At 41.3% G+C, this 127,519-nt stretch overlaps 2 protein-coding genes and 1 long non-coding RNA gene across 6 annotated transcripts; 2 read left to right on the top strand and 1 right to left on the bottom strand.

The window, feature by feature from the left end:
• Positions 1-44,630: 44,630 nt before the first annotated feature.
• On the top strand, positions 44,631-74,406 carry LOC140734208 (uncharacterized). Of its 4 annotated transcripts, none has more exons than XM_073057883.1 (7): positions 44,631-44,833; positions 49,518-52,383; positions 53,917-54,052; positions 64,297-64,443; positions 66,503-66,609; positions 67,992-68,040; positions 73,634-74,406. In XM_073057883.1, the coding sequence occupies exons 2-7, from the start codon at positions 49,528-49,530 to the stop codon at positions 73,753-73,755; spliced, it is 3,417 nt and encodes a 1,138-aa protein (XP_072913984.1). In that variant the 5' UTR covers positions 44,631-44,833; positions 49,518-49,527; the 3' UTR covers positions 73,756-74,406. The 4 variants fall into 4 exon arrangements, with proteins under 4 accessions (XP_072913984.1, XP_072913982.1, XP_072913983.1 ...); XM_073057881.1 differs by having other exon boundaries at positions 66,503-66,618; XM_073057882.1 differs by having other exon boundaries at positions 66,500-66,609.
• A 10,005-nt stretch (positions 74,407-84,411) lies between these two features.
• Positions 84,412-87,407, top strand: LOC140734052 (uncharacterized). The gene is made up of 2 exons (XR_012100453.1): positions 84,412-84,543; positions 86,996-87,407. It is a non-coding gene; the product is annotated as an uncharacterized lncRNA (long non-coding RNA).
• A 4,793-nt stretch (positions 87,408-92,200) lies between these two features.
• Positions 92,201-125,995, bottom strand: steep1 (STING1 ER exit protein 1). The gene is made up of 7 exons (XM_073057879.1): positions 125,795-125,995; positions 123,714-123,831; positions 123,181-123,222; positions 120,952-121,090; positions 103,040-103,129; positions 100,575-100,667; positions 92,201-99,406 (listed from the first exon to the last, which is right to left on the bottom strand). The coding sequence occupies exons 1-7, from the start codon at positions 125,916-125,918 to the stop codon at positions 99,344-99,346; spliced, it is 669 nt and encodes a 222-aa protein (XP_072913980.1). The 5' UTR covers positions 125,919-125,995; the 3' UTR covers positions 92,201-99,343.
• Positions 125,996-127,519: the final 1,524 nt, after the last annotated feature.

The raw sequence follows: 127,519 nt of genomic DNA, 5'->3' as shown, positions 1-127,519 counted from the left end.
CATGCGCCATAGGTTGGCCATCCCTGTGCTAAATGAACAAAGTCAGCACAAATACCTAGTACAATGCTTTCAACAATTGCATCCTCCAAATCTTCATTGTCATTGTAGCATTCAAGATGATTGTTGATACCTTCAAATTTTTTGTAGATCTTACCTTAGAGCATATATGTCAAACTCAAGGCCCGCGGGCCAAATCCGGCCCGCGGTGGAATTATCTTTGGCCCGCGAGATAATATCTAATTACTATTAAAGCTGGCCCCAGTAACCGAAGCGCCTATGGCGTATGATATGGCTAATGCTGAGTTTATTCAGGTACCAGGTTTTCAGGGTTTTTAGTGTTTATTCGGCAGTCTTGCTCGGCAGTCTTCTTCATAAGAAACGGAATTTGTAAAGTGAAACACTTTGTAGTTATAGCAGAGACTGAGACACATGAGAGCAGGCTGAAAAAACGGAGGCAACGAAAGCTGCGTTCGCACGTGTCCGACTGATCTGGCCCGCATGAAGCTGCATTTTGCTCAATCCGGCCCGTGACCTAAAATGAGTTTGACACCCCTGTCATAGAGTCATAGAGAAATACAACACAGAATCAGGCCTTTTGGTCCAGCTGGACAATGCCAAAACCATTTAAACTGCACCAGGACCATAGCCTTCCATAGCCCTACTATCCATGTACCTATCCAAACTTCTCTTAAAATTAATCTCACATGCACCACTTGTGCCAGCAGCTCATTCCACACTCTCACAATCCTCCGAATTAACATGTTTCCCTATATGTTCCCCTTAAACTTAAGCCATGACCCCTGGTTGCAGACACGCTCAACCTCAGTAGAAAAATCCTGCTTGCATTTACCCTATCTATATCCCTCATAATTTTGAAGACCTCTATCAAATCTCCTCTCAATCTTCTGTGTTCTAAAGAATACAGTCCTAACCTATTTAATCTTTCCTTATAATCAGGACAAAATCCTTGTGATTTTTTTTCTGTTCTCTTTCAACCTTGTTTCCATCTTTCCTGTAGGTAGCTAACTAAAACTGCACACAATATTTCAATGTAGGCTTCACCAATGTCTTATACAATTTCAATAAAATATCCCATCTCCTGTACTCAATGCATTGTTTTATTAAGGCCAATGGCCCAAAAGCTTTCTTTACAACCCTATCTACCAGTGACACCACTTTCAACAAATTATAGGCTTATATTCCCAGATCCCTTTGTTCTACCACACTCCTCGGCGCCCTACCGTTCACTGTGCAAGACCTACCCCGGCTGGCCCCACCAAAGTGTAAAACCTCACACTTGCCTGCATTAAAATCCATCTGCCATTTTTCAGCCCATTTTTCCAGCTGATGGAAATCTCTCTGCAAGCCATGATGGCCGTCCTGACTGCCCACTATACCCGCAATCCGGGTGTCATCCACAGATTTGCTGATCTAGTTGACCACATTGTCATCCACGTCATTGAAATAGATGAGAAACAACAAAGTTCCCTGCAACACACCACTAGTCGCAGGCCTCCAGTAAGAGAGGCAGCCCTCTATTACTGCTGTCTGGCTTCTCCCTTAAAGCCAAAGTCTAATCCAGTTTACTTCCTTATCCTGAATGCTGAGCGACTGAATCTTCTTGACCAGCCTCCCATGCAGGACCTTGTCGAATGCCGTACCAAGGTCCATGTGGACAACATCCACTGCCTTGCCTTCATCCACTTTCCTGGTAACTTGCTCAAAAACTCGATAAGACTGCTTAAGCATGACTTACCATGCACAAAGCCATGCTGTATATCCTTAATCAGTTCCCCACACTTGTTATCTTTATCTTTTATTCTGACAGGCACATACAAGACTTCTGCGTACTCATGAAGGAAACTTTCCTGAACACATTTGACAAGCTCTATCCCATCTAGTCCTTTTACAGTCAATATATGGACATTAAAATCATCTACTATAACAACTTCACGTTTCTTGCAACAGTCTGTGATCTCATTACAAATTTGTTCATCTAAATCCCTAGAACTGTTGGATGGTCTGTAATATAGCCCCATTAATGTGGTCATACCTTTCTTATTCTGCAGTTCCACCCATAACACCTCACAAGTCGAGGTCTCCAGTCTGTTCTGACGGAGCACTGGCATGATCTTTTTCTGACTAGTAGTGCCACTCCCTCCTCATTTAATCCCTCTTGCTCTATCATGTCTAAAACAATAGAACCCCAGAATATTGAACTTGTTGAAAGTGAAATCGTTTCATTTTCAATCCTGGCTGATTCTAGCACCTCCAAGCCTGAATGCTTGAAACTGCAGTGAACAAAACGGTTCCAAATTGTCTTACTGTTTATTTCTCAACAACTACCAGTAACAAAAATCATTGCTTTTTGAACATAAACACACACAACTGACCATTTAAAAACTAAAGTGTTTAACGGCCACATGAGTGCACATAACTGATAATAGTTAGAAACTTCAGCAACATGTCTTCTGTCTCAATTAAGCGCCATAGTATCCCAACTAAATGAAAAGATTCCTGTCTACTTTCTCAACTAATTTTTGTTCTTTAAGAGTTGACCCAAATAAACAACTGCCCCAATTAACCAATGGCCCAATTAACCAGAATCCACTGTACTGTATTTCCTAATATAATTTATAGTATTTTTAGATATGGCACTGTACTATTGCCACAAATCAATACATTTCACATGTGTCAGTGATATTAAATCTGATGCTGATTTTGATTCTGACATTCTGCCAACATTCTGTAAGTATTCACAATACCTTGTGCATGGATCACACACAAACTTTATGATGGAAATGTAGTACTTCCAATTCATTGTTCAGAGCAGCTTCCTGGATGAACAGGGAAAACATGACTTAATTGTGGAAGATGGAAAAAACAGGAAATTCTTTTAACATCCTAGACCCTTTCAATAGCCCATACCATTTGTGAATTTACTTTTGACTAGTTACTTTACTTTATTGTTACCAAACAATTAATACTAGAGTGTACAATCATCACAGTGATATTTGATTCTGCGCTTCGCACTCCCTGGAGTACAAATCAAAGTAAATATAATTAAAATTTAAATGATAAATCATAATTAGAAAATAGAAAAGGGAAAGTAAGGTAGTGCAAGTCAGGTCCGGTTATTTGGAAGGTACGGCCCAGATCCAGGTCAGGATCCGTTCAGCAGTCTTATCACAGTTGGAAAGAAGCTGTAAGGATAGAAGACCATAAGACATAGGAGCAGATTTAGGCCATTTGTCCCATCAAATGGTTTGCCATTCTATTATAACTGACCTATTATCCCTCTCAAAACCATTCTCCTGCCTTCTCCCCATAACCTTTGATGCCCTCATTAATCAAGAACCTATCAAGCTTTGCTTCAAATATACCCGATGACTCAACTGCCACAGTCGTTTGTGGCAATGAATTCCACAGATTCAACTGCTCTGCCTAAAGAAGTTCCTTCTCATCTCTGTTCTAAAGGGATGTCCCTCTGTTCTGAGGCTGTGCCCTCTAGTCCTACACTCCCACACAATAGGAAGCAGCCTCTCCATGTCCATTTGATTGAGTCCTTTCAATATTCGATAAATTTCAAAGAGGTCCCCATTCATTCGTCTAATCTCCAGTGAGTACATGCTTACAACCATCAAATGCTCCTCATGTGTTAACCCTTTCATTCCCAGGATCATTCTTGATAGTGCCTTTGTTTCTGAATTTATTGATTTCAGAAAATTTATGTCCGGAAGCTCAGTAACATAAATGAAAAACTGTTCCATTTAATTTGCACTTAAAATCTCTTCAATGACAAGCCCTTGACCATTGAAATACACTGGGGTATTTTCCATGGTAAAGCAGCTATATAAATCTGCAGTCTTATTGCTTGTTGGATCATTGTCCATAACTTCATTTCCCCCACCTCATGTTACGTTGAGTGTGAGATGTTCCCCCACCTCAGATATGTTAAGAGCAAAAGGATTGCAAGGGACAAAATTGGTCCTCTGGAAGATCAGAATGGTAATCCATGTGTGGAGCCAAAACAGATGGGGGAGATCTTCAATGCATTCTTTGCATCTGTATTTACTCAGAAGACAGAGTCTATAGAAGTGAAGCAAAGTGGCATCATCAACTTCATGGACCCTGTACAGATTATGGAGGAGGAAACATTTGCTACCCTGAGGCACATCAGGGTGGATTAATCCCCAAGGCCTGACAAGGTGCTCCCTCAGACCCTACGGGAGGCAAGTTCAGAAATGGCCGGGGCCCTAGCAGGGAGTTCCAGTGCAAGTCAATGGGAGTAGGACGTTTAAATGGTTTTGACATGACTAGATGGGCCAAATGGCTTGTTTCTGTGCTGTACTTTTCTATGACTCTTTATGACATCTCACTTCCAGTCCAGATCCTACAACTGCACTGCCACCCAGTCAATCTTCATGCCGTGTCTGAGCACAAGCTGAGGCTTTAGTTCCATATCTTCAGCATCACAGATTTATCACATAAAGGAGTTTTCCACCATCATCTTGGAAGTGGTGTACATTCCACATCAGGCAAGCACTGGAGGAGCTGAGTCACGAAACAGCCCACCCTAATGTCTTCCCTATCACTGTGTGGGGATTTCAACCTGGCCAGCTTGAAGAAGTCTCTGAACATAGCGCCTGTGGAACCAGAGGAGCCAACACATTTGACCACTTTATACCGTTCCATTCCATTTGGAAAGTCCAATCATCAAGTTGTACTTCTACTCCCGGCATATAGGCAGAGAGCAAATACCGCAGCACCAGAGGTGAGGACCAAGAAGGTATGGTCAATGGAAGCAGAGGTGTGCTTGAAGAACCACTTTGAGTCGGTAGACTGGAGGATATTCAGGGATTCATCTTGGATCTGAATGAATACATCACTGTTGTCACTGACTTCATGAAGAGCTGTGTAGGTGAGTATGTTGCCTTCAAGAACACCCCAGACATACAGTACCCAAACCAAAAGCCATGGATGAACAAGGAGATTCAACATTCAAAGTAAATTTATTGTCAAAATACATATATGCCACCACATGCAGTAAATCCTATAAACTTAATGGAATCAATGAAAAATTGCATCCGACAGGGTGGACAACCTGTGTGCAAAAGGCTGTGCAAAAGAGAAAATAGAAATAATAATAATAATAATAATAATAAATAAATAAGCAATAAATATTGAGAACATGGACTGAAGAGTCCTTGAAAGTGAGTCCATTGGTTGTGGGAACATTTCAATGATGGGGCAAGTGAAGTTATGTTAAGTTATCCCCTCTGGTTCAAGATCCTGATGGTTGGGGGGTAATAACTGTTGCTGAACACGGTGGTGTGAGTCCTGAGGCTCCTGTACTTCCTACTTGATGGCAGCAGCGAGAAGAGAGCATGTCCTGGGTGGTGGGGGTCCCAGGTGATGGATGCTGCTTTCTTGTGACAACGCTTCTGGTAGATGTGGTGGGGAGGGCCGTATCCACTACTTGTTGTAGGAATTTCCTTTCAAGGGCATTGGTGCCTCCAACTAGACTCTGATGCAGCCAGTCGATATATTCTCCACTACACATCTATAGATGCTCCACTCCCAAAGGACCCAATGCCTTTAAGGCACACTTTCAAAGGGAGAATAAAATTAAACTGATGTCAGAACATCTTTTACAAGGGTGAACCCTCACAAGGTGTCAGGCCCTGATTTCAGGGGTGGCCAAACTTCCTTAATGTAAGAACCACATACGATTAACTTCAGATGTTTGAGAGCCAAAGACATAAACAAAATTTACACACGTTTTTATTGTTACATACACATTTTGTTATAAAAATTTTATATAAATGTTAAGAAATACATGTACGCAATAATATTTATTCATGCATGTAGTTTTTTAAACTGTTAATTTGTATTAGTTTCAGTAATCATAACCTACATATATACCAAATGTTTTCAAAATCTTGACTGATGATTGTTTTAACTATATTGAGCGTATTTAACACGGTAATGAACTACGGGAACATCTAAGAAAAATATGTGAATCTGCACTTCAGTAACATAAGATTAGACTGCCAAAAATCAAAATAAAAGGGAAAAAAACTGAGATATTTTTAATGATATTTATTTGTCTAAGTAAATATCTGGTCAAAACATGGAGGAAAATATGCAAAAAAAAGCAAACCAATAAAATTAGAGATATTTTAATCAGATACCACCTTACAAAATTACGGTCTTATCATAATATTTTTATGACATAAACAGACAATGCTACAATTATCAGGCTATTAACGCCACTACTTACTGCCAGTAGAGGTCTTGTGGGTCTCCATCTTGGCTATGAGTCGTTGAAAATCCGGCTGATATGTTGTCAAGGCTGTTCGAATTAACTCCACCAGGTGTTGATTTGTAAGGATTACTCAATGCTTCGACTTGACAAACTTCAATACAAGATGACAGTGATTCATAGCAGTATGTTGTGCTGAAAATTGAGATGAGTCGCACACTAGTTTTATTCAGTTCAGGATATTTTATTTCTGAAACTTGTTTCCAGAACTCAATTGTAGACTGGGATTTATGGATCGTCTTTAGACCTAGGTCCTCCTGTAATTCCATTAGTTTCATTTCCACAGCAGATAATTCTGTAACCAGAGGTTCGAGAATTGGACAACCATCATTGACCACATCAACCATGAATGGATTTACACGAAAGGCGAAGCAGAGCTTCAACTTCTGCAAGTCATCAAGCCTGGCTAGGAAATTATCAAGCAGTCCTTGTAATTTATCTTTGTATTCTTCCAGTTTGTGGTCTTTCATTTCAATATCAGGGAATGCATTTACTCTCCTACTGAGATTGGGAAAGTGAATGAAGTTTCTTGACAATATGTCTCTTTGAAAAATTCTTATTTTATTCTGAAAGCTGAAAATGGTCAGAGTAAGATCAGAAACAATCTTATCCTTCCCCTGGAGTGCCAAGTTGAGAGTTATTAGATGATTCATTATATCAGTAAGGAACATCAGATCTTGCATCCATTCATCATTTTCCATTTGAGGATAGGATCTTTTCTTTAAGTAATAATAGGCTCCAACAGATCCACAAACCTACTCAAGACATTGCTGGTTGACAGCCACCTCACAATGCAGTAGAAGGAGACATCACTGGGTTTATCTTCAAGCTCCAGTTCTTCAATAAAATTTTTGAACTGGCGGTGGGTCGTCCCATTTAAACGTATGAAATTGACAATTTCAAGGACAGATTTCAAAACATGTTCATACTTGAAGTATCTGGCTGCCAGGTGTTCACGATGAATAATGCAATGAACAGGGGGAAACTCTGGAAAGCTGGGATCACTTATCATAAGTGCAATTAATCCTGCATTTTTCCCCACCATTGCAGGTGCTCCATCTGTTGCAACACTGACGAGTTTATTCAGTGGAACATCAGCATTTGTTAAGGCTCTGTCAAGCGCATTTTTAATGTTAACACCACGGGTTGTTTCTTTTAATGCCACCAAGTCCAACATCTCTTCTTTCACAGTTACATCAGAGGAAACATAACAAATAAATACCGCCAGTTGTGGGTTGTCTTGTATGTCTGTAGATTCATTAAAAGCTAAGCTGAATGCAAGGGAATTCTTTACATCATTTTGCATTTTGCCTGCAACATCAGCACTGATCTGGGAGATAGGCCTCTCTGTAGTGTGGCGTGAAACTGGTGTTTGTGCTATTAGTCACTGAAGTTTTGTGTTTTTGGATCTAACACTGCAACAACTTCAGCTTTCTTCTTCTTAAGAAATTCTCCCTCAGAATATGGGTGTTTAGCATGAGCAATATTCCATGACATAACAAAACTAGTTTCAGTCGTTTTATTGGCTTCCTTACTGAACGTTGTCAACAGTGTCTGCTGGCTATTCAGAGATGATTTTAACACAGTTAATTTGTTTTCCGTAATTCAGATTTACGTGGATAATCAGCCAAAAAGTTTTTGTGATTTGTTTCATAGTGGCGTTTCAAATTACTGGCTTTGTAATGACTGAGTGACATATTGCAGATAAGACACAAAGGTTTACCTCCTTTAACAGTGAATGCAAAATCTTCCTCCCACTGTGACTTAAAACGTCTGTTTTCATCTTCATACTTTCGTTTCTTACAATTTGATGACGCCATCTTCCTTCACAAAATTTTCTCAGACACTTGTAAACAAAACTTGTATCCACAGTGTACCAACTAGGTCTGCACAATTCAGCGTCCTGTGTTACACTGCATTAATGTACATGACGTGAGTGAGGTCGGGCCTAGACTCACTAACACTTTGAGCGCCAAACGACGTAGACCTACGTCTGCGCTACTTTTGCCTTCAGCGCCCAACAACGTAGATCTATGCCGTGTATTTTGAAATTCGCGCCTCTGTCTTCAAGCTGCCTTCAGCGCCACGTAGTGGTTCTTGAGCGATGGAATTAAGTCTCAAGGGATTTCCCGTGGTTCTATTTATCGCCAAAATGCTTTCCCATTCGTTTCTACGCAATGGCAGCACGTGGTAAAAAGGAGGTCAACCAACATATTTCCGTGAGCCGCACATTGAATGCCCAAGAGCCGCATGTGGCTTGCGAGCTGCGGTTTGGCCACCCCTGGTGTATTTGGTAGGGCACAGAAAATCTCCTCGCTGACACTGCTGGGAGTGTTCAAGGACATCTCCATCAATCATCGTTACAGTTGGAGGTTGCTGCTAGAGCAATTTTTGGGTTTAGCACAAGTAGCAAATGACTTCTGCCACCAACCTTCAAATCTGAATATAGATTTTAGATTAAATTTAACACGTAACTCTGAAGGTTCCTAAAAGCCTTGAATCACAGACCAGGCAAAACTCATTTAGATGCTTGTGGTGTGGGTGCACATCGGGAGATGTGAAGTTTGTGTGCAGATTCAAAGAAAGCATTGTGGATGCAATGTAAATATAGAACTGTCCTTTGATGTTTAGCACATACAATGTTGGGTAGCATTGGGCCAGCCAGACCTTTTTCCAGCTGAAAGGGTTCCATATAATGCCTGGCGTATCTTGTTTTGTCGAATAAGAGGCTGCTTCATATCTACCAGTACTTTTCTCCAGTGACTTCATCCGTACAACAATTCCCAGCTGCTTCAAAAGGGCGAAAATGCTCAAGGAAAGCAGGGTGAGAAGGTGAGCTGCCTTAACAACTATCATGCCGTTGCACTCATATCTACTGTCATGAAGTACTTTGAGAGCTTGGTCATGGCTAGTTTCAATTCTACCTAACAAGAACCTGGAATCACTGCAATTTGCCCATTCCACAACTGGTCTACAGTGGCCCTCCGCTCGCTCCGCAACACATTGGGCTACTGTTTATTGACTACACCTCAGCATTCAACACAATCATAACCTCAGTACTAATCAGTAAGCTCCAAAACTTGGGCTTCTGTACCTTCCTCTGCAACTGGATCCTTGTCTTCCTCATTGGGAGACCACTGTCAGTGCGTATCAGGAAAAAAAATCTCCTCTTCACTGACGATCAACACCGGCACACCTCAAGAATGCGTGCTTAGCCCACTGCTCTGCTCTCTCTACACCCATGACCACGTGGCTATGCACAGCTCCTGGGAGTCAGCAACTCTGAAGATCCATCCTGGGCTCAACATATTGATGCAAATACAAAGGCACAACAGCAGATCAATTTCGTTAGGAATTTGAGGTGACTTGGCAGGTCACCAAAAACTCTCACAAATTACTCCAGATGCACTGCGGAGAACATTCTAAAGGTTGCATCTCTGTCTGGTATGAAGGGGCCACGGAGCAGAATCAGAAACGGCTGCAGAAAGTTCATTGGTCACATGGGTGTAGTTGGACAGTGCAGCTGGGATATAGGTATATTTCTAAATGAAATTAAATACGGAGAGGAGAGAGGTGGTTGTCTAGAGAGAGATGGTAGAGGGATAAAGAGAAGTGCTGAAGGGGAAAAGATGAATTTGGGGAAGAGGTGATGAGGATGACAGAGAGACAGAGCTGGTTATCTTTAGACCCTGATGCCATTCTTTGGAAAAGGACACAGAGGTGCAGCAATCTAATACTCAGGTTCTCCCAAGGAGGCTCCAATGCACAGTTCCAGCAGGAGGCCTTATGTCAGATTTGAGATATTAGCCAGCTGTCCTAGGTTTGGTCTAAAAGCAAAAGGAAAATGAGCCTCGTAGGTCTGAAAAATGAAAAAGAAAGGCTATACAGCATTTTGTGTGATTGGAGGCACTTCCAGGAATTATTCGGGTGACCTGATATTTCCTGGAGTTCCTTTATGCAGCTCTCAGTTACCCAATTATTTTACTCGGAAATGTATCTATATCTCATGGGTTTAGTTTTTTACATTCTTTCTCCTGTATGTTAATTAATTATTTTCACACATTAGTTATTAATTTAATGTGACTCCAGTCTCTTTCACCATTTAGTTAATTTAAAATTTTGTCTCCTACTAGGTAACCTGAGAAAGGGTTGATGTACGAGCAGTGTTTGATGGCTCTGGGCCTATATTTGCTGAAGTTTAGAAAAATAAGGGGAGATCTCATTGCAACCCCTCGAAAGAAATAGATAGAGTGGACATGGAGAGGATGTTTCCAGTGGTGAGAGAATCTGGTATCAGAGGGCACAGCCTCAGAATAGAAGAACATCCCTTCATATCAGAGATTATGAAACATTTCTTTAGCCAAATGGAGGTGAAACTGTGGAATTCATTGCCATAGACAGCAGTGGAGAGCAAGTCATTTAAAGTGAAGGTGAATAAATTCTTAATTAGTAAGGGTGTCAAAGGTTATGGGGAAAGTCAGGAGTATGGGGTTGAGAGGGAAAATAAATCAGCCATTGAATGGTGGAACAGACTCAATGGGCCGAATGGCCTAATTCTGCTCCTATGTCTTAAAGTCTTCAACTACCGTACTCTGATTACTTATCTGAATACTGCTGCTCTATAGTTTATTTAACACCTCTTCCCCCTTGCGCCGCATACCTAAACTTACTAAATTGTTCTTAACACCTTGTTTAGGTAGCTTCCATAAAACTCCCTTTGTGTCTTCAACAACTTCTGCCTTCATAACTCTTTAATCAAACAGCCTTGAGATTTTAGAGAAGTAACTTCTGTCAGATAACTAGGAATGCAGAAATAGTTCCATTTCAGAGCTGACTAGCATAAACTGAATGAAATGATTGTCTTTCAAAATAGGCCCACATTTGATATTTCCGAAGTTAATATATTCAACTAGCTTTGTTTTACAACGTCACCATGATGGAAGAAAAAAAGGACACGCATTCCTATAGAACCTTGACGGTTTCAAGCAGTCTCAAAAGATTTTTCAGACAATAAAGTACTTTTGCTGGTGTAGTTACTGTTGCTATATTTGAACCATGGCAAACACTGTGTGCACAGTAAGTTCCAACAGAGATAACGATGTGTGATGTGTTACGGTGATATTGAGGACTAAGTATTGACCAAGAGGCTACGAAGAACATTTCTGAAACTGTACCATGGACCTTTGCATCCATCTGATATCAAAGAGAGTGTTTCAGTTTAACTTCTTATCTAAAACACAGTTCCATGATAGTGCGGCATTTCCTCATGCTGCCTACTGACTGGAGGAGGTTTTATTTATTTTATTCAGAGATACAGCACAAAACAGGCCCTTCCAGCCAAAAGAGCCACACAGCAACCCACCTATTTAACACTTGCCTAATCACAAGACAATTTACAAAGACCAATTAGCCCACTAACTGGTACAGTTTTGGACCGTTGGAAGAAACTGGAGCAGTTGGAGAGAACCCACGCGGTCACAGGGAGAACATACAAACTCCTTAGATGGTTCCAAACTCTGGCGCCCTGAGCCATAATAGTATTGTGCTAACTGCTATGGTACCATGGTGCCCTAAACTCACGTGGTCATGGGGAGAATGTACAAACTTCATACAGGCAATCGTAAGTCAAGGAGAAGTGTTGAAGCTTCAACATATAATCCAGGATGATACTCAGGTTTATTATTGATGGTGTGTTGCATTGATGGGGTGTATGGGGTGTCCAGGGAGGGGCAGCACCTCTGGTGAGGGGGCTTGCTGTGTCCATTCTGGGGCAGCTCACTCAATTTTGGTCCCCACTGGACACTCAGCTCTCGCCTGTGACACCAAGTAGCTGTTAGCACGTGAGAGCGGCCACGTCCCTGTAGACCACTTCAACATATGGGCTAAGCCGGTTGAGGGCAGCCAACGGGTCTCACCCAGTGAGATAGGGGCAAGTGAAATCCGCTCTGGCAGATCAAGAGTGAGATCCAATGGTCAGGAAGTCCGTTCTGCAATGCTTTGTGGTGGGCAAAGAACATGACGAGACACAGAAGTCATGGCCAGTCACTGCAACCAAGGAAGACCCCAGTTTGTACCACTGGATCCAGATTTCCGAGATTAGGGAGTGGAACTGCCCCAATGTAACGGGTTTACTACTTTAAAAACTCTCCCACACAGGTTTACCATCATCATCAGATATGACAGACAACCACCATACTATTGTATTGTCCAGGGCATCATTAAAAATATGAAGTTCAACCTTATCTGGTGTCTCAGGACAGTGTAAAATACCCAGGGTACAATTGTAAGTATACATAGAAATAATGTGTTCCTAAAGAAATCATCAACTTTGTCGCACAGAAGTGAAGAAAGGGCAGATTGCAGCATGGAACCATCGACAACGTCCAGCGTGGAACCATCGGCAATGTCCAGCATGGAACCATCGGCAATGTCCAGCGTGGAACCATCGACAACGTCCAGCGTGGAACCATCGGCAATGTCCAGCGTGGAACCATCGGCAACGTCCAGCGTGGAACCATCGGCAATGTCCAGCGTGGAACCATCGGCAATGTCCAGCGTGGAACCAACAGCAACGTCCAGCGTGGAACCATCGACAACGTCCAGCGTGGAACCATCGGCAATGTCCAGCGTGGAACCATCGGCAACGTCCAGCAATGTCCAGCGTGGAACCATCGGCAACGTCCAGCGTGGAACCATCGGCAATGTCCAGCGTGGAACCATCGGCAACGTCCAGCAATGTCCATCGTGGAACCAACAGCAACGTCCAGCGTGGAACCATCGGCAACGTCCAGCAATGTCCAGCGTGGAACCATTGGCAATGTCCAGCGTGGAACCATCGGCAACGTCCAGCGTGGAACCATCGGCAATGTCCAGCGTGGAACCATCGGCAACGTCCAGCAATGTCCAGCGTGGAACCATCGGCAATGTCCAGCGTGGAACCATCGGCAACGTCCAGCGTGGAACCATCGGCAATGTCCAGCGTGGAACCATCAGCAACGTCCAGCGTGGAACCATCGGCAATGTCCAGCGTGGAACCATCGGCAACGTCCAGCAATGTCCAGCGTGGAACCATCGGCAATGTCCAGCGTGGAACCATCAGCAACGTCCAGCATGGAACCATCGGCAATGTCCAGCGTGGAACCATCGGCAATGTCCAGCGTGGAACCATCGGCAACGTCCAGCAATGTCCAGCGTGGAACCATCGGCAATGTCCAGCGTGGAACCATCGACAATGTCCAGCGTGGAACCATCGGCAATGTCCAGCGTGGAACCATCGGCAACGTCCAGCAATGTCCAGCGTGGAACCATCGGCAATGTCCAGCGTGGAACCATCGGCAACGTCCAGCAATGTCCAGCGTGGAACCATCGGCAATGTCCAGCGTGGAACCATCGGCAACGTCCAGCGTGGAACCATCGGCAATGTCCAGCGTGGAACCATCGGCAACGTCCAGCGTGGAACCATCGGCAATGTCCAGCGTGGAACCATTGACAATGTCCCAGTGTGGAACCATCGGCAATGTCCAGCGTGGAACCATCGGCAATGTCCAGCGTGGAACCATCGGCAACGTCCAGCAATGTCCAGCGTGGAACCATCGGCAATGTCCAGCGTGGAACCATCGGCAACGTCCAGCGTGGAACCATCGGCAACGTCCAGCAATGTCCAGCGTGGAACCATCGGCAATGTCCAGCGTGGAACCATCGGCAATGTCCAGCAATGTCCAGCGTGGAACCATCGGCAATGTCCAGCGTGGAACCATCGGCAACGTCCAGCAATGTCCAGCGTGGAACCATCAGCAATGTCCAGCGTGGAACCATCGGCGATGTCCAGCGTGGAACCATCGGCAATGTCCAGCGTGGAACCATCGGCAACGTCCAGCATGGAACCATCAGCAACGTCCAGCCAGATATTGCTTGTGGGAGTTTACTGTGTACTCGTTAGTTATCAAATTTCCACCAATAAGACTTTGAACTCAGGGCACAAGAAAATATTCTCTTGACTGTTAAACCTCTTGGAGTTGTACAAGGTGTAATAGAAAGCAAAAGACACAATCTCCCAGTGACTGCCGATTTTTATTCAACTTCACATTCCCTTTCTAACATGTCTGTTCATCGCCTCTACTGCCATGTGAGGTCAAACTCTGACTGCAGGAGCAACATCTCATATTCCATAGCCTCCAGCCTGATGGCATGAATATAAATTTCTATAACTTGTGGGAACTCCTCCCCCAACCCACTGCCTTCTCTTTTTTTCTGCAGTCTGCATTTTTTCTACCTCTTCTCTTTTCACTTGCCCATCACCCCCCCCCCCACCAGTAGCCGTATCCTTCCCTTTCTTCCATGTCCACTACCTTCTCATATTGGATTTCTTCTTTTCTGGCCCTTTGCCTCTTCCGACTATCCCTTCCCAGCTTCTTACTTCAAGCCCCCCATTTCCCACCTACCCATCTTGCCCCTTACCTAGTGCCACTTATCACCTACCAATTTGTACTCCTTCCCCTCCCCCTTCTTATTTTGCCTTCTGTACTCTTTCTTTCCAGCCCTGATGAAGACTCCTGGTTCAAAACATCGACTGTTTATTCCCTACCATAGATGCTGCCTGACTTGTTGAATTTCACCAGAATTTTGTGTGTGTTGTGTAATATAAAGTTCCTTCTTTTACCTGTGTACAAGTTCCCAAAAGCCTAGATACTTTCACTTCTTCACTGTAAATACTGTATGCTTCAACTTTCTACTATTGTGATGAATGAAAGTCGTTTTGAAAGCATTCATAGACAATTACATAATTACTCTTATTGCTTGAAATTTTTGAAAGCTACTTATGAAGCTCACAATGGCATATATTGCATATCATTTTGCGCATCAACTCCCTTGCTAGCTCTGAAGCTGTGTTGAAAGAAATAATTACTCTCCTAGACTGCACCTTGAAATGAATTCATGTGTAATCAGATTATAACATCATGTATAATCATAACCCCAAGTGGTTTCTCTCTTTTGCATTTTATTAATAGGAGTTTTGTGCAGCTTAGCAACAAATGCTTAGAGCAATATACAATTGGGAGGTATCTAATAAAATGGCCACTGAGTGTATGTTCATGGTCTTCTGCTGCTGTAACCCATCCACTTCAAGGATGACATGTTGTGCGTTCAGAGATGCTCTTCTGCACATCACTGTTGTACCAAGTGGTTAATTGAGTTACTATCACATTCCAGCCAGCTTGAACAAATCTAGCCATTCTCCTCTGACCGCTCTCAGTCACAAGGTGGGGGAGTGGGGTGGGAGAGTCGGTAGAGGCAAAGGGCCTGAAAAAAAGAAATTCAATATGACAGGGCAGTGGACCATGGAAGAAAGGCAAGGCGAGGACTAGCAGAGGGAGGTGATGGGCAGGTACGAAGAGAAGGGGGTAACAAAAATGGGGAAAGGAAAAAGAGAGAAGGCAGAAGGGGAAGAGAAGTTACTAGAAGTTATAGAAATTAATGTTCATGCCATCAGAGTGGGGGCTACCCAAATAGAATATGAGGTGTTGCTCCTCCAGCCTGAGTTTGTCCTCACCGAGTCATTAACAAATTGTTTTCACCCAGAGAACCACCGCTCACTGGATTTTTTTTTCTTGTTTTGCACCATTCTCTGTAAAATCTAGAGACTGTTGTGCATGGAAATATCCAGAGTTAAGCAGCTTTTGTGATACTCAAGCCACCCCATCTGGCACCAACAATCAATCCACAATCAAAGTCACTTAGATCACATTCCTTCCCCATTCTGATGTTTGATCTGAACAACAACTGAACTTCGTGAAACTTGTAACCATGTCTGCATGCTTTTCTGCATTGAGTTGTTGCCAGGTGATTGGCTGGTTAGATATTTGCATTAATGAGCAGGTGTACCTAATAAAGTGTCCACTCGGTGTATATCCTTCAATGAAACAAGTGATTGTGGCTGGTACTATCTTTTTGTTTAAGCTATTGCTATTTGTTTCTTAGTGGCAAAAATTATATATTTATTAACTAGGGTATCCAATGAGAGAAATTTGTATTAATTTACAATGCCTCATGGTGGATCAAGTTCAGATGTGTTTGTTTGATAAATGGAGGTGGAATGCTTGTTGTGCTTGTCCCCCCATTTTACATGCCCTTATAATCTATTCCTGGAAAACCAGTCCATTTTAAATCACGGACTTATTCAATTATTTGAGTGAAGCAATGCAAAATTTGAGGTGGGAAGTGGGTGATAGCACTTCATTGGAACATCAAGGATTTAACTGGTTTTATTTGCCACATGTACATCAAAACATCAAAACACACAGTGAAACGCATCGTTTGTGTCAACGACCAGCACAGTCTGAGGATGTGCTGGTGGCAGCCCGCAAGCATCGCCATGCTTCCAAAGCCAACATAGAACGGCCATAATTCACTAACCCTTTGGAATGTGGGAGGAAACTGGAGCTCCCAGAGGAAACATGTACACAGGGAGCATTTACAAATTGTGTAATAGGCTTCAGGAGTTCAGTAACACTGCAGTTAATGCAATGTTGTTACAGCACCATTATCTAAAAGGAGTTTATACTGGATGTTCTCTCTGTGACTGTGTGGGTTTCATCCCACATTCTAAAGTCATACAGGTTAATAAGTTAATTGGTCACATGGGTGTAATCATGGTCTCATTGGCCTAGAAGGACCTGTGAACATGCTGTATCTTGAAATAAGATAACTAAAACTCAATTCTCTTTACTACTTATCATCGTTGTGAACCTGCCTCTTCCCTGTAAGATGACTTTACTGCATGTAATTGCTTCTCACATTTCTAGTTGTCCCCCCACAATGTATCCGGAAATAATTCAGCGAGAGCTGTTCAATAGGGATTTTTTTTTATTGTTTAATTTGCAATTGGGAAACCAGCACTCTCAATTTGATTCAACTTAAATTGAAAATTGGCTCCAACATTGACCTGGAATTCCCCACACTTCCCTACAGATTTTCACCAGCCTCCAACATAGGGACAGAGGCAGAAGAAAGAAAATTATAGGCCTGTGGGAAGATGTTACAGTCGATATTTAAGAATGAAGTCTCAGGATACTTGGAGGCAAATGATAAAATAGGCCGGAGTTGGTGGGGTTTCCTTCAGAGAAAATCTTGCCTGACGAATCTATTGGAATTCTTTGAAGAAATAACAAGCAGGATAGACAAAGGAGAATCGGCAGATGTTGTGTACTTAGATTTTCAGAGGACATTGGCAAGGTGCCTCACATGAGGCTGCTTAACAAGGTAAGAGCCATGGTATCACAGGAGAGATACTAGCATGGATGTAGCATTAGCTGATTAGCAGGAGGCAAAGGATGGGAATAAAGGCAGCGTTTTCAGGTTGGCTGCCGGTGACCAGTGGTGTCGGGACTGCTTCTTTTCACGTTATATGGCAGTGATTTGGATGACGGAATTGATGGCTTTATGAAGATTAGTGGAGGGGCAGGTAGTCCTGAGGAAGCATTGAGTCTACAAAAGAACTTGGACAGATTAGGAGAATGGGCAAAGAAGTGGCAGATAGTATGCAGAGTCAGGAAGTGTATGGTCATGCATTTTGGCAGAAGAAATAATAATGTAGACTATTCAAAATTCAAAAATCTGAGGTGCAAAGGGACTTGGGAGTCCTTGCGCGGGATTCCCTAAAAGTTAATTTGCAGGTTGAGTCAACGATGAGGAAGGCAAATGCGATGTTAGCACTCATTTTGAGAGGACTAGAATAGAAACCCGAGGATGTAATGTTGCGGCTTTATAAGGCACTGCTGAGGCCTCGCTTGGAGTACTGTGAGCAGTTTTAGGCCCTTTAGAAAGGATGAGCTGACACTGGAGAGGGTTCAAAGGAGGTTCATGAAAATGATTCCAGGATTGAAAGGCTTGTCATATGAAGAGTGTTTGATGGCTCTGGGCCTGTACTCACTGGAATTCAGAAGAATGAGGAGTGTCATTGAAACCTAACAAATGCTGAAAGGCCTTGATAGAGTGGATGTGGAGAGGATGGTTCCTATGGTGAGAGAGTCTAAGACCAGAGGACACAGCCTCAAACTAGAGGGACATCCATTTTGAACGGAGTTGAGAAGGAATTTCTTTAGCCGCAGAGTGGTGAATCTGTGGAATTTGTTGCCACAGGCGGCTGGGATACTGTGGTGAACTACATATACCTGTCTGGACACGCCCCCTGCTGACTGCTCCTGTGGCCCCTCCCACTGACTGTGGCTCCTCCCACAGACCCTGGTATAAAGGCGATTGAGGCCTGAGCCAGGCCATCAGTCTCCAGGATGTAGTATGGTGGTCAACTACTGCTTGTTCTTTCTTCCAGTTAATAAAAGCCGATATCTCGCCTTCACGTCTCAGAGAGAGTTATTGATTGTGCATCAGATACCAAACACAAAATACTCTGCAGATGCTGGGGTCAAAGTGACACGCGCAACACACTGGAGGAACTCAGCAGGTCGGGCAGCATCCATGGAAACGAAGTCAATATTTCGGGCCGAGACCTTTCGTCAGGACTATCGAAGGTTGAATGTATCAGTATTATAGTTGAGTAAAGGGAATTACAGAGGCATGAGAGAGGAGCTGGCCAGAATTGATTAAAAAAGAACACTGGCAGGGATGACAGCAGAGATGCTATAGCTGAAATATCTGGAAGCAATTCAGAAGGCACTGGATATATACATCCCAAAGAGGAAGAAGGAAAGATGACACAACCGTGGCTAATAAGAGAAATCAAAACCACCATAAAAGCCAAAGAGAGGGTATATAATAGAGCAAAAATCAGTGGGAAGTTGGAGGTTTGGGAAGCTTTTAAACACCAACTGAAAGCAAAGAACCAAGGCATTAAGAAGGTAAAGATGGAATACGAAAGTAAGCTAACCAATAATATTAAAGAGGATATCAAAATTTTCTTCAGACACATAAAGTGTAAAAGAGAGGTGAAAGTAGATATTGGACCACTGGAAAATGATGCTGGAGAGGTAGTAATGGGAACAATGAAATGGTGGACAAACTGAGTAAGTGTTTTGCATCAGTCATCACTGTGGAAGACACAAGGAGAATGGTGGAAGTTCCAGGTATCGGGGGCATGAAGTGATTGAAGTTACCATAACTAGAGAGAAAGTTCTTGGGAAACTGAAAGGTCTGAAGGTGGACCAGGTGGTGTACACCCCAGGGTTCTGAAGGTGGTAGCTGTAGAAATTGTGGAGGCACTGGTAATGATCTTTCCAGAATCACTAACTTCTGGATTGGTTCCAGAAGACTGGAAAATTGCAAATGTCACTCCACTTTTCAAGAAGGGAGAGAAGCAGAAGAAAGGAAACTATAGTCTTTCTTCAGTGGTTGGGAAGATGTTAGAGTCAATTATTAACATAAGAACATAAGAAATAGGAACAGGCATGGGCCATCTGGCCCATCGAGCCTACCCCGCCATTCAATAAGATCATGCCTGATCTATCCGTAAACTCAGCTCTATCTACCTGCCTCTTCCCCATAATCCTTATTTCCCCTACTATGTAAAAATCTATCTAACTGTATCTTAAATATATTTAGTGAAGAAATCTCAAATGCTCCCCTGGGCAGAGAATTCCACCACTCTCTGGGAAAAACAGTTTCTCCTCCTCTCTATCCTAAATCTTCTCCCCTGAATCTTGAGTCAATGTCCCCTAGTTCTCGTCTCACCTACCAATGGAAACAACTTTCCTACTTCTATCTTATCTATCCCTTTCAAAATTTTGTATGTTTCTATAAGATCCCCTCTCACTCTTCTGAATTCCAGACAGTATAGTCCCAGGCGACTCAATCTCGCCTAATAAGTTAACCCCTTCATCTCTGGAATCAACCTGGTGAACTTCCTCTGCACTGCCTCCAAAGCCAGTATATCCTTCCTCAAGTATGAAGACCAGAAATGCATACAGTACTCCAGGTGTGGTCTCACCAGTACCTTGTATATTTGCAGCATAACCTCCCTGCTCTTAAGGATGAGGTCTCGGGGTACTTGGAGGCACATGAGAAAATAGGCCATATTCAGCATGGTTTCCTCAAGGGAAATTCTTGCCTGACAAATCTGTTGGAATTCTTTGAAGAAATAATAAGCAGGATAGACAAAGGAGAATCAATTGATGTTGTGTACTTGGATTTTCAGGAGGCTTTTGACAAGATGCCACACATCAAGCTGCTTAACATCAAGCTATGAGCCAATGGAATTCCAGGAAAGACTCTAGCATGGATAAAGCAGTGGCTGATTGGCAAGAGGTAAAGAATGGGAATAAAGAGAGCCTTTTTCTGGCTGGCTACCGGTGACTAGTGTTGTTCCACAGGGGTCTGTATTGGGACCAATTCTTTTTACATTATATGTCAATGATTTGGATGATGGAATTGATGGCTTTCTTGCAAAATTTGCAGGCGATATGAAGATAGGTGGAGGGGCAGATAGTTTAGAGGAAGTAGAGAGGCTAAAGAAGGATCTAGACAGATTAGAAGAATGGGAAAAGAAATGGCAGATGGAATACAGTGTCAGGAATTGTATGGTCGTACTTCGGTAGAAGAAATTAAATGGTTGACTATTTTCTAAATGGATAGAAAGTATAATAATCTGAGATGCAAAGGGACGGGGGGCCTTGTGCAGGATTCGTTAAAGGTTAATTTGCAGGTTGAGTCTGTGGTGAGGAAGACAAATGTAACATTAGCATTCATTTCAAGAGAACTAGAACAGAATATAAGAGCAAGGATGTAATGTTGAAACTTTATAAAGCACTGGGGAGGCCTCACTTGGAGTACTGAGAGCAGTTTTGGGCTCCATATCTTAGAAAGGATGTGCTGAAACTGGAGAGGGTTCAAAGGAGGTTTATGAAAATGATTCCAGGATTGAAAGGCTTGTCATATGAAGAGCATTGCATGGCTCTAGGCCTGTATTCACTGGAATTCAGAAGAATGAGAGGTGACCTCATTGAAATCTGCTGATTGGTGAAAGGCCTTGATAAAGTGAATGTGGAGAGGACGTTTCCTATGGTGGGAGAGTCTAAGACCAGAGGACACAGCCTTGGAATAGAGTGGTGTTGTTTTAGAACTGAGATGAGGAGGCATTTCTTTAGCCAGAGAGTAGTGAATCTATGGAATTCTTTGCCACAGGTGGCTGCGGAGGACAAGTCAGTACATATATTTAAGGTAGAGGTTGATAGGTTCTTGACTGGTCAGGGCATGAAGTGATATGGGGCAAAGGAATGAGATTGGGGCTGAGAGGAAAATTGGATCAACCATGATGAAATGGTGAAGCAGACTTGATAGGCCAAATGGCCTAATTCTGCTCCTATACTTACGGTCTTATGGTCTTAAAAGAAAACAATAAGAAAAAGAACACCATTATAACAAAGGAACACATTAAATATAAATACATAAGATAATTCATACACATAGATTGATTGTATGTCCATAAAGTAACACTAGGATAAATTAGTGGTGATGGGGTGTGGTGGGTTAGTGGATGGTGGTGTCGATCAGCCTTATTGCTTAGGGAAAGTAACGGTTTTTGAGCTTGGTGGTCCTGTGTGGTTGCTACGGACCCTCCTGTCTGATGGGAGCTGGACAAACAGCCCAAGAGTAGGGTGGCTGGGATCCTTCATGATATTGCCTGTAGTTGTATATTATTTAGCTTATCCATCTCCCATGGTCGTCAACATGCCACTGAAACTTTGATCAATGAGCTTCCCTTTCAGGCGCCCAACACTGCCTTTTCCAAGTTCTGTTAGTATTGGCAATGAAACGTCTAAATAACAACCTGATGTTTGACAACTTGGAATGTGGAATTTCCTCCTATTCAGAATTAACCTTTGTTATACCTGTACTAAACAAAATACTCACTTTCAAATCGGCACAGAACATAGAACATACACACAGCAGCCACTTTATTAGGTACAGGATGTTCGTGGTCTTCTGCTGCTGTAGCCCATCCACTTCAAGGTTCAACATGTTGTGCATCCAGAGATGCTCTTTTGCATACTGCTACTGGGTTATCTGAGTTTCTGTCACCTTCTGGTCAGCTTGAACCAGTCTGGCCATTCTCCTCTGATCACTCTCATTAACAAGACGTTTTTGCACTCAGCACTGCCACTCACTAGGTGTCTTCTTGCTTCTCCAACCATTCTCTGTAAACACCAGAGACAGTTGTGCGTGAAAATCCCAGGAGATCAGCAGCTTCGGAGAAACTCAAACCACCCTGCCTGGCACCAACAATCATTTCACAGTCAAAGTGACATTTATTCCCCACTCTGATGTTTGGCCTGAACTTCTTGATGCTCTGCATTGAGTTGCCGTCACATGATTAGCCGATTAGATATTTGCGTTAACAAGCAAGTCTGCGGGTATACCTATTAAAGTGATCACTGAGTGTAGAACATAGAGTATTACAGCGCAGTACAGGCCCTGCAGCCCACAATGCCATGGTGACCCTTAACCTACTCCAAGCTCATTCTCATGCTTCCCTCTAACACAGCCCTCCACTTTCTGATTATCCTTGTACCTATTTAAGAGTTCACTCGGTGTCCCCAATGTGTCTGCCTCTCCCACCACCCTGGCAGAATGTTGCATGTACCCACCACTCTCTGTGTAAAATAATTACCTTTGACATTCCCTCTGTACTTTCATCCAATCACCTTAAAATTATGCCCCTCGTATTGGCAATTTCACCCTGAGAAAATGTCCATAGGACGATGACATACTGTAGGAGCACATATAGGCCATTTGGCCCATTGAGTCTGCTCCAATATTCCATCATGGCTGAGTTATTATCCCTCTCAATCCCATTCTCTGGCCTTCAGAGAAACTTTGACACCCTGACTAATCAAGACCCTATCAACCTCAGTGGCTTGGCCTCTACAGCCATTGGTGGTAATGAATTCTCCACAAATTCACCACCTTCTGGCTGAAGAAATTCCTCCTTAACTCCACTCCAAATGGACATCCCACTATTCAGATTCTGTGCCTTCTAGTCCTAGACTCACCCATTATAGGAAACATGCTTTCCACACCTACTCTATCTCGGCCTTTCAATGTTCAATAGGTTTCAAAGAGAATCTCCCCCTCATTCTTCTAACCACCAGCGAGTACAGGCCTTGAGCTCGAAAGAGTGCCTCATATGTTAACCCTTTCATTACCAGGATCATTCTCATGAGCCTCCTCTGGACCGTCTCCAATGCCAACATATATTTTCTTAGATAAGGGTCCAAAATGGCTCAAAATACTCCAAGTGCACTGCCAACGCCTTATAAAGCCTCAGCATTACATCCTTGCTCTTATATTCTGATTCTCTTGAAATGAATGTTCGCATTGCTTTTGACTTATTCACCATCAACTTAACCTTTAGGGAATCTGGCACAAGGACTCCCAAGTCTCCTTGCACCGCAGATTTTAAAAATGTTTTCTCTGTTTAAAAAATATTCTACACATTTATCCTTTCCACCGAAGTGCAGGACCACACACTTCCCTACACTGTATCCATCTGCCACTTCTTTGCCCATTCTCCCAATCTGTCCCAGTCCTTCTGCAGACTTCTTATATCCTCAACACTGCCTACCCCTCCACCTATCTTCGTTTTGTCTGCAAACTTCGCCAAAAAGGCATCAATTCCATTAGCCAAATCATTGACATATAACATAAAAAGAATCAGTCCCAATACTGGCCCCTGTAGAACACCACTAATCACCAGCAGCCAAACAGAAAGGGCTGCCTTTATTCCCACGCTTTGCCTCCTAGGGCCGCCACTACAGTGTAATGATTAGTGCAACACTTTTCAGTACAGGTGATCTGGGGGTCAATTCCTGCTGTTGTTTGTAAGCAGTTTGTATGTTCTCCCCATGTCTCTGCGGGTTTCCTCCATGTGCTCTGGTTTACTCCCACATTCCAAAGACCTGCTGATTGGTAGATTAACTGGTCATTATAAATTATCCCACCATTAAACTCTGGAGTGTCAAAGCCAAAGTTAAGTTCATTATCACGTGCACAAACACATGCATGCACGGGTGCGGTGACTTATTTGCAACAGGTACATAAAATCATATAAGCACCATTCACAAGAAAGACATAAATTAAACATAAATTATACACTTCTTTTACAAGAAAGAATTAAAACAAAATAACTCTGTTTTAGACATCTGTAAGAATATGAGAGCCTCTTAGTCCATTATTATTTGATATTGCTTTAGAACCCTTGGCAATTGCTATCAGAGAATCACAGAACATTTTTGGTATTACTCGTGGGACGGATATACATAAGCTATCATTATATGCAGATGATTTATTATTATTTATTTCTGATCCAGAGAAATCCATTCCTGCAGTTATATCATTGTTGGCTCAATTTAGTAATTTTTCTGGGTATAAATTAAATCTTAATAAGAGTGAATTGTTTCCTTTAAATAGACAGGTTTCAATTTATGGAAATTTACCTTTTAAATTAGTTAATGACTCTTATTTATTTAGGGATTAAAATCACAAAAAATTATAAGGACTTATTTAAGGTTAATTTTTTACCCCTAATCGATCAGATTAAATGTTTGTTTATTAAATGGTCACCAGTATCTTTATCTCTGATAGGTCGGATTAATGCTATTAAGATGGTTATTTTACCCAAGTTTTTATATATATTTCAAGCGGTACCAATTTTTATTCCGAAATCTTTTTTTGCTAATGTTGATTCAAAAATTTCCTCATATATTTGGCAGAATAAAAATCCTAGGTTAGGTAAAATATATTTACAGAAGGCAAGGAAGGAAGGTGGATTGGCATTGCCTAATTTTAGATTTTATTATTGGGCAGTCAATATCTGATATTTGATATGTTGGTTAAAGGATTGGGATTTATCTTTTAGCCCCCATTGGGTGAACCTGGAAATTAAATCTGTACATGGATTTTCATTGGGTTCTATTTTAGGGTCTTCTCTTCCCTTTGCTCTTTCTAAATTGCAGAAACAAATTGACAATCCGATAGTTAAACATACTTTACGTATATGGTTTCAATTTCGGAAATTTTTTGGGTTGACTCAGTTTGTTTTAAATATTCCTATTGTATCCAATTGCTTTTTTTATCCTTCTATTATAGACCAAGCTTATTCAGCTTGGAAGACTAAAGGATTACTACGATTTTCCGATTTATTTTTGGATAACTGTTTTATGTCTTTCGAACAATTATCTGATAAATATAATTGGCCTAGATTTCATTTTTTTTAGATATTTACAGATTAGGAATTTCTTAAATACTGTACTTCCTACCTTTCCAAATCTTGTGTCTTCAGGTATTTTGGAGAATTTGTTTGAACTAAATCCTTCTCAGAAAGGGCTAATATCAAAACTCTACAATATACCGGTAATCATGAAGATACATTCAGAGCCCTTCTATAAGATTAAAAATGATTGGGAAAGAGAACTTAACCTTACTATCCCTATTGAGAATTGGGATAAAATTCTTCAATTAGTTAATTCATCATCTATATGTGCTAAACATTCATTAATACAGTTTAAAGTTGTGCACAGGGCTCATATGTCCAAGGATAAATTGGCTCATTTTTATTCCTGTATAAATCCTATTTGTGACAGATGTCATTCTGAGATAGCATCTTTAACTCATATGTATTGGTCTTGTCCGCTTTTGAAAAAATATTGGAAAGACATTTTTGATATTATTTCCATGGTATTGAACATTGATTTACAACCTCATCCTATTACTGCAATTTTTGGTTTACCAATGATGGACTCAGTCCATTTATCCTCTTCTGCTTGTCGAATGATTGCATTTCTTACATTAATGGCTAGGAGATCTATTTTGTTGAATTGGAAAGAAATTAATCCTCCTACCGTATTTCATTGGTTTTCTCAAACTATGTTATGTCTAAATTTAGAAAAAATTAGAAGTGTTGTATTTGATACTTCTATTAAATTTGAAAAGATATGGAGACCATTTATTCAATATTTTCATGTGATATTATGTGACCCTGTTCCAAGCCTATTTGTTTTTCCAGTTTTGATTTTACATATGTTGAGAGGATCGGAGTTGACAACACTGATGATTTTGTATTTTTGTTAGATATTATAAACAGCCCTTTTTTCATTTTTTTCCCCTTTTTTCTTTTTTGGTTTTTTCCTTATTAGTTATTAGATTGTTAGATTAGTTTTTCTTGCATAAATTTTTTTCTTTTTCTCTTTTCTGTTTTTTTTAATATATATTATGATATACCCAGGTTTGCTTTGTTTATATGTTACTTGTATTGTCCATGATTTGGGAAGACTCATTTATATTGTAACTATTGCTTATGTATTCTTTCATATTCAGTTGAAATGTGTATGTTTGTAATCCCATTATCTATGTATTAATCTTATTATGTTGATATTAATAATAATAATAATAATAAAAAGATTGAAAAAGAAAGAATATGAGAGCATAGGAATGGTTGACAGCCAGAATTTTCGTTCCTCAGAAGAAATATCAAATACTGGAAGGCGTAGCTTTAAGGTGAGAGAGGAAAAACTTAAGAGAGTGTGCAGATTATTTTTTTATGCAGAGTGGTAGGAGCCTGGAACGAGTTGCCGGGGTGGGAGCAGAAGCAGATAGATTATTCTGCCTGAAACTTGCTGGTGTGCAGACAAATGAGATTGAGATATCTGTAGAGGAACGCTGCTGATGGCCTAGTCCAGGTGGGTTTTGTCTTAAGGTATGCACTGAAGCTTGGTACAGGCACCGTAAGGGCTCAGTGGGGAAGGACTACAGTGCAGGGTTGCTCTGCTACTGGAGAGTATGGAGCCAGATTGGGTGAGGAAGTCCCTCAATTATTGTACCACCTCCAGGGCCACATGAGTGGCAACAGTACTATTGGTTTTAAGGAATGCAATAGAACATAGCTTAACGCATTTACTATTAATGTAAGAATGGAAGAGCGTTGCACTGTTTATTTTTGTAAATATTTTTTATTATGTATAAAGTTTAATTTGACATAAAAGAGCAGATTTGATGGTCGTGTTTAATAGGCTTTTAGAAAGGAAAATGAACATGCTGTTATGGTACACACCTGACCCATCAGCCTTCAGGGTTTAGATGTTTCTACTCTCTAGAGTATGAATAACTGGTGCGGTCCCTTTAACAATTCAGGCCTGCTCCGCAAATTGGTAGTGATGTTTTGGTGCCAAAATTTGGATATTTAAAGAGCACCTGAACCTAAGTTTGGTGCTCAAGACATTCCACTTAGCAAATCAGAAGCTAAAGGGTTGGTGGGGCTAAAAATTAGGGGGTTATGGCAAGTCTTGTGGGTTAATGGGCATAAGGGGAAACACCTTTACAGATTACACAAATCTGTTGGTTTGATGGGAGAAGGGGGTAAGACAAGAAGGGAAGGAATTACTGTATATTGACTTGACTTAGAATTGCGCATACAATGCTTAATTATTCCTTATATCTTGTTGGAAAACATCTGCCTGGGGTGTGTAGGTTTTGTCATCATTATGAAACAGTTGAACACATTATTTTACAATGTGAAGAAATAAGAGCGACCAGACTATGTAACAGTTTCTTCCCCCCAAGCCATCAGATTCCTCAATACCCAGAGTCTGGACTGACACCAATTTACTGCCCTCTACTGTGCCTATTGTCTTGTTTATTATTTAACGCCTGCACTGTTTTGTGCACTTTATGCAGTCCTGGGTAGGTCTGTAGTCTAGTGTAGTTTTTGTGTTGCTTTATGTAGTTTTTGTATTGTTTCGTGTAGAACCATGGTCCTGAAAAACGTCTCGTTTTTACTGTGTACAGTACCAGCAGTTATGGTCAAAATGGCAATAAAAAGTGACTTGACTTGAAGATTGAAGAAAGCAAATGCAAGTGGCACTACTAGTTTTGGGGGTTGATAGTTCTAATATAAAAACTTTACTAAATTATGGAAGTGATTTTAATTTAATTCACAATATTGTCATTCATTATTTACAATCTATAGGGCGCCTTGGGGTAATTTGATTTTCATTTGATGAAGAACTAGTAGGGTTTTATTTCCCAACTCTCTACACCACACTCCAGTCCAGTTGGTGGCAGTAATGCACCCTTAATATTGACTGCCAACCGCCATTTAAAGTCAGAAGAAGAAGAAGAAGGTTTGGTCACCAGCTCAACTTTGGCTCAGTCTGTGATTGTGTTTAAGATTTCTGTCTCGTTTGGATTCTCGTCTAGTCTTGTCAGGTTCTTGTCTAGTCACTCATCTCAGTCTCGAAATCGTGTCTCATTTCTAGTTTAGGATACTCCAGCACGTGGGTCCTTACCATCCTTGCCTAGGCCTCACATCTCACACAGAGGGATAGGGATCATGTGCGGGTGATGCACCATCAATAACTCTAGGAGACTGGAAGTGAACGATAGGCTTTTATTAACAGCGAAAAGGGGGCACGACATCTCGGAGACTGAGGAAGGAGCAGTGCCCCAATTGCCTTTATACAGGGGTCTGTGGGAGGAGCCACAGGAGCAGTCAGCAGAGGGGCGTGTCCAGACAGGTATACATAGTTTACCACAGCAGGCCAAAGGGATTAGTTAAATTTGGCATCATGCTCGGCACAGATGTTGCGGACCAAATGAAGGGACGTGTACCAAATCAATAAACATGAAAAGTTCTGCAGATGCTGGAAATCCAGAGCAACACACACAAAATGCTGGAGGAACTCAGCAAGCCAGGCAGTGTCCATGGAAGGGAACAGTCTACCTTTCGGGCCAAGACCCTTCTTCAAGCAAGCCAAGTACCTTCTTTACCACTTTGTGTTTCATTGCCACTCTCAAGGAGGAATGGCCTCTGTACATCAATGCCATTATGAATCCTGACATTAACTGTATACTTCCCCATTACATTTGACCTGCCAAAAGTACAATGGCTCACACTTTCTCAGGCTGAACTTCATCATTTCTCTGCCCATAACGTTAAACGTGATCCATTGTCCTGCTGCATTCTCTGATGACCTTCACCACTTTCTGCAACCCCACCAATTTCCTCCACGGCATTGCCCCACACTAACCCTATAACTGAAACAACAACAGGACGAAGGGTCTCGGCCCGAAACGTCGACAGTGCTTCTCCTATAGATGCTGCCTGGCCTGCTGTGTTCCACCAGCATTATGTGTGTGTTGTTTGAATTTCCAGCATCTGCAGATTTCCTCTCGTGTTAACCATATAACTGAATCCAGTTCCTTATCACTATTCTGAGATTGCTGTACCATTATTCTGAGATTAACACGCACAAAACGCTGCAGGGACTAAGCAGGTCAGGCTGCGTTTATGGAGGGAATGACCAGCAGAGGTTTTGGCAGAGACCCTTCATCTGGACTTCATCACCTTCTTTAGGAGGGGTCTCAGCCCAAAACATCGACTGTTTATTTCCTTCCATAAATACCGCCCGACCTGCTGAGTTTCTCCAGATTTCATGTGCGTTGATCCAGATTCCAGCAGTCTCTCTGGTGTCTACATTATTCTGTGAGCCACAACCGCCCTCTGTCCCGTTTGTGTGGTGCAAGGGCTTTCACTCAATACACAGAGTGCTTGATGGCTGAGGCGCCGATTTTCTTATAAACGTCAATGAAACAAAACCTTAAGGGATTGTGTTGCCATCTTGTGGCTCAAATTAAAAACATTTCTTTACGCTTAATTAAATTAACATGCACCGACCGAGTGGAGGGATGCAGATTTCTTCTTTCACATGACTAATATGCAACCTGCGTCTCCGTGGTAACGGTGTTCTTGTTTATAAGAAACAGTGCAGTTACAGCTTCCAGTGACTGGCTGGGTGTAACATTCACTCACTCGGGACGGAATTTATCACTTGCGCTGTGTTGCCAGAGGGGGAGAAAACATAAAACTACGTGGAAATACGAGTGAGATTTGTTGCTGGAAGTCATACTGACGTCTCATGCACACTCATTGGCTTTTAAAAATATTCATGTAAAACTTTTGCCAGCTCAGCAGCAGATCTGTGTAAACAAAGATTACAGTTAGGATTATAAAGTTATACAGCACAGAAACAGGTCCTTCAACCCAACTCATCCGTGCTGAGAAAGATGCCTAACTGAGCTAACTGTGACAATACCAGTTGCTTGTGTTTGAGCTGGGACCCTCCAAAGTTCTTCTAAGTTCATGGAATCTGGGGCAGGTTCTTGACTGTGCTGAAAATAGTAATTACTTTCTCCTTGTATGATAAATACTGGTTATAGTCACAGAGTCATAGAACAATAATACATCTCAAAAACCTGCCCTTCAGCCCATCTAGTCCATGCCAAAAACTAGTCCCATCTCGACCCTCCATACCCGTCCCATCCATCTACTTCTCCAAACTTCTCTTACGTGTTGAAATTGATCTTGCATCTACCATTTGTTCTGCCAGCTCATTTCACCCTCAAGCTCCCCTTAAATATTTCACCTTTCACCCTTAACCTGTCTTATGGTCTTAACTTATGACCTCTAGGTTCTAGTTTCACCCAACCTCAGTTGAAAGAGGCTGCATTAACCCTCTTTCTACCCTTCATAAGTTTGTTGACAGCTATCAAATCTCCCCTCGTTCTTCTACACTCCAGGAGAATAAAGTCCCAACCTATTCAACCTTTTCCTATACTAAAGTCCTGGCAATATCCTTGTAAATTTCCTCTGTACTCTTTCAGCCCTATCGATATCTTGCCTGTAGGTAGGTGACCAGAATTGCACACAATGTGCCATGTTAGACCTCACCAACATGTTATACAATTTCAACATAACATTTCAACTCCTGTACTCAGTACAATGATTTATGAAAACCAATGTGCCAAAAGCTATCTTTATGACCCCATCTATCTGTGCACCATGTTCAAAGAATTATGGACCTCTATTCCCAGATCCCTCTGTTCTACTTGACTATTAGCTGTGTAAGTCCTACCCTAGTTTGTCCTCCCAAAGTTCAACACCTCACACTTGTCTGTATTAAGTTCCATCTGCCATTTTTCAGCCCATTTTCCCAGTGTCAGGCTCTTCAGCCCAACTCACCCATGCTGAGAAAGTTGCCTAACTGAACCAGTCCCATTTGCTTCCATTTGGCCACAGGATCTGGAAAAGTTGCAGAAAGTTGCGAACTCAGGCAGCTCCATCGTGGGGATTAGCCTCCCCAGCATCAAGGCCATCACCAAAAGGCGATGCCTCAAAAAAGCAGCATCCATCATTAAGGACCCCATCAGCCAGGACATGCTCTCTTCATATTGCTGCCATCAGGTAGGAGGTACAGGAGCCTGAAAACACACCCTCAATAATTTAGGAACAGCTTCTTCTCCTCTGCCATCAGATTCCTGAATGGACAATCAGCCCATGAACACTACCTCTATATATTTTTTTCTCTTTTGCTCTACTTATTTAATTTTAATATATTTCTTAGAATTGAAGTAGGGAAAATGAAGGAGAATCCCAAGGGTTTCTACCAATATATTAAGAACAAAGGACAGCGAGGTACAAAATTTCCCCTCAGAAAATCCGAGTGGTTGTCAATGAAAGGAGCCGAAAGCGATGGGGGAAAGCAATCTCTTTCTCTCCACCATCAGATTTCTGAATGGACAATGAACCCATGAACACAAGCTCGCTATTTTTCCCCGTTTTGCCACTACTTATTTAATTTAATTTTTATTTATACTTGTTGTAATTCACAGTAGATTTTTTATTATGTTTTACAATGTACAGCAGCCACAAAACAACTAATTTCACAATGAATGCCAGTGATATTAAACCTGATTCTGGTTCTGTATTCCACCAAACCTTTCCTAAATTTAGGGAGTCTTGGGCAGATACATCACTACACCAAATTAGTTTCTATTTTTAGAATAAATATTGAAGTTGTCCAACTGAGTCACAAAACCAGCCGGCATTGTTTAAGATGCAATCTCAAACATTCCACATCTTTGAGCTGTGAAAAAGGAACTTCAATTCCCAAAAGCTTCTTGTTGCTCAGAGGCCCATGGCAGAGTCAGAGTTGAGTCACCAACTGCCCTCATCCCGGTCAATCACAGTTCAGTCAGGGAGGTGCTGCTTCCAAGTCAACCCAGGCTGAGTTTGTTATTATGTGCACGGCTATAGTGAGGTACACTGAGAAATTTCCACACAGAAGTATCACAGACATGTAGGTTCAGACGACACACAGACCATAAATTTTACAATACAGTGACTGTGCAAGACAGAGTATTGGGAATGTAGAATACTGCAAGTCCAGTCACTGTCCCGTTGGCAAGACAGACAGCAGGGAACAGCATGGGCTCAGATGTAGCATGGAGCGGGCTCTCATGCCATGGGCTTGCCTACTGTCACTGCCCAAGGGAGGAGATGCCGGAGGTGTAGTCACAGAGTGCTGCTCCGTGCTAAGTCGGGTGCTGCTCTCCAGGGTTCGCTCGGTGTAAAGCAAACTGGATTACGTTCATCTGCGCCTGCACAAGTGTGCGATGATCGGACTGCTGACAACATCCCATACATTATCAATCTACATCAGGGACTTGGGCTATTTATTTATATATGTGCGACTGAATGCTTACTGCTATTGTAATTGTATGTGCTATATGTGCTTTGTGCTGTGTATGACTGTTGGTCAGGTGTTTTGCACCTTGGCCCAGGAGAAAAGCTGTTTCATTTGGCTGAAATGTGTTTGAATGACAACAAAACTTGAACTTGATGGTTGCAAAAAAAATTAGCTTTATTTCACATGTACCGTTATGTGCAAAGGCCTTAGGTACACACACACACACACACACACACACACACACACACACACACACACACACACACACACACACACACACACACACACACACACACACACACACACACACACACACACACACCACCACTACCACCACCACTACCACCCCCCCAAGCGGTCTAGTGATCTGAAGGTCACTGGTTCGAGCCTCAGCTGAGGCAGCGTGTTGTGTCCTTGAGCAAGGCACTTAACAACACATTGCTCTGCAACGACACCAGTGCCAAGCTGTATCGGCCCTAGTGCCCTTCCCTGGCACCAGTGTCATCACAGAGCAATGTGTGGTTAAGTGTCTTGCTCAAGGACACACACACAGCCTCAACCAAGGCTCGAACTAGCGACCTTCAGATCACTAGATGAACGCCTTAACCACTTGGCCACGCGCCAACACGCTCCTTGAAAAACTATACATAAACACTGACAAACAACCAATGTGCAAAAGAAGACAAACTGTGCAAGTAAAAAGTAAATAAATAATACTAAGAACATGAGTTGTCGACTCCTTGACAGTGAGTCTGTAGGTTGTGGAATCAGTACAAAATGGAGGTGAGTAAAGTTATCCACACTAGTTCTGAGCTTGATCTTCTGAGTAATAACTGTTCCTGAACCTGGTGGTGTGGGGCCTAAGGTTTCTGCACCTCCTGCTTGATGACAGTAGTGAGAAGAGAGAGCCTCGATGCTGGGGGTGTCCGTGATGTTGAATGCTGCTTTCTTTTGACAGCATTTCTTGTAGATGTGCTCAATGATGGGAAGGCCTCTGGCTGTGATGAACTGGGATATATCCACCACTTTCTGTAGACTATTCTGTTCCTGGGCATTGGTGTTTCCATACCGGACCACGATGCAGGTCTCCAGATAGTTTGGGCAGGTCCTCAGATTACTTGACTGATTACCGTAGATGTCGGATTATAAGCCGCTACTTTTTTCCCACATTTTGAACAGCTTTGAACACTGCGGCCTTTACTACGGTGCGGCTAATGCATGATTTTTTTTCATGCCGCCAAAAACATTTTGCCTCGTAACAGTAGACCAATAAAATTGATGAGTAGTTCACAGAGGTCCAATGAAATTGTACGATAAATCAAGCGCACTTTCACAATTAAATTATTGTAAATCAGTCATTTGTACTCACCCTCATCAACATGGAAAACACTCGAAGAAAAGCATTGTGCTGCCTTTATGGCAGTTATTTAGTTTATAATATTTTCACTTAGTAATTCATTTGTTAGTAATTTCTAGTTAAAGTTAGAAGTGTTTTAACTATATTTGTTTTCTGTACTACATCGCGGGATGCTATGACATCACACCCGGTTTCGCCACGTCTTGTGGGAAATACCGGTTTGCGATAAACGGGAAGGTGGGGGCGAGCGGCATTAGATCCGACCGAACGCTGCTTTTAAGTTAAAGGCAATCAATAACTTTTACTGGTAGGCTGCAGTATATATATTTTTTACCAGCCGTTAGGAGATATTGGAATGTTGTTCAGTAAAAAAGTATACGCAACGTAATTTGTGTTACCGATACGTATGTATATTTAAAAGTAGCCGCGTTACAGGCACGGTTCGAAAAAAAGCATTTGCAATATGTATTTGTTTATGTTACCATACGGATTTAATTAAAAGTTAAAAAATCCTCACGTGTAATATCTTTCTGTGTAAATATCTCATATTACAACGTGGGACACCTGCGGCCTAAAATCCGGTGCGGCTTGTACAAGTACAAAATTGATTTTCTTTCTAAAATTAGAGCCAGCGGCTTTTAATCAGGTGCGCTCTGTAGTGCGAAATCTACGGTAATTAGTCACTGAACTCATGTTCTAGGTTACAAGTAAATCCAAGCACAAGTAATCCTGCCACACTCTTAGTTTAAAAACTATAAATGTCTATGGATCAAAGGAACAAGTCAATTAATCCTATTACAGCCACACTTTACCAGAAATTTTTTCCATTTTGGATAAAGATCTAACTTGCCACCTGAAGTTACAAGTAAAACTGCTTCCAACACCTTTTCAAAATGCTAGCTCCACATTACACTTACTGCCTAAAAATAACATTGCTATTTACTCTCCTGCTTGCTGCGGGTATTCAAATATTGATTTAATCTTAATGTGTGAAGTGTTCTTAGCATAAATGGAAGGGTCTTGGCCCGAAACATCGACAGCGCTTCTCCCTATAGATGTTGCCTGGCCTGCTGTGTTCCACCAGCATTTTGTGTGTGGTGTTGTTTCCTTCTAATTTAAGTAGTTGAAGTTCAGCAATTAGCAGGAAACCTGCTCAAAATGACTTCCTGTTGAAGGTAGCTCTTATAATCTATTACAAATATAATTTGAAATTATCTCCTATTTATATAACAAGATGCTTTAATGAGGCCAGAATTGGATCATTCTATCAGAAGTTACACGAAAAAGAAGAGATGAATTCATGACGGAGATGATTTATAATGATAATGAATTGTGAGTCAAAAATCAGTGGGGGCAGGGGATAATGTTCAGTAGAGATGATACTTGGAAGCAAAGTTCTCAATTAACCTTCATTTAAGGTGAAGAAACCGTTTTGGAGAATAATGAACTAGTTGAATCCAGAAATAATGAAAGCACAAATAAGACATTCAGCTGCAGGTAGACAGGTTGGCATTATTTGTCACACATACGTTGAAACATACAGTGAAATGTGTAATTTACACCAAATCAATTACAAGTTCCTGGGTGTCAAGATCTCTGAGGATCCAACCTGGTCCCAACATATCCATGCAGTTATAAAGGAGGCAAGACAGGAACTATATCTCTTTTCTTTCTGAGGAGATTTGGTTTGTCACCTAAGAGACTCGAATACTTCTACAGGTGTACTGTGGAGAGTATTCTGATAGGGTGCATCACTGTCTGGTATTGGGGGGGGGGCACAGAAGTGAATGGGCCTACTGCATAGGATCAAAATAAACTACAGAAAGTTGTAAAATTAGTTAGCTCCATTTTGGATAGCAGGTAAAATATCTTCAAGGAGCAGTGCCTCAGTAAGGCAGTGTCCATCGTTAAGACCATAAAACATAGCAGACACCCCACCCTGCAAAAACTCACTTCAGGGAGGTAGCACCACCACCCCCGCCCCCGCAATCCCATATCCACCCCCCCCCCCATCGACCTCCAAGGGTATATGTATACAGGATATTTGGACATTTGATTATAAAAGAACACTTTATTTGATCACATATTGAAACTATTTACACACACACACACACACACATTCCTTGTTGAGTATTTTGTTGGCAGTCTCAATGTTAATAGCTAAATGCTAATGCAAATAGCTTTTCTATTTCTTTTGTAAACTTTCCTTGTACTGTGATGTGGCTTGCTCGGCAGATTTGGACATTTTGCCTGAAGTCTCAACCTCATAGCAGTATGTGTCAATGAATTTGTTAATTTTGCAATAGAAAAGTCACTGTTGCAAACAGTGCAGCGAGCAACACTGTCATTATTTTTGACCCCTATTAGGCAGGGGTACACTTTAGTGTAGTCTGGGGTGAAGTACGTTTTATATTTTCTTTTTTTGGAACACTCTGCCATGGCGCTGCAGGACACTAAACTGAACTGATGGACAATGAAGAGAGAGAGAGAGAGAGAGAGAGAGAGAGAGAGAGAGAGAGAATGACTGTAAAGCCCGCCCACAGAGAAAACTGATAGGTCTACTTAGCACGAAGAGCGACCAATCAGGATTCATTCTCATTCTCTCTCTCTCTCTCTCTCTCTCTCTCTCTCTCTCTCTCTCTCTCTCTCTCTCTCTCTCTCTCTCTCTCTCTCTCACTCTCTCTCTCTCTCTCTCATTCCCTCTCCCTCTCTATGATCCTGGAATCATTCTTGTGAACCTCTGGACCCTCTACAATGTCAGCACTTCTTTTCTAAGATGAGGGGCCAAAACTGTTCACAATACTCAAGGTGAGGTCTCACCAGTGCCTTATAAAGCTTCAGCATCACATCCCTGCTCTTGTATTCTAGACCTCTTGAAATGAATGCTTACATTGCATTTGCCTTCCTCACCACAGACTCAACCTGCAAGTGAACCTTCAGAGTCTTCTGCACAAAGACTACCAAGTACCTCGGCATCTCAGATTCCTCGATTTTCTCCTCATTTAGAGATTAGTCTGCACATTTATTTCTGCTACCAAAGTGTATGACCATGCATTTTCCAACATTGCATTTCATTTGCCACTTTCTTGCCCATTCTCCTTCAAGTCCTTCTGCATCCTACCTGTTTCCTCAACACTAACTGCTCCTCCACCAATCTGCAAACTTGGCAACAAAGCCGTCTATTCCATCATCTAAATCATTGATATACAGCATAAAAAGAAGTGGTCCCAACACTGACCCCTGCGGAACTAGTCACTGACAGCCAACCAGAATAAGATCCTTTTATTCCCATTTGCTACCTCCTACCAATCGGCCAATGCTCTAACCATGTTAGTAAATTTCCTCTAATACCATTGGGCTCTTAACTTGATAAGCAAAGGCCTTCTGAAAGTCCAAATATACAACATCCATTACAACCGCTTTATCTATTCTACCTGTGATCTCCCCAAAGAATTCCAACAGGTTCATTGGAGAAGATTTTCCCTGAAGGAAACCATTTGACTTTGTACTATATTGTCCTGTGTTACCAAGTACTCCATCACCTCATCCTTAACAATTGACTCCAACATCTTCCCAACCACTGAGGTCAGGCTAACTGGTCTATAATTTACTTTCTGCTGCCTTCCTCCTTTCTTAAAGAGTGGAGCAACATTTGCAATTTTCCAGTCCTCTGGCACCATGCCAGAGTCCACTGATTTTTGAAATATCATTTCTAATGCCACCACAATCCCTAACGCTACCTCTTTTAGAACCCTAGAGTGCAGTTCCTCTGGTCCGGGTGATTTATGTACCTTTTGGTCTTTCAGCTTTTTGACCACCTTCTCTCTTGTAACAGTAACTGCACCCACTTCTCTTCCTTCACACACTACAACATCAGGCATACTGCTAGTGTCTTCCACAGTGAAGGCTGACAGAAAATACTCATTTAGTTCATCAGCCATCTCCTTGTCCCCTGTTATTATTTCTCCTGCCTCATTTTCTAGTCGTCCCATATCCACTCTCACTTCTCTTTTATTTTTAACATAATTGAAAAAACGTTTACTAACCACTTTGATACTATTTGCTAGCTTGAAGGACCTCCATCACCCAGGACATGCCCTCTTCTCATTGTTACTATCAGGAAGGAGGAACAGAGTCCCTGATCAAGGCCAGGCGCACCTCAAGAATGTGCACTTAGCCCATTGCTCTACTCTTTCTACACCCAATGATTGTATGGCTAGGCACAGCTTGAATGCCATCTGTAAATTCACTGATGGCACAACTGTTGTTGGCAGAATCTCAGTTGGTGATGAGGAAGCGTGCAGGAGTGAGTAGATCGGCTGGTTGAGTGGTGTTACAGCAACAGCCTTGCACTCAGCATCAGTAAGATTAAGGAATTGATTGTGATGTCAGAAAAGGGAATTAGGGAGATCTCACACCCATCTTCATCAAAGGATCAGCAGAGGGAAGGGTGAGCTGCTTCAGGTTCCTGGGTGTCAGCATCTCTGATGATCTATCCTGGGCCCAACATATTGCTGCAATTACGAAGAAAGCACACCAGCAGCTAGACTTTATTAGGTGTTTAAGGAGATCTGGTGTATCACCAAAGACTCCAGCAAATTTCTGCAGAAGTACCATGGAGAGCATTCCGACTGATTGCATCACCATCTGGTATAGAGGCATCAATGCACAGGATCGGAAAAAGCCGCAGAGGGTTGTAAACTCAAACAGCTCCATCATGGCCACTAGCCTCCCCACCAACAAGCACATATTCAAACGGCAATGTCTCAGTAAGATGATATCCATCATTAAAGACCCTCACTATTCAGGACATGCCCTCTTCTCATTACTACCATCAGGGAAGAGGTACAGGAGCCTGAGAACACACATTCAATGTTTTAGGAACAGTTTCTTCCCCTCTGCCATCAGATATCTAAATTTCCAGTGAACCCATGAACACTACCTCACTATTTCACTGAATTTTTGCACTACCTTTTTATTTTTTATATTTCTTAAGTTCTTATTGTAACTTTTTGGGTATTGCACTGTACTGCTGCCACAAAACAACAATTTCATGGCATACAATAATAAACCTGATTCTTATTGGTCGGATGCTAAGATTGTGTAGGAGTGCTTCAGTCTCAAACCCTGGCTATAGACAGCTTTGGAATTAATGGGAAGATGGAAGTAAAACCAGGGAAACAATGGTTACAGTCATACTGCTCTTTAGCTGGAGACAGTAGCAAACAGTGGTTAGGTTGCAAACGAGCTGCCAGTGTATCAACCCAAAGATATGAAGTGAATTCTGTCTTCTCACCTCCGAAGTGATGGAGTGTTGTAAAAACTCATCTGATTTGTTCATGTCCTTCGTGGAATTAAAATCTACCATCCTTACCCCACTGGGCCTACTTGTGACTCCAGAACCATTACTGTGCCTGATTCTTAAGTGTCTCCTCAGTCAGGACCATTTGGGGACAGACAATAACTAATTGTTTTATCAACAAATGTTCATATCCTGTGAACAAATTGAAAAAAGAACATGAGCTGGATGTCACCAGAAGCAGTTTTATACTACAGGAGTGAGGATCCACTGATGTGATGGGGAGACTACAGTGGAACTAGAGTGAGAGAGAGGCAGAGATAGAGAGAGATAGAAAGAGATAAATAAAAATTGAGATAGAGTTAGGAATAGAAATAGAGATAGAGATAAAGATAGAGATGGATAGAGAGAGAGAAAAGAAGAAATGGTAGAGTAGTAGTTAACATAACCAGGGGTCAACATACACCAGGGGTCCGGGGTCAGGGTCCAATTCCCACCAATCTCTGTAAGGAGATTCTACACTCTCACCGTGTCCACAAGCATTTTCTCTGGGTGCTCCATTTTCCTAAAGGTTTACAGGTCAGGGTTAGTACGTTGTGGGCGTGCTATGCTGGTACAGAAAGCATGGCAACACTTGAGGGCAGTCTCCGGCACAATCCTCAGACTGTGTTGGTCATAGACATAAAAGACACATTCACTGAATGTTTCCACGTACATTTGACAAACCAAGCTTATCTTTAATCTCTTTAACACCACATATAAAGGAAAAAATAAAACCAGGGAAGTACAGAGCTGTGGGAAAAGTTCCGGAGGTCAGGACATGCCAGTGGAAGAAAAGTGAGCCACTGTTATAAACGGATTCCTTACAGCAGAAGTAGCGAGATCTTCTTCTGGTTAGTAGCTCGATTAGGCAGGGCATGAAGGGATACGGGGAGAAGGCAAGAGACTGAGGTTGAGAAGGATAATGGATCAGCCATGACAAAATTGCAGAGCGGACTCAATAGGCTAATTGGCCTAAATTTGCTCCTATATCTTATGGTCTTATCTTATACAGACAGAAAATGTGAATTACCCAAAAAGGATCTGTTGAAACTGATTCAAAGGAGGTTCATGAAAATGATTCCAGGTTTGAATGACTTGTCATATGAAGAGTGTTTGATGGCTCCAGGCCTGTATTCACTGGAATTCAGAAGAATGAGGGGTGACCTAATTGAATGGTGAAAAACCTTGATTGAGTGGATGTGGAGAGGATATTTCCAATGGTGGGAGTGTCACAGCCTCAGAATAGAGGGGCATTCTTCTAGAATGGAGGAGAAGGGGAATTTCTTGAGCCAGACGGTGGTGAATCTGTGGAGTTCTTTGCCACACGCAACTGTGAAGGCCAAGTCTGTATCTATATTTAAGGCAGAGATTGATTGATTCTTGATTGGTCAGGGCACAAAGGGATACGGGGAGGAGGCAGGAGATAGGGGCTGAGAGGAAAAGCGGATCAGCTATGATGAAATTGTGGAGTAGATTTGATGGGCCTAATGGCCTAACTCTGCTCCTGTGTCTTATTGTCTTACGAAATGATTGAATTCATTATTAAGTCCAGAATGCTGCAACAAGCCAAAGAAGATGAGCTGCTTTTCTTCAGAGAGTTTATGTTGAGGCTTGCTATTACCACAGACAGATAGATCAGAGTGGGAGCGGGATGGGAAATTAAAGTCTGAGGCAGCTTTTTCGGTCCTGTGCCTGTCGTGGTTTCTCGTGCCCCACAAACGACCAGGAGACGCAGAAGATTCTTCAAGAAGTATTAAACTTTAATTTGCAAATCAAAGTTGAGACAGTCATTGAGCTAGTCGCTGATTGCCCACCGATCCACCGATCTCCTGGTTTAGTTGCATTAGCATATCCAATCGATCTACAGTTGCGTATCACAAGTACATCCGCCACTATTGACTTAATCATGTTCTAATCTACATCTCTTAGCTACCTCTCATTAACAACCATTATAATCTACATCTCTTAGCTACCTCTCATTAACACACCATTATAATCTACATCTCTTAGCTAGCCTCTCATTAACACCCCATTATCTTCTAAATTCTTAAGATTTCATTCTCCTACTAAATTGGATACATGCATAGCAAATAGCAAGCTCAAAGCTGACTACATAGTTTTGGTTACACAGCAAACAATGCAACTTTTATACTCCAATATTCCCCACCCCCCATACCAGTGATGCAGCCTGTCAGAATGCCCACTGTCTCAAATATGATGTCTTTATTTGACCACAGCATATTCTATGGCAAATTTAATAAAAAACACAAAATGCTGGCAGAACTCAGCAGGCCAGACAGCATCTATAGGAGGAGGTAATAACGACGTTTCAGGCCGAAACCCTTCATCAGGAGTGTTGAAGGGTACCTGATGAAGGGTTTCAGCCCGAAACGTCGTTATTACCTCCTCCCATAGATGCTGTCTGGCCTGCTGAGTTCTGCCAGCATTTTGTGTTTTTTATTTATTTCCAGCATCTGCAGATTCACTTGTGTTGCCTTTAAAGCATTTAATGTGTTTTATCTATCTACCTATCTTTACCACAACTTTTGTAACATTTTCAAGAAATAAAAGTTATTTTTTTAGAGATACAGCATTGAATAGGTCCTTCCAGCCCAACGAGCCAAACCACCCTGCAATTTGCGATTTACCCCCAACCTAACGGGACAATCTATAATAACCAATTGCCCTCCAAACCAGTGCATCTTTGGACTGGGAGGATGCCAGAGAAAATCCATGCATTACGTGGGAGGGATGTATAGATCCCTTACAGATGGCGACGGAATTGAACCAAACCCGAGCAATACCATGGCGCCCAAAAATAGATAATCATTGGGGAGGAAAAACTTTTTCCCCAAATATCAGAAATTTCATTAATTTTGTTGCCAAAGTCTAACCTATCCTCATTTTTACGACCATCTTTCTTTCACTTTTTTTGGATTTCTGTGCCTCTGCGGCAGGGGAAAGGCTGGTGATATACCTCCCTATAAGTCCACAGACTCCAAATGTGAGGACTCCCATCTATTCTCTCATTTCCCCTTCTCTGACATGTCTGTGATGTTTTCCTTCTTGCTGAGCCATAACTTCCCCTCTATTATATTCGACCAACCCTTTTTGTCCTCATTCTTATCTATCTCCTTTACTTCTGTTCTCACCCACACTCCTCCTGGATGGAGGAAGTTGAAGTCACCCTACCATCCTACACATCCTTCAATATTGTCATTGTCAACAAGATTTCATTGTCAATCCCTTCTTTCCTCTGTTCCCTTCACAATTTCCATCTCTACTCTTCCATCTTGATCAGCTCCTCTTCTCACAGAACATTTCTGAACAACCATAGGGTTTACACTACCAGTCCTTTCATTTCTTCCTTTTCCATGATCCACGTCCCAGGAGCAGAATTAGGCCAGTTGACCCATCGAATCTGCTCCGCCATTTTATCATGGCTGATCCATTTTTCCTCTCAGACCCAGTCTCCTGCCCCCCACCCCCCATATCCCTTCGTGCCCTGACCAGAATCAACCTCTGCCTTAAATATAGATACAGACTTGGCCTCCACAGCTGCCTGTAGCAAAGAATTCCGCAGATTCACCACTCTGTCAGCACTCAACATCATTAAGATGAAAGAGCTGATTGTAGACTTCAGAAAGGGTAAGACGGAAGAACACACACCAACCCTCATAGAGGGTTCAGAAGTGGAGAGAGTGAGCAGCTTCAAGTTCCTGGGTGTCAAGATTTCTGAGGATCTAACCTGGTCCCAACATATCGATGTAGTCATAAAGAAGGCAAGACAGCGGCTATACTTTATTAGGAGTTTGAAGAGATTTGGCATGTCAACAAATACACTCAAAAACTTCTATAGTTGTACTCTGGAGAGCATTCTGACGGGCTGCATCACTGTCTGGTATGGAGGGGCTACTGCACAGGACCGAAAGAAGCTGCAGAAAGTTGTAAATCTGGTCAGCTCCATCTTGGGCACTAGTCTACAAAGTACCCAGGACATCTTTAAGGAGTGGTGTCTCAGAAACGCAGCATCCATTATTAAGGACGTCCAGCACCCAGGGCATGCCCTTTTCTCACTGTTACCATCAGGTAGAAGGTACAGAAGCCTGAAGGCACACACTCAGGGATTCAGGAACAGCTTCTTCTCTTCTGCCATCCGATTCCTAAGTGGACTTTGAACCCTTGAACACTACCTCACTTTTTTAATACAGTATTCAGTATTTACACGATTTTAATACATTCAATGTACGTATTCTGTAATCGTTTTACTTATTTATTATTTCTTTCATATTATTTATTGCATTGAACTGCTGCTGCTAAGTTAACAAATATCACGGCGCATGCCGATAATAATATTACCTGATTCTGATTTATTACAGAATTTAGACAATTTAAAAGGCCGCTGCAATTAGATACCATGGCGACGATGCTGGGCGGGAGGTTCGCCCTGTACTGCGAATATATCATGTGCGCCCGCTAGTAATAGACGACCGTCGTTCGATCATGCTTGTTGAGGGCCTCACATCAATTACTTGATTGGACAATGGGTAATGTCTACCAACCAATGACAAGAGTGTGCGGAGTTTATAAACTGAAACGCTCCATTTGTATGTAGAAACAGCTTTAGTAAATGGTGAGTTAGTTCATACTTGGGAAAGAGGTTGTAAGTTTCAGTTCGTTTAGTGTACGCCATTCATGCTAAGTTTTCCCAGCAGTTTCTGTTTTAAGTTAGTAAATGCAGTTTGAAATTGCTAGCTGGCTCTCGCTGGAATAATTTCTTCGTCACAGTAAGGGAACAGGGTGAATTACTGTGACTGGGGTAATTCAGTTGGAGTCGGGGTTATTCAATCAAAAGCAAATCGAGAGCAGACAATAGGAAGTACACTCAATTTGTCTTCCCATTGGATTTAAGCATAACCAATCGTGGTGCACAATTCGCGAATCGGAGCGTTGATTTGACGGATAATGCAGGCGTGAAGTAAATTGACCAATGGGGAGTGATTGTGTATTATTTGAATGTTCTGTTTCTTAAATTCCTCACGTAAGAGGTAATCCTCCGCTTTTAATTCAGTTTACCGTACAAGTCAGTTTTATCAAGGTGCATTGAGCCGATGTTTCCCCACCACCACGAAGATCAGTTGACGTGCGTCGAAATGCACTGTATTGTAAATTTGTACTTTAAAAGATTCCGGCTTTGACTTGTGGAGAAGCAGCACAGGACAGGAACAGACACGTGTACTGTATTAAGAACGCAGAAGTTGTTCGGCTCATTTCCTTATTAAGTGAGTTAAAGCATATACTTATCGGAAATCAAAGTTGTGTTTATGACTCTTAGTCTTTTGGTTTAAAATGTCTTTGTCGGCAAAGTTACAGTATTATTACTGTTAATCTTCCGTTCTTTTTCTGTTTGAAAAAGGGTGGTGATAAATCTTGGTGGTAGAGTTGGAGTGATGGTTGATAGCTAATGGTTCCCTGTCCGTAACCGTTAAAGAACAAATCTTTTTGTATATAGGCAAGAGCTCTGTGGATTTTAAGGAATGGAGTCTACAGTTGATGTGGTTTATATAAAAAAAAGTATTTTTTTCCAGCTGCCTGGAGGAATGTATTTGTTTAATCAGTTCCTTATAAAGCTTGGGTTTCTTTCTGGCATGTTACATTAGTACAAGAATGAACTAAACATCTGGCTAGATGGGGAGGTTGGGGGGTTGTGTAGCAGGATTGTTATTATAATTTAACCACCATGATTGCATTTTTTAAAAAATCTAATAATTTAAAATGACAATCTGAGGTTGATGGCTTAATTTGGATTTTAAAGGGGTAGCTTCTTTGCAAAGCCCCAAAATCCTAGTGATGCACCACTACCACAGTTTTGCCACTTGTACCCTGCAGGCTTTTGTGCGTGACGAGGACTGATAAATGGGGGAAATAGTAAAGTTAGCACAAAAAAAACTTTGTTAGAAGCCTGGATGATGTGGAGAGAGAGGCCTCTTCAGTTGATTTGCTTAATATTTTAATGAGTCTTGATCAGTTCATGGTTTTTAGAGAGATTGCAGTAAATATTGTTAATTCAATTACATAGTAATAATTTAATTCGAAACAGGAGATGCAGGAAATCCAGACAGAATGCAGGAAGAACTCAGGAGGTCAGGCACCATCTATGGAGAGGAATAAACAGTTGACATTTCGGGCTGAGGCGTCCTGATGAAGGGTCTTGGCCTGAAAAATCAACAGTTTGTATTTTACTGTGTGTGCATCACTTCACATTCGAATCTCTAGTTTGAAGCATTGTTGAGCAAGGCTTTCAAATATGATAGGCAGGGCAGACTTATTGCTTAAATAGACAGTTTGTTACGTGTAACGGCCTTGCACACAGTAAGAAGCCTTGTTGCTTATTTTCAGGTTTGGCACCCCTTCACTGCCACCCCCCTCAATCCACTAAAAGTCATGGAATTAATTCCTCATTGTCGTTTGTTTTCCCCCTGAGCACCTTCAAATTTTGGCCATTTCCCATGATCTGTAATGGGGTATGTTTGGGGGGGGGGGTATGTTTGGTTGTACATGTTCTTGTTGTGATTTGTTTCCACCTTATTTTTTACTAACTCCATTCCTAATTAGATCTTTCCCATTTTAAACTGAAGACATCTCCTAACCTTTCCCTTTAATAAATTAATTCCTCTCCCTCCTCCTCCCATGCCCAAATCCAGTAACTTTTTAGACTTGGTCGAATTTTGTATTGTCACTGGTTTAAGTCTGTTAAATGTTTGATACAACAACTGCATTGTCATAGATCAATTGGTTTTTCATAGTCATCATTCTACAGGATGGTAACAAGCCCTTGAGTGAAACTTCTTTCTACTGTTTTGCCTGGCAAGCTGCCCATTGCTCTCCTGGCCTATCTTATCCATCTGTTTATCTATATGGCTTTTATTTTTTATTTAGAAATCCAATACGGTAACCAGCTCATCCGGCCAACCAAGCTTGCATCATCCAATTACGCCCATGTGATCAATTAACCCACTGACCCATACTTCTTCAGAAGGTGGGAGGAAGTCCATGTGGTCACAGAAAGAATAGACAGTGGTGGGAATTGAACCCTCGCCACCAACACTGTAGTGACATGATGCTGTTATGTGACCATGATACCCCTCATCTATTTCTCATTTTGCTTCACCTCTGGCAGTGTTACATTCACTGTGGTAGGACTTGAACCTATGACCTTCTGCACAGAGGTAGATGAGCAATTAACGTGTCAAGCTCAACCACCATTTCCTGCAGTTCATTCCACATGTGCACTATCATTTCCATATAATATAGAACATTTAACCCTTCAACATGGTATAGGCCTTTGGCTGAAAATGTTTATGCCTACCCTTTAACCCAGTCTAGCCCTTCCTTCCTACATAGAATTAGAATCGGGTTTATTATCACCGGCATGTGTTGTGAAGTTTGTTAACTCAGCAGCAGTTCAATGCAATACATAATATAGAAGATAGTAATGAATAAATAAGCAAATCAATTGCAGTATACATATTGAATAGTTTAAAAATCATGCAAAAAAAGAAAATAATATATATTTTAAAAAAGTGAGGTAGTGTTCAAGGGTTCAGTGTCCATTTAGGATTCAGATGGCAAATGGGAAGAAGCTGTTTCTGAATCGGTGAGTGCCTCCTACCTTGATGGTAACAGTGAGAAAAGGGCATGCCCTGGGTGCTGGAGGTCCTTAATAATGGACGCTGCCTTTCTGAGGCACTGCTCCTTGAAGATGTCCTGGGTACTTTGTAGGCTAGTACCCAAGATGGAGCCAACTAAATTTACTGCCCTCTGCAGCTTCTTTCGGTCCTATGCAGTAGCCCCCTGCCCCGATACCAGACAGTGAAGCAGCCTGTCAGAATGCTCTCAATGGTGCATCTATAGAAGTTTATAGCATCTATAGTCCTCCATTTTTCTATGATCCATGTGTCGATCTAAAAGTTTCTTAAATGTCCCTAATATTTGAAGAAGTTGACCTGCTGTCCCTTTAAATCTTTTTCCCTCTGATTCACAGCTAGGCTTTTTTTTAAAAAGCACCCATCCCTGGGAAAGTTTTTTTTTTCCCCCCACTGACCTTGCCCCTCATGAGCTTGTACACCTCTGAAGGTTACCCCCTCAGTCTCCAACATTCTAGGGATAAAGTCCTAGCCTATGCAACCTCTGAGTAACTCAGGTCCCCCAAACTCAAACAATATCTTCCTGTTTTAAATGCTAGTGTATGGCTTACTGTGACTTGTAAAAGTATTCAGATCCTGACCCTTTGCTCACATAAATGAGTACTTCCAATCAGGGATTTTGATCAATTTAACTGAGAATTTTTAATTTGTGAATCACATACTCCTTCTCTCCCCCCCCCCCCCCACTTCCCCAACAGTAGAGCCTAAAAAAACCAAAGCATGAAAAACTAATTTTGAACAAATGTTAGAAGTTCAAAAATGTGCATCCACCTTTGCTCAGTACCCAGTTGAACCACTTCTTGCAGCTATTACAACCAGTAGTCTTTTGGGATAAGTCTCTATTGGCTTTACGCAATGTGATGGAGCAAGATTTGCCTATTCCTGTGCCTCGAGCTGTGCCAGGTTAGCTGGGGAATGGCAGTGGACAGCAATCTTGTGGTCTTGCCAGAGCAAGTTCAATCAGGTTAAGGTCAGACTCTGAGTGGGCCTTTCAAGCACATCAATTATCTTCATCTGAAGCCACTCCGTGGTTGCTCTGGCAGTGTGCTGTGGATCATTGTTCTGCTGAAAGATGAACTTTCTCCCTGCTTTATGGTTTCTAGCAGAAGCTTGCAATTTTTAAAAAAAAGTTTAGGATCTCTCTGTATTTAGAAGCGTTCATCTTCTCATGAACCCTGACCAGATTTCCAGTCCCTGCTGCTGAAAAGCATCCCCCATAGCATGATGCTACCTCCACCATGCATTACAGTGGGGATGGTGTTACCTGGCTGATGCACAGTATTAGATTTATGCTTCATATAATTTAGAGTTGAGAACAAAACGTTCCACTTTGGTCTCATCCGACCACAAGGTTGTCTTCTACCACCGCATCTCTTCCATTTCATGCACATCTGCTCTCAGCCCATCCTCCCACCACCCTACCAGGAATAGGGTTCCTCTTGTCCTCACCAATCACCCCACCAGCCTCCACGTCCAGCACATAATTCTCCGCAACTTCTGCCATCTCCAAAGGGATCTCACTACCGAGCACAATGCACATCTTTCCCTCACCCAATTCTACTTCCCATTCCAACATGTCTATCCATATCCTCCTCCACTGTCGTGATGAGGCCACACTTGGGTTGGAGGAACAACACCATATCCCGATCTGGATGGCCTCCAACCTGATGGCATGAACATTGATTTCTCTAACCTCTGGTAATGACCACCCCCCCACCCCATTCACCATTTCCCATCCCCTTTTTTCTCTCTCTCCTTGTCTCCTTGCCTGCCCTTCGCCTCCCTTTTGTGCTCCTCCCCCTTTTCTTTCTTCCATGGCCTTCTGTCCTCTTCAATCAGACCTCTCCTCTCTCCAGCCTTGTACGTCTTTCACCAGTCAACTTTCCAGCTCTTTATTTCATCCCTCCCCCTTCAAGTTTCACCTATCATCTTGTGTTTCTCTCTCCCCTCCCCCCACCTTTTAAACCTACTCCTCAGCTTTTCCTCCAGTCTTCAGCTTCACAATTTTGGTTTATAATTTTCTGGTAAACTGACAGGCCTTGGAATTTTCCTTTTGATAATATATTGCACAATGTTTTATAGATTAGCTCACAAAATCTTACTTCAATATATTTTAACTCTGGAAAATGAGACAGTAACATGTAAAAATTGTTGGGGATAAAGTTTTTCAAGGCACTGTATGTAAAAATGCTGTTCCTATCAGTTAATGTTCTATTTTCCTTTTTTAACCCCAAACTCCACAAATGATCATCCTTACCAGATTGACCTCAATGAAGTCCTCACTACCTGCACCAAGACGCAGTGCTTCAACTAGCGATGTTTCCAGGACTCTGACTGCTGCTAAAGAGAACTTTAAGAAGGGGGCACAAGCTAGGCCTCCACTGCAGAGCAGAAAAAATGTAATTCCTAACTGGCCGGAGAAACCTCTGAATAGACTGCGTAAAAGCACAATTGATACCAATAACTTGAAGCCTTTGGAGAATCAATTGCCAAGGTCAAGTGTTTCAAAGGTTAAAAGCAGAAGGTTCACCACTGGCTCCTTCACTCCGAATTCAATCCGGAAGTTAGATAGGAAGATGGAACCCAAGTTCAAAAAGGCCGCACAAACAGAAGGAAGTCCACTCAATTCAACATTTTGTCTCCCGTGTTCTGATGGCAAACCGGCAAAGACCAAGAGTTCAGATGTGGTTATGGTGCAGAACCGCTTGCCCGGCGCTGATGCCACTTGCAGTGTACCTGAATCCAAGTTGGTACCTGAATCCAAGTTGGTACCTGAATCCAAGTTGGTGCCCTCGGCCAACTTACCACTTACACCAGTAGAACCTGGTGACTTTACAAGTTTATTAACCACCCCTATCATGCAAGAGTGTTTAGAGATAGCTGCTCAGTTAAGCGATGAAGACAAAACTTGTCCTGTTAATGCACTAAGTCAGTGGCCCATGAGCAATGTTTCTGTAATAACTGAAGAGCCCATGCCACTTGACTGCTCTTCTTCCTTCTACTCAGACATCTCCCTAGTAAAATCTCCACGTGTTGGCTGTACTCTGGAATTGCCCGGAAACAGTTTAATGCACACCAGTTGTCAACAAATCTACACAGAAATAAACTGTATTGAGCTGCCCTCAAGTGACACATTAGAAAATGGATACTCTGACTGTGATTCTGAGACCGTGTCATTTTCAGGAAACTTGATTCAGTTTGATACTGAGGTGCCGAGTGACCCCAAGGATCTTGTGGGCATTGCTCCTTCTGTGCCAGAGGCAGAAGGTCATTCCAAAAATGTGAACCAGTCACCCGCCGTAACCAACTGCCGTCCTTCGGAGGGTGTAGAAGATTTAATGACATTAGATGGCACCATGGTGCACACTGATACTTCAGATATGCCATCAAAGAATGAATTCCCTGATAAAAGTGCCATACAAACAAAGCCCTCATCAGCCTCAAAGTTGCCTCTGTCTAAGGCAGACTTGCTGTTGTGTGAAGGGCCTACGGTAAGTGACGAAATTCTGGTCGTGCCTCAACAGAATGTGTGCTTTGGGAATGAGGTTGAGAAGCCAGCTACGCTGACTAATTTTCCGCAAAGTCTCACTCCAGGGAACTTGATCCAATTGAACGAAACAATGACATTGAAAGGTAATAGAACATTTGATGCATCAAAGCCTGAATGCAGCTTTGGGAATGACTCCAACAGGCTTCCATCGACAGGAAATAAAGTGCAATTGAATGATACCATGACAGTGGACCATAAAAATACAACCTTTGAAGCATCGAAGCATGAATGCAATTTGGGAAGTGACCCCAAGGTCACTGGCATGTTACTTCCCATTATAGGTGATAAAGTGCAATTAAATGATACCATGACAATGGACCATAAAAATGCAACCTTTGAAGCATCGAAGCATGAATGCAATTTGGGAAGTGACTCCAATGAGGCTGCTGGCATCTTACCTCCAAGTATAGACAATCAAATGCAATTAATTAATACCATGAATGTAGACCAAAGAAATGCAACCTTTGAAACATTGAAACATGAAGAGTGCTTTGGAGGTGATGTTAGCAAAGTGACTACCTTGTCACTCTGCAAGTTCACAAGTGAGGCAGTGCAGCTAAATGTAACTATGTCTGACCTCAAAGATGCAAGGTTTGAGCCACCGGAAGTTGGTAACAGCTTGGAAGTGGTAGAAGATGGCAGAAGTAAAGAGCTGCCCAGTTGTGAGCCACATCTGTCTTCAGAAGGCTTAATTGATCTTGAACAACTCAATTCTGAAAGCCTTACACTTGTGGGAAAACGTGATGGCAGTGCGTTAATTTCTGTCTCAGAACAGCAGGGAATAAAGCAAAATGGTGAGAGTAGCCACTTAAAAGATTCAAATGCCATCCCAAATTTTGGAAAAGATGATTCCAAATCTTCTGCCAGAAGTGAACTACATCAAGACAATGATGGCAACATCAGTTCTGCAGAACTTCAGAAAGATCCTCCTGACTTGATAAAAAGTATACATTTAAGAGATTCTATGAAAAACGAAGAACTTAATGTTTGTGAAAGTGCTGATTTAGTTCACGATGCAGTGAGTTCAGAATGGGCTCCGCACTTCATGTCTACTCCAAATGTTGCTATGAGAGTGAGTTTTCTGGAATATATGCCATTTGATCATTCCTTCCAGAGCTCTTCCTCCACCCTTCAGGATGATGCTGATTATCTTGATAAACAAGTTCCCAAAGCTGACTTAAGCTCTGGATCTATCAAAAGTGACACCAAGCGCGCCAGTGGAAGGGTCGTAAATGCACCAAGAATTGAGCAGAAAGCGAAAGTGTTGATGACAAGCTCCTCGAAACCCACTTCCTCCCTTCCTGCAACCAGAAGGAAAACTCTCAATCTGGCAGCTGGGTCTCAGGAAGATAAACGCAGTGCAGAAAAGAAGTCTATACCTTTGCCTAGAAGAACCACTAGGCTGAGTTCTTCCTCAACGGGAAGAGGGGGAAAGCCTCCAATACAACCATCCACTCTTTCCAAGATGTGCCCTCCAAAACCTCGCCTAATCCTAGGGAAGCCAAGCAGTGTCGGAACTGGGCAGACTGAGGCCAGTAATCACCTTCCGTCTGGCCGGACTGGGGCTGATACCAAAGTAAGTGGATTTTTCGCTGTTTGCACACTATCCTGTATTTCTAGAGCACAAAAAACCAAACTGCTGGAGGAACTTTGCAGGTTGGGCAGACGGATGAGTCTCAACCTGGAACAACCTCTCCCAAGTTCCTCCAGATCCCAGCATCTGCAGTCTCCTGTGTCTGAGTTAGTCACTTCATGCAGTGGCACCTTTTGGAGGCAGTAACTATAATGCCCAAATAAAATCTGTTTACTAGTCTGAGCAAGGGTTTTGATTTATTACAAACTTTAATTGGAAGAGGGGCTTGGAAGGGTGGATAGATGGGGAAAGAAGTTCTCCAACTAAACTTGACTAGAGTTAGATGCATTTGCTTAAAACTTGCATTTAAAATTGGCCATTAAATGAGAAATATGTTTATTAATATTGAACAGACCAAGTAGCATCTGAAGAAAAGGTTTATATTTAGCTTAACAGATGAACAACTCATCACACGTGCTGGCTGATGTTTTCCAACTTTTCTTTGGGTTTGCAGTATTACCTTGTGCAGGGTATCTACATGGTGGAGGTGGTTAGCACAAAGCTAAACAGTACCAGCGACGACCCCCCCCGGCTGCCTGTAAGGAGACTGTATGTTCCTCCCGTTACTGAGTGGGTTTCTTCCTTCCGCAGTCTGAAGACCTACCAGTTGGTAGGTTAATTGATCATTGTGAATTGCCCTGTGTTTTGGTGATAGCTGGTTCTTCAACTGCGAAGATCAAGAAGGAAGAAGTCCTTGAGCGATGGTGCGATTGGTGGTGACTTCTGAGCCACCTATGTGCAGAGTTGAGACTGACTTTCAGTGTCATCTAACACTTGTCATTTCACCCCTTCTCCATTGCTATAGGACTTTTCTTCCGGCCTGCGCTGCATAGGTTTATAGTGAGGGTCGGCTCCACTCTTTAGGCTGAGGGGATGGCACGGCAAGCTGTAGGTCGAGTACCAGAGCTTTCCTTCTCCAAGACAGACTGCCTGGCAAGGCTAACGAGTCCCTTCTACCTGGGTTTGGAATCGGAGTTGTCCTTCTCCTAGGCTGGCTGCAAACCAAGGCTGATAAACCCAGCCCACCCTCCCAATTATACGGTTGGACACTCAGTCGTGCCATGACAGGGCAAGCTCAGTAGACAGTGGAGGTGTTGCTATGGACACAGTGGTGTAGGAGAGGCCTTCTGCGAGGCAAGCCAAATAGTTGTCCTGTGGCGATCACTACACCTGGAAAGGAGAGGCTATGGGAGACTCGGCTGTTCTCTCCTCCCCACCCCCCTGTGATTAGGCTATGATTAATCTCGGGTTTTGCTGGGCGGTGCGGCTCAAAGCGCCAGAAGGCCCTGTTCTGTGCTGTATCTCAATAATAAGTAAATATCTGCTCTAAATCAAGCATGTTTAAAATGGCAGAATCAAACTTAAGGCCACATATCCAAGAATAATATACTGGAGTGACACTTGATTAGTACACAGTTTCACAGCAACATTTATAACAGAGAAATCTTTGTGGTTGTAAATGCCATTCTCTTTCAGATGCTCGTTAAAGCAGAATCTCAAGTTACCTCAAGGATACCTGGGGTAAAACGAAGATCTCCACAGGTAGCCTCAAAGGATCCCGCCCAGGAGCTGGAAAGACCAGGCTCCAAACCAGTTCAGCTCTTCACCATGGGTAAGTACTGGGTGCTATTAATAGGCATTTGTGCACAAAAGAATTAACAATCTATAAAAACATCCTTGGGAATTTTAAATAAACATTATTGTAGAGTTAAGTGCTGATCTGAGAACGTTCTTTGTTCTGGGATGTTTCCCAGCGATACTAATTTAGATAGCACGGAGTAGAATGTAGTTCTGGGCAAGAACAATGTGTTTTAATTTAGAATTTGAATTGCAACTTTGTTTAAATTATATTGAAATCTTGTCCAACCAAATGGGCAAAGTAATTATACCTTATCAAGCAAGGTAATTTTCAAAGTCAAGTAAATTTATTATCGAAGTAATTGTGTAGATATGTGTGTATATATATTTTATATACATACTATGTACATACACTGGTGTGGGATCTAAGGCTTGTAATTGGCAAGGTGCCAATGGTTTATTATTGGTATTAATCATTATGAAAATAATTGACTCTTTTGGCAAATCCAAAAGGATTGTGTTCATGCCAAATGTTTCAATGAAAATTCTCTCCTATTTAATTGATCATCATCTCCAAGTTCACAGCTGAAGCATTTGAATAGGGTTGTGAACTTGTAGCTTGAATCCAGTTTAAGTTAATCTTGCACCTTTTTATGCAGAGGGTATTAAATGTCTCTTTGGGACTTGGCTTCACTTGCCATCAAGCCTGATTTAGTGTTGCTAAGGAGGGGCGCGGGTGAGGTAAAACTTGCCTCAGTCTGTTTCTGAAGTGCCTTCAGTGTTTGAATGTGCTCTTTGTTTCTTTAACAAGAATAAAAAACATGGTTTGGCAGATTTCTCTTCTGGCTTGTACTCCATTGTAATTTTTGAAGCTGGTTGCCATGCGATGATAACTACCTTCTAAGATTAAGTTTTGCAGGAAACTAGCATTGTCTTGCTAATCTGGCCAGTTTAGAATTTGAAATGTAATAAATAAAACAATTGTTAGAATATTTCTGCATATGTATCCTTTCTTGAGCTCTTCTGTGGAGAATGATTTGCAAGCATTTTAATAGCAAATTATAGAACAGCATAACATGTGCCCTTCAACCCATGATGTTGTACCGATCTGTATAAATCTACTCTGATCAGTCTAACCCCCTTCCTCCTATAACATTCCATTTTCCTTTTATCCAGCCTCTGAATATCTCAAAATGTTCCTAAATCCTCGACCACCAAGCCCTTGCCATTCCGTGTATCAAATAAAACAATCTTCCCTAAACTTCCCTCCACACACTTCAAGGACATCATCTGGAAGTAAACATTGATGTCCTATTGAATAAACTATTTCTGCTCTGGGGAAGAAGTCTGTCCTGTACACCTCTATAAAGTTGCCTCTCATCCTCCTGTGTTCCAAAGAGAAATGCCCTAGTTCACTTATCCTTTCCACATAAAACATTGCTTTCTAGTCATTCCAGCACCCTAGTAGATCTCCTCTGCGCCCCCTCTGTTCCAATATCCCAAGTGTCTAGCCAGGGTTTTGTAGAGCTGCAGCATTACCTCACAGCTCATGAGCTCAGTCCTCAGGCCAGTACACCCTATTGACTTGTGCAGCAACTTCAAGGGATTAATGAACTTGAATCCCATGATCCCTCTGTTCCTCCACACTGTAACTTCTGGTTTGACATTTCAAAGTGTATCACTTCTCACTTTTCTGGATTGAATTCCATCTTATATTGTCTTGTGGTCTTTTGGTTACGGAGAAACTGGGCAAGGTTTTGTTGCTGAGGACACCATTTGTCAACTTTACTGAGTACGTTGGTAGTTGTGCACGGCTCTCCCTAGTCTGACATGGTTATTGTACAGAAGAGTTGTGCAGACAGATGGAATTTCAATGGTGCCACATACACAAGATACATTGACATTGAGATGGTGGACAAGCCTGTGGGAAGTTGAGATGTGAGTTACCGTCTGCAAGATTCTCAGCCTTTCCTACTCCTGTAGCCACGGTATTTGTGCTGGTGGTTCAATTTGGCTGTGGGCAGTAGTGAACACCAAGATGATGACTGTGTCTCACACCCTTTTTAAAGGCATTATCAGTTTACTTCATTGTTAGAGAGGCATTGCATGGATCAGTGAGGCAGGAAAGCTGCTTGCTACCTCCCCATCTCTTTTTTTTGTGTCGTCCATCTTGGTGCATCCACGCATGGATTGTTTCATTTGCCGAGGAGTTGTGAATGGAATTGAGTATCGTGTGATCATCAAGCATCTAGACTTCTGAGCTTGGAAAGAGGGCACTTGAAGAGTTGGTCTCATTTTGACGGAAGGGATTCCTGCACCAGTGGCCTAGAATTGAAGTGACTGGCAATGGATTTTTCTTAAGTCATGAATCCATCATTGGGGTCTTCTCCCCTCCCCCCCACCCCCCACCACTCCCATTGCCCATTTTTGGCTGGGGTCTCTGATGTTTCACTTGGTTAAATGTAGGTTTGATGTCCAGAGTAATCACTCCCTACATGTAGAATTCACTTTCTTTAGGGATGATTAGTTGGAGTTTAAACGAATGGGACAAGGAATCTTTGAAACTTATTGAATATAGAGTGGACATGGAGAGGATGCTCCCTATAGTGGGGGAGCCTGAGATCAGAGAGCGCAGCCTCAGAATAGGAAGACTTCACTTCAGAAAAGAGATGAGGAATTTCTTTAGCCAGAGGGTGGTGAATCTGTGAAACTCATTGTCCCAGACAGCATTGAAGGCCAAGTCATTGGGTATATTTAATGTGGAGGTTGATAACTTGATTAGTAAAAGTCGGACAATCCATGCCAGGGGTGTGTGAAAAGAGCTACTCTTTGATCAGGGCAGCAGTCAAGCTTTCAGAGTTTTAATCAGTTTCAAAGGCAGAGTTTTGCGGCAGGTTCTGAGTGAGGGGTGACCAATCGGTAAGAGGGATTCAATAGAAAAGACCAATAAAAATAGCGCAGGTGCAAGTGGAGCAGCGATTGTCTTTGAGTTGCACTCTCCTGTCCTTAATTTGTTTATTCCTAGTCTATTGGTGCATAGCTCCAGGCTGAGATTAGCTCCAGGGACAGTGGTTTGTAAAGTGTGTGGGAAGTCTGAGAAAACGCCAGTCTCCCGGATAAACACATCCGCACCAGGTGCAGCTCCTGGGAGAGCGTATCAAGGAACTGGAGCTGCAATTTGACCTTCGACTCGTATGGGAGAATGAGGGGGAGATGGATAAGAGTTACAGGGCAGTAGTCACCCCAAAGTTGCAGAGACAGATAACTGGGTGACTGTCGGGAGGAGGAGGGGGGAATGCACAGCCAGTGCGGAGTACACCTGTGGCTGTTCCCCTCCAAGTATACAACTTTAGATACTGAGGAGGGGAAGGGGGCTGGTGGAAGATCCAGTGACCAGTCTCTAGCATTGAGTCAGGTGCTGTGGCCCAAGAGCCGAGAGGTGAAAGAGCACTGCAGTCTTGGCAAGTCAGAGGAGCAGGCGAGGTTCGATGGGTGTGTCAGATACTCGGATGATACGCTGCCAGAGTCAGGGATGTCTTGGATTGTGCCCGTGGCTTTCAAGGGCGAGGGTGAGCAGCTGGAAGTCTTGGTACATTTTGGCACCAATGACATGGGTAGACAAGGTGAGGAGGACCTGAAGAGAGACTTTGGGGAGCTGGATAGAAAGCTGAGAACAGGACCTCTGGGCTATAATCTCTAGATTGCCACCTGTGCCACATGCCAGTGAGGGCAAGAATAGGGTGACTTGGTATGTGAATGTGTGGCTGAGGAACAGCCAGCTACATAATGGTCGACACTCAGCCGGAGGGCCGAAGAAGCGCTATAAGGGCCAGATGAAGAATGCATTAAGGAAGTACAAGATCAGACCTGAGGACCTGGAGGACGTTGCTGCTGACTGTAACACTTGGCGACAGCTGTGTAGGGACGGGGTTCGTATTCTGGAGATGGAAAGAACAACCAGAAGACAGCAGAAGAGAGCCAGGAGAAATGCAGCCACGGTTGCCATCACTACCAATTTACATGTCCCATCTGCAATAGAGCTTGTGGGTCCAGGATAGGACTGTATAGTCATCAAAGATCTCACCGTTAAAGGAGTGGACTTCGTCATCGGATTTCGATGGACAACCGAAGAAGAGGAGGAACTGGTGCAGGGCACGGGTCAGATTTGTAACCTGAACTCGTGGGGGGGGAGGGTGCCAATAACCTTGCGGTCAGGTTAGTTACAGTTGTTCTGGGGGGTGGGGGAGAGTTGTAGTTTAAACTAATTTAGCAGATTGATGGTGCTGAGGATGAGGTAATTGGTTTACAAACAGATAAGGTGGATAAACTTGTAGCACAGTTGCAGGTTGGCAGGTATGATGTAGGCATCACTGAATCATGGCTGAAAGATTATATCTGGGAGCCTAATGTCCAAGGATACACATTGTATCAAAAGGAATCCAGGAGGGGGAATTTCTAGAGTGCCCAAGAGATGGCTTGTTAGAGCAGCTCATGGTTGAGCCCACTAGAGGATCAGCTATTCTGCAATGGGTGTTGTGCAATGAACCGGAACTGATTAGAGCGATTAAGGTAAAAGAACCCTGAGGGGAAAGTGATCATTATGATTGATTTCGCCCTGAAATTTGAGAGGCTAAAGTCAGATGTATCAGAGTTGCAGTTGAAGCAAAAGGAATTATAGCAGCATGAGAGGAGCTGGCTGGAATTGGTCGGAAAAGAACACTGGTTGGGATGACGCGGTGCAGCAGTGGCCGGGATTTCTGTAAGCAATTCGGAAGGTACAGGAGGCTTTCAAAATACCACCTGAATGCAACTAAGTCATTAAGAAAGTAAAGATGGAATGTGAAAGTAAGCTATCCAATAATATCTAAAACTGTTGGTATCCTCTTTAATATGTAAAGTATAAAAGAGAGTGGATATCGGACTGCAGGAAAACGATGCTGGAGATGTAATGGGGGACAAGGAAATGGCAGACTGAATCACCCGCTTATCAAATTGTATCTTCCTGATTAACTGTTGTCCTGACAATTTTTGCTTGAGAGAAACCTTCATTTATAAAGGAAGCAAAGCTATTGCAATTGGCCTGTTTAGGCCCTACTGATTGCCAAATCTCAACTGCTTGTCTTCAATTTTGCACGCTCATTGACTTCCCTACTGAGTTTGAGTTCAAGGTTATTGTCATTCAACCATACACATGTATGCAACCAAATGGAATCTTGTTCCTGTGGGGCCAATGAGCAAAACACAATGGATAGTCTCTTACAACATAGTTATGATCCAGCATATACAGTCACAACATAATTGAGTGGCATGGCCTAAAGGTAGACAAGCTGACAACGTTCAAGCTGCATAAGACAGTAATATTGCTGGCACTAATATCTTAAAACGAGCAGTAGTATGTGTGGAAACAGCAGCAATAAAGGATGAAAAGTGACCCGTGCAAGATGGAAGTGTCCGAGTTGGGGAGTGGAGGGAGGAGGCAGGGCATTCAGACTTGTGTGCTGGGTGATAGGGTGTCAAGTCTGCAATTGTCACATTTTATGCTGGCTGAATTTTTTACTTTAAGAATGTGGCTTTAAATTGCAAGTAATTTGCATCGTTTCATTTAATTCAGCACATTTGTAATGCTCTAAATGCTTGTAAATGCAGTGATAATTTCTGCTTTAAAGGAGGAACTGGATTAAGAACTGTCATCCAAGTTATACATACACAATGCTGGAAGAACTCAGCAGGTCAGGCAGCATTTATGAGAAAAGAGTAGCCAAAATATAAAATGTTTCGGGCCGAGACCCTTCATCAGGAATGGGGGGGTAGAAAGGGCCGAAGCCCAGTAATAGAGATGGGGAGGGGGTAGGGCCTAGAGGCACCAGGTGGAGAACCAATCAGAGGAAGGATAAAGGGGGGAGGGGATAAGCATGAAAGAACTGTAGAGATAAAGAAGCAGAGAGTTGAAAGGGGAGAGAGGCAGAGAGGGTCCTGGGATAGGGGGAGGGGGAGGGAATTACCGGAAATTGGAGAATTCAATGTTCATACCACCAGGCTGGAGGCTACCCAGACGGTAGATGAGGTGTTGCTCCTCCAACCTGAGTTTGGCCTCATCATGGCAGTAGAGGAGGCCATGTATGGACATATCTAGATGGGAATGAGAGGCAGAGTTGAAGTGGGTGGCAACCGGGAGGTCCTGTCTATTGTGACGGACGGAGCGGAGGTGCTTGACGAAGCGGTCTCCCAATCTGCATCGGGTCTCGCCGATGTAGAGGAGGCTGCACCGGATGCAATAGACGACTCCAGCAGACTCGCAGGTGAAGTGTTGCCTCACCTGGAAGGACTGTCTGGGGCCTGGAATGGTGGTAAAGGGGGCAGGTGTGGGGACAGGTGTAGCATTTGTGCTTGCAGGGATAAGTGCCAGTTGGGAGTTCTGTGGGGAGGGACGTGTGGACCGGGTAGTTGCGGAGGGATAATATGTTGGATCCGGAGGCTGGTGGGGTGGTAGGTGAGGACAAGGGGGACCCTGTCCCTGTTGTGGTGACGGGAGGATGGGTTGAGGGCTGAAGTGTGGGAAGTGGAGGAGATGTGGGTGAGGACATCTTTGATGATGCCAAAAGGGAAACCACGATCCTGAAAGAAAGAGGACATTTGAGAAGTCCTGGAATGGAAAGCCTCATCCTGGGAGCTGGTGTGGCAGAGATGGAGGAACTGGGAATAAGGAATGGCATTTTTGCATAGGGCAGGGTGGGAAGAGGTACAGTCAAGGTAGTTATGGGAGTCGGTGGGTTTGTAGAAGATGTCAGTGGATAGTCTGTCTCCAGAGATGGAGACAGAGATCAAGGGGAGAGAAGTGTCCGAGATGGACCCAAGTGAATTTAAGGGCTGGGTGAAAGTTAGAGGCAAAGTTGATGAAATTGACGAGCTCAGCATGGGTGCAGGAAGCAGCACCAATGTAGTTGCCAATGTAGCGGAGGAAAAGTTGGGGAGTGGTGCCAGTATAGATTTGGAGCATAGACTGTTCCACATAACCCATAAAGAGGCAGGCAATGCTGGGGCCCATGCCAGTGCCCATGGTTACGCCCTTGATCTGGAGAAAGTGGGAAGAACCAAAGGAGAAGTTATTGAGAGTTAGAACAAGCTCCGCCAACCGGAGGAGTGTGGTGGTGCTGGGGAACTGGTGGGTCTGTTATCCAAAAAGTAGCAAAGGGCTTTGAGGCCTTCTTGATGGGGGATGCAGCTGTAGAAGGATTGAACATACATGATAAAAATGAAGCGGTCGGGGCCGGGGAATTGGAAGTTATTGAAGAGGTGAAGGGCATGGGATGTATCCTGGATGTAGGTGGGGAGAGACTGACCTATGGGGGATAAAATGGAGTCCAGGTAGGCAGACACAAGTTCGGTGGGGCTGGAGCAGGCTGAAACTATGGGTCTGCTGGGACAGTCAGGCTTGTGGATCTTGGGGAGGAGGTAAAACCGAGCTGTGCGGGGTGTGGGAATTGAGATTTTTGGCTGAGGGAGGAAGGTGTCCAGAGTTGATGAGGGTGGAGATGGTGTGGGAAACAGTGGATTGATGTTTTTTGGTGGGGTCCTATGGCAGGGGTAAGTACGAGGAGGTGTCGGAGAGCTGCCGTTTGGCCTCGGTGAGGTAGAGGTCCGTCTGCCAGACTACTATGGCACCACCTTGGTCTGCAGGTTTGATGGTGAGGTTGCTGCCTGACCTGCTGAGTTCTTCCAGCGTTATGTACGAATTCTTTGATCCACAGCATCTGCAGTTGTATTTTTGTGTTTTGTCATCCAAGTTATTAGTCACACCTCCTCTCTGCTTTCTGCAGGTGTTGCTCCCTCTTCCCTTTTCCATTTGTCCTTCCTCACTAATCTCCATCCCAGCACTTTTCCCTTCAAGTAGCCCAAATGCTGTACCTGCACGTTCACCTCCGCCCATTCAGAGCTTCAAACGGTCCTGCCAGGTGGGGCGACACCTCACCTGCGAATCTGCGGGGATCAACTATTATGTCCAGTGCTCCTGATGTGACCTTCTCTACACTGGTGAGACCCGTCATTAACTGGATGACCACTTCGTCGAGCACCTCCGCTCTATCCGCCGAAAGCGGAACTTTCGGTGGCCAGGCATTTCTCTAGCCATTTACCTTTCCTACTCGCCTGTCTTCACCTCTTCACCTATCGCCTTCTAGCAATCTTTCCCCTCCCCGCGATCCACCTTTTTATTCTGGTATTTCGCCCCTTCCTTTCCAGTCCTAAAGAAGTGTATTGGTCTGAAACTTCAATGGTTTATTCATTTCCATGAACGCTTCCTGCCTGACCTGCTGAGCTCCTTGGGCATTTTGTGCGTGCATGTGTGTTGCTCTGGATTTGTAGCATCTGCAGAATTTCTCCCTGTCGTTGTTAGTCAATACCTTCCTGTCTCATTTTAAATACTCCTTTAATCAACTGTGTTGCTCTCCTTAAATGTTTTGATGTTCATCCTGTGCTTCAACTCTGTTTTGTTATTTGGCTCCAGGAACATTATGGCCATCCTTTCCAAACAGAAATTCTTCGCAAGTGATGAATTTGATTTTTTTTTTTTTGTTCTTGCTGTGCTGATTTGTCTATAATATACAAAACTATAAGACACCAAAAAGCAGAATTCAGCCCATTGCGTCAGCTCCACTATTTCATCATGGCTGATTTATTAACCCCTCTTATCCCCATTTTCCTGCCTTCTGCCCATAACCTTTGACACCTTTGCGAATCAAGAATCTATCAACCTCTGTGTAAATATGCCCAATGTCTTGGCCTCCACAGCCATCTGTGGCATTGAATTCCACAGATTCACCACTCTCTGGTTGAAGAAATCCCTCTTCATCTCTGTTCTAAAGAAATGTGCCCTCTGAGGGTATTGGCCATGTCCTCGGGTCCAAGATTTGCCCAATATTAGAAACATCCTCTCCACATCCATTCTATCTCGGCCAAGAACCAGGGAGGACAGCCTCGCTATACGAGGAGAGGGATAGTATATCGGCCAACATCGAATGGTGAAGCAGACTAGATGGGCTGAAATATTTAATTATGCTCCTATATGATGGTCTTGTACAATAAGCAGAGCAAAAGCAGAACAGATTAAGTCAAATATTTGTTAAGTATTTCTGACTAAAGGATAGTACTATTATACTAGGAGCCTATTTGTTCTAAGTGAGGTTAACATGTTTCATTGTATGCTTACTGTTAAGCAGATGAAATGCACCATCTGGTGTTGGGTTTTGAAATTACATCTAGATTAAAGTCCAAATGACCTGGAGATTTACTTTGGTTTCACTTATTCCATTTAATGGTTGTAGAAGTGTGAGAATGTGCCATGTAATAATGCAAAATGTACACGATTTGTATTCAGAGGAGCAAACATGAATCGGAGATCCAGATGTTCAGCCGACATTTCACATGCTTGATGGTTCTGGAGCAGAACGTCTGGGAATACTGGTGTTCTTTGAACAATTTTAAGGATTTATTTAACCGCATGGTTACACAGAAAATTTGATCAAGAGATAATGATCATATCTGAAGATTGCATTGATATCTCGGTCAGCATGGTTGAGTTGGGCCGAAGGGCCTGTGTCTGTGCTGCATGGTTATGGCTTAATATAGTTGGCCTTCTCGAGGGTAATAGTTTGCAACCATTGACTGTCACCTTTTCTCAAAGAATTAGTTGTATACCTTCCGAGTTAATTTGTATTCAATTTTCTATCCTTCCACCATTTTATTTTCATCTGTTACTGATTTTGGTAGCTTGCTGGAAAGATGGAACTATTTTTAATTCTATTGAAGGCTAAGAACTAAATACTTAAAGATGACAAGGTAGGAGATTAGTCATGGGCAGTGGTCAGAGCTACTGCATCTCAGTCCCAGGGATCAAGTTAGTCCTGACCTTGGAACTGTCTACATCAGGGATTCACAAACTTTTTTTGAGGCATGTACCAATATCATTAAGCAAGTGGTACCTGGACCCCAGGTTGGGAACCCCTGGTCTGTGTGTTTTTGTGATCATGTGGGTTTTCCCCTAGAATGCTTTAGCGTTTATCCACATCTGAAGGGTATGCTGATCTATTAAATGGCTCCTGTAAATATTCCCCTTGTGTGAATGGTCAGAGAATGGGTTATCGGAAGTCGAGTGGGATTATTCGGAGCTACCATGGATTCAAAGGGCTGAGTAGTCTCATGTTATCTTGATAAATGACAGCAGGCTTAAGCGGCCTTGTAATCTCTTCCGTCTGCTTTGATGTTTTTGATTATTTTACACAGGTGTGTCTGATCCTCCACGGAGCAGCAGAAGTGCCCACAAACCTTCCGCTTTGCCATCCAAAAGTATTGTAACAGGCGTGAAGCGTCCGGGCAGTGCAGTGGGGCCGAAAAGGCAGTGCCCATCCCCAAAGAGACCCAAGGCAGTTGGTATGTTATAAATAACTTTTTAATGCTTATGGTTTACCAGCTTCATCTTTTCTGGGTTCACAGCAAAAAGAATATCTGATAAAGGCATTTGTTATGAGAAGGCGAGAGTATAAGGGCAAGGATGTGATGCTGAGGCATTGATCAGGCCACATGGAGTACCGTGAGCAGTTTTAGGCCCTTATCTAAGAAAAGATTTGCTAGAATTAGAGGGTCCAGAGGAGGTTCATGAAATTGATTCCGGGATTGAAAGGGTTTGTGTGGAACATTTAATGGCTCAGAGCCTGTACTTGCTAGAGTTTAGAAGAATGAGGGGGATCTCTTTGAACCCTATTGAATATTGAAAGGCCTAGAGAGTGGGTGTGGAGAGGATGGTTCCAGTAGTTGGGGCAGTCCAGGACCAGGGGGCACAGCCGCAGGATAGAATGATGTCCCTTTCGAATAGATGAGAAATTTATTGAGCCAGAGGGTATTGAATCTGTGGTATTAATTGCAACATGTGCACAGTTCTGGAGGAATTCAGCAGGTTGGGCAGTGTTCATGAAAAATAACAAACAGTTGACGTTTTGGACCGAGAGCATCTCATTACCACAGGTGGCTGGAGGCAAAGTCATTGGGTATAACCAAAGTGGAGGTTGAGTGGATCCAGCTGAAGAGTCTCGGCCCAGAACGTCGGCTATACGTTTTCCATTTATGCTGCCTGGCCTGCTGAGTTCCTCCAGCATTTTGTGTGCTGCTTGGAGTTTGATAGGTTCTTGATTTGTCAGGGCTTTAAAGGTTACAGGGAGGTGGAGTTGGGAGGTTTAATAAATCAACGATGGGATAGTTGATCAGATTTGAGGGGACAAATGGCCTAATTCTACTCCTATGTCTTATGATCTGAGATTTCTTTTCCCCATCCACAACACAAGTAGATGCAGTCTTTGTATCTGTGGGTCTAATAAGTAGTTCTATAGCTGTTAAAGTGCTGTAAAGCTCAATTATTTAATTTTTTGGGAGAAAATGTCTTAAGTATCAGACTCAAGTCAGATTATTAAAAGGGTAATTGGGTTTTGGTTAGTACATTTAACTATTCTAGTTTATCTTGAGCAGTACTCCTTTCTGAGTCCTCAGACAAGCAAAAGGACAACCACAAAATTACTGCAGTTCCTTTTTAAAAACCTCAATTTGCCAACCTTTCAGTTTGTTATAGAATTGCAGTGGTTAGTTTGTGCGGGTTTAAATTGAGTCCTGATGAAAGTTCTCACCCAAAGCATTGACTGTTTATTCCCCTGCTTAGATGTTGCATGACTTCCTGAGCATTTTGTGTGTTGCTACAGTTTTGGACACTTGTGTGAATTTGTGGTGCTCTTGGGGGCTCAGGTTTAGTGTCAACAATTAGGTTTGAGTTCATCCCTTTTTGTAATTGAGGATTTTCCTGATGTTCTCTCATTGACCCAGTAGTTTGAGTGTGGATGTAAATGTTGTGCCTGGATCAGTGGTTTGAACTGCATGTGGTGGAATCGATGCTCAAATATACACGTGATGGTTGTAGTTTCATATTGGTTCTTAGAATGGGGTTAGATCTCTTCCCTCCCAAGCATACACTTTTCACAGCTGTTTTTAAATCCATCTTGTTCCTTATTTTTGTGGTATTATCTCAAAGGCAGAAGTACGGAGTTGATTATTTCCCATTCTGATTCATTTATCACACGTTCATCGAAACGCTGAGTAAAATGTGTTGTTTGTGTTATCAACTGGCACAACCTGGGGATGTCAAGTGCTGCCGCACATTCTGGTACCAACGTAGCCTGCCAACAATACTTGGCAGAACTACACCAAGAACAAAACAAGCAGCAGCAAAATGAGATATGAGAGAGAGAGAGAGAGAGAGATACACACCTCCCCCTCCCGCTCCCCCTTTCAACCCCAGGACAGGTGGTCTTCGCCTCCAGTGAGCTCATAAATAGTTCAGTGACTTCGCCAGTACACTTGCACAGACTTCAGAGTCTGAAATATTCTACTTGCTGTTTAACTGGATGTGCGATTTGTAAAGATCTTCTATTTTATTTCCCTCAAGGAGAGGTGACTGCCAAGGTGTCTAAGAAAGGTGCAACAAAATTATTACCACTGACAGAAACAAAACAGAAGGAAGTAAAAGGAGTGGAGAAACCAGTCTCTGAATCAAAGGTCAATATGGTATGAACTTTCACTCTTCTCCACCCGAAAACCCCTCGAACGCACGAAATTTTAGCTGGTAGTTCTATTCGGAACAGTTTCTTTCCAAGTTGTATTTTTACTCATTGTAACACAGGACGGGAATGAGTTTGAGATCAGAGGGCAGTGCATCACTGTGGTTCTACTGTACTTGAATGACTTCTGAGGGGGGCCTGAAACTTCTCATCTGGCTTCTCAATGTTACAATGTCTGCAATTGGCATACATCACCTGACTTCCTCTGAGTGAAATATGCAGATAAAGATAACCATACCCTCACTGAAAGGCTAAATCATTTACTTTTGTTTTACCCAATTTTAATTCTGAAATCTAAGTAATTTTGGAATTTCCCAAATTATCCAAGGCACTATTCAAGACCTTGCACAGCAGCAAGCCTTCAAAAGGCCATTGGCAAGCCCCAGGCAACAGGTGCAGCCCAGCTTTGCAAACGTGGTTCCCTTGGGTCTGGAAAAACGTGGCCACAGGACAAAGCACGGTTGGTACACAATGCAGGCTGGGTCGGCGTGATGCTGGCCCATGGCAGTCACAGCGTGACTTGAGATTGGCACTGCTGCTTCTGCAGGTTTTAACACTAATCTACCCAAAAAATGCCCTCATTGCATTTGATCCTGCTGAGTCTGGTCAATTATACTCAGAACTAGTTGCTGAAACTTATCAATGTATTGTCTCCAATCTCTTGTGCAGCACCCAGTTAACATGCCACTTAATGATACACTTTGGTGCAGGTTAACACAAACAATCACTTTTGTAGATTTCTATTCATTGATTTTGTAGATTTCTATTCATTGATTTTGTAGATTTCTATTCATCGATTTTTATAATACTTTATAAACTATTTCAATTTCATTGAGTGTTGCAGTTAATTTGTATGTGGCATGTTGCAAAGTTATCAAATGGGGAGAGAAATCTAATTTTACTTAAAGTTGTATTTAACTTCACATTATTTACCACTTTTTTTCCCTGAGCATATAAATCTAATGTCAGCAATATCTAGGCTCGGCATGGCACTTCAAATACTAAACCTAATTGGGGCTGCTTTTCCACATCCCTTTTCCAAGGGGCATCTGCCAATATTTTCTGTAACACCAGTGACATTGTATATTTTATTGAGATACAGCACAGAGTAGGCCCTTCAAGACCAGCATCTGGATGAAACCCACCTGGTCATGGGGAGAACATACAAACTCCTTACAGACGGTGGCAGGAATTGAACCTGAGTCACTGATACTATAAAAGCATAGTGCTAACCACTACATTATCGTGCCGCCCCAGTGATGCCCTTTTGACGTATTTAAAATCTGAAATGCTGTTGATCAGAATATTCTATCTTTGTAGAATAAAAGTTCCAGTGTGGAGTCTGAATCCAACCAGCAACAAGGCGTGGGTAAGATTTTTTTATCACTTTTCCCAAATGTTTTTAATCAAGCAAAAAACAACCCAATCTGCAATATTTCTTAAAGTTGTACATTAAAATTCTGATGAAACCATATTGGTCAACGTGAGTAGAGGTTTCAGTACAGGTTTCACTTTGACATGATTGATATCAATTTGTGACTGGCTGAACAAGTTTTCAATCAGTTTAACAACTGTTTTGGGTAAATCTTTTTTGCTATTTAACCTTGAATTAAAAATGTACTACAGAAACGGTTTTAATTAGCTACCCCGTAAAAATTACAGGGCTACTTTATTCATCTCTTATGTGAATTAAAGCTGTAACAGAAGCCTCAAAGGGCCTATAGACAAATAAGTGCTTTGTAGACAAGTGTATCATTTGGCTGTTGAAAAACAGTACCCGGTTCTGACCACGTGCATCTGTTGTCGCTGATTAACTGGAGTCACTCTCACTAATTCCTCAATCGAACTTTACTTTGTGCACAAGGAGAACAGCGTAGGCTCTGTCACCACATTGTTATAGTCATAGGAAAGTACAACACACAAACAGGCCTTTTGGCCCATCTATTCTGTGCCAAACCATTAATCTGCCTAGTCCCACTAACCTGTATCTGTCCAGTAGCCCTCTGTACCCCTACCATCCATGTACCCATCAAACTTCTCTTAAACATTGAAATCGAACTCCCATGCACCATTTGTGCTGGTAGCTTGTTCCACACTCTTGTGACCCTCTGAAGTAGGTTCCCCTTAAAGTTTTCACCTTTAACCTGTTACGAACCCCGTAACTGGGTCACTTACCAGCAAAGATAGAGAGGTCCGTTGAAGTCTGGTGGTACTATCTTTAACAGTATTTATTGGTAAAAATACACAAAAATAATATCAATGCAAACATACAGATAATATACATTGTCAATACTCAATCTAAAAGTGCGGGTATAATAATAATCAATAAGAAATAGCTCTATCGTTGTCTAGGGGATAATGTATTGTCCGATGGAAATATAAAAGTCATTCAGTTCATACAGGCTTCAGCCTTTGGGGACCGCTGGGTTTTCAATTGTTAGAGAGAGAGGTTTTGGGAATAGAAACTTGCCAGCTTTCCTTTATCCGCTCTTGATCTGTATTCGTCCTTTAGCGAGGCCGTTCCGTGGAGGACTTGTCATCCGGGCAAGGATGGACACACGCACAAGCCTCCACCGGTCTCATACGTTTCTCCTGGTGCGTCTGAAGGGGTTGTTCCCCAGACCCTCTTTTATCCTTACTCACGGGGTCTCGGATGTCAATCAGTTTGGGATGATGCAATCCCTCAACCAGACCACTCTGGTTTCCCCCTGAGGGCTTCAATGAATAGTACAGTACTCAATACACAATTCCGTCTCCAAGAGACAATGGCCATTATCAGTGGTTCCGTCTTGCTGAGGCCAGGACACTTTCCAAACCTGTGTATTCTAGACGTCTCTCTCATTTCCTGGGTCCCAGACCCAAATTAATAACGATCTTGCGATTCTCAAAAAGGAGGGGGCTACTTTTTACCCTTCCGCCCCTCAGAGTTGTGGCACATTCGTAACAAACCCATGACCTCTAGTTGTAGTCCCACCCAACCTCAGTGTAAGTTCCTTTATCCTATCTATAGCCCTCATAATTTTGTAAAGCTCCATCAAATCTCCCTCAATCTTCTACATTCCAAGGAATAAACAAGCTGTAAACATAAGCCAGGAAATCAGACCAGTGAGTCTGACATCGGTTGTGGGAAAGTTTATTGGAAGATATTCTAAGGGATTGGAGAGATATAGATAGACCTGGACTGATTAAGGATGGTCAGTATGGCTTTGTGCATGGTAGGCCATGTCTAACAAATCTTAGTTAAGGAAAGTAGATGAAGGCAAGGCAGTAGATGTCATCTACATGGACTTCAGCATGGCATTTGACAAGGTCCCACATGGGAGGTTGGTCATAAAGGGTCAGTTGCTCGGCATTCAGGATATGGTTGTAAATTGGACAATTTGGAAGAAGCTAGATTGTGGTGGTAGATGGTTGCCTCTCTGACTGGAGGCCTGTGACTAGTGGAGTGCCGCAGGGATCGGAGTGGGGCCCTTCGTTGTTATCAATGATCTGGATGATAATGTGGTCAACTGGGTCAGCAAACTTGAAGATGATACCAAGATTGTGTGTGTAGTGGACAGTGAGGAAGACTGTGATGGTTTGTAGAGGAATCTGCATCAGCTGGAAAAATGGGCTGAAAAATGGCAGATGGAATTTAATGCAGACGTGTGAGGTTTTGCACTTCAGTAGGACTAACCTGGGTAGGTCTTACATTAGTGAATGGTAGGACACTGTGGAGTGTAGTGGGTCAAAGGTCCATAATTTGTTGAAAATGGCTTCACAGATAGATAGGGTCATAAAGAAAGTTTTTGGCACATTGGCCTTCATAGATTGAGTACAAGAGATGGGATGTTATGTTGAACTTGACAGGATATTGAGGCCTAATTTGGAGTATTGTGTGCGGTGGGGGGGGGAGGGGAGGAAGAGTTGAAAGAGTACAGAAAAGATTTACAAGGATGTTGCTGGGTCCCAAATTAGTGCATATCTATTGAAATGTTCATGTATCCAGTCCCTTAGAATACTTTACAATATCTTGCCCTCTACTGATGTCAGGTTCACTGGCCTAAAGTTTCATGGATTAGTTGTAGAGCCTTAAACAGTGGAAAACATAGCTATCCTCCGGTACCTCACCAGTCACTAAGGATGATTTAAACACCTCTGCTTGGGCCCCAGCAACTTTTGCATTTGCCTCCCACAGGGTCTGAGAGAACACCTTCTCAGGCCCTAGGGACTTATCCACCCTAATTTACCTCAAGACAGAAAATACAACCACCTCCATAACCTATTTTGGACCTTGTTGCCAATTTGACTCGCATCTATAGACTTTGTCCATGTCCTAAGTACAGATGCAAAAAATCCATTAAGATCTCCCCCATCTCTTGGTTCTACACATGGATTACCATTCTTGTCTTCCAGTGGACCAATTTTGTCCCTTGCAATCATTTTACTCTTTTGCTCTCTACATATCTGTAGAATCCCTTGGGATTCTCCTTCACCTTGTCTGCTTAGGGCAACCTCAGCCTCCCTTTGGCTCTCCTGGTTTCTTAAGTGTTCTCTACTCCAAAAGTATGTCCTTTCATAACCTGGGTCTCAGTATCTTGAAAACCAAGGTTCCCTAAACCTGTACCTTTTTATTCAGGCAGGCACATAAATGTGCCTTTGAACCTTAATGTCAAATCTATACAATATACATCCTGAAATGCTTTTTCTCAACCATCCACCAAAACAGAGGAGTGCCCCTAAAAAAAAAACGAACAACAATTAAATGTTGGAACCCCAAAGTTGCCCCCAGCTCCCCTCTCTCCTGTGTGTAAGCAAGCAACATTCCACCTTCTTCCCCCCCCCCAGCAAATAAAACATCGGCACCCGACACCGAGCACTCAAGTGTGAGCAAGGCAAAAACAGACACAGACTTGCAGTACTCCAAAGACTGCATTGTTCACCCGGCATTCGACATACCACAGGCTCTCTCTCCCTAATAAGGGAGAAAAGTGTCTCCATTACAGAGGGGAGACATAACAAACAACTTGCTGGTTTAAGATGTTAGAGGTTTGTTGCGTCGCTTTTTCTGAGCTCTGTGCCCAAAGATCTCGAGTCTCCGGGCACACAGCCGTAAATCTTCCGACTCCCCCCGACAACGCGCCGATCTCCTGCCATGACACCGATCATCAATTTGCCTGTCTCCAGAGCCACAAGATCTCGACCCTCCAAAGGCCGAGCCCTTGGCGTGCTGAATAACGGCCAGTCGTGAAACCCCAAGAGCAGGTCCCATTCCTGCAAAGAACCATAGTCAGCGTGTAACTCCAGGTCAGGGTACCTTCAAAAGAACCCTGAAATGGAAAATAGAGATATTAAGGATGGAAATCATAGTTAGATTTGTACTCAATTTCACTTTTGAAGGCCTCCCACTTACCAAGTACATTTTTGCCAGAAAACAGCCTGTCCCCCAATCCAGACTTGCCAGATCCTTTCTGATGCCATCAAAATTGGTCTTTCTCCAATTTAGAATCTCATATCATGGACTCGTATAATCTTCCTAGTTCTGGCCTCACTAGCAAGTGGCATGGGTAGTAATCTGGAGGTCCTGTTCTTTACCATAACCTAACACCCTGAGCTCACTTTGCAGAACCTCATCAGACGTCCTACCCATGTCATTGGTACCTATATCGACCACTACCTCTGGCTGTTCACCCTCCCACTTAAGAATGCTGAGGACTCTATCAAAGATATCCGGGACCCTGGCACGGGGGGGGCAACGTACCATCTGGGAATCTCATTCTTGCCCGCCAACACTGTCCATTTTCCTAACTAACAAATCCCCTATTGCCACAGCATGCGTCCCCTTCTGAGTCAGAGGTAGATTCAGTGCCAGAGACTCGACCACTGACTTTCCCCTGGTCATCCCCCTCAACAACAGGTATATCACTTCAGATTCTGTCGGGATGGGAAATAACACAGGGGTACTTTTCACTGGCTCCTTAACTCTTTCCTCTTCCTGACCGTTGCCCAGTTTCCCGTGTCCTGCATCTTAATTGTAACTATCTGTCTTTTGGGTCAACTCCTCAGCCTCCTGAATGATCAGGGGTTCATGCACTTCCAGCTCCAACTCCTTCACGATGATTGTTAGACGCTATAGCTGGATGCAGTTGTAATCGTCGGGGACACTGGAGGTCTCCCTTCCCACATCCTGCAAGAGCATTCCACTATCCAGTCTGGCATCGCTACTGTTCTAACTGTGCAAATACAAAGAAGGAAAACAATAAATAAACTGGGGGGAGGGGTAAAGTCTTGCTGGTTCAAATCCCTTGTTTGCGTGATCAATCACCATACACAATACAGGTGCTAAATTAAATGGAAACTGCAAACTAATGATACTGTCAAGTTAGCAAAGTAATGGCCCCTTTGTGTGCTTTGCACCCCTCCACGATATCCTTGTCTCTGTATACTAACTGGCTCAGTCATGTGCTGTGCAAAGGGAAGCTATACTCTTCAACTTTTATCCCCAAGGCCTCACTTGTCTGACGGGACTATACCCTTTCTGCAGCTTTCCTGACGAAGGGTCTCGGCCCGAAACGTTGACTGCTCATTTCAACGGATGCTGCCCGGCCTGCTGAGTTCATCCCGCTTGTTTGTATGTCTGCAGCTTTCCTTGCCTGGACGTTCTCTTTAACCCTTGCCTTGCTGCAGCCTCAACACTCCTATGTCGGCTCTGTTGAATTGCACGGTATACTGTGAATTTTGTGCTCCTCTCAAAAGTGTATCTTTCTGCGGGGGGGGTCACTTCTGACACCTGCAGTGCCCCGAGACTGGGTGACGAACTTGTCTAGTGAGCTGATGAATAGAAGATGAGAAGCAAGTCATCTTGCCTGTCAGAGCTGCCAGGGTTTGGGAGGGAAACCTGCTCCGCTTCTTGGCCGTAGTCAGTAGGGGTGTGGAAACAAAACTATGTAACTTGTTCTAAATATTCAGTCCTTTCATTCCAGCAAAACTGGTGAGGAAAATCCAGGAGCTAGAGGAGAAAATTATTGCGCTGGAATTGGAAAATGCTGCACTTCGTCAGAAGGAGGGTCTCACGAAGGGCCTTGAAGAACATTGTAATGTTTAGTTACCACAATGCTGCTATATCCACAAGTCCTTCCCCATATTTATGTATCATTACATGACACGTTGGAGTATTTGTTTGAACTGTTGCCAGTGTGAGCCAGTTTGTAGTGTTGCTCAATGACTGCAGGTATTTTTGAGTGCAGATCTGTTCAGCCACAAATTCTGAATCACAGTTAAAGACTGCAATTTTGATTACAGTTGAAACCTTTTTCCCAAAGAATCATGAAGCAAGACACTAAATTTTTAATATAATGCTTGATTAAGTGATATAGATTAGGGCTTTTAAAACCTGATATAAAGAAAACAAGACATTAGTCAATGTCTTAATTTAGCTTTAACTGTAATGTGCCTTGTGGTTGTCAGAATTATTAACCAGCTGCTGCTTGCCAATGAACTTTGACCCCAAGTGACTGGTTCTCCAATCTTGCACTGTTGGCTAGTATTAAAAGCAAATGAATTGCCTTAATATGATGTCTGTCTTTGTGGTAATTGTTTGTGATTGTTCATCTGTGAGCTGTTGAAGTCAGATTGTGTTACAGTTTTCAAATGCTTCTATTTAACCTCGAAGTTTCTTAAGTCTGACTTTTAAGTGTACATGTACATGCCTCTGATAGTTTTATAAAAGTGCTAAATAAATAATAAAAGTATATGAAGGAGACTTGCCTCACTTGGTATGCTTTGTCAGCCCCTTACCGTAGAATAGCTGGTGGGATGAGTTAAACTTTAGTATTTTCTCCCATGTCGTTTTGAAATGGTTACAGTACTGATCTGCTCCAACCAAATTTACAGCTATTACAACAATTATTTTGTTTAATCTTCTATGACAATCTGACTAATCAGCAAGAAGCTTGGTAATTCAGTTCTCAGCATAATCCCTTGTTCTCTTTTGGCATCTCAACCCATTAATGATGGAATATGGATCAGCTTGAACCAAATTTCTACCAAATCTAGATTCAAAAGCATTTGAGTTGGGGTGGGGGGGGGATGGAAATAAGCAGGTAGGTTTTTAAAATTGCGTGTATAATATGTAGATGAATTCAATGTTCGATCTGGTATTGGATTCTGGGTGAGGAGTCCTGGAATTTGGTCTGTATTTCTAGTAATTATCCTGTGAACCTTTTGATTTTTACGTTGGCTATCTGTCGCATCCAGCGGTAACAGGAGACCTGTGTGGCAGAGTTTTTAAAATGGAAAAGCCATTGCACTGGGACAATTTCCACTCCCTCAACCTCAAATCCGGGTCCAGTAGTATGAGTAGTCGTCACAAGCTGGAGTCTTCCTTGGATGAAAAAGGTGACCATGACTACCACTGCGCCTTGTCGTGCCTTTCACTCTTCATGAAGTGTTGCAGAACAGCCTTTCCGCTCCTTGGTTCTCATCCACCAGAGCTGCCTTAACACGCTAGGACAGGGTATCCGTATCTCACCGTGGTTTGAGGCTCAACTGTCGAAGCGGTGAATCAAATTGACTTTGTTTCTTGCATCCTTCAAATACATAAGTAAAAATCTTTCTTGCATCTGTCTAAATGTGCAACTTATAGTAATGTAAAATAAATGTGCAACAGGACAGTCAATATAACAAATACAATTGTATCAGCGTGAATTAATCAGTCTGATGGCCTGGTGGAAGACGCTGTCCTGGAGCCTGTTGGTCCTGGCTTTTATGCTGCTGTACAGTTTCCTGGATGGTAGCAGCTTGGAACAGTTTGAGGTTGGAGTTACTTAGGTCTCCAATGATCTTTTTACACACCTGTTTTTGTAGATGTCCTGAGCATCTACAGATGCACTGGACTGTCCACACCACTCTCTGCAGAGTCCTGCGATTGAGAGGACAGTTCTCATACCAGGCAGTGATGCAGTCAGTCAGGATGCTCTCAATTGTACTGCTATAGAAAGTTATTAGGATTTTTGGGGGCCCGTACCAAATTTCTTCAACCATCTAAGGTGAAATAGGCACTGTTGTGCCTTTTTCACCACAGCCAGTATGTACATGAGATCCTCAGTGATGTGTATACTGAGGAACTTGAAGTAGTTCACCCTCTTGACCCCATTGATGTCAATAGGGGTTAGCCTGTCTCCATTCCTCCTGTTGTCCACTATTAGCTCCTTTGTTTTTGTGACATTGAGGGAGAGGTCGTTTTCTTGACACCACTGTGTCAAGATGACTTCTCTGTAGGCTGCCTCGTTATTTGAGATTGTGCTGATCTGTGTAGGTTGTCAGCAAATTTAATTAGCAGCTTGGAACTGTGGGTAGTGACAGAGTCATAGGTGTACAGAGAGTAAAGGAGGGGGCTTAGGACACAACCCTGATGGGCACCTGTGTTGAGGGGCAGAGGTGAGGGAGTCCACTCTTACCACCTGCCAGTGATCTGACAAAGTCCAGGATCCAGGCAAGGTGAAGGCAGAGGTCTCTGAGCTTCTTGTTGAGCCTAGAGGGAATTATGGTGTTGAATGCTGAACTGTAGTCCAAGAACAGCATTCTCGCATAAGAAACTTCCAGGTGTGTAAGGACGGTGTGTAGCGCTGTGGCTGTTGCATCATCTGTCGATCACTTGTGTTGGTAGGCAAATTGTAGGGGGTCCAGTGTGGGTGGTAGCAAGCTGCAGATGTAGTTCTTGACCGGCCTCTCAAAGCACTTGCTTATTATTGAGGTGAGTATGACAGGACGCTAGTCTTTCAGACATGTTATCTTGGTTTTTTAGCTACTGGAACAATGGTGGATGCTTTGAAGCAGGAGGGCACTCTACACTGGGAGAGGGAGAGATTAAAAAGGTGAGAGCTGAGTGTCGGATGGGGACCAAAGGTGAGTGAACTGACCTGGACGGACACAAGTCCTTTCACCGGAGGTGCTACCAATCCCTGGACACCCCTTTTTTTTTTAGATGATGCTGACTGATCTATTTGGGTTAGTTATTCATTGAGAATTCCAGCCTGCAATGCATATTCCAATTAGGTCCATAGAGAAAGCTATTGTTTTAGGTTGACTTGTGGTTGCAAATACTACTTAACTATCAGCAGTAAATCATATTAACTGCTGGTAGCAATCACATTCCTGTGGGGCAAAATACAGCTGCTTTGAGACTCTAGGAATATGAAAACAAATCTGAAGAAATGAGTGAAAACACAAAATGCTGGCAGAACTCAGCAGGCCAGACAGCATCTATGGGAGGAGGTAGTGACGACGAGGCACTCCTGATGAAGGGTTTCGGCCCGAAACGTCGTCACTACCTCCTCCCATAGATGCTGTCTGGCCTGCTGAGTTCTGCCAGCATTTTGTATTTTTATTTATTTCCAGCATCTGCAGATTCACTTGTGTTGCCTTTGTTCTACATGGTTGGTTGTCTTCATCCATCAAAATGCAGAATTTCCTTCCATTTGTGGTATATTTTTAAAGATCACATTCTAGTATAGAAGAACTGGGGTGATGATAGTTAAAATGTGTCACAAAATTAAAGTTCTGCATATCTAACAGTAACTGGGTACCTGCAAAAGATGTGGAGGCCATCTTGAGGCCATTTGGGAATCAGCAATGTGCTGGCTTATCTGCAGCATCCTTATGCCATATGTTTCTTTTGCGGGAACTGATTATTTCCAAGAGGATAACTTCATTCATCCCATCACCCCATGGACTCACTTTCAATGACTCTTCATCTCGTGTTCTCTAATTATTGCTTATTTATTCTCCTGTTTTTGTATTTGCAGTTTGTTTGTGATTGCATTGTCCGTCTGTCTTGTGTATGTGTGTGGTTTTTCATTTTTCATTGATTCTATTGTTTCTGAGTCTACTGTGGATGCAAGTGATTATGACCATCATCTCTTGGCAAAGACCTGCTTAACCCTCATGACCATTCTATATCCAGTATCAGATTCCACATCTGCTGATGAACAGAAGCGCACTTTAAAAATACTGTGGGTTGGTTCTTTATCAACTTTCTTGACTGGGATGTGGAATTAAATGAATATTATGAAGACCTTTGTGCAAATCAGCTCTGTGGCAGCTGCCATAGGGTTAGAGTTGGGGGAATGGATGCGTTGGGTGGCTTTCTCATTTCTGTAGGTCATTGGACTATGTGGTTACCTGATGCAAATACTAATAATCCAACAGTAATGTACATGATAAGAGGTATAGGTCGAGTGAACAGCCACTGGCTTTTTCCCAGGGCGGAAATGGCTAATAAGAGGGTCATAATCTTAAGGTACCCAGCTGGTGGTGTAGTGGCATCAGTGCTGGACTTTGGGGCGAGAGGTCCTGAGTTCGAATCTGGCCGGCTCCCTTGCACGCTCTCCATCTGTGTTAACAAATTGACCTAAAAATAAGCTCATGTTAAGGGCACGCATGCACAATCTTGTTAGAGATAATGCCAGAGGTAATTTCTCCCTCTCTCTCTCCCCCCCCCCCCCCCCACTTCCCCGAGAGGCGGGTGTGTTGCATGCCCTGCCAGGGTGGTGGTAGAGATAGATACAACAGGGACATTTTAAAAACTCTTGAAGTTAGATGGATGATTGGAAAAGGAAAGGGTTAGATTGATCTTGGAGAAGGTTAAAAGTCCGAACAATATCATAGGCTGAAGAACCTGTACTGTGTTGTAGTGTTCATGTCCTCTTAAATGAGCAAGTGATGGAAATATTCAGGTTGGGATGCATTCAAAGGCAGTGAAAGGGTTAATCTTGTCATGACCTTGAATACATGGGTTGTACTCAATAGTAGTATCTTCTGAACAGAATTGGGTGTTGTACCATGACCAGGAACCATACAGATGAGATATAGAATCCTTCACCACCAACTTCCAGAGGGATGAAAAATTATTGTGATCACTTAGTTAATTAGTAACAGATGTTAAATATGAAGTTGGGTTCTGTTGATGGGTACAAGCCTGACAGATTCTGTGGCTGATGTACTTGACTAACCCTCACCTTCGGCCTATTGTTGTGCCAGAACGGTTAACAGAAAAGAAATTTATGTGAGCCTTTCTATGTGATTTAAGGGTGTGGTTTAGAACAGTGAGCTTTTACACCTGTGACCTGGGTTTGTAATAGGTCTAAGCTAATGAAACAAATCCAAGTTACTGTTCCATACTGTCATTCTCAACCAAATTGCTACTGGACCTGAGCATAAAGCTGTGCTCACTTTAGCTGCATGGTGTTTGACAAGTACTGCATTCTTCAATTGGCTTCAGCTGCCTGATGCACAATTGGTCTCACCAGCCCACCATCCACTGGTACCAAAATAAACCCAGAGGTCAACACACGAAATGCTGGAGGAGCTCAGCAGGTCAGACAGCTTCTATGGAAATGAATAAACAGTTGACGTTTTGGGCCGACTCATCAGTGCTGACCCTACTCTAAGATCAATCTAACCCTTCCCTCCGACATAGCCCTTCATTTTCCTATCATCCATGTGCCTATCCAAGTTTCTTAAATGTCCCTAATGTATCTGCATTTACTACCACCTCTGGCAGTGCAGTCCCACATTATTAAAAACTTGCCTCTAACATCCTCCCCTATACTTTCTAGTAATTGCCTTAAAAATGATGCTCCCTCTATTAAGTATTTCCAACCCTTTCCTCTTTGCAAAACTACTTGCATTCTCCCTTATCTTTGCCTCATTAAGGTAGACAGGGAGAAAAATTCATCGTTGGTTATCAGAGCTAAATGACAGTGGGTTCGTTGTCTGAATCAAGAATGTAACCAGTGGTCAATATTGTGACCTGTAATTAATGTCAGTAACTGAAGACAAATTGCTCTTGCTTTGTTCACTGACTCTCCATTTGCACCTGTTTACATCTTTAACTATTCACAGACAGTCTGCCTCTCCAGCAGCCAGTCCCAGTTTGTGAAATAGGCAACATTTCAAGCACCTTTTCAGGAAATCAAGACGTTACAAAGCATTTTACAACCAAAACTACATTGTAACACGAGGAATTTTCATGTACCAATTTCTCAAACCCAGGAACGTGCTAACGACTAAGTCAGGACATAAGAAAGGTAGGGAACCCCTGGACTAGATGAAGAATTTTGACACAGCAATTTCCTAAAACCAGGAATAGATTAATAGCTAGGTGACCAGTGTTGAAATAGCCTGGTGTGAACACATTGGTTACCTTATACCTTGCATTTATTTCAATCAGTCTGCAGTGTTTCACAGTGTATGATCACAATCTACATTATGATCTTGCACTTTATCATTTACCTGCACAGTACTTTTTCAGTAGCCTTTACATTTTCCTCTGCACTGTTACTGTTTCATTTGTACTGTTTTGCAACTATATTGACCAAATATATGCCACTTCTTACCCCACATAACAGTACTGGGTCCGTAGGCTTATGTACCGGTATATGCCGTGACATTTCAGGTGCTTGTCCAGATCCTTAAATGCTTTCTCCACCAGTTTGTCTTACATATTGCATATACAGAATAAATCATGACACAGTTCATTGAACTAGAATAAGGTAGAGCAATAACAAAGCAAATTAAGTGTAAATGCTACTGAAAAAAATGCAGTACAAGTAAATGATAAAGTGAAAGATCATAAACATAAGACATAGGAACAGAATTAGGCCATTGGGCACAAAGAGTCTTCTTAGCCGTTTCATCATGGCTGATCCACTTTTCCTCTCAGCCCTCACCTCCTGCATTCTCCCCATATCCTTTCATGCCCTGACCAATCAGAAATCTATGAACCTCTGCCTTAAATGTATATAAAGACCTGGCCTCCACAGGAGCGTCTGGCAATGAATTCCACAGATTCACCACTCTCTGCCTAAAGAAATTCCTCCTCATCTCTTCTAAAATGATACCCCTCTATTCTGAGGTTGTGCCCAAAGCTGCTCACAATTCTCCAAGTGAGGCCTCACCCATGCTTTATAAAGTCTCAACATTATCCACCTATCTTCACATCATCTGCAAACTTTGCAACAAAGTCATCAATTCCGTTATCCTAATCATCAACATATAACGTAAAAAGAATCGGTCCCAACACAGACACCTGTGGAATACCACTAGTCACCGGCAGCCAACCAGAAAAGGCTCCCTTTAATCCCACTCTTTGCCTCCTGCCAATCAGCCACTGCTTTATCCATGTTAGAATCTTCCCTGTAATACCATGGGCTCATAGCTTGTTAAGCAGCCTCATGTGTGGCACCTTGTCAAAGGCCTTCTGAAAATTCAAGTACTCAACATCAATCGATTCTCCTTTGAAGAAATAACTGCTTGTTATTTCTTCAAAGAATTCTAACAGATTTGTCAGGCAGGATTTTCTCTTGAGGAAACCATGCTGACTATGACCTATTTGAACATGTGCCTCAAGTACACTGAAACCTCATCCTTACCAATCAACTCTGACACCTTCTCAACCACTGAGGTCAGACTAATGGCCTATAATTTCCTTCCTTCTACCTCTCTCCCTTCTCTTGAAAAGTAGAGTGATATTTGCAATTTTCCAGTCTTCCGGAACCTTTCCAGAATCTAGTGTGGCTTGAAATGTCACTACTAATGCTTCCACAATCTCTTCAGCTACTTCCTTCAGAACCCTGGGGTATACACCATTTAGCGCAGGTGACTTATCTACCTTCAGTCCTTTCAGTTTCCCATGAAACTTCTCTCTAGTTATGCCAAATTCACACACCTCATGACCCCTGACACCTGGAACTTCCACCATAGTGTCCTCCACATTTGGTCACTCCTCCACTCAGAGAAATTGCCGTGAAACTCTGCCTTTGAAATCTTGATCGCCCTCCTGATTAAAAGGTAGCTCTCTTTACGCAGCCCCGTCGTAGATTGTCCAACTCTGGTACATTGTGAGGCCAAGTCCTTTTTATCACTCAAGGTCCATTCAACAGTCTGATAACAGCGGGGTAGAAGCTGTCCTTGATCCTGGTGTGTGCTTTCAGGCTTTTGTGTCTTCCACCCGATGGGAGAGAGGAGTAGAGAGAATGTCCAGGGTGGTGGGGCCTTTAATCATGCTGGATGCTTTGTTACTGAAGCAGTGAGAAGTATAGGCAGAGACCGTAGAGGGAAAACTGGTTGCTGTGATGGTATCACCATTCATTATATAAACCACTAATTTAATGCTAAAGTTGGACTGGTACATGGGTAGGAAAGGTTTTAGAGTTGTTTGTCTTTAAAAGATTAGATTAGCTTTATTTGTCACATGTACATCAATGAATTGTGTCATTTGTGTCACAGTGTGAGAATGTGCTGGGGGCACCATGCTTCCACCATTATAGCATGCCCACAACTTACTAACCATAACCCACGTCTTTGGAATGTGGGAGGAATCCCACACAGCCACAGGGAGAGAGTACAAACTCCGAAAGCCAGTGGGGGCTTAGAAGGTTATGGGTCAAGAATGATGAAATGGGATTAGATTTGGATGGGCATCTTAAGCAGCACAGACCAGGTGGGCTGAAGCGCCATTTTCTGTGCTGTACGATTCTACGATAGTATTTTAATCAACTAAATTTCATTTCATACGATTCCTTATAAAAATGAGAGAAACACACATAAAATGCTGGAGGACCTCCGCAGGTCAGGTTGTCTTTACGGAGAGGAATGAAGAGTCAACGTTTCAAGCTAAGACTTCATCAGGACCCAAAACATCAACTCTATTCCTCTCCATAGGCACTGCCTGACCTGCTGAGATCCTCTAGCATTGTGTATATGTTAATCTGGATTTCCAGTATCTACAAAATATATTTGTTATAATTTTTTTTAGACATACATGGCAGAACAAATACCTTGCTGAACTTCAGTGTTACACAGCTCCAGTTAGGACACCATATGTGAGATAAATTAGCACAATGATTAAACTTTCCGCATGAGCAATTCTTAAAACATATTCATGCTAGCGATGCAAAGCTAATATTAAACAGGTGTCGAGTGTTTAATTTAGTGTAACTATCTCATGCGGTCTGTACTCTAGGGTCACAGTGACACCTAAACTAAACAAAAGGAATGCTGCCACAGGGAAGCAGCATCTGTCATCAAGACGTGCCACCATCCAGACAGTGTTCTCTTTCCACTGCTGCCATCAGGATCTAATCATTGTCCCTATACAACCTACTACAACCCTCCACGCTATCCACAACTCCACCAACTTTCATGTCATCTGAAAACTTACCAACCCACCCTTCCACCTCTTCACCCAAGTCATCGATAAAAATCACCCAGAGTAAGGGTCAGAGAGCAGATCCCTGTGGAACACCACTGGACTGGACCCTGACTGGGCAGAATAAGCTCCATCTAATACCACCCTCTGCCTTCTATTGGCAAGGCAACTCTGAATCCATATTGCCACATTTCTCTGGATCCACTGCCTCCTGACTTTCTGAATGAGCCAACTATAGGAAGTACTGTTAGATGTCTTTCTAACATCCATGTACACCACATCCACTGCTCTAAATTTGTTTTGTCACTTCCTCGAAGAATTCAGTCAGATTCGAGGCATGGTCTGCCCTTACAAGGCTATGCTGACTATCTCTAGTTAAAGTATGCTTTTCCAAATACTCATAAATCCTGTCTCTAAGAATCTTCTCCAATAATTTGCCCACCACTGAAGTAGGACTCACTTGAGAAAATACATCAACCTAACTGAGTTTTGTACATGGATAAATACGGTGTTGTTTGTGAAATGGCACTGAGGTTTGAAAAAGTGTTAGATAGACAAGGTTTCAGCTTACATTGAAGATGAGGTAATGGGATGATATAAAAATCCAGTCCAGATCACAAGAAGGATCTATTCATTGAATTGATTCAGGTTCAGGAACAGTTATTATCCTACAACCATCAGGCTCCTGAAACAGCAAGGATAACTTCACTCTCCTCAATACTGAACTATTTCCACAAACTATGGGCTCACTTTCAAAGGCTCTACAACTCATAAGACATAGGAGCAGAATTAGTCCATTTGACTCATCGAGTCTGCTCCACCATTTCAATATGGCTGATCTGTTTTTCCTGTCAGCCCCAGTCTCCCTGTATCCCTTTATGCACTGACCAATCAAGAATCTATCACTCTCTGCCTTAAATATTCATAAAGACTTGGCCTCCACAGCTGCCTGTAGCAATGAATTCCACAGATTCACCACTCCCTGGCTAAAGAAATTCCTCCTCATCTCCATTCTAAGCAGACACTACTCTATTCTGAGGCTGTGTCCTCTGGTCTTTGATTCTTCCACGAAAGGAAACATCCTCAAGTCAAATCAAGTCACTTTTTATTGTCATTTCGACCATAACTGCTGGTACAGTACACAGTAAAAATGAAATATTTTTCAGGACCATGGTGCTACATGAACAATACAAAAACTACATTGAACTACGTAAACCAGCACAAAAACTACCCTAGACTACAGACCTATCCAAGACTGCATAAAGTATACAGAACAGTGCAGGCATTACAATAAATAATAAACAAGACAATAGGCACAGCAGAGGGCAGTAGGTTGGTAGTCCGATGGCTTGGGGGAAAAATTTGTTACATAAATAAACAGCTGGATGGCGACATCCGGGATTCCGTCCGTTTATGTCCTCCCACTGAGTATTTCATTGCCACAGATGTAGTCCAATTAGTTTAATGTCCATTGGAGAGCAGAATGGATGGGAGAGCTGGCTGGCTAGGGCTTGTTTTTTTCCTGGCACGGACTTCTGCCCGCTCGCCTCACTTCCACTTCCTCGCACACCGCTTACAACATCCCCAACTCCGGCCACCGGCATCAGGCGACTCCGAGGACTGCAGGCCCGATTCCCTCAGCAAGCCGAGGTCGCGCAATCTAACCAGCAGATTTTCATGAAGGTTTGTTTTTGTGCGATCTCTATATTGTAGCAGTATCTGGCGATGGTAGATAGTCGCTCTGTTATCCATTGCCCTAAAACCTGATTGTGCCTTAAAATTAAATTAAAAAACTAAATTAAAGTAGCGCCAGATCCGAAAGGCCGCTGCTGCCGTGTGCTGCACCGCCTACATGAAGGACATCCTCTCCACATTCACCCTATCCAGGCCTTTCACCATATGATAGGTTTCAATGTCACCCCTCATTCTTCTGAATTCCAGTGAATACAGACCCAGAGACATCTAACGGTCTTCATATGACAAGCTGTTCAAACCTGGGATCATTTTCATGAACTTGCTTTGAACTCTTTCCAGTTTCAGCACATCCTTTCTAAGTTAAGGTGCCCAAAACTGCTCACAATACTCCAAGTAAGGCCTCACCAGTGCGTTATAAAGTTTCAACATTACATCCTTGCTTTTATATTCTAGTCCTCTTGAAATTAATGCTAACATTGCATTTGCTTTCCTCACCACAGGATCAACCTGCAAATTAACCTTTAGGCAATCCTGCACAAGGGCTCCCAAGTCCCTTTGCACATCAGTATTTTTGTATTTTCTCTCCATTTAGAAAATAGTCAAGACTTTCATTTCTTCTATCAAAGTGCATGACCATGCACTTCCTGATACTGTATTCCATCTGTCACTTCTTTGCCCATTATCCTAATCTAAGTCCTTCTGTAGCATCTCTTTCTCAAAACTGCCTGTTCCTCCACCTATCTTCATATCACTTGCAAACTTTGCAATAAAGCCATCAGTTCCATCATCCAAATCATTAACATATAACATAAAAAGAATCAGTTTCAGCACAGACCCTTGTGAACACCACTATTCACCAGCAGCCAACCAGAAAAGGCTCCCGTTATTCCCATTATTTGCCTCCTGCCAGTCATCTACTGTTTTATCCATACTAGAATCTTCTAGCCCATAGCTTGTTAAGCAACCTCATATGTGGCACCTTGTCAAAGGCCTTCTGAAAATCCTAATATACAAAAATCAACTGGCTATCCTTTGTTTATCCTGCTTGTTATATTTTCAAAGAATTCCAACAGATTTGTCAGGCAAGATTTTCCCTAGAGGAAACCATGCTGACTATGGCCTCATTTGATCATGTGCCTCAAAGAACTCTGAAACTGCATCATTCACGATCAATTCCAACATCTTCCCAACCACTGGCCTATAATTTCCTTTCTACTGCCTCTCTCCCTTCTTGAAGAGTGGAGTGACATTTATGATATTCCAGTCTTCAGGAACCCATTCCAAAATCTAGTACTTCTTGAAAGATTACTAATGCCTCTGCAATCTCTTCAACTACCTCTTTCAGAACCCTGGGATATACACCATCTGGTCCAGGTGACTTAACTACCTTCAGACCTTTCAGTTACCTAAGAACCTTCTCCTTAGTTATATTAACTTCACACACTTCATACCATCTGACACCTAGAACTTTCACCATTCTGCTAATGTCTTCCACAGTGAAGACTGATGCAAGATACTTAATCAATTTGTCCACCATTTCTTTGCCCCCCCTCACTCCATTTTTACCACTCCAGCATCTTCTGGTGGTCCGATATCCACTCTCACCTCTCTTTTTATAATTTATGTATCTGAAGAAAATTTGGTACATCTTTAATATTATTGGCTAGCTTATTTTTATATTCCTTCTTTAACTTCTCAATGACTTTATAGTCGCCTTCTGTTGGCACTTAAAAGCTTCCCAATCCTCTAACTTCCCACTCACTTTTGCTCTATTATATGCCCTCTCTTTGGCTTCAGTGTTGGTTTTGACTTCTCTTGTTAGCCACAGTTGTGTCAGCTTCCTCTTTGGGATGTATATATACTGCACCTTCCAAATTGCTTCTAGAAATTCCATTGCTGCTCTGCCAACAACCCTGCCAGTGTTCTTTTCCAATTAATTCTGGTCAACTCCTTTCTCATGCCTCTGTAATTTGCTTAACTCTACTGTTACATCTGACTTCAGCTTCTTCTCAAAATTCAAAGTGAATTTGATCATATTATGATCACTTGCCCTTAAAAGTTTTTTTTACCTTAAACTTTCTAATCAATTCCAGTTCATTACACAACGTCCAATCCAGAATAGCTAATCCCTTAGTGGGCTCAACCATGAGCTGCTCTATAAAGCAATCTCATAGTCATTCTAGAAATTCCCCTCTTGGGATCCAGTACCAACCCAATTTTCCTAATCTACCTGCATATTAAAATCCCTACATGACTATTGTAACATGGTCCTTTTGGCATGCATTTTCTATCTCCCTTTCTAATTTGTAGACCACAACCTTACTACTGTTTGTGGCTCTGTATATAACTTCCATCAGGGTCTTTTTACCCTTGCAATTCCTTAGCTGTATGCACAATAATTCAACACCTTATGTCACCTCTTTCTATTGATTTCCCGCAGCCTTGCGACTGTCCACTCGGAAACACCTGCGTGTTTCAGCCTCAGAGATGACCAGGCTGCAGGTCGCGTCAACAGCTCTCCTCAGGGGTTCAGTGTTGGCAACATCGAATCGAGCGTAAAAAAGATTTATGCTCATTGCACTTTTTGGTAGCTTTTACACTTTATTCTGCAGTTATTGTGTTAACTTTATTCTAGTTCAATGCACTGTGTAATGATTTGATCTGTATGAAGAGTATGCAAGACAACTTTTCACTGTACATGTGACAATAACATTATCAATACCAATAACAATAATAATGTTGATGGCTATGGTACAGTTTTTTTTAAAGCAGAAGTATTCTATGTTAACAGTTCTGCACTCATTATGCAATGCAGTGATCAGATTAAAACATGGCAACCAATCTTAAAACAATACTGTGATATGTTGTATTTGTCAAGGCATTAATTCTCCATTGAAATTAATGAGGGTAATTGAGAACTAATTTATCTCAGTACATTGCAGTTAGTAAGCCAACAGATCCTGACCAGGTAACCATCAAAGCAATTACACTTGGCATGTTCAAGACTTATCTCCATAGTCCTAATAACACACTTACAAAAAAAATCTGTATCATTAAACCAAATTAAAAAGAGGTTAATTTAATGGAATAAATTGTTCCCAGAGCCAAGAATCAATTAATCTTTCTTCAAGATTAATTAGAGAAAGATCAAAGTTTATAGATTAATTAATAGAGCTGAAAATTGTACAGGATGTATGTTTATTCTGACCTCTTCTTATCCTGACGATGTGTTTTATTTGTATCTTTCTCCCCTTGTACAACTTTCTCTATACAGATATCCATAGTTTCTGGGATGCAAGGCTTCAAATTTCAAAAGTTCAAAGTAAATTTATTATCAAAGTACATATATGTCACCATATACAGCCATGAGATTTGTTTTTTTGTGGGCATACACAGTAAATCCAAGAAACACAATAGAATTAATGAAAGACCGCATCCAACAGGGCAAACAATATGCAAAGGGCAACAAACTGCAAATATGATTAATAATAATAAATTATCAAAATACGTAAGAGACAACAAATTCAAGATGATAAATGTAGAAAATCCCAAGAACCAGAAACAATGCATCATATTACAGGATCATCTAGCAGCTTAACTCAACCTGATTACTTACACAAAAAAACATCATTCACCAAAATCTTGCCTTAAAGTACAAATTCATTAAAAAGATCATAACTGACTATAAATACAAACCTGATCTAGTTTTAGAGTCAGAATTCCATATATTATATTATGACTGATACATTATTACAGTTAGAACAATCCATGATAACCATCTGGATATGATAATGCAGGATACACAAGCAAAAACAATTTACTTAATAGATATAGCCATTCCAAACACATATAACATACGGAAATCAATAAGTGAAAAACACCAAAAATATGCTGGAGGAAATTGAAAGACTTTGGAACATGAACATTAACATTGTTTAGATAGTAATATCAACAAATGGTATCATCCCAAAGTCACCACACAATAGCATAAACAAGTAGGGCCAACAGCAATATCAATGTAAATCTCCAGAAAGCCATGATACTAAACACCACTAGAGTAGTCCAAATGTTCCCAGCAATTGAGAAATGAGTGGGTTTGGCTATGCCCATACCTCAGATTTTACCAGCTTGAGCTGAGAAAAAATTAACAATAATAATAATAATAATAAATAAGCAATAAATATTCAGAATGAGATGAAGAGTCCGTGAAAGTGAGTCCAAAGGTTGTGGGAACAGTTCAGTGATGGGGTGAGTAAAGTTGAATGAAGTTATCCCCACTGGTTCAAGAGGCCGATGGTTGAAGGGTAATAACTGTTCCTGATCCAGATAGTGAGAGTCCTGAGGCTCCTGTACCTTCTTCCTGATGGGAGCTCTGAGAAGAGAGCATTGTCTGGATGAGGAGTGTCCTTGATGATGGATACTGCTTTCCTGCAACAGCACTCCATTAGCTGTGCTCAGTAGGGGGAAGGGATTTAACCATGGTGGACTGGGCCGCATCCACTACTTTTTGTAGGATTTTCCAGTCCAGGGCATTGTTTACATACCAGGCTGTAATGCAACCAGTCAATATACTTTCCACCACACACATATATAGAAGTTTGTCACAGCTAGATGTCATGCTGAATCTTCAGAAACTTCTAAGAAGGCAGAGGCACTGCTATACTTTCTTTGTAATTGCACTGAGGAATTTAAAGATGCTGACTCTCTCCACCTCTGATCCCCTGACGAGGACTGGCTCAGGAACCTGCAGTTTCCTCCTCCTGAAGTTGATAATCAGCTCCTTGTTCTTACTAACATTGAGTAAGAGTTCAAAGTTGTGGCACACACTCAGCCAGATTTTCAATCTCCCTCCAATATACTGATCTGTCATTTCCTTTGGTTCAGTCAATGATAGTGGTGCCGTCAGTGAACTTAAATATGGCATTGAAGCTGGGTTTAGTGGAGTTGGGATTATCCAGGTATTTTGCAGTGTGATGTGGTTTTCTGTCTCCATCCTCGTCAGGCAGTGAACTTCCAATCCCTTCCCAACATGAGCGAAAATGTTTCATTTCAAATATCCTCCAATCCAGGAGTTTGCAACCTTCTTTTATGCCATGGACCACTACCATTAACCAAGGGGTTTGTGGACTCCAGGTTGGGAACTTCTGCTCTAATCCTTCCATCAGTTACCTTAAATCTATGTACCTTATCATATCTTTTCCACTAAGGTTATTAAGACTAGAAGACCATAAGACATGGGAGCAGAATTAGGCTATTCATCCCATCAAGGCTACTCCACCATTCCATCATGACTGATTTATTATTCCTCTCAACCTCATTCTCCTGACTTCTCCTTGTAAATTTTGATGTCCTTATTAATTAGGAACCTATCAACTTCCGCTTCAAATATACCCAATGACTTGGCCTCCAAAGCTGAATGTGGCAATGTATAAATGTTCCCTATCTCTCTTTTAAACCACCCATCTCCTCTGTTGTTTGTCTCTTAGAAACATAGAAAACCTACAGCACAATACAGGCCCTTTGGCCCACAGAACTGTGCCAAACATGTCCCTACCTTGGAAATCACCTAGGGTTACCCATAGCCCTCTATTTTTCTGAGCTCCAGGTACCTATCCAGGAGACTCTTTAAAAAGACCCTATCGTATCCGCCTCCACCACTGTCTCCAGTAGCCCATTCCATGCACTCAACACTCTGCACAAAAAACTTACCCCTGACATCACCTCTGTACCTACTTCCAAGCACCTTAAAACTGTTATTATCTTATATACCTCTCATTATCTTATACACCTCTATCAGGTCACCTCTCATCCTCCGTCACTCCAAGGAAAAAAGGCCGAGTTCACTCAACCTATAAGGCATCCTCCCCAATCCAGGCAACATCCTTGTAAATCTCCTCTGCACCCTTTCTATGATTTCCACATCCTTCCTATAGTGAGGCGACCAGAACTGAGCACAGTACTTCAAGTGGGGTCTGACCAGGGTTCTATAGAGCTGTAACATAACCTCTCAGCTCCTAAACTCAATCCCACAATTGATGAAAGCCAATGCACCATATGATTTCATAACCACAGAGCCAACCTGCACAACTTTGAAGTCCTATGGACCCCCAAGATCCGTCTGAGCCTCCACACTGCCAAGAGTCTTACGATTAATACTATAATCTGTCATCATATTTGACCTACCAAAATGAACCACCTCACACTTCTCTAGGTTGAACTCCATCTGCCACTTCCCAGCCAGTTTTGCATCCTATCAATGTCCTTCTGAAACCTCCGACAGCCCTCCACACTATCCACATCTCCAACCTTTGTGTCATCAGCAAATTTACTAACCCATCCCTCCACTTCTTCATCCAGGTCATTTATAAAAATCACAAAGAATAAGGGTCCCAGAACAGATCCCTGAGGCACACCACTGGTCACTGACCTCAATGCAAAATATAACCACTCTTTGCCTTCTGTGGGCAAGCCAGTTCTGGATGCACAAAGCAACGCTCCCTTGGATCCCATGCCTCCTTACTTTCTCAATAAGCCTTGCATGGGGTACCTTGTCAAAAGCCTTGCTGAAATCCATATACACTACATCTACTGCTCTTCCTTCATCGACGTGTTTAGTCTCATCCTCCAAAAATTCAATCAGACTCATAAGGCACAACCTGCCCTTGACAAAGCCATGCTGACTATTCCTAATCATATTATGCCTCTCCAAATGTTCATAAATCCTGCCTCTTAGGATCTTCTCTATATTACCAACCACTGAAGTAAGACTCACTGGCCTACAACTTCCTGGGCCATCTCTACTCCCTTTCTTGGATAATGGAACAACATCCACAACCCTCCAATCCTCCGGAACCTCTCCCGTCCCCATTGATGATGAAAAGATGATCACCAGAGGATCAGCAATCTTCTATTGATAATCGTTTTGTCATCACCAAAAGCCCATTGGGAGATTTGGGACCAAAGCTATTTTGATCAGAAATAATAGAGGTCACCACTCTCCATGACTTCAGGGGAGACAGGAACGGCCACTGCAAGGGGAACATCCAATTTATGTAAGTAAAAGAAATCAAAGGCCAGTACGCCAGGGTTGAGAACTCCTTTGAGGTGGGTCTGAGTGAAGTCTCCTGAAGCGTTTGTTGTGCTGCAGTTATTGTGATCATCAAAGGAAGGAAATGGGAGGGAAAAATATTTGAACTTACCTTCACACCACAGGAGAACCTTTTCAAAGCATTTAATGCTTGTTTGATCCCACTAATACTATCATTGCCCTGAAAACATCAAATAATTAAATTCTGGTTAATGTCCTGTGAAATTTTTACACAAAGGTATAAAAACAGGGATTTTAGTTGCTATGATATGTTCTAAAGGTGGTTAATGGTCTAATTTTCTAAATGCAGGATTTTCAGATTCTTAATTTATTTATAAATTGGTAGATGTGGTAGACCAGAAATTCAGGCTGCAGCTAATTCGCTTGCAAGAGATCCTAGGAATATTTAGTTTGTCAGAATCTATACCTTCTAGCTTGCTCATGGTTTTCAGAGTTAAAATATCTATACCAGTGTCTTTCTCTATTTTTTTGGAATGAATTCAACCTCATCTTAAGAAAATGCTGAAGCCTTTAGAGAACTGGAGAGAGAAAGTTGGGTTAAGGTTCAAACATTCATTTTATTATCAAAGTATGTATGCAGAATACAACTCTGAGATTCGTCTTTTCCAGATAGCCATGATAGAGAAAAACTATGAAAGTCATTGAAATAAGATATCAATCCCCCCCGCGTGAAAAAGCAACAAAACTCGCAAACCCCCCCCCAACCCTTCCTTTGCACAAAAACAGATTGCACACATGGACATGGCAGCTAAAACCTCAAACCTCTAACTCCTAAGCCCCAGCCACACAAAAATAAACAGCAACAATAACATCAAACCCCCAAGCTCTCTCTCACACAAAAATCTAACAGATCAGGGTGAGTGGGAGAGTACATGAGAGGGAAAAGGGAAGGGGTGTGTCCTCAGGATCCAATCTAGACTCAGTGGCCACTTTATGAGATACTTCCTGTACCTAGTGAAGTGGCCACTGAGTGAATGTTCGTGGTTTTCTGCGGCTGTAATGCATCAACTTCAAGGTTCTACTTGTTGTGTATTTAGAGATTCTCTTCTGCACACCATTGTTGTAACGCACGGTTATTTGAGTTACTGTCGCCTTCCTGTCAGCTTAAGCCAGTCTATCTCCTCTAATTTCTCTCATTAACAAGGTGTTTTCGCCCACAGAACTGGCGGTTGCAAGATTGTTTTTTTTTTTGCTTCATGCACTATTCTCTGTAAACTCTCCAGACAGTTGTATGTAAAAATCTCAGAAGATCAGCATTTTCTGAGATACTCAAACCAACCTGTCTGACCTCAACAATAATTCCACAGTCAAAGTCACTTAGATCATATTTCTGATGTTTGAAGAACTGAACCTTTTGACCATGCTTGCATGCATTGAGTTGCTGGCCTGTGATTGGCTAATTAGATATTTGCATTAGCAAGGTGTACAGGCCTTCTGTATATTGTGCTCATGGATCTTAGTGTTAAAATATCTGTACCCAGATCCTTCTGTCTTGTTGAATAAATTCAACCTCATCTTGGGAAACCTTTAGAGAAAGTGAATGGGGAAAGGTAGGGTCAAAGGTATCTGAGAGTGAATGCTGCCTTGATAGGAAGAGACATGACCGTTACAATTCAATCCATTTGCTGGATAGACAATGGATTCAGGGATAAAAAACAAATAAATTTGTAATTGGTTTATCATTATTTGAGAGTTAGGGGGCAAAAGTTTAAGGGAAACACCGGGGGGGGGGGGGTATTTCTTTACTCAGAGTGATAGCTGTGTGGAATGAGCTTCCTGTAGAAGTAGTAGAGGCCAGTTCAGTTGTGTCACTTAAGGTAAAATTGGATAGGTATATGGACAGGAAAGGAGTGGAGGGTTATGGGCTGAGTGCGGGTAGGTGGGACTAGGTGAGATTAAGAGTTCGGCACGGACTAGGAGGGCCGGAATGGCCTGATGGCCTGTTTCCGTGCTGTGATTGTTATATATGGTTATATATATATATATATTATCATTTGTACCGAGATAGTGAAAAACATTGTTTTGCATGTTTTAGAACACAGCGGTGCAGCACAGGAACAGTCGTCTGCCCATAATGTTGTGCTGAACCAAATGGCCAATTAAATTTATCCCCTCTACGTACACATCATATCATTCCTTTTTTTCCCTCATTCATGTGCCAATCCAAACATCTTAGAATTCACTAATGTACCTGCCTCTACCACCACCCCAGGCAGTGCATTCCATGCACCCAGCACTCTTGTGGAAAAAAAACAACCTGCCCCCTCATCTCTTTTGAAATTAGCCCCTCTTAACTTAAATGCATGCCCGCTAGTTTTAAACATTTCAACCTTGGGAAAAAGATACTGTCTAATCTTCTCTATCTATGCCTCTCAATCTTATAAACTTCTATCAGATCTTCCTCAGCCTCTACCAGTCCAGAGAAAACAACCCAAGTTTGTCCAACCTCTCATTATAGCTCATGCCCTATCCAGGAAGCATCATCTTAAACCTCTTTTGCACCCTCTCCAAAGCCTCACCATCCTTCCTATAATGGAGCAACCAGAACATTTGAGATGCAGCCTAAGAGTTTTATATAGCTGCAACATAACTTCCTGACTTTTGAACTCAATGCTTGGGCTAGTAAGGGCAAGCATACATCATATTCCTTTACCAACCTGTGAGGCCACTTTCAGGGAGTTATGAACTTGGACCCCAAGATCCCTTTGCTCCTCAACACTGTTAGGGGTCTTGCATTTTTTTTTAAACGTTTTTACATTTGGCCCGATTAAACTCTGTCTGCCATTCTCCGTCCATATCTGCAACTGATCTATATGTTGTTGCGCTATTTGCCAGTCTTCTATGCTATCCCAAATACACCCCCCCCCCAACTTCATATCATGTGCAAAACTTACTAATTCTACATTCTCATCACAAACAGCAGAGGTCCCAGTACAGACCCCTGCAGAAGAGATCTCCATCAAGTCCCTTCAGTCACCACCCTTTGACTTCTATGGGAAAACATGTTCTGAATCAAAATGGCCAAATCAGAGTTGATTCCATGCATCTTAATCTCCTGGATGAGCTTCAAAACGCCTTACCAAAATCCATGTAGACAACATCCACAGCTCTACCTTTGTCAATCACTCGAGTCACCTTGTCAGAAAACCTCAGGCCTCACCTCCAACCCCCAACCAAGTTAGTAAGACAACATGCCTCACACAAAATCATGCTGGCTCTCCCTAATTAGGCCATGGTTTTCCAATTGCTCATAAATCCTATCCCTAAGAATTTTCTTCTGTAGTAGGGTGAAGAGATGTATCTACCAAAGGCACTCTGTCCCTCTAGTAGCTTGCGTGTCACCCTTGGCCAAGGTGTAGCACCTGCTTAGCACACCCCTAACCCATCCCTGATCAGGGTCACATGAAACCATGAGAGCAGTGGTAGATGGTCGTATGATTAGCTAGTGCATATCTCAAGTCTTGGTTATGTGACCACTGGCACTAGGCAGACAATCTCTGAAGAGTACGAATAATGACTAGGGTCACCTGTCTTGTAAAGACACTGCCCAGAAGGCAGCAATGGCAAACCACTTCTGTAGAAAAGTTTGGCAAGAACAATCATGGTCATGGATAGGCTATAATCACCCACATCATACAACACAGCACATGATGCTGCTGCTGACGTTGAAATATTCTCTCCAGTAACTTCACGGAAGGTTTCCTGGATTATCCATGGTTCCCTTCTTGAACAATGGAACAACATTAGCTACTCATCAGTCCTCTGGGACTGTTTTCCATACACAAGTACTCAAGGTAGTACAAAGGAAAGGCAATGGCGGAATGCAGAGTATAGAGTTACCATTACAGAGAAAGTACAGTGCAAGGTCCATGATGAGGTAAATTGAGAGATCAAGAGTTCATCTTTATTCTACAAGAGGTTCATTCAAGAACGTTGTAGCAGCATGATGGAAGCTGTCCTTGAGCTTGATGGTGCCCATTTTCAAGCACTTGTGTTTTCTTCCTACAAGAAGTGAAGGAAGAGAAAATCACCAGGGTGACAGTCTATGATATGTTAGCTTCTTCCCCAAGGCAGTAGGAAGCTAGACAGTCGATTAGGGGGTGGGGGAAAAAGAAGAGATACAAGAGATTGCAAATGCTGGAAATGGGAGTGACACACAAAAAGCTGAAGGAATTCAGCAAGTGAAACAGTATATATAGGGAGAAATGGACATTGTGCATTGAGATATTTCATGGACCTATTTTTCACGATGGACTGGGCTCCATTCACCACTCTCTTCAATTTCTTGAAAACATAGAGCAAATCCGTTAGAATCAGTGGAAAGAGTAACTGAGTTAAGGTCTAAAACTATTCATCAAATTCAGCTAGAATAAGTGAACTAGTATTTAATAAAAGGCATCTTTTATTAAATAAGAGGCCCAGAACTGCTCCCAATACTTTGTGCAGACTGACAACGCCTTATAAAACCCCAGTATTACATCCTTGCCCTTACATTTTAGTCTACTCGAAATGAATGTTAACACTGCATTTGCCTTCCTTCTCAAACTGCATGAGGACACCTAAATCCCCTTGCATCTCTGATTTTTCTTAATTTTCTCTCCGTTTAGAAAATAGTCAATGCTTTTATTCCTTCGACCAAAATGTATGATCATACACTTCCAAAACTATATTCCATCTGCCACTTCTTTGCCCATTCTCCCAATTTGTCCAAGTTCTTCTGCAAACTGCCTGATTCAACACTACCAGCCCTTCCACGTTATCTTCATATCATGCACAAGCTTGGCCACAAAGCCATCAAAATCATTGACATATAGCATGAAAAGTTGCCACTGCAGAACACCACTAGTCAAAGGTAGCCAGCTAGAAAAGGCTACCTTTATCCTCACTCTTTGCCTCCTGATAGTCAGCCAATCTTCTATCCATGCTAGTGCCTTTCCTGTAATACCAAAGGGCTCTTATCTTGTTAAGCAGTCTTCCGTGCAGCCCCTTGTCAATGGCCTTCTGAACTCTTCTCTCAAGCCAACATCCCACTGGCACTTCAACCCTAGTTATTCTCAGTCCTCTTCATTGCAGTGGGCAGGTCAATCACATGAGCAGCAACAGATTCCCAAGGCCACTGCGAGTTGAAAATACTGCTACTGGAAATTTCCAGGCAGTCAGCACAAACCATTCAAAGGTATGCTTAATACTTCCTTGAATAAGTGTCACAGCCCCATGGGGGCATCTAATCGATGAATATTCAAAGTACAGAAGGAACATTTTGGATGATATAGTACTTGGTCTGAATGCAAAACAGGCAAGAAATCTTGCATCTCACCTTACATCATACATCAAAGATTCAGACGACAAATCAATTGCAACCACTCTCAACTATCTTTTGAAGTCTCACTGTATAGTGATAGAAGTTGCTGCAGAAAAATCAAACAGCATTTTGTTTAACATTTCAAAAACAAAGTTCCTAAAATGGATTAAAAGGATGTATATTGCATTTTGAGGCAGCTTACTTTTAAATTAAATCAGATATGTAATAAAACTATCATAGAAAAAGCATCACTTAGAGTGAGTGCTACTGAGCTGGATATTGTCCAGTTAACTTTTACCCCCAAGCTTTGCTTGTCTGTTTTGGTGAACCAACAATTTCAGTTCACAAACAAGAGAAAATCTACAGATGCCAGAAATCCAAACACCACACAGAAAATGCTGGAGGAACTCAGCAGGCCAGGCAACATCTATAGAAAGGAGTACAGTCGAAGTTTCGGGCCAAAACCCTTCGGCAGGACTAAATAGGTTAACGTAGACAAAAGCTTTTTGTCACATGTACATTGAAACATTAAGTGGAAAACATTGTTTGCATTAACGTCCAACACACTCCAAAATATGCTGGAGGCAGCCCACGAATGTTCCCCACATAGCATACCCACAACCTACTAACCCCAACACATACGGTACTATCTTCAAAATGTGACAGGAAGCCAGAGTCCCCAACAGAAACCTCATGCAGTCATGGGGAGAAAGTACAAATTCCTTAAACAGCAGTGGGAATTGAACCCCACCGAATCTTAGAGCTGTAAAGTGTTATAACCGCTGCGCTACTGTGCCAACAGTAGAGGAAATTAAGACTGTCCAAGGAAACATTTATATAATTTCCATGAATTTACCTCGAGACACAGGAGGCAACCATTTAGTGCCAGGATTTCAAGCCAAAACATTGACAATTCCTTCCCCCTTGAATGCTGCCTGACCCACTGAACTCATTCCAGAAGATTATTTCTATGATCCGACATGGATGGCAAATTTTCTTCACCGAAAGGGGATGTGTACACAAAGATTAACATAGAACAATGCAGCACAATACAGGCCCTTTGGCCTATGATATTGTGCTGACTTTTTAACCTACTCCAAAATCAATCAACCATTCCCTTCTCCATTTGTTTACTATCCACGTACCTATCTAAAGGTTTCTTAAATAACCTTAACGTATCTGCCTCTACCCACCACCCCTTACAGGGCAACCCACTCTGTGTAAAGAACTTACCTCTGCCATTCCCCTGTAATTTCCACCAATCTTAAATTTATGCCTCTTGTATTAGCCATGGAGAAAAAAGCACTGGGTGTCCACCCTACCTATGCTTCTTATCATCTTGTACACCTCTATCAGGTTAGCTCTCATCCTCCATCAGTCCCAAGAGAAAAGCCTAGCTCATTCAACCTACCTTCATTAGAAAAGCCCTCTAATCCATGCAGCAGCCAATGATATAGAAATCGGAAACCCCACCCCCGAACCAATTCTCAGCCACGCATTCATCAACCAAATCATGCTGTTCTTACCCTCACAGGCACCCTCCAGAGATTACTCCTCTTCAACTCCTACCTAGCTTCCTAAACAAGGTTATGTTATAATTTAGGTTATTTTCTTACTTATTTCTAGAGTTGTTAATGAAAAGCATTAGTTGGTTTTTATTTTACATAGATTTTTCTACAAACATCAATTATGACAACAACAAAAATCCAGTTTAGAGTCACAGAGCACTATTTGAGTGATTAACTGTAAAATATCTTTAACATTCTACTTGAGAATAAAAAAATAGTACTTCCTTTAAACACATGAACCGAACATGATCCCATCAGCTTTCAGGTGTGAACTTCAAGGCTTGGCAGATTGTTAGAACACAAGCATCACATACAACTCCAGTGATTACATGTGCTTTCTACAGGGTGACATGTAATCACTAGGGTTGAGCGTGATGCTTGTGTTCTAATAGTGCCTCCTCCTCCAGCCAGAGATTTAAAGCTTCACAAATCTGATTAGAAAGTAGACATAACCACTTCTTTTTATGTCTGGCTGTGTAACGCTCACTCTAAAAACACCTTAAAAGCATTGAGAAAACAAGACAGTTCTAAAGCGAAGGGGTGTGAGAAAACAGGGCCAAATTAACAGGTGAAAAAAATGAATAAAAATATCAAATATGAATGTCTTCTTATACAAGTGTATTCCTAAATAACAGACCTTACAGTAGGAATGTACAAATATGTGCAACATAATCCCTTCCTCATACACAAACTTTACATTCTCCCCACCTATTCATAGTCTCTGTATTTTACATGGAAGAAAGTACATTTGATGCTGCTCAGTTGTACTCTATGTCTTGTGTCAGGAGTCCACTTTCTTGAATTCACTGTTCACTTGAACTGATTGTCAATCAAGGTTCCTTTCATCTTGGCTTTCTTAGCCTCTAATTCCGCCTGTGAAAAAAAAATAATTTATTACACAGGAAACCTGAACCTGGCCTACAATGAAAACACCAATAGATTAATTTGGAAGTACCAAGTTCATGTTTTTTAATTCATTATTTGTACAGATCCACAATGATTTTTTTTTGTTGATTTGCATCAAAGTAACTGTGCATTAACTTCAAGACAACCTACACAAAAACATTCAGCAAGCTCAGGACTGTGGTTTATCCTTTCCCAGTACCAGATTGATGCAATGTCTCATGTCCAGGAAATGGTGATGGCATCAAGCTGGCTGTAAACCCAATCACATTTAATCATTTCTGTTGTAAAATGTACAACATTTTACAAAAAACAGAACATGTTTGCACAAACATTTGGGACAGAAGCTGTAAATATATAAAGAGCTTAGCATTTCTAAAATGCTATTTATTCTGAGTATCTGATAGTTCACATGTAAGTTAAGTATGAAATTCACTCAACAGTATCTTAGTGGCATCCAATTAAAACTCAATTATACCTCATTCTACATGGCATAATATTTTCAATGGCTTTTTGAAGTATTATACAGCATTGAAATATTGCATAATACCTCAAATCTCAAAGTTAATTGTATTTTTATTCACACACTGTGCAGAATGAGGGCAGCTGGTTTAGCTCAGTAAAGATGTTGAACTCGGACAGATTCTTCATTACAACTGCACATTCAAGACTATTAATTTTTCAGCCATAAAAAAAACACAAGTTGTAGGGACTTGGCTTCATTTATTTAATATGCTGAGTTTATTTTGTTGTTGGGAATGAGAAATTAATAATTTACAAAGTTCTTCTGAACGAGATCCAGGAATAAAATCCTGTACTGTCATCTTGTGACCACATTAAACTCAACTCCAAACACCTGAACTTTCTTCATTTCACTCAGGGCTGGAATGAACTTTTTTTTTTAAAAAAAATGCACTTGCAACCAAGTCTGAGTCACAAGTCAGATTAATAAAACAATGGCGCCTGGGCAAAAAACTGCCTGTGCAACAAGAAAATTCCAGCTGGATTAAGTCTTCCTTTACAAATTAATTCTGTGTTCCATATTTTCTGCAACTTCTAATTGCAGAGACACCATGCCCTGAAATTTGGAGTATAGATCTGTCACACAATGATAATGATAAAATAATGCTTCACACACCAGCTCCTGCAGTCTCTTCTTGCTCATGCCTTTCCGTTCCAGTTGCTTCTCAATAACTTTGGCATTTTGGGCGTAGGAATCAGCAATCTCCCTCTGTCCAATGCACAAAATACAAACAGGCAAAAATCAGGGATTATCTCTAGTCATGTCATTCACAGTGATGACTCACTGCCAGTTCACCTGCCCAAATCCACAACAAATTTACAATACATGGAATGAAACAAAAAAAAAGTACTTGAAGTTCACCCTGTTACTGGATAAGTTGTACGTTAATGCATTCTCTGGATTACTGGAGGCAAGAACAATTCTCATGCAGTGTTCTCATCTCATGCCTTGCACACCGTATATCATCCTTGACAGAGGTCTGGATGCAGCTATATCACAGATTAGTATTGATGAATGGTACAGGGGAACCCAAGGACACAAGTTAAGCAAAATATAGTTGTATTCTCAAACATGTATACGCTTACAAGAATAAAACTATTTGGGGCAATAAAGACACCCCAAAGGCGGCTAAAAACTGAGTTACCCAACTTTGTTGCTTTGTACACTCATTGGGTGTTTGTTCAACTTAAATGGATTGAGTTTTGCCTCCATTATCATTTCAAGTAGTGAACTCCAGACTGCTTCTACTTGTTAGACGAAGAAAGCTTTTTCCACAAAGCTCCTCTAATCATTCCAACCATTACCATCATCCATACAACCTTTTCTGCTACAAAACATCATCCTGTTTCAGGAAAGATATATTATCACTGGAAGCAGCTCAGAGGAGTTTTGCTAGGATGACAAGTATGGAGGATTATCTCATATTTAATGAGGAAAGGTTGATCTTGTTAGGAGTTTGGTAGAATGAGAGACCCATTTGAAAGATATTCTTGACAGGGTGAAGTCCGGAGGATATTTCCCCTTGTGAAACAGCCTTTACACCAAAAGGCAGAACTTCAGAAGGGGGGTGGAGAGAGTTGCACACATTCAAGATACAGATGAAAAATAATTTCTTCTCTTAGAGATAATTGGACTTTGGAACTCCTTGACCCAGAAAGCTGAGACCACCAATCATTGCACATATTAAAGATTAGATAGATTTTTAATTAGCAAGCAAGTAGCAGACAGGAAAGAGGAGGAAACAAACACTCAGTGGCCACTTTGTTAGATGCCTCCTGTCCCTAATAATGTAGCCAATGAGTATATGTTTGTGTTCTTTTGCTGCTGTAGCCCATCCACTTCAAGGCTCGACATGCTTTGCCTTCAGAGGTGCACTTCTGCACATAACTATTGTAATGTAGTTATTTGAGTTATTATCAACTTCCTGTCAGCTTGAACTAATCTGGCCATTCTTCTCTGACCTCCCCACCAAGCTGCTTGCTTTTTTTTTGTTTTACGCATCATTCTCAAAACTCTAGAGACCGTTATGCGTGAAAATCCCCTCAGGAGATCATCAGTTTCTGCCAAAGTCAAACCACCCCGCCTGGCACCAACAACCATTCCAGGGGGTCAAAGTCACTTAGATCACATTTCTTCCCCATAGTGATGTTTTGTTTGAACAATAACTGAACCTCTTGACCAAATTTGCATGCTTTTGTACGTTGAGTTGCAGTCACATGATAGGCTAATTAGATACTTGCATTAACAAGCTGGTGTACAGGTGTACCTAAGAGTGACCACCGAGTGTATAGCAGCCAGGACCTCACTGAATTGTGGCATAGACTTAAGATAAATGGCCACATCAGCTGTTCTGTTTTATGAAGGACTTGACGAAACCTCTTATAAATAGACAGATAATTCTCCTGTCATCCTCCACTCTACCAAAGAAAACTCTAGCATAGTCAGATATTCCACATGATTAAAATTCTCTGGCCTGACAATAAATCCTCAGCATCCCCTCTATAATGCCACGGACAGAAAAGTAAAGGGTCTACCTCTTGGTAGGGGACTGGAGCAATTTTCAAGACAACTCTGTTACAAACTTCTTAGGTCAGAAATGTGGCAAGGGTAAACAGAGGAATTCAGAATTCATAATATGATTATTTTATCTAGCCAAAGAATTGTTTATAATTAGTGAAAGTTTTAAGCTTCACAGAATGTTATTCTATTAGACTGAAGTGTTTAAGTATTAGGTCTGTAATTTCCTGGGTTATATTTGCATTTTACCAAATCAGTAAGGTCATTTCTGATGTTATTTACAGATGGTGCACAAGGACTCTCTCAATAAAATTGGAAACAAATTGAATGGAGATGCTTTAAAATGATACAAGTTAACATCATACTTTAACTATTCATATTGCAATCCAGGAGGCATTTTAATGAATATGTCATTATAGTTTAATATATTTATCCCCTCATGGGATGTGGCTATCACTTACAATGTCAACATTGGCATTCATCCCTAACCACCCCTAGCAACTAAATACTACCTTCATGATGTCCAACTATGCAGTACTAAAATAAACATCGCTAGATCTTACCGCTTCAATCTCCTCCTCCTCTTCATCAATGGTTGAGACAGTGACAGAGCTAAATTTGCCCATATCTTTGGTCCTCTTCGTCATCATCACCTACAGGAGCAAAAACACGTAGATAAATAGTAAATTCTGCTTGACGATTTGAAGGAACTAAACAAAGTAAAATTCTATTTCATGAAACCATATTACTATTTTTCAAGTATATAGACTGATCATATTTACTTGAGATTTATTTTCTAACAAAACTATACTTTTTTCTTTCTATACGGTGCAATCTGTCCCAAATCTATCAAAGCTGTTATTCCACAAATAACCACCAGTATGCAAGAACAGAACTAAAACAAGACTGCCCTCAGATGTGTCCTGATGAAGGGTCTCGGCCCGAAACGTCGACAGTGCTTCTCCTTATAGATGCTGCCTGGCCTATTGTGTTCCACCAGCATTTTGTGTGTGTTGCCCTCAGATTTAAATTTATTTGTGTTCAGAAAATTCCTCAGTTTTCCCCAATGGCAGAATTGTATTCTGTAAGCACAGATCCATGTTCTATCACTATTGCATTGACAGAGTGATTCATTCTGTAACTGAAATATAGTGTCACACATTAAGCAGCAGGGAAACAAGCTATTTAATCCTAGCAACACACACAAAATGCTGGCAGAATGCAGCAGGCCAGGCAGCATCTATAGGAAGTACAGTAGACGTTTTGGGCCGAGACCCAAAACTTTGAGTTGATCAGTGAGCATCCTTCTGTGTTAATTACATCTCCCAGCACTTTTCCAATGTTCTTCTGTGCCTAAACAACTTGAGTATTTATCTAGATCCTTCTTAAATGATGTCAACAACTCTCCCTGGCAGTATATTCCAGGTACTCACAACTCCCTGGGTGAAGGTGGTCCTCCTCATATCCCTTCTGAATCTCTTCCCCGCCCCCCCCATCCTAAATCTATATCTTCCAGCCCTGATATGGAGAAACATTTCCTGCAGTTGACCCAGTCTAACTTTACACACCTTGGCCATAGTCATAGAATGTGACAGCAAAGAAATAGGCCCTTCACCTATCTAGTCAGTAATGAACTATTACCCTGCACACAGACCACAGCCCTCCATACTCCCACCCCCATTCATGTACTTATTCAAAGTTCTCTTAAATGTTGAAATTGAATCTGCATCCACCACACAACTGGTAGCTCATTCCATGGTCTCATCACCTGAGTGAAGAAATTCCCTCTCATGTTCCCCTTACGGTTGGGAGACTGTAGGTCTGACACAGTGGTCAGCAGCACAGGAGCGCCGCAGGGAACCGTACTCTCTCCGGTCCTGTTCACCCTGTACACATTAGACTTCCAATATAACTCGGAGTCCTGCCACGTGCAGAAGTTCGCTGATGACACGGCCATAGTGGGGTGTGTCAGGAATGGACAGGAGGAGTATAGGAAACTGATACAGGACTTTGTGATATGGTGCAACTCAAACTACCTGCGTCTCAATATCACCAAGACCAAGGAGATGGTGGTGGACTTTAGGAGATCTAGGCCTCATATGGAGCCAGTGATCATTAATGGAGAATGTGTGGAGCAGGTTAAGACCTACAAGTATCTGGGAGTACAGTTAGACGAGAAGCTAGACTGGACTGCCAACACAGATGCCTTGTGCAGGAAGGCACAGAGTCGACTGTACTTCCTTAGAAGGTTGGCGTCATTCAATGTCTGTAGTGAGATGCTGAAGGTGTTCTGTAGGTCAGTTGTGGAGAGCGCCCTCTTCTTTGTGGTGGCGTGTTGGGGAGGAAGCATTAAGAAGAGGGACGCCTCACGTCTTAATAAGCTGGTAAGGAAGGCGGGCTCTGTCGTGGGCAAAGTACTGGAGAGTTTAACATCGGTAGCTGAGCGAAGGGCGCTGAGTAGGCTACGGTCAATTATGGAAAACTCTGAACATCCTCTACATCGCACCATCCAGAGACAGAGAAGCAGTTTCAGCGACAGGTTACTATCGATGCAATGCTCCTCAGACAGGATGAAGAGGTCAATACTCCCCAATGCCATTAGGCTTTACAATTCTACCGCCAGGACTTAAGAACTTTTTTTTAAAAGCTATTATTAATGCTTTTTGAGATAGTGATTTAGATGCATATCATATTCTTTACTGAGTTAAGTATTGTATGTAATTAGTTTTGCTACAACAAGTGTATGGGACATTGGAAAAAAGTTGAATTTCCCCATGGGGATGAATAAAGTATCTATCTATCTATCTAAACATTACAACTCTTTCACCTTTCTCCCACACCCTTTAATTCCAGTCTCACGCAAAGTCAGTGGAAAAAGCCTATTCACATTTACCCTATTTATACCCTTCATAATTTGGTATACCTCTATTAAATCTCCCCTCATTCTTTTACGGTCTATGAAATAAAGTCTTAACATATTCAACCTTTTCCAATAACTCAAGTCCACAAATCCTGGCAACATCCTCGTAAATTTTCTCTGCATTCTTTCAATCTTATTGACATCTTTCCTGTTGACAGGTGACCAAAACTGCACACAATACTCCAAATTGGGCCTCACCAACAACTTCAGCATTACAATCTAACTCATATACTCAACACTTTGATTTATGAAGGCCAATGTGCCAAAAGCTTTCTTTGCAACCCCATCTACCCGACACCACTTTCAAGGAATTATGAATCTGTATTCTACTGCACTCAGTCCCCTACTGCTCATTGTGCAAGTCCTACCCTGTTTTGTCCTCCCAAAGTGCAACACCTCACATTTGTCTGCATAAAATTCAATCTGCCATTTTTCCAACTGGTTCAGATCCCACTGTAAGCTTTGATATTCTTCCTTGCTGACCACTACACACCCAGTCTTGGTGTCATCTGCAAATTTGCAGATCCAGTTTACCACATCATCATCCATATCACTGACACAAATGACAAATGGGCCCCCAATCCCTGAAGCACACCACTAGTCACAGGCCTCCAGTCAGAGAACCATTATCTATCACTCTGAAAAAGGTGTCTAATCCAATTTACTACCACATCTTGAATGCAAAGCAACTGAACATTCCTGACCAATCACCCTTTTGTCAATGGCCTTGCTAAAGTTTATGCAAACAAAACCCAATGCCTTGTCTTCAACTTCCCTGTTAACTTCCTTTAACAATGCTAAGTTTGGTCAGATACGCATAAAGGCATGTTGACCATCCCTAATCAGTCCTTGCCTCTCCAAATATTTACATATTCAGTCCCTTAGAATATGTTTCAATAACTTACCCACTACTGATGTCAGGCTCACCGGCCTATAATTCCCTGGCCAAGGATGTTTTAAATACATCTGCTAGGGCCCCTACAATTACTGCACTAGCCTCCCACATGGACAAGGGAACACCTTGTTAAGCAGTGGAATTTATCCACACTAATTTGTCGCATGACAGCAAACACCTCCTCCTCTGTAATTTGCATATGGGCTATGACCTCACAGCTGCTTTGCCTCACTTCCATTGTCCAGTTCCTGAGTAATACAGATGCAAAAAATCCATTTAATCAGAATCAGATTTAATATCACTGGCATGTCATGAAATTTGTTGTTTTGCAGCAGTACAATAAAAAAAAACTACCCTGTGAACTATAATAAGTATATTTACAAAATACAGTAATTTAGTTGTGCAAAAGGGGGGAAATACTGAGGTAGTGTTCATGGATTCACTGTCCATTCAGAAATCTGATAGCAGACGGAAAGAAACTGTTCCCCCCCCCCCCATCACTGTCGCTCCCTTCATAAATGACCATTCAGATCTTCCAGAGGAGAAATTTTGTACCTTACTACACTCTCGTTCTAAACATATCGATAGAAGCACTTGGGACTCTCCCTCACGTGTCTACACGAGCAACTTCATGCTTTCTTTTAGTCCATCTGATTTCCTTCTACTGTTCTTTTGTATTTCTTGTACACTGCAAATACTTCATTTGCTCCTTCCTGCTTATACCTGTCATGCAACTCCCTTTTATTCACCAGGGTTTCAATGTCTTTAAAAAAACCAAGATTTCATAAACCCATTGTCCTTGGCTTTCATTCTGACAAACTCTACTCCCAATATTCAAAGGCCTCCCACTTACCAAACACACTTTTGCCAGAAAACAACCTGTCCCAATTCATACTTGCCAGATCCTTTCTGATGCCATCAAAATTGGCCTTTCTCCAATTCAGGATCTCAAACCAAGGACAGACCTATCTCTTTCCATAATCTTCACCTACCTTGTTTCATTCCCTAGTAGATCTGGCATCACACTCTCTCTAGTTGGGACCTCTATGTACTGTAAGGAAACTTTCCTAACTTTCCCATCCAGCCCTTTTACGGTATAGAGTTCCAGTCAATATGTGGAAAGTTAAAATCACCTACTATCACAACTTTATGTTTCTTGCAACATGTTCTGTTGTAACCTACTCCACTCCAACCAAGACTCTGCTTCTTCAATCGCTCTTCATCTGCTCCATCCTGGTGAATCTTCTTTGAACTCTCCAGTGCTATCACATTCTTCCTATACCTTAGTTCAGAACTGCTTGCAGTATTCCAGCTGAGCTCTGACCAAGGATTTAAGAAGATGGAGCATAATTTCCTTACATCTGTATTTAATGCCCCAACTAATGAAGACTAGAGTGCAGTATGCCTTGTAGTCTACCTCCTTTGCACCTACAAGGACTTGAAATCACTTTCTCAATACTCCCCAAGACCCTACAAATTCACTGTGAAAATCCTAGACTCATTAATACTTTGAAAATGCATAATCTCACATCTGTCTGGATTAAATTCTATCTACCATTTTTCAAGTCACTCAAACACACCAATATCTCTCCACAGCCTAAGACTAACTTCCACACAACCAACAACTCCATTAATCTCCAACACAAGAAATTCTGCAGATGCTGGAAACCCAAAGCAAAATACACAAAATGCCAAAGGAACTCAGCAAGTTCTAACATCACTTTCTGCCTCCTATCGTCAAGCCTATTTGGTTCCGGTTTGACAACTTGCTCTGGATACCATGGGCCCTATTTTTTGAATCAGTCTCCTATAAAGGACTTTATCAAAAGCTTTACTGAAGTCCATCTCAACACACATACAAAATGCTGGAAGAACTCAGGAAACCAGGCAGCATCTATGGAAAAGAGTAAGCAGTCAATGTTTCAGAATTTTGTGTGTGTGTTACCCATAAGTTAGTTCATTTTACTGTTTTAACTCTCATCTTGCAATGAATATATTGTTTCCTAACTCTTCCAATAAAAGTGTAAATCAAAGATGCAAAACTATTTGTTGAGTGGTGCAAACAGTTATAGTCACTGAAAGGAATTGTACATTGTAGCCTGTCAGTGTGCAAGTAATTATCCATAAAGCACCGAGATACATCATACATTGATACACATCTGGAAGAGAACTGATATTTAATGCTTTAGAATGATTCGTCATCAGATAACTTGAATGTCAAGATTACTTAATTGATGCCATGCAAACCTAACATTTTTTGAATGTACTGTATATAATGCATGATCTAACTAGATGCACCATTAGGTCTGATGATTATTTTGTTCCTTTGTGTCAGTGCTGCTGAACTTTGACAGGATCAATGTTGTTCAGATATCTTTTAAGGCATGATTTCAGAATTAGTTTTTGAACAGTTGTTTTCAGCAGATGCCCAGAGGGCTCTTAAAGAACAAATTTACTTCAATTGCACAAGAATGGGAAAACAGAAAGCCAATCAGCAAACTATGAGCTGCTTCCACCCTAACCAAATCCCCCACTATTTCACTGGCCCCCAAGAACTTACGATTACTTCATTTGAAACTGCATTATAGCAGAAAACAGCGGTAACAATTTCTTTGAATACTGATTGAAGGAAAAGGAAGATGGGAGACATAGGGGGCAAATAATAATCTGCTCTGTTTCCTATTTACTCCTTTAGAGTATTCTGTTACCGGCAGAGAAGAACGTCAGCTACAAATTAAACATCATCCAGAATCTCTGCAACAGATAAAGACATCTTGGAAGACAAGTTCAACTTGTCCTGGGACCAAATCCCCCAGGTGGGGTAGGTCAGCCAAAATGCCTTTAACTAATTTTCCCAGAAAGCATTTTGACTGGGGTCACCAGAAAGTCTTCAAACTTAAGCCTTAGAAATCCCATATCTCCTAGTATCTGAATATTCTCAAGAATGATTGAATACACTGCAGGCGGACACAAACTGCAGCCAAGAAACACCAGTTCTCCCAAAACTTTGTAGCATTTACACAATTAAATAAATATTGCTGGAGGGTGTGTGGGTGAGGGCACTGGATGTTAGAAGGAGACAAGGGCATAATGGAGAATTAGTAAAGAGACATGGATAAGGCAACAATAAATATTCTCCAGACTATTCACAAGTGTGGCTGAAACTCTCAAGAGTTGTAAAAGTCTTTTCATCACATTTGCTCCTCATCTGATTTGCTGATGGTAAGTTTGGAAAATGCCAGTGATCAGCCTTCCCATACACTGTAATCATCTAGATCACCCACTCACTCAATCTGTGCAAGATAACATTTTAATCAAAAACTGCTTCTATATACAAATGTCACCCTGTTCTTTATGGAAATAAAAATCTGTCAGATGTAATTGCTAGCTTAAATAAATCACAGAAGCTACACTCATAATTGCACTGTACTGCTCTTTTCTAGAATGGATTTATCCATTATCACTGCAGAAAATACAGAACATTTTGTAAAGTTATGATTGTCAAAAAATTCTTTAAAGTACAAATAATTGAGATAACGATGCAGATTAAATACAAATTTAAAAATGTAAAAGGGAAAACAAAATCCTCCTAGATCGCAACAGTCCACAACTGTTGTTACATCCACTCCACGAATACATAATCAATGAACTTCAGCAATGAACCTCCCTCAAAAATGAATGAGAACAGAAGTCTTAAACTCACTTTTTTGGATCTACAAATACTGCACATTATGGTAACGTACAGAAAGAGAGAAAGATAGAAGGGCATAAGACTAAGGCAACAACAGTGCTAGAATTGAAAAAGAAATTAAGAAAAAGAGAGGGTCATGGAGGAAAGGGAGTAGGAGAGAAAAGAGAAGTGGATAAGGATGAGTGAGAAATTGAAAATACAGACCAGACAAAACACAGCATTTGGCAGAAATTGGTATTATTATTTTTCCATTCTTTCTAATCACTGAAATATTTTAATAATGTTTGAATTACAGTGTAAAACATCCCAAGTTAATATTTTTATATAAAAAAAATTCTGAAATATTTGACCCAGTCTAGACTCTGCCTCAAAAGGAATAATTTCAAAATACAGATAAGAATTACATCCTATGAACTGACCTGCAAGTTGATTATGAGAAGCATTTATTTTTTAAGAAAGTAATAACTAAATGACTGAATAGCATCTTATATGCAATAGGTCCATAAAGATGACAAGCCCTCAAAACTTTTGAAAGTTTAAGGTTTATTCTTGGATGGGGAACTCGATAGTGAACTTTCTTGTTGTGCTTTCCCCTCGGTTCCACAATAATTTCTAGATTGATCCTAGTTCTCAAATTTCACAGAAATATTCCAACCTGTACACCCTGTCACTCTCACCAAACTGCTTCCAAACTAACACTATCCTCTATATGGTTCCAAACTAGACTAGCTGATCTTTGATATTCCATCCTATACATGTCATCACAAGAGCTCAAAATTTAACTGTCACTTTCCTATTTTGTATTCATCCCCAAGATATCATATCCCAATAAATGTAGGCAGGCCCACATTGTATGCATACAACCACTGCATCAGACCTGATCCATTGATGCTTTTTCACTTCCACCTCTACTCCCTTCACTTCTTCCTTTACATCAATCATAGTCCCTCCTCACATCATTAACCTCACTTTATTTCTCTACACTTGGTTCTGTTGCTCTCTGCACCAACTCTTCATTACCCCTCAACAACAATATTCCCACGCCTGCAGAATGCCCTCTCACATGAGCCTCCTTTTTCAGTCTTTCAAAACATCATTATGGCCAGCTTCACTCCGCATTCTTACCTTTCACCGATCTCTCTGCCAGCTCATCTGCTGTGTCAAATCATGGAATTGGCCCCTCTAACCCACTGCTTTCCTGGCATTTGGTTAGCCACCATTGCCCATATCTGTCTTCTTCCAGAATGCATACGTCTATTGCAGATGAAAGATCGAGGCAATAGTCTGTTCTGAAACTCGGCACTAATCACCACCCACTCCCTTCAAATGTAGGGGCAAATATCTGTAATAGACAATCAAATTATAAACAGTGCCTTTTCAGAAGGTTGGGGGAAACATCGCATTGGACTCATGAATTAGATGCAACCAGCTCCATCACAGACACAACCCTCTCTGTCACTGAGGAGATCTTCAGGAACTGGTGTATCTACAAGGTGGCATTCATCACTATGGACCTTACATCTGTGGCATGCCCTCATCTCATGATCAGTATCATGGACGAAGTACAGGAGCTTGAAGACCCATGCTGTAACAACTTAGAAATAGCTTCTTCTCCTCTGCCATTATATCTATGACCAGTGCCCATGAACATGATCTTGTTAATCCTTTTTATTTGCTCTATGTATTTTGTAATCTGTAGCAATCTTATGTTTTGCACTGTACTACTGTTGCAAAACAACAAATTTCATCTCCTATGTCAGTGATAATAAATGATTCTGAAACCAGAGGAGCTGGGAGAAACTCAGTCACAACATGCAGATTCTGGTGCTCAGCACCTGAGGTCAGGTTCGAGCCAGGGTTGCCAGACTTGTGAAGCAGCAACACTATCTGCTATCACTGGCTTGGGTGAACTACACCAGCTAGAGTTAAGCAACATATTAATTCTAAAATGCCAACATCATTTTCAAATCCATGTATGACAATACCTCTCTCTCTCTCTGTGACCTCTTCCCATAGGGTATCAGCTTACTTTGACTATTTTGGCAACCTAGGCTCTCCAAATTTAATTATTCCAACACCAACATTACCCCATTCAATTCCAAGGCTTTCAGCTCTGAGCTTTCTGAACTGCTATGCTCCATTACCTCTTTCCTCCTCGAAGTTAGTCCTCAAAATCCATCTCTAACAAGGCGTTAAATCCATCTCTTTCCCCTTTGACACTCACTGATAAATATCCATGTACCACAGACGACATCCTATCGGGGTGCATCATGTCTTGCTGTGGCATTTACTCTGCTCATAACTGAAAACTGCAGACAGTGGTGTACATCACAGAAACCAATCTCCACTCTACAGACTCTTGTCTACACTTTCTCAGACAAACACCCAGCATAATCAAAGACTTCACCTGCCCCAGACGTTCTCTCCCGTCCTTCCTACCATCAGGCAGAAGGACAGTTTCTATCCTAGAGACTACTGAATGGGTCTCTAGGACAATAAGATGGAGGTCTCAAGATGGCGCTCATGGAGTAAACCGCACTTAGGCTTTGCTCCAAAACTTTTACGTCTTTTAGCCTACAAACACCCCTTAAACTTATTCTAAAGGGGTTTAAATATACTGAATTCTTCTTTTTAAACTATTTGAATTATTCTCAACTTGCTGAAATGTCTAAAGTAAAAGAACCGAAACAGACGAAAGAATTGGTAACTTTAGAAGCAGTTGCGAAGATTGTGGAAGCTAAATTTGAAGAGATGGAGGAAAAATTATTCAAAAGGCTTTCGAAGTATGACGATCGTTTGAAATCACTCGAAGAAAAGTTTCTGGAACTTTCACTGGAATCACAAAAACAACAAGCAAGCATTTTGGCTCTTGAAGAAGCCGCTCGTAAGAAAGATCGTATGATTGAAAAAATACAAGAAGAGCAAACCTCGACTTCTCAACAGATGGATCGTTATAAAGTTAAAATTACGGATTTGGAAAATCGCTCTCGAAGGCAAAATCTCCGGTTAATTGGGATCCCGGAAGGATTTGAAAGCGGTGATCTTACCGTTTTCTTCTCTAAATTTCTAGTGGATGTCCTGGGCAAAGAGGTCCTGGATCCCCCCCCAATAATCGATCGAGCACATCGAGTAACAAGATTTTATGCAAGTTCAAGTTCGAAGCCGCGGCACATAATTTTGCGGATACACTACCCTCATATCAAAGATCGCTTGATCCGTGTGGCTCGTAAAAAAGGTATGATAACCCATCAAAATTTCAAGTTTCGTATCTTGGAGGACTATAGCCCAGAAGTATTACGGGCTAGGCTGGCTTTCAGATCGGTTATGTCGAATTTCCACCAGAAAGGCTACAAGCAAGCGCTGTTATTCCCAGCACATCTGAGAGTCGCCCTGGAAGATGGAACTGTTCGGCTGTTTAAATCGCCAGCGGATGCTCAAGGTTTCCTGGATCAATGACATTCTATTGGGCTGATCAGTGTAATTTAGCCTATAGATTTGGATCTATTATGGATTGATATATGGGTCCTTTCTTTTTTTTATATGGCTTGCATATATTTTTTATATACGATTAAAGCTTTCTTTTTTTTCTGCTGGGTTTATGCTGATTTTATAGTTTTTCATATTATTAATCTATTAGCGTTGAAAATGACCGATTAGGGTCTCTCTTTTGTTTTTCTTTTTTTAAAATAAAAAACGATATACGCTTTCTTTTATACTTTTAACATCTGAATATTAAGACTGAGGGAAAAAAAATGGCGTTTCTTCTTCCCGACTGACTCCAGTGTTTGGAGCGTCATAACTGTTTTGATGTATTTGAAAGTTTGAAACTTTTATTTATTGTTTTAATTCTTTTCTTTTAACTTTTTTGTTTATATACATTTATAACACTAATTTTATATCTTAACTTTTGTAGTATTAACCCTTTTTATAATGTGGGTTGTTTGTATTTTCTTAACTCTATTACGTTCGAGTTGCCGTCTTGAGACATGGGGGTAGTTTTAGTATTAGCTCGCTCGCTTGCCTTTTTTGGCTTTTTTCTTGGGGTTTCAAGGGTGGTGGGAGGGGGATTTTCTTTCTTTTTTTGTTTTTTGCTTGCTTTTCGCTTAGTTTTATTTTCTGGGCGCATATGAAACTACAAAAATGGCTGCAGTGCTATGACTTCCGGTTTCCTTTTGAACTTATTTCCTTCTTCCGGGTTCATGAGTTCACTTTTCTTTCGAACTTATGTATTAACTGTAATATATACTGTCAAGATGGTTAAGACTATTAATTTCGTTTCTTGGAATACTAATGGTTTAAATCATCCGATCAAACGGAAAAAAGTATTCAAAGTATTCCATAGAATGAATGCTAATGTTATCTTTATACAAGAGACTCATGTAAGGAAGATGGATAGTCAGCGCTTGTTTAGGTTCTGGAAGGGCCAACAGTACCACTCAAATGCGCAAGCCAAAGTGAGAGGTGTGTCTATTTTTATAGACTCATCTACTGCTTTTATACATCATGAAACAATTTCAGATCCGCAGGGTAGATTTTTGCTTATTACTGGTTTACTTTGTAATCAAAAAGTTCTTCTAGTTAATGTTTATGCTCCAAATACTGATTGTCCTGAATTTTTTAAATGTTTATTTACATCCTTTCCCAATCTGAATCAATATAGATTGATAATGGGCGGGGATTTTAATTGTTGTTTAAACCCTGTGATGGATAGATCCAAGCCCATTCAAATTTTTCCGAATAAATCGGCTTCTCTTATTAATTCCTTTATGATTGATTCAGCTATTTGTGAAATTTGGCGTTTTTTACACCCTAATGACAAAGAGTTTTCATACTTTTCCCATGTCTATCATAGTTATTCAAGAATTGATTACTTTTTCATTGATCAGCATTTACTTACAGATGTCGTGGATTGTAAATATGACTCAATTACCATATCTGATCATGCACCTTTGAAGTTATCTATTAAGGTGACGGATTCATATATTAGTACGAAAAGTTGGAGGCTTAATCCTGTTCTTTTGCAGGACTCTGACTTTATTAACTTTATTAAACAGCAAATTGATTTGTTTTTCTCAATAAATTCTACAGCAGAGATCTCTAGTGGAATTTTGGGGGATACTTTTAAGGCATATATTCGTGGACAGATTATTTCATATTCTGCTGGAGTTAGGAAACGAACTAATTCCAAAATATTAACATTAGTTGATAAAATTAAGGCAATTGATAAGATCTACTCATCAACTCCTAGTAAAGAACTTTATAAAAAAAAGAGTGGAACTCCAAATGGAACATAGTTTACTATTAACCTCCTCGATTGAAAGTCAGTTAATTAAATCGAAAGCTCAATTTTATACATATGGAGATAAGTCAGGTAAACTACTAGCTAATCAATTGAAAATTGCTTCAGATAAGCGACAAATTACTAGGATTCGTAAACAAGATGGTACTTTGACGATTGACCATAAAGAGATAAATAAAGCCTTTCAAGATTTTTATAATTCCTTATATCAATCAGAATGTACTAAGGACTCTTCTATTATGAATGAATTTTTAGGGAAATTGAATATTCCAAAAGTAACTGTTGAAGATAATGTATTTTTGGATACACCTATTACCGAATCTGAAATAGAAAAGGCTATTTTTTCAATGAACTCGGGTAAAGCTTCAGGTCCAGATGGTTTTTCCGTAGAATTTTTAAAATCCTTTTCTTCTATACTTTCTCCTTGGCTTTGTAAAATTTTTAAAGATGCATTAAGTATAGGTAAACTACCACAATCTTTTTATGAAGCTTCTATTTCTTTAATTCTTAAAAAAGATAAAGACCCGACTGAATGTGCATCCTATCGACCTATATCTTTGCTGAATACGGATTTTAAGATTTTTAGTAAAATTTTAGCTATTAGATTAGAAAATATATTACCTCGGATTATTTCTGAGGATCAGACCGGATTTATTAAAAATCGCTATTCATCTTTTAACATTAGAAAATTAATTAATATTGCTTACACCTCTACATCTAAAATCCCAGAATGTATTATCTCTTTGGATGCCGAAAAGGCATTTGATAGAGTCGAATGGTCATATTTATTCAATACATTGCAACATTTTAATTTTAGATCAAAATTTATATCATGGATTAAGTTAATATATCATAAACCTTTAGCTTCGGTTTTTACCAATAATCAAAAATCCCCTTTTTTTCAATTATTTCGCGGTACAAGGCAAGGTTGTCCTTTGAGCCCTTTATTATTTGATATTGCTTTAGAACCCTTGGCTATAGCTATTCGTGAATCACCCAATATTTTAGGCATTACCCGTGGAGAGACGATGTATAAGGTATCATTATATGCGGACGATTTGTTATTATATATATCTGATCTGAAAGATCTATTCCTGCTATTTCTTCTTTACTTGCTCAATTTAGTAATTTTTCTGGTTATAAATTGAATTTTAATAAGAGTGAACTTTTTCCATTAAATATGTATATTCCAATTTATAATCATGTACCATATAGAATCGTTACAGATTATTTTACCTATTTAGGTATTAAAATTACTAAAAAACATAAAGATCTGTTTAAAACTAATTTTTTACCCTTAATAGATCAAATTAAGCAACTTGCTAATAGATGGTCCCCACTATCTTTGTCTTTGGTAGGCAGAGTTAATGCCATTAAGATGATGATACTACCTAAATTTCTATATTTATTTCAAGCATTACCAATTTTTATCCCTAGATCTTTTTTTGATATGGTTGACTCTAAAATATCTTCCTATTTGTGGCAGAACAAAAATCCTAGATTAGGTAAAAAATATTTACAGAAGCCAAAGAAGGAGGGCGGCTTGGCTTTACCAAACCTAAGATTTTACTATTGGGCAGTTAATATACGGTATTTGATATTTTGGACACAAGAATTGACCACAGTAGCTGGTCCACAATGGGTAAATTTGGAATGTAAATCTGTGCAAGATTTCTCATTGGTCTCAATCTTAGGATCTTCACTTCCTTTTTCGTTACTCAAAATTAATAAACAGATAACTAATCCCATAGTTAAGTATACATTACGAATCTGGTTTCAATTTCGTAAATCTTTTGGCTTGAATAAGTTTATACTGTCAAGTCCTATAATATCTAATTACTTCTTTCGGCCATCATCTATAGATCAAGCTTTTTTCCTATGGAAAACAAAAGGTATAACATGTTTTCGTGATCTGTTTTTGGATGATAACATTATGTCCTTTGAACAGTTATCTAACAAATACAATTTATCTAAAACCCATTTTTTTAGATACTTACAAATTAGAAATTTTCTATATAATGAATTAAAGTCTTTTTCGAAAGAATGTCCATTGGACATTACAGAGAGAATTCTAACTCTTAATCCTTATCAAAAGGGTTTAGTAGCTATCATTTACAATATGATTATGAAGGTACAGCCAGATATATCAGAAAAAATTAAGAAGGAATGGCAGGAAGAATTGCATTGCCCTATATCTACTGAGCAATGGGAAAAATTTTTATTATTGGTAAACTCATCCTCTATTTGTGCTAAACATGCTCTAATACAATTCAAGGTTGTACACAGAGCCCACATATCTAAAAATAAACTTGCTCGATTTTATTCTTATGTTAATCCAACCTGTGATAGATGTCATTCTGATATTGCTACATTGACCCATATGTTTTGGTCTTGTCCTTGTTTACAAAGCTATTGGAAGGATATTTTTAATATCATTTCAAGAGTATTAAATATTAATCTTCAACCGCATCCTTTTACTGCAATCTTTGGTCTACCTATGATAGATAATATGTGTCTATCTGCTTCATCTCAGCGAATGATTGCATTTGTTACACTAATGGCTAGAAGATCTATTTTATTGAACTGGAAAGAAATTAATCCTCCAACTGTATTTCAGTGGCTCTCTCAAACCATTTCCTGTTTGAGTTTAGAAAAAATTAGAAGTGTGGTCTTTAACTCCTCAGTTAAATTTGAGGAAACTTGGAGACCATTTATTCAACATTTTCATGCGAATTAAATGGTCTGATCCTGAACCTTATTGTTACCATCCTGAATTGTATAAATGGAGGTTCGGAGTCATTGGCACTACTGTATGTATTTAACATTATACAATTGCCCATGTTAGTTGTTTTTTTTTATATATATTGTTTTTTTTTCTTCTTTTTTTTTGGGGGTTTTTTTTTTTGCTTTTCTTTTTAAATCCTTCATATTAATATTATAAGTTTGGGAGACTTTTTACATTGATTAATACATAATTGATTATTAATGAATCTATTGTGTACTCTCAAATGTTTTTGTACTTATATTTTACTTATGTTTTTTTCTCAAAATCAATAAAAAGATTTGAAAAGAAAGAAAGGACAATAAGATATACTCAACCTAACAATCTACCCTGTTCTGACCTTGTACCTTACTGTCCACCTATAATGCACTCTCTCTGGAACTGTAACATTATCTACACTCTTATTGTTTTACCTTGAACTACTGCAATGCATTGCTGTAATTAATTGACCTATATGAACAATTTACCAAGATCTTGATCATCTCCACTTATACCTTTATTTAATAAAATGTAAAATAGTGCTTTAAAATGCTATTGTGAACACCATGCAAAGAATTGCTACATCACAGTTGCTTTAAAAAAAATCTTGGCTTGGCAGCCATCAGAAATCTAGAACTGCATCCAGAGAACTTAAGTATCTGGGGATTGTATTACAGAATAAATAAATGATTAAAGACGTCCAAACTCTTCATATTTCTGAGTTAGACATTAGTTTTTCTTCTTAATCAAAATAAGTCAAATTAGATAACAAATGAAGATAACACTAACAACTAATTGCTCCCTTGTGGTAGTGTCTGCCTTTGGAACATAGATTCTCACAACAGGACAAGAGGTTTTGCCTTCAGTAACTAACACGAGATATGCTCTGGACTATACAACATACATTGAATGGTAATATAGCTTGGCATTTGTTGTTCCCTTTCAGTTACTAGACTTAATTCTACTATATTCTAACCACTTTCAGATTATTCCTAACTGGTCCAACTATTAAAACTCCCCTGCAGCCAACAATTAATGATATTCTTCTCAAAATACAGCTTTGCCCAAGATTTTAACTCACCCTTGTTTGTTTCTACAGCTAGTTTGTGACTACATTGTGCAAATGCCTTGAGTAATTTTTTGTCATGACTAATTAAATGCTAAAACCACTCTGAGATGGAGAGATCTATAAGAAACAATGAGAGTGTAATTAACAAATCTCAGTCAAATCCCCAGAACATCCTGATCGTATTTTGACAGCTCTTAACCAGTTTTAAATGTTTATGATCAGAGACTTTTGTAATCAGTTCAAAAAAAGATTAAAATAAAAATTGGAATGAATAAATTTTTATAACACACTTAAGTGTTAGAAAATTAATTAAATCCGAATCAGGTTTCCTATCACTGGCATATGCCATGACATTTGTTGTTTTGTGGCAGTAGTACATTACATCATAAAAGCTATAAATTACAACAAGCATACATAAAAGAAAATCATATTAAATTAGTATAAAAGGTGAGAAGAGATACTGAGATAGTGTTCATGGGGTCATTGTCCATTCAGAAATTTGATGACAGAGGGGAATATGCTGTTCCTGAAATGCTGAGTGTTTCCCTTCAGGCTCCTGTACCACCTCCTTGATGGTAGCAATGGGAAGAGGACACATTCTGGCATACTCCACCTCTTCTGCCTTTGAAAGACTCAGTTGTCATAGCTTTGCAGAGAATCATGAAGCCATCGATCTGCAGCACTGGTTAGAAATGGCGGGATAGCCATTTTGCCATGAAGCAAAGTACACAGCAGTCCCTGATGTCCTTCCAGTACAGTAACCTTGCTCTGAAGTCTTCAATTACATTTTTCAGAGATGGTACATTCGCCAGCAGGATAGTCAGGAGAGGGAATCTAAAGCCACTACATTTCAATCATACTTCCAGACCGGCACACCATTCCTGCTTCTGTTATCTTAAAGCAGAACTGCACTTGTGACCCAATTCTGCCTTCCAAGGTTCATCGATTTTGAGTATCAATTGATTTTTTTAATGTCTTAAAATAATGATGCTTAACTATGACTGTGGAGCACACAAACAGTCGCCCCCTTAATGGTGCCATTTAAGCTCTGAAAAGTCATCATAAAATCTTAAAGATTTAAAAATTATTAAGATTACCAAAATAAAAACCTACTTTGCTGATTTCATTTTATCAAGCTCACGAAGCATATTTAAATGAAGTGCTCAACTCCAGTACGCTGTACTCTACCCTGGACTCACTGCAGAGTTCAACAACGTAGCCAGAGGACAGTCATCCAATCCACAGTTTGCTCCTGATTTTCACATTCTGGCATAGGTATAGAAGTCACGAAAAAGCTAACCTGGTCACCACTGTAGCTAGCCACCAATAAGGTGGAGGAAAAAATTGGCAAGATCTGGTCTTGTGACCTGAGATGCTAACTGTTTCATTCTTCAGATCCTATTCATTTTGCATAGCAAAACAAAAGAGACATTTTTATCTTAACCAAGTATGCTGGAAAAATCCTCCTCAAATCCATAAAGAGCTATATTTCCAGTAAACCGTATGTGCAGTAGGGAAAATTGTTAATTTGATTATTCCCTACTTCCATCCTTTCAAAAACATCCCCAACCCGAGTAGATTACAGGAAAAATTATGAGCAAGTTAGTGGCATGTTATATTTGATAAACATACTTTAGCAAGGTCAGTCACTTAAGACATACTACAGTAAACTAAATAAACTATCCTTGATTATTTTCTGTATGTTTCAGTTTTTCATACCAGTTTCACCTCAAAAAGAATGTTCACTGCTTAATTGCTCAAAATATTATGAGGTGGCCTTGAACTGCTTGATAAATAAACCTGAGCAAACTGCATGATGTACATAAATATTCAATCTCACCTTCTTTGGAGGCTCCTGTTTCTGACTATATATACTTGTGGTACCAAACCCTTGGCCAAACTTCACCAAAGCACCATCCACGATGAAAGTAACTGGAGTGTTCTTCTGTTGGTGCTGATAAAATAGGAGCAAGCCACATCTACAAAAGGTACAAAGTCAATAGATATCTTTTCCTACAAAATATACACATATCTGGATATTTTGATAAGGACAATGGATTGGATTTGTTAAAACACACCTTACTCCCATATAAACTGGACATACTGTATTAAGATGAATGAACACCAAAACTCAAATATTCCAAAGACTATTTGAAAATTTACATTCAAATTCTACCAGTAGCCCCAGACTATGAATGTAATAAACATAGTTTAAAGAAATGAGGTTTGCAGTGCACAAAGAAATATAAGTGGGACAAAAGAATTGAAGGCAAAGTACTGATAAACAAATTCAAATACCAAAATATTTTTGAAAGGTTTACTACAAATCTAATTAACTTTTACCATTTTAGTGAAATGAAAATACAAAATTCTGAAGTGTTGCATTTTGTCAATTATACAACTAGTTCTAAAATTCAGATTAAACCAAAAGATTTTACAGATTTCGTATCCATGCCAAGTCACTTTTGATACAAGGGATAAATCCTATCTGCATCTCCTCTAAGTTAAATAACTGGATTACACAGCAATTCGTTTGAATTATACCAGGCATTATTCTGAACAGGATATTACTTGTAGTGACATACCAAAGCAATGGACAACATGGTTTTGGGCAATTGCTGAAATAATAATAATAAGCGGTCAGAATGCATCATAATGTACTGTGGAGAGGAGATGCTGGAGGTGGTGTAATGCAGGGTTCATGCTCAGTTGGGGGCTGGCATCTCCCATTAGCGCTACCTTCTGGTGTTCGACAGGTAGACTGACAAGTTGGATTGCGTGCATGCATTCAGCTGTGGACTGCCAAGAACTGTACCATCAATTTGCGGGACATGACACTCAGAGATTTGGAAAATATATTATTTGTATGGCTGTATTTTTGCTTGCTATCTTGAACATGTTGTGTATATTTCACACCTTGGCCCCAGAGGAACACTTATGTTTGACTGTATTCATGTATGGTTGAATGATAACTACCGTAACCGGTAAATTTGAACTCATGTAATTTCTATAATTTACATTTTACACAGTGAGTGTTTAATTATAAGAAGTGATTCCAACACCCAATTTTAACCATTATCCAACACAGTGCTGCATAGTATAATCTCTCAGACAACATTGACTGCTCCGAAATGCAAGTCTCCTCCAAAGCATCTTCAGTGAATTGACAGACAACATTTAAATGGTCATGTTGCTCAAACATAGCTTGAGCAACATATTTCATTCACTGTTTATAAAATCCCTTCTGAATCCATAGGTCATGCTACTAATCACCAGTCTTCTCATGTGATGTTCAATTGTGTTCTTACTTGTTAAAATTATGTTCAAGATAAAAATTATTTGTTTCTCTTGTGAACACCACTTATATGATGCTCTCTAGGTGCTCGTGCTGCTGCAAGTTTTTCCAATGTAGCTATGCAGACATGTACTTGAACATATAAAAATAAATTGAAATTTGACATGACTGTGAATTACAGTTTAAAAATAAAAAGATAAAGAGGATACAATATTGGCATAGCATTAGAGTAGAGGTTCCCAACATTTTTTATGCATGGACCCCTACTATTATGTGAGGAACAATGGACCCCAGGTTGGGAAACCCTGCAAACCAACAGCATTCAAAAATGAATAAAAATTACATAAGCTAGAAATAAAGTGTTATTCACTGACTTCACTTTTTTTTAAAAAAAAGTCTGCATTGTTCAATCTCTCACTGTCCCTTTTGTCTTTCTGCTCATCCACTCTTTCTCTTCAACCTAAAACTTGTTTGATTTCTAACTTTTCCTGGCTTTTATGGAAGATCAATCTGAAAAATGAACTACATTCCCCTAGATGAATGGTTGAACTGCATGAACAGTTGAGTATTTTTATAAGTTCCTAACTCTATCTACCATGCAACTGCAGGAACACCATCACAAATGAAGCAGTAGTTAATAACAAAAGATCACATCCATTACTCTCCTGTACTTTCAGCTCAGCTTAATCTACAATTACAGTTAGTCTTGACAGTCTATATGTAAAACTCCAGGAGATAAATTAATGCAGTAAAGTTATAAATGCAAGTACTTACTTTCCACATTTTTTTCTAAATTGCTTCTCGATCCCTTGCGGCCTACAAATGGGGCGGGGGGGGGAGAAAAATTATCGATGATCATTTTAAATAATTACCATCATTGAAATGAATTTCACATGTGAATTTTTAAATTGAATCCACTCTGCTCAATGAACATAATTGATGAGGTGAACATTATTCCTGCAACTGAATTACACATTGCTATTCTTCATGGTTTTCTCTTCCTCATTCATTGTTACACAAGAATTTTTTCTTACCATCTCCTGCCCACAATCATGCAGTTTTCATCATTAAAACCTCTAATACAGAGGTTTCCAACCTTTTTTATGCCATGGACCAATACTATTAAGCAAAGAGTCCGTGGACCCCCGGTTGGGAACCCCTGCTCTAATATATCAGTTCAACTTCAAAATTGAGAAGTGAAACCATCACTTTGTATATGAACTGTAATTCTGTATTTTATGAGTTAGTGAATAGATTGACTAAAGGCTGAGGCAAACTCCAATATCATTTGAATGCTTCTATCTTACCTTCGCAGGTAAATGCTCTCATCTTCCTCAACATTACAGAATTTATGAGCATGTTTGGATGCATCGATAACACGGGCTCTATCCTGCGGTCTCATGGGCAGTTTCTCCAAGTGGCAATCTGAACAAGCAAATGGAAGAAAATTACACAGCACAGTCAGCATGTCCTGGACTGCTCAGTGAATTGTGCCAAATTAACCCATATAGGCAAAGAATTTCCACAGGATGATCTAACTGAAAATGCATTAGATCCAATTTACCTTCGTGCCAAGTAGGTGTGAAAACTAAATTGAGTTCCTATTTTGTCCACAACCAAAAAGCCTCCCAACATTTATCATTAAGATTTGTATCTAAAACGTAACTCAGTGGTGGTATACTGGAAACGTGAGAAAACCTGCAGATGCTGGAAATCCAGTCAACACAGACAAAATGCTTTAAAAACAAATAGGAGTACTCATAAAATTCTCACAGGCGTGTTCAAGCTTCACTCAGTGCAATCAAAATGTTGCCTCTGAAAATCTTTCCAATTCTTGTCAATGGTTCATACAATTTCTTTGGGGAGTAGAAAGTTACAAATAACACATTGCAATAAACAGTAGCATAGTGGAGAGCACACACTTTATAGTGCCAGCGACCCTGGGTCAATTCCCACCACTATCTGTAAGGAGTTCGTAGGTTCTCTCCGGGCACTCCAGTTTCCTCCCACAGTCCAAAGATGTACTGATTGGTAGGTTAATTGGTCATCATAAATTATCTCACGATTAGGCGAGGGTTGCTGGGCAGCGTGTTTGAAGGGCCAGCAGGGACTATTCCACACTGTATCTCAATAGATAAATATTACCTCAAATGAACTGTGATAAATTAAGTTAAAAACAGTAAACACATTAGGCAGAGGTACTAACTGAGATGCGAAATAATTCAAAATATAAAAGCAAAATTAGCACCTTAGCAACACAAATCATATTGGTGGTGGAGGAAGAAAAATCTGATGTAACAATAACAACAACTTCAGTAAAATTGGAGAAGCTGCATTTTCATTCCCACCCATACTGCCAAACTTACAAACTAGGCTCCTCCACCAAATAAAACACCCACTCAAAATCTTATGTTTCAATAAGATACCTCTCACTCTTCCAGATTTTCCAGTAAGGTGGCCTTCGAACTGCTTCTCTATTTAATCCCCTTCTCATACCACTAAGACTGGCACGTATATTTGTGGAATCATTTTCATTCTGCATGCCAGTCCTCTTTCTCTTCATCTAACCATCGATAGTTAATACTTTGTCATAAATTAATACAATCGCCAAACTTATCAGATCTCATTTTGTTTTAAGTTAATGAACAGATTGCATCCCAGCAAAAAAAAAAAAACTGTAGGTCAGACAGCATCTACGGAGGAAAATATTTCAAGTTAGGACTGCTCATTGGGACTGACCACTTTTTTTACAGCATTGGTTACCTCACTGTCCTTTACCCTCTAGCTGTTACATCTTATTCTGCACTTTGTTATGGTTTTGCCTTGTCCTACTTCAATGTGGTAACTTCATCTGTATGAACCGTATGCAAAACACGTTTTTCACGCTACCTCGGTACATGTGACAATAACAAACCACTTCCAAATCCCACAACACCCCCACACACACAACCCTAAAGGTGAGTGCGTGGAATGGGCTGCCGGCAACGGTGGTGGAAGCGGATATGAAAGGGTCCTTTAAGAGTCTTCAGGACGGGTACATGGAGCTTAGTAAAATATAGGGTTTATAGGTGAGCCTAGTAATTTCTAAGGTAGGACATGTTCGGCACAACTTTGTGGGTCGAAGGGCCTGTATTGTGCTGTAGGTTTTCTATGTTTCTAAAGAAGCTGACTGACCCTCTGAGTCCCTCCAGCAAATTGTTCGCTGCCCCAGATTCTAGCATCCACAGTCTCTTGTGTCTTCACTTACACGACATTTAGCGTATCATATTAACAGCAAAAGCCTCAATCTTATGAACGGTATATTCTCCCGCCCGCCATGCTCAGCCGTCTCAACGCAATACTCGAGGCCGAGGCTTCGGGGCCTACACGGACTCCAGCACATACGTACCAAGGACCAGCACCATCTGTCCACACAGACAGTAGTAAACATGTAACGGCTTCTCGCCATCGTCGTACTCCTCGCGGTCCCGGGTGTCGGAGCACACCACGCTGCGTGACACCACCTTCGGCATCCTTCCCCTTTCGCCGTCGGCCCGTTACCCGAATAGGACCTATTCTCCAGCCGCCATGTTGGACCGCGAGCCGCAGAGCATTGTGGGATCACAACCCGTTGCTTTATGTGAACTACGCGGCCACTTATAGCATCACCTCTGGTATCACAGAGACATGGTTTCTAATACCGTGTCCACAAACCTTATCTAAAGAGCGAAATTTATTTAGCATCTTTCACAACACTCAAAAAGACTTCACACGCATAGAATTATATTAGAAGACACTACAATGCTGAACGCTTGTGTAATATTTTTTAAATTGCTGGGGGAACTCAGCAGATCGAGCAGCATCTGTGATTGTCAAAGTTTTGGGTCAGAAGCCTGTATCAATACTGCAGTTACAGTACTTCATGAAATGCTTCAAGGTACGACAACATACCAGCTATCTTATACTGCTATGCTCAGTTTTTAACAAGAACTATTTGAAATTAAACATAGTTCAAAGTCCAAAGTAAACTTCTTATCAAAGTAAGGATATGTCACCATATACTACCCTGAGATTAATTGTATTACAAGCAATCACAGCAGAACAAATAAATACAGTAGAATTAGAGAAAATCTACAGACACAAAGACTGACAACCAATGTGCAAAAGACAAAGTATGCAAATATAATTAATTAATCAATCAATCAATCAATCAACAGAACTGAAAACATGAGTTGAAGAGTTCTTGAAACTCTGTGGTCAATAGATTGTGGAATCACTTCAGAGTTGAGGTGAGTGAAGTTATCCATGCTCTGACCTGACTCAGAAGGATTAAAAGATATTGGAATAATGGTTTGGATCTGAAACAGGAAACTAAAGATGTGGGTTTAAAAATGCAAACATGAGGAAATCTGCAGATGCTCAAATTCAAGCAACACACACAAAATGCTGGTGGAACACAGCAGGCCAGGCAGCATCTATAGGAAGAAGCACAGTTGACATTTTGGGCTGAGACCCTTCGTCAATTTCAGTGGACAACACCGATGTAATGCTAAGTGGGGGCTGTATTTTAATTGCTAATTGCACATACAGCCTTTTGGACAGAGTGTTAGTGGTATAATTGATTTGTACGTAAAAGGTCCTTTGGCATTTTGAGGTAAATATGTGGAATGGCAACATGCAAATATTGGCAGAACTCAGCAGGCCAGACAGCATCTATGGGAGGAGGTAGTGACGACGTTTCAGGCTGAAACCCTTCATCAGGAGTGAAGTAACATGGGATGGGTAACACGAGGGGGGATGAAGTAGAGAGCTGGGAAGTGATAGGCTGAAGGGAAATGGGCTGGGGGAAGGTGGAGAATTATGGGAAATAAAAGAGAAAGGAAGGTAGGGCTGGGGGAAGATTATAGTGAGGGGGGAAAAAGAGAGAGAAAGAGAACCAGACTAAAATTATAGATAAGGATGGGGTAAGGGGGACAGGGGTATCAACGGAGGTCTGTGAGTTGAATGTTCATTCCGGCAGGTAGGAGGCTACATAGGCGGGAGATAAGGTATTGCTCCATCAACCTGCGTGTGGCCTCATCTTGACGGTAGAGGAGGCCATAGACAGACATATCGGAGTGGGAGTGGTCTGTGG

Source organism: Hemitrygon akajei, chromosome 10, assembly GCF_048418815.1.
Source record: "Hemitrygon akajei chromosome 10, sHemAka1.3, whole genome shotgun sequence".
Classification (NCBI taxonomy): domain Eukaryota; kingdom Metazoa; phylum Chordata; class Chondrichthyes; order Myliobatiformes; family Dasyatidae; genus Hemitrygon; species Hemitrygon akajei.
This window is presented reverse-complemented; position numbering and strand designations above follow the sequence as displayed.

What these genes read in the sequence shown, in the direction of transcription:
- LOC140734208 (XM_073057880.1), top strand. Translation starts at nt 49,528, where the DNA reads ATGAAGTCCTCACTACCTGCACCAAGACGCAGTGCTTCAACTAGCGAT. An exon ending in AGTTCAGCTCTTCACCATGG is followed by an intron (nt 54,053 to 64,296) that starts GTAAGTACTGGG and finishes TATTTTACACAG; the next exon opens with GTGTGTCTGATCCTCCACGG. An exon ending in CTGAATCAAAGGTCAATATG is followed by an intron (nt 66,619 to 67,991) that starts GTATGAACTTTC and finishes CTATCTTTGTAG; the next exon opens with AATAAAAGTTCCAGTGTGGA.
- steep1 (XM_073057879.1), bottom strand. Translation starts at nt 125,918, where the DNA reads ATGCCGAAGGTGGTGTCACGCAGCGTGGTGTGCTCCGACACCCGGGAC. An exon ending in TTTAGAAAAAAATGTGGAAA is followed by an intron (nt 121,091 to 123,180) that starts GTAAGTACTTGC and finishes TACCTTTTGTAG; the next exon opens with ATGTGGCTTGCTCCTATTTT. An exon ending in AACAGGAGCCTCCAAAGAAG is followed by an intron (nt 103,130 to 120,951) that starts GTGAGATTGAAT and finishes TTGCTCCTGTAG; the next exon opens with GTGATGATGACGAAGAGGAC.